General features: G+C 42.6%; 1 protein-coding gene across 1 annotated transcript; it reads left to right on the forward strand.

Moving 5' to 3' along the window:
• The first annotated feature begins 65557 nt into the window (after positions 1-65557).
• Positions 65558-112118, forward strand: CNMD (chondromodulin). Its single transcript, XM_083168907.1, has 7 exons — positions 65558-65891; positions 67820-67960; positions 78541-78681; positions 93586-93699; positions 104080-104233; positions 105168-105358; positions 111503-112118. Exons 1-7 carry the CDS (start codon positions 65820-65822, stop codon positions 111716-111718), a joined length of 1029 nt encoding a protein of 342 aa, XP_083025033.1. The 5' UTR covers positions 65558-65819; the 3' UTR covers positions 111719-112118.
• The last annotated feature ends 9778 nt before the right edge of the window (positions 112119-121896 follow it).

Below are 121896 nucleotides of genomic sequence, written 5' to 3' on the forward strand. Positions count from 1 at the left end.
GGTGGACATCCACACAGTCCAAGAACTATACCTAGCAAGGGTCAAGAAGCATGCAGGAAAGATCTCGGCGGACAAGCTACACCCTGGCCACAGCCTGTTTGAACCCCTTCTGTCAGGCAGGCGCTATAGGTCCATCACAGCAAGGACTACATCAACCAGGAAAAACTTCTTCCCAATAGCTGTCCAACAACTAAACAGTTCCAAACACTCCAAATTCTAATTTGAACTGTCCTATTTACGAGAAATGTATGTGCTGTATGTTATGCCCCTCCTATCTTCCCCATGTGTTCCCTGCTTGTTGATGCTGCACTGTTACTGCAAAAAATTCCAAGTATACGCAAGTATACCTGGCCAAAAAAGCTGAATCTGATTCTGATCATTTTGCCGCTGTTTCCTCTTCTTTAAATAAAGTTTTTGGTGCTTAATGTTCATAATTACTATGATTGTTTTTTCTGCAAGGAAATGTGACAGGATGTATGATAGGTTTGTTCCTCCTTCTTTACTTTTCTTTTCTTTCTTTATACAATGAGAACTTTGCAGTTTGTAGATGTCATTGTAAGGTTTTATATGTATGTATCTGCTTCTTTCAAAAATACAGATAAAGAAATCATAAAAAAAAAAAACTATTTCATGCTTTAGTTTAATGGCACTCCAAGCTCAAGTTCCTTTCTTTCCTTTAGTAATATGTTTTTACATTATGGTATTTGTGAGAACTCTGTTTTGTTCTGCATTCACCTGTCAGCTGTGCCTTGACCTGCTGTTCTGTTCTCTTCCATTCCAGTTTGATCTGAGCTGTGATGACGGGGAGGGAGAGAAAAGAGAGAGGGAATGAGGTTGAACATAAACAAAAATAAAACGTATAGACATGAGTGCCACTGTTATGGCCTTGGATCCTCCACTACAATTTGGACCCTAGTCTAAAAGTTATGCAGGAAAAGTTTTAATTTAATTTAATAGAGGTAAAAACTAAAGAACACTCAGGTGCAGACCCACCCAACACGCCATTGTCCATAACATAACTGTCTATGGTCTGATGTTCATTCTCAGTAATGGATTGAGTAGATTTATGTATAATACCCTGTGTATTTCATTCCCTATTGATAGATTGGTTTGTAGCCTCATATAATGATCACTTTCGCTTCATAGGGTTGTCATTGTCACAGTATCCAGCTAGTACTATTCAATAGGACCTTTCCTGTTGTTCAGTCATGCATTGCATTGGTTGTGGTGTCATGATTGACTTTCTGATTCTGCCGACATAGTTGAATCCACAGATCGTTCCATTCTAGCACTAGATAGTATGGGGTAAGATGGTAGTTTTATTGAAGATGGAATCAGAGGTACTTGTGTAGCTTCACGGCGCCACTAGATAGGATAGCTAGGATACATATACGTAAACGATTTAGTATGCGATTTGACATAAGATATCGCATAAGATATAGTATAAGATTTACTATCCATTTCATTACCCCACCATCCACTAGGGCGTGGAGTTGATTTTATATAGCGTGGCGAGCGCAGCGAGCCACCGAGCCCGAAGAGTGGCGAGCGCAGCGAGCCCCGCGAGGGTACACCGAATGTATTTTATGGAATTGCATGCAAATGGCACGCGATATTGGTGACTTGCTTTGAAACAACATCAGTGTCCCCTCGCCACGCTTCGGGCTTGGTGGCTCGCTGCGCTCGCCACGCTATATAAGATCAACTCCACGCCCTAGTGGATAGTAGGGTAATGAAATGGATAGTAAATCTTATACTATATCTTATGCGATATCTTATGTCAAATCGCATACTAAATCTTATACGATCTAGTATCCTATCTAGTGGCGCCGTGAAATCAGAATCAGATTCTACTTCACATTTATTTAGCACCTTCTAGAAGATAATAGATAGAATGTGATTGGTTGTTGCCATCTTCAATAAAAGTCCCATCTCAGTAAATTTACCCCTATGAGTTGACCCAGTGGCGGAATGGATGATGTACAGTTATGTCATCTGTGGTAGACGTATTAGCCGCCTATTTATTTTGTGTTCTGACAAAGCACCAAGATTGTCTATCTTAGCTTCGATGGTCATCTAGAAGAGGCCAGTAATACACAGGCAATTTGCCATCATCTTTTATTATCCTGACTTCTGTATCACAGAGTTTTTGGACTAATTGACCATTGAATGATTTCACTTTGACACATAACACTTTCTCAGGGCTCCCATAGACTCAGATAAAATGTTTCAAGATCTTGTCAGCAATAGGTTTGTCACTGTCCATACAGGAACTGATACTAAACAAGTGTAATGTCTATAAAGTCAAATGATAACATCCTGTTGGACTGCTGCTCTTTATGGGACATAATGGTGCTATATAAATTGCTTTATCCACTCTATCCCTAGCATGCAGGGGAGACATTTCTCTCCCCTATAGCTGCTTCCGTTTTCCATACTCCATAATGGTCAGATTGATCATGGATTTTTTTTTTTTTTATAATTCAGGGATCTGTTCTTTAGGGCCTGCAACCCTCTCATTGTGCATGTCAGATTATACAGTGCTTTTCATTACTCGGGTTACTTGCCTCACTGTTTTAGGAGATTAATTTTGTCCAGGAGCTTTTTCCCTTCCTGCTGCAATTTCTATTCAAACAGACATCTTAACTGGCATTAGTATCTTATCTTCCAATTGGACAGTTTTTCAAGTCTTTCCCAGTCTTAAAATCACATGACTTCAAATCCATTACTTAGATGGTTCCTGATAAGATTCCTGATATTTTTATATACACTTCTTCTTTTGCCATTACATTTTTGTTCCAGAATGCCTCATAAAGAACATCTATTCCATTTTCATGAACTACAGTATTCTAACGTCAAAGTTGCTCAAATGGGATGGCAATTGTTCAAAAACACCCAGCTTAGCCATTTTTGTGCGAGTAAATGTATTATTATGAATTAATACACTGTATGGAGTCACTGCCAGATAGACTGTACAATTTAGCAGTTACTGGCTAGACCAGTGCCTGATTATAAAACTCAAAAGCTCTTTCTCCTGTATATTTAAAAGTCCCTACTCGCAGCAGTTAGTTTCCTTCTCATCATGTTCTTGAGCTACAGTAACAGTACTTTGATTCAACTAGAACATTGCATGCGTTGTTGCAGATTGATTGGGAGTCTGTAACCTCGGAAAGGCTAATATGAATGCTAAGTCAACCGGTTTTTAAAATACTCACGGGCAGTCGGTTTCATTCTGGTCCATGTTAGGTCCATAGAAATTCATAGGTACTGCATATATGGCTTGAGAGTATGAAACTTTGATGGCTTTATTTCTATTCAAATTGTTGCACCAAACAAAGATGTCTTTTAAATAACTCAAGTGTTGTATACAAATGTTAAGCTAATAATATCATTATCTACTGTAAGCATAAGAATATCAATTCATAGCTCCAACTTTCCTGACAAAGTTCTATTAATTTTTTTGCAATGTTCTGGTTGAAGGCAGTTATATTAACTTGCCAATATCCAGCAGAATGGTCTAACATGGAAAATGTAACTCCCACCCAGTGGCGGACCTACATTTTTGAGGCCCTCAAGTTTTAACTGTTATGAGGGCACCTTTGCAACCAGCAACAATAAGGCAACATTCAAGGTCAAAGGTCTTCCTCCGCATTTTCCCTTAAATAATTACCTAACGTCTATCTTCCTCTGTATTCTCCCTTTAATAATTACCTAACACCGCCCCCTTTCAGAAATCACCTCACAGACACCTACCTTACAATAATCACCTCACAGAGCCCACCACCTCAATAATCACTGTGCAGCACTCTTTTCCCCACTGTCTTCAATAAATAATTGACACACAGCAAGGCTCAGTGCAGAACAATTGTACCCCTTTCACACTTGCAAAAAAAATCCCGGGTATTTGCACATGAACGCGCATCAACCCGGGATTTAGCTCAGTGTGAAAGGGTCTTGGACGAATATCTCGTGTTCAGCATTCTGGGATCTCTACCCAGGTCAGGACCTGGGTAGAACCCTGACTCGACGGGATGCGGTCAGTGTGAACGGGTGTGACCCAGGTCCTGTTCACTGCAGTGAAAATGCGCCGCTGGGAGGTGCTGACACCTCCCAGCGCCACCCCGGCCAAGCCTCCACATGAGGCAACAACTTCATTCCGGGTCGGGTGGCCAGTGTGAAAGGGTACATTCCCAGGTAGTGTCCCGGGAAGCATCCGGGAACACATTCCCAGGTATGGCACCCGGGTTGGTTGGGATCATTTGGTCTACAGCATGATGGTCGACAGTCATGGGGTTTTTCACTGTTTTTTTTTACCTGAATGTCAACACAGTCGACATGGACACAGTTTAAAGTGCACCACATCCCCTCGCATTGCTCGCTGCACTCGCAATGCGTCGGGCACGGTGCCTCTCTACGCTCGGCACACTATTTTATTCTCCCACCATGCCCTAGTGGATGGTAGGGCATGAAATACCGCCTGTCGGCACATGTTGGCTCAAAAAATAGTGAAAACCCCATGTCGACCTTTTCACTGTCGACCTAGACAATGTCGAACTAATGAACTGTCCAACTAACGACCTGTCGAACTAATGACCTTTCGACCTACAACCATGTTGACCTTTTCCCATGTTGACCTAGACCCATGTCGACCTTTTCCCATGTCGACCTAATTGTGTCAGCCCCGCCCCGTCGGCGCTTTGTGTGGGAAATAAAAGTCCGTTTCTACTGACTTTTATTTCCGAATGCAGTAGAATTCATTTGATGGTTGGCGACCATTGAAAGTTTTCTCCGGCTAGCGGATGCATGCAAGGGGATATGTTAGCAAGCACATATCCTCACATGGTACCGATAGGGGCAGGCATTTGGCAGGGTGGTGTAACAGTGCTCAGTAAGCAGCGAACAACTGAGATGAAATATACAATAGCTATTACACGGCTGGCCCCAATTTTAAGCTGTATAATGTCACCAGTGCCACTATAGCAATGGGCCACTGGCCAGGGGGACTATCTACCAAACATTCTTTTTTTTTCTTGTTTCTTTAAAAATGTAATAGCGCATATGTCCTTTCTTTAATTATGGAAGCAAAAGATGTTACATTGCAGACCCAAGCTTCTAGTACAGGACAGGCCAACCTGTGGCTCTCCAGATGTTGTGGAACTACAAATTCCAGCATGCCTTGTCACAGTTTTAACACTCCCTTATTGCAAAACTGTGGCAAGGCATGATGGGATTTGTAATTTGACAACATCTGGAGAGCCACAGGTTGGCCAGGCCTGTTCTAGTAGAACATTTTCTGCTTTCGCGTTACTGTGGGGACGGACATGCAGTCCCATCAAACCAGATGAAAATAGAGCATGTGCGCTATTTAGAGCCTCAGCCTTGTTGTAAATCTGTGTCCGGCCATAGTGTGTTGGGTGGGCCACAGTGAGTGTGTGTGTGGGGGGGGGGGGTGTAGATTAATATCTGATCTACACCTACAGTATCTTTTGATAATATGGTTAAAGTAGGTTTTCAATAGGTTTTGTACAAATTTCCATGCAAAGTCATTTAAGAAAAAAACACAACCGCCCACGTGATAGCGCACAGGGGGGAAAAAACTTTGTGAGGCAGGTTCTAAAATAATTACTTTGAAAGTTACAGAGAGGGTAAGTCACTACTATCCAAAGCTTTCTCCTTTTCTTTATTTCTGCACTTGGCTCTTGAAGTTGTTCTTTGTTCAGTAGAGAAATAATTCTTCTGCAGAACCTAAAATGATTCACCAGACTACAGCACAGACTACTCCTCTAGAGATATGCCCTTAAAGAATTATATTGAGATGTATTGTGAATGAGCGCTTTCTTTGTAGCTTGTTTCTTCTGATGCTTAAAGTCAGCATTCTACATCACCTTTAGCTATTTAGAGGATGTTAAAAAAAAAAGAAGCCATTTAAGTTGTTCACATGTGTTCAGATTTATTGTGTTCTAGGATCAGGTTGGAAAACAGTAGTGCTGTTTTTTTGAAGGTTGTCGTTTTTTTTCCAATGGGTTAAAGTATCCCTTGTGCACTATTATCCCTGTGGAAACCACATTGCTTAGCAATTAGCCCAGCTGCAGCTACCAGTAGCACCTTTTAGTGGGAGGATTTGTTTCATAGAACCGCAAGAGGACTATTTTTAAATGTCACTCTCTGTATTCACCATTTAAGAAGTTGGAGCAGTTTAGGAATCTTGGATGTTTCTAATATATAGGTAGGATAGGAAAAAAGAAGACTCTTTTGCTGGGGCACTCTTAAGATTTGGTGATAAAATTGGTAATTATAAAATATAACTTTTAATCAAATAAGTTTAAAATATGTGGCAAAGGATGACATACATACATATATGAATAAATCCAAAACAATAGTGTTATATAGCATCCATACACAATTTACAGGGTAATTCCTATCTCTCCTTCACTTCATAGGACCATAATCAACATAAACATTTTTCAGATATAAAACATTTATTTAAAACATTTAAAACAAACCAAACTTTTTCTTGGAAATTAATCTTGTATCAGAAGTGTTTTCCTTAGATTATGGATCACAACAGATACCCGACACATTTCGTCTCGCAGCGGCAGGGAGTGAGGTCATTTTATAGGATTGAATCTTTTTTAACCAAAAGGGGACCATACAATTACTTTGGAGTCCACCCTCTATGTATATACATATGGGAATATTTCCAGGTGTAAATACACCTCAAACTTAAAGTATTACAAAGAGAAGACATTACAGTCTATCTACAAATGGTATTTATGGAGTAAAAAAAAAGGGGCAAGTATTAATTAATCAAGTATTAATTACAGTAAAGGGTTTATGCTTATACTTGGATCAGTTGTAATTGAGAAATTCATTGAAATCTCATTAAAGTTTTCTTGATGAAAAAGATCCTTCACGATCTGTTTAAAAAGTATTACACCCCTGATGAAGTCTCATAAAGAGACGAAACGCCTCGGGTATCTGTTGTGATCCATAATCGAAGGAAAACACTTCTGATACAAGATTAATTTCCAAGAAAAAGTTTGATTTGTTTTAAATGTTTTAAGTAAATGTTTTATACTTGAAAAATGTTTATGTTGATTATGGTCCTATGAAGTGAAGGAGAGACAGGAATTACCCTGTAAATTGTGTAAGGGCGCTATATAACACTATTGTTTTGGATATTGGATTGTTGAGGTCCCTCTAGTAGGGGACCTAGTGTTATCAAGTGACAGCCTCAGTATAGCGCAAATTCTAGAACTACTGTACGTTATATATGAATAAATGATCAGAAAAGCGATCAGAAAACATTCAATGATCATTTGTACTACGTAGTGTTATCAATTTCCTCCTACCTTGATTGGGTGGGATTTAAATTTCTCCAGAAGCTAGGAAAGTATTTGAAGAGGTGGAATTCCTCTGGTACACAGAGAATAGATACAGTAGATGAATAAACATGTTATCAATCAGAGAAAAGAGTTCTCACTCTGCTAGTTTCTGTTGAGTACACGAAACAGTATCTCTGCCTGGTTTTAGTGAATGCTAACTTGTAACATTGTAAAAAAGGGACAGGTTACCCAAACACTTGTTGACTGGACTGCACATCCAAGTATAGGATATGTCCTTGGTAAACCAAAGTATATTGTAGAACTAATGGTGGTGTGATGTGCCTTAATATTGATCACCTGGCACTCTGCTGTCTCTGTGTCTTGCGTTGCAGCGGACTCAGGATGAGAGGTGACAGGTGTAATTAAGGTCAGAAACCGAGTACAAAGTCACACTTCTGCTGTCAGTTTTCAGTGATAAAAGGGACCTGTTGCTTTAATGCATTGCAGGACAACCTGAATATATGTACTAACTGATGAGAGAGTGTGAGAAAATTGGATAAAACAGACAATGTGGCTATCTGTGCACTATGTGTTATTTGCAAGGTTTTGCAGCCATTGACATAATACAAGTGCTTTGAAAAGTTGCCAGTTTAAAAAGTACCTAGTGCATTCATGGTCAGCCCTCATTGGGTCTTAAGCATGGTAGCGGACCCAAGATGAGAGGGGTACTGATTCAGAAATGCAGTCAGGTGAAGGAAGAAAGGGGACGGCTTCTGCTGTCAGGTTTTAGCGGTGCCTGGAGTCCTGTTACTGCAGAGTATTGCAGGAACGCCGGGTGCCGCTCACTGATGAGAGAGCCGCCGGTTACCTGAGGTAGTGTGTGGGAGCGGGGTTCAGCGGGAGCGGAATTCAGGCAGTCTCTGCGTCCTTGCCCGTGTGTGCCGGCACCACGGGTAGTGTCAGATGACGCGTGTTTCGCCTCAGGAGAGGCTTGTTCCCAACGGTCATGTTTCTAATATATTACAAGTGATCATTTCTTGTTGTAGGTAATGGGAATGTTGTTAAAGGTCATTTACAAAAGTGCTCAAATGCATCCCAATGATGCATTTTTAATCGTACAAATGCACCTATTTATCGATTTAGCTTACATACTCTACACCAGTAGCCTAAAGTTTGGGACATGGAGGAATGCAAATGTAATATTACTGGCAGTGGAAGTTGCAACACTCCAATATCATGGCTGCCTACCTGACCCTCTCCTTCAGGGAGAAAATGCTCTGTTCCTGGACTTCCCTGGTAATGTATGATTGCCATCACCTGTGGGGAGCTAGGTAATTGATAAGAAAGGTGTTTCACCACAGGTGATGGCAATCATAGATTACCAGGGAAGTCCAGGTACAGAGCATTTTCTCCCTGAAGGAGAGGGTCGGGTAGGCAACCATGCTATAGGAGAGCTGCATCAGGTAGGCAACTATGTCCTATAGACATAAAGGGATGAGTTTACAGATACGGTAGGTGCAAGGACATATATATACCTCCCAACATGACCCATTCCGGGAGGGTCAAAGGGACCTACTCGGTCAAATTTGCTCAAGGGGTGCATGTACAAACCCCCGGAGCGAACACCTTTGGCGAGTTATACACCTGCCCATGAATCCTCGGGGCATGCAGCTGATGATGTATGACGTCAGCACCTGACCCCAATTTGGTGGAAAGCCACCAGCTGGAAAGTATTTTAACCATTTGACTTTTTTGACATTTGACTGTACTGCAGCCCCACATCTGCAACTGCCACTGGCAATGAAGTCCCGAGCATTGTGTCCCTCCTGGAATACTGGGAGGTATGCATAGAGCACCTGCAGCATGCACAACAGGAGAAGAAGGACTACATGTACACTTTATATAGATTTCTTGAAATAAAAATGATCACAGAGAGACTAGTGGTATTCTATTCATGTCTACACAGGTGGAAAGGAATCATTTAGCTGGCACTCATATGTAATGGGAATTTTGGGGCTATGTAATCTTCACCAATGTGGGCCCTTAATGAATATGGTGATATATTACTGTAATCATTGTAATGGATAAAATCTGCTTTACCAAACACTTTTCCTTCCAAGGAAAACTCACACACAATGTATTTATTATAACTGGCCTTCACTGTACTTTAATTAATAGCTTAATACCTATTACAATGTAGCAATTAGCAGACCAGTGCTTAATTGCCTAAGTGACTGAGTTATAGCAGAGATGGCTGCATTACATCAGAGTGGGCAGTGATGTTAAAGAGAATGGGTAAAACTAGTAGAAAGATATACAATGGAGAGATCAAATTAGTGGAGACCACAGAGAGATTGTTCTATGTAATTTACAGCTGAATACTACAACAAATCTTCTGTCATTGCAAAGTACTGTAAGCCCAATATAGGCACCAAAAACGGGAGGATAGAACAGTGCACTTCTACAGCACACACTACTAAGAAAATCATGCATGGCGGTCAGCAAGCATCAATTGATTTGCAATAGCGCACGTATATGTAGTCAGCATTTGAGGGTGGTACTGTGGGCAAGAGAAGTACATGCATGTCAGTACTAAATAAAAAAGAAGACTCTCATTGGTTGCCCATAGAAATATCCCATATTCAACAGAACTCCCATCTTAGTAAATAAACCCCTTATATTGCTTAGGTAATCAATTGCAAGGCCAGATCTATGAGATCTATAATATAATGTGATGTATTCCTGTATCTCAATGCATATGATATGACTAGTAGTACTCTCAATGTGAATTTACATTTGATTAAAGATGAGTTTGAAAGTCATCGCACTACTCTTCTACTGTCTAATACTCTGCCGGTGGCCCTCCTACGTCTCCATTTTCCATGAACCATGACACTGCTCCTGTCCCATGTGTTCCAACCCTCCCTAATGTAAGTGCATACATGTACATTCCGTTGCCTCCCACAAGATCAGCCCAGCTGTCTCTCTCTTTTTGGGTTAGGAATAATCAATTTATCTGATTAACCTCAGGATACTCTCTAAAAACATTCACATAAGCTGGAGATTTAGATTTATTATGATTGATTGCCATGGCATACTTTTTTTTTTTTTTATCAATTCCTTTATTAAATTTTCACCCTTGACAGACATTTTGTATATAAAACAAATAAATAATTATTCAGTTTACATTCTCTTTTTTTCCATACATATTTCATTTTACAATAGTTATCCTTTTCTCTGTCTTTCTTTCAATATGTAAAGCCGTCCTCTCTGCTCCGTCGGCACTGGGCAGGGGGAAACTTGCTTTTCCCCCAGCAATGAACATGATCATCACTGTCAATACACGCTGGGCATAGTCGCCCAGTGTGTATGGACCTTTAGAGTGAAATGATTCCATTGCTTCCAGAATATGTGATACTGCAGTGGAAAATGAATTCAGTAGTTTACGGTTTATGTTGGTAATTCAAATATCAGTAAACTTAAACACTTAAAACCATTGTATTTTTCTAGTTTGTATAATATAGTTTTGTAGTCCCACAGAGGGTGACGTGTAGCAGCTATTGTTCTTAGTGTAAGGCTGCAGGATCTGATGGGAGTGAGGTCACTCAGTAGCCATCAGTCACTCTGATCTGTTCTTTTTATTTCTTCACTATAAGCTGACATGACATACCAGGGTCATGAATGATATATCACAGTGATGAGCTAATTAATAGTTATCTAAGCAAAAGAGTTTACTTCAGCCAACAGAAAATACAAGGGTGCATACTGGACTATAACAAGAATAAAATAAGAGATTCATAAATAAATGAATAATACAGAAACAGAACTTACATGTACATTACAGTACACTCATTTCCTGAGGGAATCTTGCACAAAGCTGTCCAGTGCATGATTGGGAAATGGGTACATCCAAATACGAACCATGCATTTCAATTTCCTCTACAACTACAGGGCATACTTGCCTACCCTCCCGGAATGGCCGGGAGGGTCCCGCAAATCGGGTCCCCCTCCCGGTCCCCCGGGAAGGGGGGCAAGTCTCCCGCATTTCCCTACAGCCTCGGCTCCCCCTCTCCCCGCGGTCTAAAAACTATGACTTCCGTGGGTCCGCGGGGAGGGGGCGGGGCTAAATGACGCAATTCGCTGCATTTCGCAGCATTTTTAGCCCCACCCACGGACCCGCAAATTGAGGCTTCAGCCCGTCATGGGGGCGGGGCTTGATGACATCACCCGCGCCCCGCCCCCAAAACGAAGCCTCTACCCGCCCCCTTTCACTCCTCTCCGGGCTTCTCCCGGAAAGGAGTATGCCAAAGTCGGCAAGTATGCTACAGGGTTGTTTTGGTGTGTCCTCATGTAGGCAACGTTTAATGATTTGGAATAAATGCAAATTCCAACAATGCTGACACCTATAGAAGTGAATATATGCCTCTTAGCAGACTGATTTTCTGTAGATTGTACAGGGAAAGGGCAAATGTACGATGATGATGATCCACATTAGTTCATAAGTCTGCATACTGACCCAATGGTGGGAAACTGCGCATGTTTAGGACACATTCTGCACATGTGCAGAACAAGTCCAACATGATTGCTTGCTCTAGCTGCAGCGTGAGTGAAATGCTGTAGCATTTGGGTGCAGAGCCGGGTCATAGATAGACACCGCTCTACAAAATGGTAACGCCCATTCAGTAGGCATGCCGAGTCTAGGTTCTGAGGCATCAGAGTAAGCATTTGCAGATGGCCAGGGACTGCGACCATAGCAACTGATTGTTTGCAATGGGGATTTAATGTTGTGTGTTGGCTGTACCATTTGGACCGCAGATGCTGGCAGGAGGCAGCGTTTTTCTACACACACCTATTGCCGCATTAGCATTGAAAACAGAATTGACATTTAAAATTACGTGGGGAATTCAATTGCTGATAAATGATGTCGCCTGGCCGGATCAGCGGGACAGCCACTGCATTTTACAGCAGCGGGATCTTGCACATAAGTGTTCATTAGCACTTAACAAGCATTTTTGTGCAAATTGCAGATTCGGCCGGACAGGAGAACAGATCAAGAAATACCCCTTTAACATTGCAGCTTTAACACGGTATATTGCCGTTTTTTTTACCGTTTTAAAACCGGGACAGCGGCAATGTGAAAGCTCCATTGTCAATTTACCGGTTACAGAATACTGGTATTTTGAAAAAAGCAGGATCCTACACGTTTAAAAAAGTGATGGGAAAAAAACGGCATTGAAATGGTAATACCCCTTTCAGACTGCACTTAAATGGGTAATATACCGTTTAAGCTATGCGGTGTGAAAGGGGTTAAGGCTGTCTGATCCATTTTTAAAAACGTTTCAAATTACCAGGTCAATGCCGTTTATGCAATGTGAAAGCAGCTATAGAGTGCTATTGCCACCTTTCACACATAATTGAATACACCCCATCCCCCATTATCTCACAAAATGTAATATAGGAAACATTTCGAAAATGAACATACAATCCTGACACAAAATACATTCATGTATTTTTTTACATCAAGTATTTTGTGACTGGTGTCATTTATCTTAGCTTCGATCTGTATTTGTTTTAAGTATTGTTTCAATTGTATGCTGCAAATTTGTATTCTTTAAGGCAAGCAAAATGTAACTAAATGACAAGAAATGAAATGTTTGACTGCGTGTCTACATCCTCGTTCTGCGCAGCGCATTTCAAAGTTCCATTTAATAAAATCCTGTTATTTTCATTCCTCCCACCACTGTATGAAAAATGACTTCGCTTGATGCTTAGCTGTAGCATTCGTCATAATGGAAAAAAAAAAAACGTACATTTATCATAAATAGAATTGATTACATTTTCTAAAATGGAGGTCAGAACAGTAACGGAGAACTTTAAATTCAAATTGAATTCCTTGAAACAGAGAATGCTTACTGAACAAGTCAACAAAATCTAATGATCTTTCTGTTATAGCTAACACTGCAGTTTGCATACTTAACAAATAATTATGAGTCATTGCAAAATCGCTGACTTGCTTTATTAAGTCATATCCTTAAAGGACCAAATAGATATTCACTTTAATATATTGTCTATCACCATTGCCAAAATAATAACATTTATATTTTGGCATTTTAATCCTGTTACCTTTATAAACTAATCTATTCTCAACAGACGCTATGAAAATTGGGTGATTAGATATTTGAACACTTTAACTATGAAACATATGTGGATTGAGCATACCATTAAAATTAAGACAATAATGTGAAATTATGGTGGATTTAATTGAAAACAAATCTCTATACTTTAGTACGACAGTTTAAGATTGGTCAATAAAATAGTTCCAGCTAGAAAGCTGCTTATGTTCCTGAAATCTCTGAGTGGTAGCTATACAATTATATGGATTTACTTTCAAGAGTTGATTATTGCATCATTTTAGTCTAGATTATATTATTACAATCTATTATTATTCTTTTGGTTAACTTTACTATGTTACATTTAAAGCCTTGAACATTTTACAAAATGATCATTATAATAATTATAATAATTATATGATGAGCGGGTCCGGATCCCCGAGATCCGTCAGATCCGACTTTTAGGATCTGGGTCAGGATCCGGGTCAGGAACCGAGGCGGATCGGGAGTTCCCGCCTGAATTCCGGACCGAAAATGAGGCAAAACGTCATCATCGCGCTGTTGGATTCTCGCGGGAGCGGGATCTTATAAAAGACGCACGCACGCCCCGCCATCTTCACTCCAATCTTGGAGAGGGAAGAGGGTGATTGGGAAGCTCCGTGTGCCCTGTGCTGTGCTCCGTGCCATGCTGTGCTGTGCTCCGTGACCTGCCCTGTGCCCTCACTGCCCTGTGCTCCGTGCACTGTGTTGTAGACTTGTATTGAGTGAGAGTCCATGACTGTTTATAGGCCTGAGCCCTGTAGTGTGATTTAACTAACTAGGTGCTGCAGTGCTCACACGCAGGGGCTGCAGTGTCCACTGCCCAGGGGCTGTCCTGTGGCTTGTGCCCTGTTGTGATTTATTTAGCCCTAAGCCCTGTGTTGTGATTTATTTAGCCCTGAGCCCTGTGTTGTGTGATTTAACTAACTCAGTGCTGCAGTGCTCACACGCAGGGGCTGCAGTGCTGCTGAGTAGTACACTGTGTACAGGGGCTGCAGTAATACAAGGGGCTTTGTCCAGTGTGACGGCCTATATCCATTGTCCAGTGTCACAAGTCACGACATATATCCTGTGTCCAGTGTGACGACATATATCCTGTGTCCAGTGTGACGACATATATCCTATGTCCAGTGTGAGGACATGTGTCCAGTGTGACAGATATATCCATTGTCCAGTGTGACGACATATATCCAGTGTCCAGTGTGACATCTAACCATTGTGTGACGGCATATATCCAGTGTCCAGCGTGACGACATATATCCTGTGTCCAGTGTGAGGACATATATCATGTGTCCAGTGTGACGACATATATCCAGTGTCCAGTGTGACATCTAACCATTGTGTGATGGCATATATCCAGTGTCCAGCGTGACGACATATATCCTGTGTCCAGTGTGAGGACATATATCCTGTGTCCAGTGTGACAACATATATCCTGTGTCCAGTGTGACGACATATATCCTGTGTCCAGTGTGACGACATATATCCTGTGTCCAGCGTGACATATATCCATTGTCCAGTGTGACGACATATATCCTGTGTCCAGTGTGACATGTAACCATTGTGTGACGGCATATATCCTGTGTCCAGTGTGACGACATATATCCTGTGTCCAGTGTGACGACATATATCCTGTGTCCAGTGTGACTACATATATCCTGTGTCCAGTGTGACGACATATATCCAGTGTCCAGTGTGACAGATATATCTATTGTCCAGTGTGACGACATATATCCTGTGTCCAGCGTGACATATATCCATTGTCCAGTGTGACGACATATATCCTGTGTCCAGTGTGACATGTAACCATTGTGTGACGGCATATATCCTGTGTCCAGCGTGACATATATCCATTGTCCAGTGTGACGACATATATCCAGTGTCCAGTGTGACATATATCCATTGTCCAGTGTGACTACATATATCCAGTGTCCAGTGTGACAGGGGCTGTGTACAGTGTACAGGGGCTGTGTCCAGTGAACAGTGGTTGTGTACAGGGGTTGTGTCCAGTGTACAGGGGTTGTGTCCAGGGGCAGTGTCCAGTGTACAGGAGCTGTGTCCCAGGGCGGTGTCCAGAGGCTGTGTCCATTGTCCAGGGGCTGTGTCCAGGGTAAAGGACTGTGTCCATTGTCCAGGGGCTGCGTCCAGGGTGACGGGCTGTGTCCAGTGTCCAGGGGCAGTGTCCAGTGTGAAAGCTGTGTCCAGGAGCTGTGTCCAGGGGCGGTGTCCAGAGGCTGTGTCCAGTGTGACGGCTGTGTCCATTGTCCAGGGGCTGTGTCCAGTGTGACGGCTGTGTCCAGTTTACAGGAGCTGTGTCCAGAGGCTGTGTCCATTGCCCAGGGGCTGTGTCCAGGGTGACGGGCTGTGTCCAGTGTCCAGGGGCAGTGTCCAGGGGCTGTGTCTGGGGCAGTGTCCAGTGTCCAAGGGGCTGTGTCCAGTGTGACAGGCTGTGTCCAGTGTAAAGTAAGAAAAATAAATAAAAGTAATAAATAAAATAAAAACACATTTTTGGAGGATGATGGAGGAGGAAAGAGTGGGAGATCAGCAACCTGATAGAAGTGCTGAAGCTGCTACCACCAGTCATGACAAGGCCAATACCTCTTTGTATTTGCTCTTTGGAGCATTTCTCTTTTTTTGGGATAGTTTATTAAACTGCCACCCTGTCTGCCCCTGCAGTGCCGCTCTGCCAGGTTGGAAGTGTAAGGTCCACATGTATGTTATGCCGACTGCTGTCCCTTAGCTTAGTCATCCAGCTACCTCGGTATACCCTTTTGGTCCAACTACAGTAAATTAAAACAATTTTGTAAGCTGTGAAGTGATCAAAATTGACTAGAAATTAGTGGAAACTAATGTTATTGAGGTTAATAATACTTTTTGGGCAAAAACAGGCCCAAATTCTGTTATTTTAGCCATTTTTATCATTTTTTCATAAAAATCCAGATCCAAAACCAAAACCAAAACCCACAAGCGTGGTTTTGCCAAAACCAATCCAGATCCAAAACACGAAGGGAGATCCAGATCCAAAACTAAAACCCAAAAAAGTGGCCGCCGCACACCTCTAATTATAATGTGCTTTAGAAGGAAGAGAACTGATGATCATAATTTACTATATACCCCATAGGCTCCATCTATGTTCATAATTCATTTTGTTATAATAAGTGTCCACACACTAATTATTTTTTTCATGGAGATCACTGACCCCAATAAGCTTCCATCATCCCTGTATCTCGTCTGTTCCTGAATTGTGTAAAATGCTCAAAAATGCACTATGAGTCAGATTCAGCAAAGCAAAAAGCAAGTCATTTTGTGTCTTGAACAAACCACAAGAGATGTTAGACAGCTTTACGTTTACACTACAATTCAGATTTCAGTTTGCACACACTCCACCCAAATCTAATTTCTCTCTGCACATGTTACATCTGCCACACCTGCCGCACAATGTGGTATTGTCCATTAGCATGCTTTTTTGCTTTGCAAAGCTGACTCAGGCTCCATAGCTGAAATGTATCGGTATAAATACATCCAGTGTGCTGAATTGCCCTTAAATAATAAAGAATAAATGTAGAGGGTTGTAAATATAGAGGTTGTAGTTCCCAAATATGGCCTGGTTCAGACACACTTTTTGGGCTGCGAATTCACAGCCAAAGTGAGTATTGAACGGCCGTGCTTGCGAACAGTATGCAGTGTGCATGAGGGGGGTTCCCCTGCGAACGAAGCCCCCAGCTGGAAAATGCAGGTGTTGCCTGGCCATTTGGAGGGAGGCCCACTGACATCAGCAGCGGCCTTCTACCCATGGCCATCGCAGCGCCGAGTCTAGTCTGGAGAAGAGAAGATTTCATATCCTTAAAAGTAAAGGCTTTTTCATGTTCAGGGCAGTTAAAGTATGGAACTCTCTTCTAGTAGAGGGGATGATGGCAGACACATTCTACATATTTAAAATAAGGACAAGCATTTATTGAATAAAGGGTATGACAATTCTAGATCAAGGGGGAAATTTACTAAAGGAAATTTGTAAAAAATAGGTGTATTTGTATCCAGAAATACACTTATTTTTGACATTTAGGGGGAAATTTACTAAAGGAAATTTGTAAAAAAAATAGGTGTATTTGTATCCAGAAATACACTTATTTTTGACATTTACTATCCCGAAAATACGACAATTCGTATTCGTATTGATAGCACATCAATACGACTACGAATTGCCGTATTTTCGGGATAGCAAATGTCAAAAATAAGTGTATTTCGGGATACAAATACACCTATTTTTTTACAAATTTCCTTTAGTAAATTTCCCCAAATGTTAAACTTGATGGACATTTGTCTTTTTTCAACCTCAATTACTATGTTACATGGGGGAAACAATTTGATGGTGAGTGATTACGAATGGTTTTCACATGTGTGCATGGCTAAGAATGCATTTGCAGCTGTGCACAGGGGCAGGGGGAGACCTTGTCGTGGCTGCGTTTACCTCATCAATGGCTCCGAACATTCACAGCCAAGTGATCAGGTATGAATCAGGCCCATAGTCCAGTATCAAAACAAACTGCTTATGTGGAGAACACAGAATTTATCAGTCAAGTTCATATCTAATGTTGGTCTATACTCTGCCACAGATCTGTTGCTGGTGCTGCCGGCGGTGCCGCGGGCTGGTGTGATGTTCAGCTGTCAGCTCATTGCTGAGGTCCGGAGTGTGGCCTGGCGTCCCACGCTGGTGTGAGGCTGCATGGGCGTCACGATGATACCCAAGAGCCAGTGGCGTAACTATAGCACTGCAGCCCCCGCGGTCGCGGGCGGGGGGCGCTGTGCATGTGGGGGCGCCGGGGGCTGCGGTGCTATAGTATTGCCCCCGCCCCCCTTCCCCCGCAGGCTTACCTGTCTGCGCGTCCCGGCTCCCCTCCTGGCTTCAATCAATTCTATGGAGACTGACCACAATAAAATGGCCGCCCCATAAGTCAGACAGTTCTCTGAAACTGTCTGCGGTATGGGGGGGGCCATTTTATTGTGGTCCGTCTGCATAGAATTATTAATTGAAGCCAGGAGGAGAGCCGGGACGCGCAGACAGGTAAGCCTGCGGCAATGGGGGGGGGGAGGAGGGGGAGGCTCCCCCCCATTAATGGCGGGGGCACCCCAAACCAAGCTACGCCACTGCCAAGAGCCATTTTCGCAAGCTTACAATCTATAGGGAAAGAGGCATTAATGTACAAGGTGTTATTTTTTATATAAAGGCCACCAGAATGCAAAGGTTCTTGGTGGGCTGTACTGTATGATATGGTGACCCAGCAGTTTGGCCAGGGGTCAGGAGGATGAAAAGTGTGGAAAAAGAAAGAAAGAAGATATGTGTGGACTGTACAGTGGGGATGTGATTGGATAGGAAATGTTTATGAAGGTTATGTGGTTGGTTCTGGAATTTGATAAGCTGCCTGAAGAGGTGAGTTTTCAGGGAACGTTTGAAGGATTGGAGACTCGTGGAGAGTCTTATTGTACATAGGAGGGCATTCCACTCGTTGCAGCCTAAAGAAAGTCCTGCAATCAGGAATGGTAGCGAGTAATGAGTGTGCATGAGGGACATAGATCTTGTGAGGAGCGAGGTCAGGTTGGGAGATATTTTCAGATAAGAGAAGAGATGTATGTTGGTGTATGAGTAAAAGTATTTTGTATTGAATACGGTAGAATACAGGTAAGATTCACTTTAAAAATACAGCACTTGGATAACCAGAACAAAAAAACTCTTCCATCAGAAAACCTTTCATGGACTGCATTTGAATAGATTGGGTGCTATTATTAGCTTGTGGTAAGCCACACAGCTAAATGAATAAGTGAATGGCCTTAACACAGCTAATTTGCAAGCATTTCCAAATGCTGCAGCCTGAAAAACACAAATACTGTAAGAGCTAAATTTACTAAATGTGAAAAGCCCATAGCAACCAGTCAGATTCTAGCTATTATTTCTCTTTTGCATCCTAGAAAATAATAGACAACTGATTGGTTGCTATGAGTAACATCCCCACGCTTCACTTTTAGAATCTTTAGTAAATTTGTCTTTACTGGACAAAACCATAGTATATATAGTATATCATGAGGCGCATGCCCAGAGTCACCACCACAGAAGCACAGAGAGATATTTCCCACAAAATAGTACAAGCAGCTGTGGGCACCCCTGCTGCTGGTCTTTTTTTTTTTTAGGCCAGTTTCGGGGATTAAGTGCATAGTCTACAATGCTAAAGGACTCCCCAATGTCCCGAGCGTGTGAAATGCAACAACATGGGACCCTAAATGTATGCTTGCGGGGAGGGCCGCCATTAGGGGGGTGCTGTGGTTACAGCTGTCCCTGGCCCGGCCTCTCTGAGAGAGAGAGAAGGGCCCGGGGGACTCATTTGGCCCACTACACCCCTTCCGCTGTGCTGCCTGCGCTGCTCAGCGGCTGAACAAAGGCCGGCTCCTGGAGCGCAGTATGGACCCCTGTTGATGGGTCGATGAAATTGTAGCAGTACTTAACCTGGGCGTGCTCATATCCTGTCAATTGGAGCTGATCAGTGCTATACGCCATCCAGCAGTCTGTGTAAATTGTAGATCCAGGCTCTACGTTATCAATGATAGCCATCATCAACCTGCTGGCATCGTGGGTGGCCACCATCATCAGGAAACCCTGCCCTGTTTCCCTGCATATTCCCCCAAAAACCCACTGCTGGGGTAACAGCCGGCCTACATTGGTCTTTCTCCTCACGAATAAGCTTTCATCCACCTTCACTTTGCGATCTGGTCCACCAATACGGCACTGTGGCTGCGCCATGAGGTCCATCAAGCAAGCCTCCACTTATTGTAGAATACAGCGGGGTTTTTTGGACATATCCAGCTGTTGCTGACAGTAGTCGATCGATGTCAGCTCCTGCGCCCATTTCAGCTCCTGCGCCCATGAGTATATGAACCTCACCAAGGTGAGAAAGGGTAAGCGGCACCCTGGAAACCAGTGTGCCGCTCTGAGGCTCACCTTTAGGTGGCAAACCTTAACATGGCACCGCCACATACCTTCCTTCACACTTAGGCGCATAATGTGTCGTTTGGCGCAATTCGCTGCCACCGGTAGTAGATGATGGCGCTGAAAAAACTCAATTGCCTCCACCTCCGTCTAACAAATTTAGCAAAGCAGCCATTTCACAAAATATTAAAATTCTACAACAATAAATCAACAGCTCACAAATACACTTCCACTCCTCTCAGAAAATCGCCTCAGAATGATTTCTGTGAGGATGTGACAGGGGGGTGGGATTCACGGTGAGCCAGGGTACAGGAGATATTGAGCGGGAACGGAAGTGGTACTGAAATCGCATCGCACGCATTGCTTGTCACTATAACGCGGCATGCGATGCGATTTCAGTACGGTACCGTACATACAGAAATTGGGCGCCGTGCTAGGAAACAAGTACCATAAAATTATACACATCTGTCTCCTCTGTCACCCCTTAAGCACCTAACTAATATCATTCACAATACTTTGCTATCCTGCCTTCTGTATAGATGAAAATGTAATCTGTACAGAAAGATAATTTAAATGCTAATGATCTAATACCATTGCCCACTCATAGACTTTATAAATAGCAACAATAGAATGGGATGGTGCTTCCTAGAATAATAGAAATGAATACACGGAACATAAGAGTGTTCACTTATGGGCCACTCATGTGGTAACAGATTCGAAAACATATGGTACTTCATTCTTTTCTAAGAAATATGACAGCTCTGTGAAGTATAAGCAGTGAAGGTGTATGATAAAGTGGCAATGGGAAAGAGAAATCTCTTAAGAATTAGGTTTCCAGGTTCTCATTTTCTAGCAAAGGCTGCAATAATAATAATTACATTCTACAGTATAATAAAACTCTAATATTGCCCTTTGTCTATTAGAAATGGTATACTCATATAATACAACCCAAATACTGCAAACATAATTACAGTATATTAAACACAGCAATCCAATTTGTCCATTCTGCAAACGACTAGCAGTCATTATATGGAATGTATGTCAATTAGCATAAGAATTTGTCAGCTCCCCAATAATGTACTGCATTGTATGTGCTTGTACTGTATTATGCTTTATGTAAGTACAAGTTCCAGGTCATCAAAAGAGCCTTAGTTACTCTGACAAATGTGTTACCTTTAGGGAGCCATTTTGTAATTTTGAATAACAACCTGTAAAATGTGTTCTTTCACCATAGATGCAGTTACTGTATTTCAACTTTGCCTTCAGTAAATTTTAAATAAATATTGTAGGTCAGATTGTGGAGACTTAGGTATGTGGCAGAAGCATGGTGGTCTATGTGTGACATAGCTGAAATGCAGAAAGCAAACACAGGAGTTGGGATGACATAATTGACATACCTTCTCCAGTCAGAGCTGCGTTGCTAATATAAAGCTCATTTGTTTTCCAAAACATCCTCTTCATCGCTGATGCTTTGTGCGCAGCTGTATTCATCTATGATGGTAAAAGGGAAGCCATTATCTTACAATTAAACCCTGCAACCTTTTATTTTTTTATGAGCTGAACTATAGTGAACTATTCTTGTTTATTCATAAACTAGATATTTTGTTCCCTGACACTCATATTATTGTGGCAAAAACATTGTAGTACAAATAACAATACAACTTTTAATGGACGGTACAGTTCATCTGCCATATGGTGCTAAGCAGGTTTCTTAACTAACGGCAATGTGGAGCAGTGACTGAACTTAGATCATTAAAATGTTTTCTTTTTTTTCTTCAAAATTTTAACAGTAAGAAGTTGAAAGAGGTACGACGATAAAAGCTCAACAAACATATACAGTACTTTTGCTGTTTATTTGCGTTGCTGTAGCAATAAGACCAATTCAGATATGGCTGGAGTTGCTGTCTTTGCTGCTTACATGGAATAGTGATTGCAATAATATGGGAATGCATCTGGAAGCCCTCTGCATGTATAACTGATCCAAGCTGTGTCCTAGGATATAGTATCAGATCGTTTACGACACCAGTGGCCTACTGTGTGGCCCATGGGAGCGAGCAAGCTGGTCACCCCAGGTCCTATCAAGAGGCCCAGAAATCTAGCCTCATTCCTTTCCAGCAATAGCTGTAAACCACCTCCATTTTGAGAAATTGAGGCCTTAGTGCATAGTTGCCTACCTTCCTGCATTCTGCAGGAGACTCCCTGAAATAGCAGCAATCTCCCTCTCTCCCTGATAAGTCTAGCAATCTCCCTCATTTTACCTAGCCCACATTACACTGTTACATTTTTGTGGAAAAAAGAAATGAGAGATAGTTACATTTACACTGAATCTTAAGCACCATTTCCCAGCACTTTACCAAGTATAGTAGCTCTTACTAACTGCTTTGGGGCTCATCTACATTTGTATTTAAATAATTGTAAATATTCCTCTCAGATGTAGCAGTGCACACCCACACTTCTAGGTGCCACGTTTACAATCTCTTTTCACAATCTCTCCATATATGGAACTAGAAACACCCTTTGGGCAGAGCATGACACGTCCCCCTCAGTGGGGTGCTGTGTAAAATTGTACTACCAACTATAATCTCCCTGAAACTAGTTTTCAAAAGTAGGCAAGTATGCCTTAGTGAGACTGATGTATCGGACCCGTACTGCTTATGTGCACTATGGTTCTTGTGCATACGCAACTATTGAAACTCAGTATATAGGACAAATGCCACAGATGTGTCAGTATCTGAATCAAGCCGGGTGCCGGATGACTCCCCGACAGTCGGGATTCCGACTGTCATTACTCCGACGTGGGAATCCCGACTGCTCCCTCGTGGGGGTCCACGACCCCCATAGAGGGGGAATAAAATAGGTGGCGTGCGCAGCGTGGCGCAGTGTGGCGAGCGCAGCGAGCCCGCAAGGGGCTTCATTGCGCTCCCACCGCTGTGCAGTCGGGATTCCGACATCTGAGTAATGACTGTCGGAATCCCGACTGTCGGGGAAATATACCACACCCATCAAGCCCACTGCTCCTCTCTCTTTACCTAGAAAATTCCAACAGCAGGCATAACTATAGTGGCTGCCGGGGTGCCGTTATTCTGGGTACCATAAATTGGGTGGGACACCTGCCCTGCATCCAGCTCTAGGTGGTATATTTACTAAAGGTCAATTTTAATTGTAAGGGGTTAGTTTTTTAATCAATTTTAAATTGATAAATTAATCTAAAATGACGTTGTATTTCACTATTTTTATATTGGTTTTTAAATGTTATTGAATGAATGTTTTAACAGCCTTAAACAACATTGATTTACAAAAGATAAAAAAAAAATATATATATATTTGGTACTTGTTTCCTAGCACGGCGCCCCCGATATTGATCGAAGTGCATCTTATGCGATTTTTAATTGTACAAGCACCCTAATGGGTGCTTACAATGTTAAATGCACCCCCATTGTCAACGCCACCCCCACTATCAACGCCAACCCAAAGCGTGGCGAGCGTAGCGAGCCCACGAGGGGCAGTGGTACTCGTCCTCCAACCTTTTCATACCCCTACTATCCACGTTGGTGTGGAGTTGCTTTTAGTTAGTGTGGGCTCGTATTCGCGTCCCCTCGCGGGGCTTGCTGCGCTCACCACGCTTCGGGCTCGGTGGCGCCCTGCGCTCGCCACACTATCTGCAATCAACTCCACGCCGACATGGATAGTGGGGGTATGAAAAGATCGGAGGACCCGTACCGCCGCCTCTCGCGGGCTCGCTGCACTCGCCACGCTTCGGGTTGGCTTTGATAGTGGGGGTGTCATTGACAATAGGGGTGCATTTAACATTATAAGCACCCATGAGGGTGCTTGTACAATTAAAATTTACATCGCATCGCATGCCATTTGCTGGCATACGATGCTATGCGATATTTCATTGTACAAGCACTCCTGATAATTTAACGGGAATATCGCATTGCATGCATTGCATACCACTAAATACGGTATGCGATGGTATGCGATGGGCACAAGTACCCAATATTTAAATCAACTTTTAGTAAATATACCCCTAGGTTTGCATACAAAGTGTGGGACATAACATAACATGTCATAACAGGGCTTTGCTGTCTAACCTAACATGTACATGGGGTTCTGCACTTGCCCCTGGCTCTGGGCATATGGTGTTTGCAAGTACAGCACTAGTCCCTGGCTCTAGGTATATGTGTTTGCAAGAACAGCACTAGCCCCTGGCTCTAGGTATATGTGTTTGCAAGTACAGCACTAGCCCCTGGCTCTAGGTATATGTGTTCACAAATACAGCACTCAGGGGTGGATTAGCCTGCCGGGACACCGGGCGATTTTCCGGTGGGCCGGTCCTATCCGGGCCGGTCCTATCCTCCTACTGTGATTTTGTGGCTGGATGACATACTTCTGGGATTTGCGTTCGAAGCTATGGAACCAAACCGGAAGTTGTCATCGGGGTGGGGGTGCACCTTTCTGCAGCTCTGAACACCATGGAGGAGGCTGCCAGTCGGCGGGAAGTAGCAGGCAGATGACAGCCACACAGCCGTGGCTCTCTCTGTCCTGCCTCCTGCGAGCAGCTGCAGCTGGGATCACAGAAGCGGTGGGAGCCAGCACATGAAAGGAGGCTCCCACACCCGGCCAGCAGCTCGGCAGGAGAGATACCCAGCTAGATCACCCTCCCCTTAGCGCCAAGCAGCCCCTCTTGACTCCTGCCGCTACCTTCCTGCACATATTTATTTAGGTGACAGCGACTATCAGTGATTATGATGTACAGCACTATCTCCTGGCTCTGGGCAGTTGATTATGACACCCACAAAGAAAATAACTTGAATATATGAGAAAGATACAAAGCTATACTGTAGTATCAAACTGTATCTAATTGGGGGGCTCTACCATTAGGCAGCTTTAGGCAGCTGCCTAGGGCGCCAGGATCTGGGGGGGCACCACCAAGTCTGCCTATCAAAAAATATGCCTATGGGTATCCTTGTACTTAATGCAGGTGCCTAGGGCGCCAGGATCTGGGGGGGCACCACCAAGTCTGCCTATCAAAAAATATGCCTATGGGTATCCTTGTACTTAATGCAGGTGGCGGCTGTGGAAATTCTAAGACCTCATCTTCATACTGTCACTTGAGGCATACTTCCCTACTTTGCGGCCCCCTCTTCCTTGTACTGCTTTTGGGAGCCTCCCTGCCATTCCGTAATGTTAGGCAAGTATGCATTACGGGGTTGGAAAATGATTATTGGTGGCAATATGGGGGGGGGGGTGAAGTAGGTGGAAGTTTTGCCTAGGGTGCTATGAAGCCTTACACCAGCCTTGGGGGGGTTCTTTTTTTGGGTGCCCAATTGCACATGTTCTATTGTAGTTTTATAGCTGACAGAATAAGAAATACTGTAACTGAAGTTGCAATATACTGTATGTAATTGAATTTCGTCTGAGAATTAGAAAAGAAGTCTAATTAGAAGATGATCACTGCTGGGAAGAGAAAAATCAATTGGTCCGTTCATTAAAATCACGGAAGCATACAAGAACAATTGCATATTGATTTCCATGTTGTGCATTGAACTCATTTGAGAATATTTACAACCATGATGAGGTGTCGCTTGTCTACATTTTTATTATTTGCAGAACACCATGGAGCTTGAACTAGTCACATGTAATTATCCCTCTGCCACCATGTCACTATCCTTTAAGACATTGTATATTCTGGACTTCTAAGACTACCAAGGTAATGTTAGTTTGCATTGACATGCTAGTCAGCTAGGGCCATTACATTTGGGCACATGTCTGTGTGTAGATAAGTCTTCTGCCTTAGATCCACCCTACACATGGCCTTGATATGTTTTATATAATCTAGAGTCAAATAGTGGTTGAAAGCCTTTTATTATATAGAAAAACTTACACAGCACAGAATAATGTAACAATTCAAGCAGTTGACCAGATTGTAAATGACCCCAAACGTCCAAATAACCTCATCGGCAGTGGCGTAACTATGGAGGGTGCAGGGGATGCCCGGCCACTTCGGGGGGCCCCAAAACCCAGTACCCCACTGCACCGCACTTCCATCGTTGCGCCAGTAGTGATAGGGGATAAAAAGAGGGAGGGGATATCGCTGGGACCCTGAACTCACTGAGCCAGACCGGAGCCTAGTGGAGACAGGGGAGACACTTGTGAGATGATGGTGACATCATCATCTCATGCCAGCAGGATTCTATGCAGCGGCGGGCGAGCGGAAGCAGCAGAGCGATTCATGCTTCAAGTGCTCGCTATCAGCACCCGCTCCCTGTGCGCCTCTCCCCAGCTCAGCCGGCTCCTGTGATCCAGCGGAGGTCTCCCTGACTGCTGCTCAAGGGAAGGTTCATGGACCCTCATCACTGTCCTGCACTGTAAGGACCCAGGACCTGCTGACCACAGTCCCTGCCACAGTACAAGCAATCGGATAGAGCTGGCAATGAGTAAATGAAAGAAAGAAAAATGCTACTCTGTTACAGCCAGCAAGTCACCTCTCTCTCGCCACCGTCTTGTCCCTGGCCTCTCTGTAGTTACTCCTGCCCTGCATCCTGACCCCACTGATCTGTCATGTCCCCGCTGTCCTGTTCTCGCTGACATGATCCCTGTCCCATCTGTCCTCATGCTGTCACTCCTCTCTCTCCTGTTCTCATCCTGTCTGTCCCTTTCCTGTCCCCTCTGTCCTGATGCGGTCATTCACTTCTCCTGTCCTTATCCTCTCTGTCCTTGTCCTGTCACCTCTGTACTGTCCTCTCTGTCCCTGTCTTGTCACCTCTGTAGTGTTCTTGTCACTCCTCTCTCCTGTCCCCTCGATCCCCTCTTTATCTTCTCCATCTGCCCTGGTCTTGACACCTCTGTTGTAGCCCTGTTACGTGTTACGGGATACATAAAATATGCCGGAGGTGGTTGGCATCCCAATGCGGAGAATCCTGACAGGGCTCCGTAACTGCCATATGTCAGGACTCGTGGGTTTTGTGAGTCCGTTTGCAGACCAGGAGCTATAGGGCACAGTGAGGGTTGGAAGGTAGCAGGCTTGATATAAGTCTTATGCATAGGCTGAGAAGAATAATACCATTTATTGAAATATCACAGTCACAGGTATTAAGGCTTGAAGCGTGGAACAAGATCATGGAACATGGATACACACTGGAAGATAACTTGAATAATCAAATCATGGAACAAGGGTACACACTGGGAGATGCTTGAGCAAGAGTTCATGGAACGGAAGTACACACTGGGAGATCACTAGGAGCGATGGAACAGAGGATGCACAGAGATGGAAGCACAAGTGTCAGGATACACTAGGACCCAATGGAGCAATACAGTTGAAGACTCACGGATGCAGCAGGTGCCGGTGCAGGTACACACTGGGAGATCAGTGGAACAGCAGCTGGAGATATACGGATGCGGCAGCGCCGGTGCAGGTACACACTGGAAGATCAGCGGAGCAGCAGAGCTGAAAACACACGGATGCGGCAGCGCCGGTGCAGGTACACACTGGGAGATCAGCGGGACAGCAGAGCTGGAGACACACGGATGCGGCAGCGCCGGTGCAGGTATACACTGTGAGATCAGCGGAGCAGCAGAGCTGGAGACACATGGATGCGGCAGCGCCGGTGCAGGTAAACACTGGGAGATCAGCGGAGCAGCAGAGCTGGAGACACACGGATGCGGCAGCGCCGGTGCAGGTATACACTGGGAGATCAGCGGAGCAGCAGAGCTGGAGACACACGGATGCGGCAGCGCCGGTGCAGGTACACACTGGGAGATCAGCGGAGCAGCAGAGCTGGAGACACACGGATGCGGCAGCGCCGGTGCAGGTATACACTGGGAGATCAGCGGAGCAGCAGAGCTGGAGACACATGGATGCGGCAGTGCCGGTGCAGGTACTCAATGGGAGACGGATAGAGCACAGACTTGGAAGCACCCAGGCGTGGAGACTCTGGTACAGGTACTCACAGGGGGACGATTGAGCACAGCCTTGGAAACACACAGGTGCGGAGACTCTGGTGCAGGTACTCACAGGGAAACTTGGAAGCAGGGAGCTCGGAAGCACACAGGTGTGGAAACGCTGGTGCCGGTACACACTGGGAGATTGAGCACAGTCTTTGGAAGCACACAGGTGTGGAGACTCTGGTGCAGGTATGCACGGGGAGACTTGGAAGCAGGAGCTGGTTCAGCAGCACACTGGGAAGCACAGGTCGCAGGTAACCTCCTGGGAGAGATAGCGAAGCACTGGCGTCTGCTGAGTCTCAGGTGAGGGATTAAATCCCCTGGGCTAGCTCCTGATTGGACGAGCACAGATGAGGGAGAGAAAGCCATTGGGCAGCCACGGGAAGATGGCGGCGCACAAGCCAACATGGCGCCCGGGAATGGAGACCCACAATACTAGGCAGGTGATGACAGGCACGGTCGCTGGGATACACCCGCAGGACTCCTCCAGCCGGTACCAACATGGAGGGCTCTAAGACCCCGACACTGGACCCGGAATGGTACGCGCCGCTTGTATCCAGTGATCGTGACACCATAACCTTATCCCTCTTACCGTAAATACCTTTCCCTGCAGCCTGACCATACCCCTCCCTACTAGTGCCTTAAACTAACCCCCTCACCCCCTAGCCTAACACAAACTCCACCTTCCCACAGCCTAACACTAACTTCCCCCTCCATAGACTAACCCTGTCCTGCCTTTTGTTCTGTCCCCAATGTCATGTCCCTGCCAAGCCTGTTCATTACAGTATTCACTTCTTCCCTGCTGTCCCCTCTCTCCTGTTCCCACTGTCATGTCCCTGTCCTCACCTTGTCACCTGTCTCTCTTGCCCCCCTGTTCTGTCATGTCCCCCATGTCCTCTGTCTGGGTTTGTCACCTCCGTGTTGGCCCTTTCCTTTTCACCTCTATCCTGGTCCTGTTACATTTTATTCATACGAGTCCCAATGGGGCAGATGTATGAACCAGCGTTAAGTGCAAAAATGCACTTAACGCTGGTTAACTGGGGGGATTATGATTTCCCTAATGTATTACTAGCGCACCTAACGTGCGCTAATGACAGCCCGCCGAGTTACGCTCGGCGGGGCTGTCCCCTGCAATCCCCCCCAGGGATTAACGGCCGGGGCGATGTATTAACAGCCTTCAAGGCGTTAATTCACCCCGGCCGCTTCGCCAGCTCAGGGCTAGCGTTGTCCTATCCCCCACTGTGGGGACAACGCTAGCCCTGCGTCTGGCTTGGGCTGCCCTGGAGATCTTGCGCATGCCCAGAAAGCCGGCCAGGGGGGGACTGCGAGAGCGCATGTGCGGGGCGGCGAGGGAGCCGATAAGGAGAGCCGTTCACGCTGGGGATAACGGCTCTCCTTATCTGCTTAATACATCTGCCTATAACGTTTGCCCGCGTCTCCACGTTATGCTGGAGAAGCGGGACTCGTTATTCACCAAACGTTATAGGCAGATTAATACATCTGCCCCAATGTGTGTGTAATTTTTTTTCACCACTGAGTGCCAATGAGGGGGGCCTCATTCAAGATTTTGAAATGGGGCACACTAAGTTCTAGTAACACCCCTGCTCATCGGGTCAGTCTCTAACATTCTAAAATTCAAGTCCAGGGCGTGGGACAAGGACATAACTAGAACTTTGTGGGCCCTAAAAAAAATTGAAAGCCCCCCCCACAACTGTCACTATGGAGAGGCAGAGAGTGAGAGAATGTGTACTGCCGCCCATACACGTTGTCTTGTGCACCATGCGTTTTGAACGAGTTATCTCATCCCCCTTCACCAAAACAGACCCCACCCTCTCAAAAGACCCTGCCCCATTATCAATACTCACCGGTTTCAAATTGACAGCAAAACCAACACTTAGTCATTTTACACCATAGGAATGTACCTGGAGAATGGCCTCTTTGCAGAAGATTAGTTTGTTTATGTGAACAATCTTTTCCTTGACTTTGAAATAATCTGTAAGTAGTAGGCAGTCCCCAAAACCCACCAGATTCCTATCTATTGTAAACAGTTCTATGAACTTCAGAGAATCACATATAAAAGGGAATAATACTAGAAAACTTCCTTACATTAGCTGTACTTTATTAGAAGTCATCTCTATCTTCACACATTTCTTAACCCACTTAACTCCAACCATCTGCCACATATCAGTCCCTTCATCAACAGTGTGACAGCTGCCTTGTTGCCAGGGGAAACTGTCCCCCTTAGCCAGGCAATACACAGCTCTACTCTCTGACACGTCATGCATTTGACATCATTTAGTTTTTTATTAGTCTTTTGCCCACAAGCAAATAAATTAATGCATGTCTGTCAAGGGGTTCTGCGGTACTCTGGAGAGTTGCTCAGCTAATGATCTGCATAGTATCTATAAAAATCTTAAAGGGATGTTCTGCAGCAGGGAATCCAGATTACAGAAATGTAGTTCTGTCGGTATCAAGAAGAATGCTTTGTATAAACTGCATTTGCTCCGAAACACACAAGCTCAAATATAAGTTGACATATAGTAAGTGCTTATAACGTTCACAAATCTATATGTAGAAGTTCCCATAGGGGGACAGAACCTGACAATTGTTCATTCTATTTACAGTTGTAACACACCTGAGTGCAATGTATTGGTGTCTATCAGTCACTAAAAAACATACAACTAAACTGTTACATTGTATAGTTGATATGTGCTGTATGATGTACTGGCCTTCCTGCTGCCTTCTCCATAAACAGGGGAACCCACCTAGCTGTGAGAATCGGTAACGGTACCGATAGGAATAATGGTGCTGGATAGGTTTATAGAAAATAAAACAAAAATAGTTTATTTCAATTTTATTAATAACAAAGGACCGGGTTCAGATGCGGCACAGTATGTTTGTGCTGCTGCTCACAGTGCGGTATCGCAGACATATAATGCTTTTACACCAAAACGCCAGCTCCAACCCATGTGCGACCCGGCTTTTGACCCATTTAACCTGCCATTGAATACGGGTCTCACCCGGCAAATTTCCCATGTAGGATTGCCAGGGATTTTTCAAAAGCACATTTACACTGAGCCCTGACCCAGGCCGAGCCGGCAATATCCAGGGTAATTTTTTTGGTGTAAAACAGTGGCGTAACTATAAATTTTGCTCCCCCCTGCCAAAAAGTTTGTGGCGCCTCCTGGCTCTTTTTCATAGTGTTTCCTCAGCGTGAGGTGATGACGTCACACGCATAATGGAGAAGCTGAAGCAGGATAGAGGAAGAGAAACCAGCAGACACTGCTGCTTCCCTTGGCTCTGACGCATCCCAGGCCACCCCAGCATGCCCATCCGCCCACCAGAGTTCCCTCTAAGCCGTACGCGCGTGCGTGTGCATTACAACAGAGCGCACAAAGCAGCAGTGGACCTTTTTGCAGTTGTGGACTCAATGAATGTGTTTTTCACCCATTAACTAAATTGTGTGATGTGTTTTAAATGTTTAAATGTTTAATATCATTTTGAAGTAAAGTTAACACAAATGCTGAATGTCATTTTCCAGTTATATATAAGTGACGCACAAAAATTTAAATTTCCTTCCAAAGTTGCACAGCCAAAATCTTTTGCCGCACACAGCCTTCGTAAAATTAGAGGGAACATTGCCGCCCACCCATCCTGTACACAGTACAATAGCCGGCTCTGTGTACAGTCATTTGAATCAGTGGGGGGGATTTGTCCTCTCTGCCATGGCCGCACCTGCGCTGCGGCTGACTCACCTCCGGTGCTCAGCCAGTGGGCAGTGGCAGGCAGCAGCATGTCAGTGCGTCTAGCGGGTGCTGGCGCCCACATAGACCCCACTGTGGCTTGCTCCCCCAAGCAGCAGCTGGGGCTGCCTTACAGCAGTTACGCCACTGGTGTAAAAGGGGTATTATTGGCTGGAAGAGGACATTTGGGCAAGTTAAGTTTTCTGCAAAAAATGTAGGTGTGTCGTGACTCCACATACAACTTTGATCTCCTACACATAAATATTGCACCACTGTTGGTCCATTCTGAACAGCCATGGAATGAGGGAGTGGATGTTTTGTGTATTAGTGTCACATCTATTGCGATGAAGTGTGTAGTTGCGAAGATTATTGCAATGACTTTAATGAGCATCTGGGATCACTTGTGGGAGGCCACTACACTTGTGATGACTCAAAGTACCGTCACTGAAAAGGATCGCTACTGTGTCCTGATTGCAACTGCATCTGAATCAGACCCAATATAATGCCACTATCTGTTTTAAGTACAATCTTTGCCTTCCATAGATATAACCAGAAAGATACTCGACATGCAATATTCATTTTGTCTAAAACTTGCAATTTTGCATCCATATTCATGCTGATACACAGAAATTCATATAGAGCAGTGTACAAGACCGGCTCTACCATTACGCAGCTGCCTAGGGCACTGGAAACTGGGGGGCACCACCAAGTCTGTCTATCAAAAAATCAATGATGTCTTTGAGCATCCTTGTTGCACTTATTGCAGGTGGCAGCTGTGGAACTTCTAACACCTCACTTGCATACTTTCCCTTGGGGCATAGTTCTCTAATTTGCTGCCCCCTCATCCTTGTACTTTGTTGTGGGTGGCAAAGGGGGGCCTACAGGGAAAGCAGGAGACTTGCCCACCTTCCCGGGGGGGCTGGGAAAAAACCTCCCGATTTTTTGGAGCCTCCCTGCCATTCCAGAATGTTAGGCAAGTATGTCTTAAGGCAGGCATGTCCAATCTATGGCACTTCAGCTGTTGTGAAACGACAAGTCCCATCATGCCTTGCCACAGTTTTGCTATTAGGGCAAGATGGGACTTGTAGTTTCACAACAGCTTAAGGGCCACAGTTTGGACATGCCTGCCTTAAGGGGTTGGAAAGTGGGTACTGGTAACAGTATGGGGGGTGGGCAGTAGGTTTAAGTTTTGCCTAGGGTGCTGAGAAACCTTGCAAGCAGGGCCGGATTAACAATGGGCCTGATGGAGCTACAGCTCCAGGCCCACTCTCCAAATAGGCCCATTTTGTAGCTGAGGGTCGGGGCTTTCCAACGAGCCTGGCCCCGCGTTGCTAGTTTCCCGGGAACCGGAGATACCGCCAGGCAAAGTTGGAACATTTTTCCCTTAGGATAACATGGGACCCGCTAATTCCGACCTCCACCCGGTTCCAGCGACTGCCAGTTCCCCCTCCTGCATCACAGAAGCTTGAGGTTGATCTCAAATTGCTGAGCCTTCAATCTGATACCAGGTTGGTCCATATGGGTTCATTGGCTCTAGAGATATTGCGGGTAAACCAATTTTTTTCATTTCTGAAATGTAATTTCATGGCTGTTCATGTTGTTTGAGGGCAGATTTCTCTGGAACCAAATGGCCCAGATTCACGGGACCAAAATCATTTGAAGCCCACATGAAAATGGGTCAGTTGGTTCCGAAGATATAGCTGGTTGTTTAAAGGGGGGAGGGGGGTTATCTCCCCCTCACACCAGAAAATGCAGGGACTAGGCTGGTATAAGAGGGGCCAGCCCGAGAATGTCCCTGCATGATTACTGGATTTTATGCATTTTATGGTGTGAAAGGGGTATTATTTCAAATAGCCAGGACCTGCAGTGCTCTGAATACAGCCGGGCAGCCCCCTATTCTCTGCCCGGTTGTCCTTTCTGCCCGGCGGCGGCTGTCCCCCAGTTACCGCGAACATGTATTCCCCTTTGGCAATGAGCATGTAATCCCACATGGCAATGAGCAAGGAACCCCTGGCAATGAGCATGAAACCCCTGGAAATGAGCATGTAGGTAAGCAGCACTTATGTAGCATAATTTTTAATAGACATCATGGTGTTTGCCATAATATGTAATGGACATAATGGTGTGTGGCTTAACATGTAATGTGTATTATGGTGTAAATTTTTAATGCGCGTCTTTGGCGTGCAATGCTCCTGTTCGTGGAACATATTGTGCATTATTGCTCAATCTGTTTGGTATAGTGTTTATTTTGGGTCAATCCATGTGGCAAAATGTGAATTTTGCCTTAATCTGTGTGACATAACGTGAATTTTGACTCAATCCATGTGACATAGTGTGAATTTTGGCTCAGTCCGTGTGAATTTTGGCTCATTCCATGTGGCATAATGTATAAGAGGCAAGAACAGTATAAGGGGGTTACTATTGTGTTGCATGATTTGTATAAGGGGTATATGGTGTGGTAAACTTAGGTGACCACATAAAAGGTGCTGAAATGTTGTCTACCAAGTTTCGGCTTTCAGTATTTTTTTTATGACTGGAGTGCCGCCTCAGCCCACAAGTATCTTAGGACATCGGCGTCCTGCGGGTGCACCTTTGGAGGGCACCCGCCAATATAGCTTCCTGCATTTTTCCTATGCCAGCCCCCTGCCTTTTCCAGGCATATATAATTAGTTGAAAGTATTTACACAAATAGAGACACACCAATGAGCAGATCACCCAACCAGAATGCTGGTCAAGGCCTCACATTATTAGGTGCTGGCCACAACCCCTATCATTGCGCATAATAGGCCCTTGATAATTTTCAGCTCCAGGCCCATTTAGACCTTAATCTGGCACTGCCTGCAAGCCTGCCTTCTTGCATCAATGGTGTCCCCTGTTCTGTGCAGGCCTGCTTCCTAGTATTGCTGGAAACACCAGCTCCAAAGAACTTTTAACTCCATGTTATTCAGCCATTGACTTCATCTCATTCCGTTATTGACTTTATTCATTCAGTCATTTATTCCTTCATTCACCCATAGATACTGTACTTACCTGTAACCATATATATGAATAAATCTTACCTCAAACCTGCCAGCTTCTGTCCTCGTGTATCCAGCCAATTGGCCACCTGCTCTCATCCGGGTTCACAAACAAACACAGCCCTGAGACCTACATCTGGCTTCTGCCTAAATAGAGGACACAACTCTAAATTTATTAACTCCATTTGGATTATCACACCAGGACCTGTAGCGCTCAGCCGTCTTCTTTTCTTCTTTGTGTATATCAGGCATGGCCAAACCATAGCCCTCCAGCTATTGTAAAACTACACATCCCAGCATGCCTTGCCATAGTTTTCACATTTCCTAATAGCAAAACTGTGTCAAGGCATGATGGGACTTGTAGTTTCACAACAGCTGGAGGGCGAAAGTTTGGCCATGCCTAGTGTATATGAAAAGCAGTGTTTCTGGGAAAAAAAAAACGTTAAACTAGGTAATACATTTTCATAAACACAAAAAAAAAAATTCTACAAGTACTGTAGATGGAAGTAAATTAATCAAATGTGTGCACCCTTCTATTTGCTGAATAGACCTCTCGGTAGCGGTGATTGTTTGGTGTGACAATAGTCATTGTGTTTAAGAATAGAAAATATACAGCAAATCATACTTTATTTTAAATGTTAATGCCTTTCTTATATCGCGTGCGATGTCATGCATAATATCTTCTGAGCAGGTTTTCTCCAAGGTAATTAATTAGTTCTCAGATGATTAGTTCTAGAGTCATTCTTTAGGCTGGTGTTAAGCTCACAGGAAAGGACAGAAAGAAATGTACTGCTCTGATAACGAAAAAGAAGTTAAAAGGTGAGGCGAGACTGGAACTTCTCGTGGTGAACTGTGGTTTAATGCTCTCCCTGATGAGTTTATGTACTTTGCAGAAATGACAATTTTCCAGAGAAGTTTTGGGTCAGTGATTTTTTTACTCTAATGTATCCAACTTTTACAACCTTTTACCAGAAATACTAAAATAGCATTCTTCTGCTTTAATTATAAGTGGAGCCTAACACCCTTTGAACCATTATTTATAGAGTGAATATGACAGAATCACTGGGACACAGGTGGAAGGTTTTTCTATTTTTCTAAGTTTCTCTTTGTATTTAAAGCTTCAGCGATTTTTCTCATTATTCAAGTGGAATAAAAGCAATTTTAGAGCCCTGGAATGGGTGATCTAGAATGGAGCAGCCTTCACTACCAAGCTGTGTACATTACAATGGTTCGTGTTTGTACACTTTGTTGACTTGTAGACTATAAGGGGGGAATTTACTAAGATGGGAGTTCTATTTCACATGGAATGTTGCTATGGGGAATCAATCAGAATCTACTTATTTATTTAGCACCTTCTAGAAGATGATAGCATCTGATTGGTTGCCCATAGTAACAGCCCATCTGAAATAGAACTTAGTAAAGTCTCAGAAAATGAGTGGAAATAAAAGAGCAACAATTTGTGCAAATCTGTGCTTTTTGTCAGAATTTGTGGCAGACTTGAATTGCTGGAAATTTAGCATTTTCAAACCCCACCCATGCAAATCTCCATCCTGATTTTTTCATTAGAAAATCTTTAAAGTGCCAGAAACATTAGTCTGCATTTACACAAAGTACAGTTTCACATACTGACAAACATTTCCCAATGGGTGTGGATCGTATTGTTGACCTGACTTAGGGTGACAGTCATTAGGTCGACACCATTGGGTTGACAGTCAGCAAGGTCGACAGGATTCTAGGTCAACATGGATGAAGGTCGACATGTGTCTAGGTCGACATGGGACAAGGTCGACATGGGTTTAGGTCGACAAATGCGTTAGATCGACCTAACGCATTTGTCAACCTAAAACCATGTCAACCTTGTCCCATGTTGACCTAGACACCTGTCGACCTTCATCCATGTTGACCTAGAACCCTGTCGATCTTGTTGCCTGTCGACCCAACAGTGTCGACCTAATGACTGTCGACCTAAGTCGGGTCGACAATACGACCGTATCCCTTCCCAATAGGTGAATTGCGGCTATTAATATTTGTCATCCTGAGTAATACCCCATTATTAGTGATCCGTGATATTTGATATCAGGGCTTAAAATGGTCTTGGAGAAGTTGGGGAACTCATTTCCACCGGCCACCTAATTACTGCCCCTCCCCCCATTAGGCAGAGTCATGGCCAATGGTTATGTTTTTGGCCCCTGTAAATTACTGTATAATGCTTTTCTGTTAGAATTACTGTGCAGGGCCAAGGTGAAGGTTGAACTAGTCCCAACTTACCATTACCGGTGGTAAAACCCAGTTCCACTCCATTCCCCCCACTTTAACCCCTGCTTGGTATTGATCCCATACTTTTAAAGGAGGAACAGAACATACAGTATATATATGGGCTCCCAAACCTAGGGATGCTCAAACCCACTGATATCTGTGCCCTTTGATAAAATTTAATACATGCACTTTCTTTATCATTAATAATCATATCTATGTCTCTTCCTTATTAAAATTATTTCTATGGCAAATCATAAAAATTAATATGTGTGCATCAGTGGCGGCTCTTAGCTCTGTAGAGAAGGGGGGTTGCCGCAATGCTGGGGCACTCCCCCTCCGCTGCTGTCACTGCTGGTCCCCGCTGCTGATGCCTGTACCCATTAGGCAGTGCTTGGGTGTTTGGTGCCTGCCTGCAAACTAAAAATTTTGCATCCTCTTACAAACATGAAAAAACAGCGCTCAAGGTGACAATATGTAAATAATGAACAATACTTATGCTCATATAGGTACTGGTTTAACTGGTTTCACAGGGTATAGTACCAAGTTGTAGAATTATCTGGTTCTCCCCTAGTGATGAAACAGGGGAGACACAATACAACAGAAAATAGTGCAGATCAATTGGATAAAAAGAATTTAATACAATAGTTGCACTTACAATAAAGTGACTTTGATAAAAGCACAAGACAAGTGATCCTTGGGGCAATACAGCAGACAGATGGATTAGAGTCCTCAGGTCCTGGGTTCCCCGTTTCCGGAAACAGACAGCCACAGTCCTTCGGGTCCACGCCGCACAGCCCTTCACGATACACTGGTCCAGAATAAAACTTGGTAGCACGCTAGACGCATTTCGGAACAAAGTCCTTCATCAGCAGCGTGCTGAAATAGTGTCCAAGTACAGGTATATATACCTACAGACAGCTGTACACAATCGCCGCTAATCGGCGTGTGATTTCCGACTTCCGGGTGAACCAAAATGGCGATGCGTTCCAAATACCGGATACGCGTTCCAAGTGGCCGGATGTGCGTCACCACCGGTGACGTGAATAGACGGAGCCTCCTATATTCAGATCCCCTGTTACCCGCTCAGTAGAATTTAGGTTCCTAGTAACATTGGAAGGTATTAGGCTTCATTGGAAGGTATTAGGCTTCACAACACGCCGCAAATACCGGAAGTATCTGCGTGTCACTCGTTACCCAGGGCGCTGTTTGCGTTCCAAGGTAAAAAATGCCAAAAATAGGGGGTATATTCATACGGAAGTCGGATATCATTCACAGCGGAGAGATATGGTTAAAACAAGATGTCTTCAATAAAATCTGTAGAGAAAATAAAAAACAACTAAAATATGCAATGATCAACAATATTGCCTCCACCAAAATAGAGGAATAAAAAGGGAGATAAGGTGCAATACTAAGAAAGAAAGGGTTTCAACTCAAATTCAGTATTTAAACCCTTTGGGACTTGTGTCCCAAGGCGATGTATCCAACGCATCTCCGTTCTGGAGAGGCGTTTTGCAAGGTCATTTGAGCGAATTTTGGGTAAGACTATTTGGATACCGCAAAATTGTTTGATATGGCATTCATTCGCATTATGTTTAATTCTAAAGTGCTCTGACACAGTATGATTTGCATATTTCTTACGAATATTGTAAATGTGCTCTGATGTCCTGGTTTTGAGCTGTCTAGATGTCTTGCCTATATAGGCAAGACCGCAGCTACATTCCAGGGCATAGATCACATTACGAGAATGACAAGTAATGAACTGTTTGATGGAAAGTGTTTGGCCATTAAGGGTCACCTGGTCAAATTTTCTGTCTTTTGATTTGACTGTCCTGCACATAAGACAGGAACCACAACGGTGAAATCCTATAGTTCGAATAGTTTGACGTAATTCACCATCTGTCGAACTATGTACAAGGTGATCCTTAAGAGATGGAGCTTTTTTATATATAAATTGGGGTTTGGAGGGGAGTTCCAATCCAATAATGGGGTCACCTTGTAACAAATGCCAATTTTTTCGGAAAATCTTTTCTACGTCTTTGTGTACATTACTGTATTTACTGATGAAGGCCCATTTAAACCTTTCATCATTTCCTTGTTTTGGTTTAACCTCCAATAGGGTCGATCTTTCCACAGTCTCAATTCTTTCTTTTGCTTTCTTTAGTAGACTGTCGGAGTAACCCTTCACACTAAGACGTTCAGATAATTCATATATTTGTTCATCACATGTAGACGGATCCGTACAGTTACGTTTGATACGTGAAAATTGGCCAAAAGGGATGGCATCGAGCCAATTTTTATGGTGCTGGCTCGTGGTCAGAATAAAACTATTAGAATCAGTCTCCTTCCTGAAAGTTTTAGTTTTCAACAAGTTGTTATCTATATACAATTTGAGATCCAGGAAGGATACATTATCTTGGCTACAATCAAACGTTAATTTAATTTTACGGTCATTTTCATTAAGCCTAGTGCAAAAGGCATCCAAATCATGTTTTTCACCTGACCAAACCAAAAGGATGTCATCTATGAATCGACTCCAGGACACCAGACCCGCCCCCAGCTCGCCATCTGGCCACACTATTTGTTCTTTCCAGTGTGCCATGAATAAATTCGCGTAGCTGGGAGCGAATCTGGTGCCCATTGCAGTCCCTACACATTGAAGGTAGTAAGAGCCCTCATGCAGAAAATAATTATTCAAAAGTATGAATGAGATACTATCCAACAAAAATGTTTTAAGCGGCTCAGATAGATCACCCTTGTTTAGAAAGTATGTGACGGCATCCAGACCCCTATTAATGTCAATAATCGTATATAAAGTGCCGACATCGGCTGTACATAACCACTGGTTAGTTGACCATTCAATATTTGTTATTTTATTGAGGACATGGCCAGTATCCCTAAGATAGGCTCTAGTGTTCAATACCAGAGGTTGTAGGTACGAATCTACAAAAGCTGACAAATTACTTGTCAGGCTATTGCAGCCCGATATAATGGGGCGACCGGGGGGTTTTGTGGGTCCTTGTGGACCTTTGGGAGAACGTATATTGATGGTATACTAGGTTCACAAATATTCAAAAATTCAAATTCTTGTTTTGAAATAATGCCGTCTGTCAAGGCCTTAGTTGTTAATGACAGTAGGGCCTTTTGAATTTTAGAAGTGGGATCTCCCCTTAATTTTTTGTACGTATCCCCCTGATCTAGTTGTTTATGGATTTCCGCCAAATAGGCATCTTTATTCATCAATACGACCCCCCCCCCCTTGTCAGCTGGTTTTACAATTAAATTTTTATCATCTTTAAGATCTTTTAAAGCCTCTGATTCTTTTTTAGTGAGATTCAGTTTACTTTTCTTGCTTCTTTTTGTGATTTTTTCAATTTCTTGTGTGAAGAAATTGAAAAATTATACTATAGGATTTCACCGTTGTGGTTCCTGTCTTATGTGCAGGACAGTCAAATCAAAAGACAGAAAATTTGACCAGGTGACCCTTAATGGCCAAACACTTTCCATCAAACAGTTCATTATTACATTTCTATGCCCTGGAATGTAGCTGCGGTCTTGCCTATATAGGCAAGACATCTAGACAGCTCAAAACCAGGACATCAGAGCACATTTACAATATTCGTAAGAAATATGCAAATCATACTGTCAGAGCACTTTAGAATTAAACATAATGCGAATGAATGCCATATCAAACAATTTTGCGGTATCCAAATAGTCTTACCCAAAATTCGCTCAAATGACCTTGCAAAACGCCTCTCCAGAACGGAGATGCGTTGGATACATCGCCTTGGGACACAAGTCCCAAAGGGTTTAAATACTGAATTTGAGTTGAAACCCTTTCTTTCTTAGTATTGCACCTTATCTCCCTTTTTATTCCTCTATTTTGGTGGAGGCAATATTGTTGATCATTGCATATTTTAATTGTTTTTTATTTTCTCTACAGATTTTATTGAAGACATCTTGTTTTAACCATATCTCTCCGCTGTGAATGATATCCGACTTCCGTATGAATATACCCCCTATTTTTGGCATTTTTTACCTTGGAACGCAAACAGCGCCCTGGGTAACGAGTGACACGCAGATACTTCCGGTATTTGCGGCGTGTTGTGAAGCCTAATACCTTCCAATGAAGCCTAATACCTTCCAATGTTACTAGGAACCTAAATTCTACTGAGCGGGTAACAGGGGATCTGAATACAGGAGGCTCCGTCTATTCACGTCACCGGTGGTGACGCACATCCGGCCACTTGGAACGCGTATCCGGTATTTGGAACGCATCGCCATTTTGGTTCACCCGGAAGTCGGAAAACACACGCCGATTAGCGCCGATTGTGTACAGCTGTCTGTAGGTATATATACCTGTACTTGGACACTATTTCAGCACGCTGCTGATGAAGGACTTTGTTCCGAAACGCGTCTAGCGTGCTACCAAGTTTTATTCTGGACCAGTGTATCGTGAAGGGCTGTGCGGCGTGGACCCGAAGGACTGTGGCTGTCTGTTTCCGGAAACGGGGAACCCAGGACCTGAGGACTCTAATTGATCTGTCTGCTGTATTGCCCCAAGGATCACTTGTCTTGTGCTTTTATCAAAGTCACTTTATTGTAAGTGCAACTATTGTATTAAATTCTTTTTATCCAATTGATCTGCACTATTTTCTGTTGTATTGTGTCTCCCCTGTTTCATCACTAGGGGAGAACCAGATAATTCTACAACTTGGTACTATACCCTGTGAAACCAGTTAAACCAGTACCTATATGAGCATAAGTATTGTTCATTATTTACATATTGTCACCTTGAGCGCTGTTTTTTCAAATTCACAACCTTTCTTTCTATATTGTCCTATTGTCAGTAGTTATAGGTGTTATTCTACTGTGTGAATTTGTATATAGCTGCACGAGGTACTTTATTGCACACCGTTTGGTTGAGATCTTCTTGTATTCTATATCCTCTTACAAACACCACACACTACATAGGCGCTACCCTGCACCCTATCCCTGTGTACACTGCTGCCGCTCCGTACACACTATACACTAACACCGCTACCCTGCAAACATTACACCGCCGCTACCCTGCACCCTCAGACTACATGGCTGCTACCCTGCACCCCACTGACTCTACTCTGCACCCCACTCCCTGCATACACTATAATACTCTAAAGCTGTGACCCTGCACCCCACTCCCCGCTATTATATTGCCACTATCCTTACTGAATTAAACCCACATTAGGTACCACTTGCTAGAGATTTGGCGAGCACTACTGCTTTAGATGTGCAGCAAATCAAGTGAAAGACAGATCCTGAAATTACAGTTCCTCTCATAGACTATTTTTGCTGTGGGTTTTATTTTTCTGTCCAGTGTATTAGTTTGTATTATTATCTTGAAGCCTAATGGTATATATTGCCAAATAATTAAAAAGTTGGGTTTAAAATATATTAGATGTAAACCTGCATGCATCTTACAGATTTTATAAGATTTGCATAAGCACAACAATTATGTCTATTTATACTTTCTATTTCAAAGGCATGGGGCCGTGTATTGGGATCAAAGGGGGGGGGGCAAACCTGGCACAATTTGCACTAACTTGCTATTGTCAGTTTGAGGGCTAAGTGATGCAGTTAGTTGCATGCCACACTAGTAAGTGTTAGGCCCTGCATGGCGTTGTTGTTGTTGTTGTTTCCTTACAGGGACCTGTCTCAGTGAAGGTGCATCTGTCTCTTTGTGTGTCTCTCTCTGCCTATCTCCCTTTCTTCTGGGCGGACTGTGGACCATAGGCCCTGGTGTAAGGTTGATTTTTCACATAAGGTAATCAAATTTGGGCTCTGAGGCCAAGAGGATGACCTCCACGTAGGCCCGAAACCCTGTTTTCTAGGCACATCACGGGACAGAGGGCACATTGGTCTGTGCTAAGGAAGGACCGTACTCACCTCCTACATCATCTGGTCCAGGTGCCGGAAAGTTATCAGGACCGTGGATCGTTGCGGCCTGAAGGTGAGAGGATGTGGTGCCAGGTAAGTGGTCAGGATATGCCTCACCAACCCCTCACATATGCACACTGCAGCTCAGATGCCTGCACAAGAACACCAACCAACAGGCATACAATACTGTAACTGTTTTGTAACCACTGAATTAGGTTATTAAATGGATTTGATATATACTATAAGAAACTGACATAAAGAAATACATTGCAAGCAAGTTTAAATAATGTATAGCAGCATTCAAAAACATCCCTTACCCTTTGTAATCCTCATTTTGGTGCCTTGTGACAGCAACAGCACCCCTATATTTTAAAAAGGAATGTGTGCACTAAAAGCCGCATCCTCAAAAAAGATCTTACTGGGAATATTACACCACCCAGTAGTGCAATCTTTTTCAAATGACATTACAAGATAGTGCTCCTTATTCACATTATGTCACTCATTAGTGCCCCTTAATTATGTTACACAGTAGTACCCCTTCACTTTATATATGTTATGCAACTCCAGATAGCTCCTTATTCACACTGTGCCACCATATAGTGTTTATTATTTACATTACACCACCCCTTAGGGCTCATTATTCACACTGCACCAATCCCATAGTGATTCTTACTCAAACTGTGCCACTCCATAGTGCTTCATATTCACATTATGCCATCCTGTTGTGCTCCCTTTTCATATTAAAACATTCCATTGTGCTCCTTGGCAGCAGGGCTCAGTGGTTGGCTGACTCAGGCTACAACACATGAGTGTGGGCTCCTGCTCCTCTGCTCCCCTCCTGGCCGTTCCCATAATGACATGGGCAATGGGCGATCTAATGGTGTCATCCAACCCACCAGCAAACAACTTGCTGGTGACCAACTGATCCGCACCCATATCAACACCTATAGGATTTACCAATACAGTAAACAGTAGTCTACTCCCAGACATTAACTGTTCTCTACTGGAAGCTCTTCAATGCCATGAGCCACTGGGGTCCATTGCCTAGAACAGGAATGGGGAACCTTTGGCCCTCCAGCTGTTGTTGAACTACACATCCCAGCATATCCTGCTACAGTTTTGCTATTTGGCCATGCTAAAACTGTTGCAGGGCATGCTCGGATGTGTAGTTTAACAACATCTGGAGGGCTGAAGGTTCCTTATCCCTGGCCTAGAGGGTTAGCTGCACAGTTCATCTGCATTGTACATAAAAAAAAAGTATCTTATTGTTATTCAGTAAAAGATTTAAATGTGTATTCATATTGACATTTTATAATCTAAAAGTTATTACCATCTGTAGTCAGTTACATAGCAAAAAAAATAAAATTTGTCTTTATGAGACCTCCTCCAACAGTTAGGCTGAGAAAAGAAACGACAGCCAAAGCAGCAGACTTTTTTTTCATAGGAAATACAAAGAGAGACAAATTAATCAGCAGGGACCATCCAATAACAACAAGACATAAGAGGCACCACCAACGAAGAGGCAAAAAGATTTTAGGTTCACACTGGTGTCCTGGCCATGTGAAGTGTACAAAGTACTAAGGTTGGAGGACAGCTAGTACAAATAACAAAACAGAGAAACTCATTTAAAAGTGATTAACGGAGAAATGCTAGCATCCCCATAGAGACAAACCAAAGACATCAATAACAAACAAATAAAGCAGACTGAAAGCCTGAAACTGTTACAGATGTTCATTATAGAACTCCAGGTAAAGGTCATTCATTTCTAAGACTAGCCTGTACATATTCATAATAGTGATTATAAGTAAGTATTTTGCATTTGCTTACAATAAAACCTACTGTAAAAACCATGATTGTATATGTGTATTGGATACATGCCTCTAGATAAATTAACATTGCGATTTTTAACCTTAAATAAGCATATAATATCTACATTGCTGATGTAATATTCTTTTAATTAATTGCTCTCATTTACATCAAATTATTCTTATCATTGGCCATTTTTCACCATTAAAAGCCAGATCTTATTTGGTTGGGGTATATTGTCTCCTCTGCTAAAACCCTCTTGGAAGACAAAGGCAAGAGCGACATCCAGACCAATTCACTTTTACAGCGTAAGATGGATATTACAGCAGTGTACAGTAGTGGTTTCCATTTCAAGTCTGCAATTACCCCTAAAAGGTAAGGTTTTCTGGATTTCTTTAAAATATGCACAGTTAATTTATTTTGCTGGGTTATCTATCTCAACTGCTTCCAGTGACAAAAAAAAAAGTATTTTGGCACTACTTGAGCAGAAAGTAATTGCGAGGCAGATTTATTAAGCTTGGTGAAGTGATAAAGTGTCTGATTTTTATCACCGGCCAATCAGCTCCTACCTGTCACTTTTCAAACCAGGCCTGTGACCACAGTTAGGAGCTGATTGGCCGGTGATAAAAAAAAAACAGATACTTTATCACTTCACCGAGCTTAAAAAATCTGCCCATGAGTGTATTATCATTTATTTAGACATCTTGAACAAGCACTGGTGGTAACAAAGAAAATTAAGAGTTGGAAAACACAGGATGTTCTGCCCCTACAGTTTTGCTGTTACAGCAATTCCACAAAGCTGGGCTATACACAAATATATTGTATCTGTTAACCATGATCAAATATATGGTTTATGGACCATGATTAACATGGTCATTAATAAATGACCATGTAGTTCTTCCTCATGAAGTGATTATGACTCTACAGTAACGCCTAGAACAGAAAGCCCTCTCGCTGTAAATGTGATTTTGTACTTGATAAAGCATTGGAACCATGTTTTAGCATGCAGTCTGAGGGGAGAAGAGCTGATGCCGTTAAGAAAATATATTTCTAAGTTTGTGCTTTTACTTCTTACAGAACATTTTCAGTCCTGCTATTTTCAGCACTTTCAACAAGATGAATGAAAAGACCTGCAGACACAACCGTATCTCGTTACTATGGATAACAGGTGCAAATGTAAAAGCAAATGCCTTATATTTAACTAGAACCAGCGTCTGAATACAGCTGAATATGTTTTATTACATCTGAAATCAGTTCTTAGAGTGGGTTTGCTGTCGCCTGTCACAAGCTTGTTCCTGGTAATATAAAAAACATGAGGCTGTGCGCAGAGAGTAATGGGCTTGGCTTTCATACCATTTGCCTCTGACAATGACAAACTGCTGGTGCCTCTCTCTCTTGCGAATGCTTGACATTGGCAATACTCCACAATACCTTAGGTTCCCTCCAAGCACAGTTGGCTGCTACTTCTTATGATTCTTTAAATTCCTTGGAGAACAAAAACATAACTGGATAACCAAAGATTACTTTGCGCTTCCACTGGGCTTTTATTTAGATTGCTGTTTTTACTTCAATACATATTTGATGTGCAGGTTTACAGTGAGTCATTAACACTAAGGTATTAATCTGCGGACTAATGAAAGTAAAATAGGAAGGTTTAAACCTAGACAGTATCAAGGAAGCTAAATAAACATTTCTAGCAGCAAATCGGGACTGATTAGGGAACGTACTGAGGGGACTGCATGGAACAGTAACAATAGAGTGCAGTGTAACAACATTAGCATATCATTTTACAGTAAATGTCACCTAGGGGTACTTGACGCAATGGACTGTGGAATGCTTTAGGGTTTACAAAGCAACAGAGTAATTGAAAGAGAAACACAAACATTTAATAATAAAGAAAAGTGAATGTGAAGTACTGTTGGTCTCTTTAAAGCTGCGTCTCCAAGGGATCATTTCTAATTTCCTTTCAACAGTTGCATTACCCAGAAGGAGACAATAAATGTTTAACATTTAATACAAAGTCTGCATAATATCTGTGGTGATTCTTAAATGTGTCTCCATTTGCAATACAATAGATAGGTAAAATACAGGGAATGCTGAAAACACACTGATGACAGAAGATGAAAGTGTAAAGCATGGGTTTTTGCTATAAGGGAGTATTAAAACTGTGGCAAGGCATGCTGGGATTTGTAGTTTCACAACATCTGGAGGGCCGCAGTTTGAAGACCCATGGTAAAGCAATACACCTCGGTTATCAGATTATACTGGGTGATTTATCTAAGTATACCCGGTGGGCATACCATTGGTGGGTATTGACGGTACAGAATGGGAGGTGTGATGTTATACCCCCCATCCCCTATACATTAATAACTTCTACACTCACAGACAAGGTGGATGGTGTTACCAGCTATAGGAGGCAGAGTAATACAGTTTTGGGTGTAAGAAACAGAAATTCCCTTAGCTTTAAGGAGGTAGATTGTGACTTCAGTGCAAAAATCTGGGCAGAATAGGAGAAGAGCAGCAAATTATAATGGAGAGAGGAAGAGGGGGAGGTAAGCATGACCACCATACGGATGGGGCTTGTTCAGAGGTAGATGCTATAACTATATGTTTAACAGGCTTGTCTGACTATTTGGTTTCCAGGGATCGATGTCTGATGGTTTCCCTTCCTGTCCCTGAAATTACGTGTTGTTATTCCAAAATAATACTGTCTGCATGGACAAATAATTATGTAAATGACATGATCCATCTTGCAATGCAGACTGTGGCATACAGGGTTTTTTTGCCATTATGTGGATGTGAAAAATGAATGCCTATTAGCATAGACTTGCAGGTAGTGTAATCAGGGCAGCAATCTGGGCTGGAGGACAGGGTAACAGATGCCCCCCAAACTGGACCCATATTCAGCACATTGGGACAGCCACTGGTCCCTGCAGAGCTATAGCATAGGCCTATTACCAGAAGTAGATACCCGTACAGTGGCAAACGCAGGATCTTTAGACGGGGGTTTCCAAATATAATCCAAAATCTCACACTCTGCAGCGCATTAGAGTAAGTACGGGACTCTGGGGGAATGGTAACAGCCTTGAAAATTAGACTTTTTATACACTGGATACTTATGGAATACAGTATTACTATTTAACAGTACAGAGGGTCTATAGTATAGGATGTTTTAAACATTTAAATCAGATAAGTTGTCAGGAAAAGGTTAAACATATAATAAATAAATACACAAACATAATATAAACAGTACTGCACTTTCTAAGCTCAAAATCTCCCAATTCATGGTAAGGCTCCTTTCTCTTCCTCCTGGCAGCTGCTCTCTGGTCTATTGCAATGTTTGAGGACTCAGATCCACACAAACAGTAAATGTGGTAGAAGAAGCTGGTACACTGGGCATGTGCAGCAGCTCTGCTACTGTATGTCCCATACACTGCATGATGTGGTGGCCGCTCTATTGATCATATTATATACCAATGCCATACTTGCCAAGAGGAGGGGGGTTTCCGGGCAACCAGAAACACCCCCCCCACGTTTGTATATGTGGTAATAGGAATAGTGCATGCTGGTGAAGCAGCCAGCGATGTGCCAGTGGGTCTCCGGTGGCTCTTCGATCTCTCCTGCCTGGCTACTTGCTGTCCGATCCTCCTACCTGCACCCGGAAGCATAGGTACCGATTTATGTTTTTGCTGGTGGGTGCTAGGGGAGTGGCTTCATGGAAAAGGGGCGTGGTCACAAAATAATACTGATTTATATTACGCAGCACAGTTGTCTCCAATATTCAAGTTATGGCAACAGTGCCAAATACATAAATGCCCACACAGTGCAGGTTCAAACCCCCCCCCCCCACAGTGCCAAATACATAAATGCCCCCACGGTGCCAAATACATAAATGCCCCCACAGTGCAGGTACATAAATGTCCGCACAGTACCTGTGCCAGCGACGAAGGAGTGGGAGTGCAGTGGGACACGGGCGAGTGGGCCGCTGCTGAGCTGGTGGGTGCTCATCAATTTCCGTGGGTGCTCGGGCCCTCAAGCACCCACAGAATCGGCACCTATGCCCGGAAGAGGAAGTACAGGGCTAGGGAGGAGGAGGTCACTGGCCCGGGCAGCACAGCAGGAGGCTGCCAGGACACAGCTGAGGGGGGGACAGCGGGGGTTGGTGCGGGGCGGCGAGGGGTCGGTGGGTGGCAGCAGGGGTCACATTGAGAAGCCTATAGGCTTCTATGGGGTATCACCAGCTTTTGCTAGCGATACCCCCCTGTTGTGGTAACCCGGTGTACAGGTTTTAGTGGATACAAAAAATTAGGCAAAACCCCTGTTATTGGGGTTTTTACCGCATTTTTGTTTTAAAACATCCCGCCCTAAGAACCTTATGGGCTCATATGGCATAACTAAAACTATGTGGGTTCCATAGCAAAATAGTGAAGCCACTAGCCCAGCCACCCCTATGCCCTTTAGGGGAGCAAGAGAGAGAAAAAGTGAGAGGAGTGAGAGACAAAGCAGGTGTTGGGGGAAACAGAGAGGGTGAGAGAGGAGCGAGGAAGAAAGATACAGTATATGGAGAGGAGATTAGAGAGGGGCTGAGAGGGAACAGTATCAGAGTGATAGAGCTAGATAAAGGATTGGGAAAAAAACCATGTCAGGGGGAGAGAGAGGCAGTGTAAGAGAGACAGAGTCAGATAGAGAGACAGTGTAACTGGGGGAGGTGCGGAGACAGTTTAAGGGAGAGATAATGAGTCCAGGGCAAAGAAAGGAGTTGGGGTAATGAGCACTACCCAACTAGTGCACAGCAACAGGTCTCTGATGGTGGCGGGCACTTCAATACATTAGGCCCACCCCCTAAATACCCTCGAATGGGTGCCATCTCCGAGTCCCGCTGCCAGATGGATCAAATGCCTCAAATGCAGGGACTATGGGCTGATCCACACACGGACATGGGCTGAGCTATATGTATATGAAGCATTTAGCTCTGTTTCCCTGCTCAAATTGTATGGGCGGTGCTCCACCTGTGACTGGGTGGAGCCATCTGCAGCTTTCGGCCTCACGTGTGGCTGGCCTCCCGGGAAACTGCCTGGTGTATTTTATGGCCAATCCTCCCCTGGTGGAGCACAAGGGTTCTGCTCACTCATGGAAGAAAAGGCAGGTGTGGGAAGTATGCATAATGGCTGCAGAGGATAATCAGTCTAGAAGACTGTTGCAGCCAGGACAGGCTTTGGTCTGTGTGACCAGCCAAGGTGGGGTTGGAAAAGCCAGTCAGAGCTCATCCTGCTAGGAAGCCATTATTGGCCAGGAGGAGACCCGGGAAACCACCAAACTTTGTGATGTACAGTAGCAGATGTTGCTGGGAAGAAGTCAGGCCAGTGAGCCTTAAATGTGAGGACAATAGGCTAGGAGTTGTCTTACTGTACGTGTCACAGACACAACTGGGTCTTTGTAACTTCAAGAGAGACACTATTCATTTGCAGACTAGCAGTCCAAATATAGTTAAGGGGGCCCTTCTTCACCTCCTGTAATCAGAATAATATATCTCCAGAAACTTTAGTAATGTAACTTGTTGTCACGATCTAGGTAACTAAACATAAATTTTTACTTTTTACATGGCTTAGCATTCTAGTCCTGGATTCTCTGAGCACTGTCTGCGTGCCGTTCTAGTCTCCACCATGCTACAAACTAACATACTTTCCCCTCCACAGTCTGACCTGGGCACGGCTATCTTGGTTGGTGTCACCTGAGCCTTTCCAGACAATCATCTCCAGCCTGCTTCCAAAGTAATTGCCCAGCCAATCCCCTTTTACCTGTGGGGATAAGTATGCTGGGAAATCTGATACAAATCATCAGTGCTTCAATTGTCTTCTCTGGTGGATGTGTTTTACCACTCTCCAGTATTCCAGCTCCTGTGCTAGCTATCTTCCTTTAAGAGACTTGTATCTAATTCCAGCTACAGGTGCCGCCTGACTTCCTCATCATCGATTGTTCGTGCAACATTGATTCTTCAGTTCTTTTCCATCGATTGTTCATCCAACATCGATTCGGCAGTTCTTCACAAACAATTGTTTGCCCAACATCGATTCTTCAGCTCTTTATCATCGATTGCTCATCCAGCATCAATTCTTAAGTTCTTCATCATCGATTGTTCGTCCAACATTGATTCATCAGTTCTTCATCGTTGATTGCTCATCCATCATCAATTCTTCTGTTCCACAGTTTTTCATTATCGATTACACATCCATCGTCAATTATTCTGTTCTTCATCATCGATTGTTCCTCCAACATCGATTATTCAGTTCTTCAACAATGATTGTTCATCCATTTCAATTCTTCATCATCGTTTGATTGTCTAACATCAATTCTTCAGTGCCTCATAATAGATTGTTCATCTAACATCGATATTCCATTGTCATATTCATTGCCAAGTATCCTCTAGCGCAGGCATGTCCAACGTTGGCCCTCCAGATGTTGTGAAACTACACATCCCAGCATTCTTTGCCACAGTTTTGCTATTAGAGAATGCTAAAACTATTGCAAAGCATGCTGGGATGTGTAGTTTCAAAACATCTGGAGGGCCAACGTTGGACATGCCTGCTCTAGTGCCTCCCGGTTAGTACAAGTATCAATTTTCAGAATATTCTTCTGTACTATTATCTTCAGTGCTATGTGACATCTATAACATCATCTCCACCCCTGGGTGCCGAGTTCTATAATCTAGTGATTGTAGTGTATTTACTGCCTGTGTGGAAATACTTACCATTGCAAAACCATTCTCATCTGCCGTTGTTATCTTCTATACGTGCATTAAAAAGGACTCCCTTTTTGTTATAATCCTGTTATATGTCCTGGTCATGCCTTTGGGCCTTTCTTCAATCAGCTGTGCATGTCTAAGAACCCTCTGAGGGCGCCTCAGTTTGGGTATTCATCTACCCATATCCCTGAGGCTTCACAAGGCCAGCTCCAATCCTCAGGTGTAAAAGTTGTTACAGTATGTATAATAATAACAATAATAATAATAATAATACAGTATATTCACATTATTTGATGTCACTGACGGCTTCCCCATTGATTTGCATGCAAACGCAATTGTGATTTTCTAGACTAAGGAACAGCCAATGAAGCTGCCATCCAGTAAGAAAGTCCCCTTGCAAACTTATTCCCAGCAGTGACTGAGGCTTTGGAACTGACCTTCCGACAACTGCAGTTATGATTTTGACAGCTGCAGTTTTTTTTCCTTTCAATGAGCCAAGGGTGCTGCTGAAGGAAATGTTATCGCAAGGTGTACAATCTGCATGCAAGTGCCGGTTAGTGGCAGCCTCCTAAGCCTCTTTGGGAAAGTACATAATTATCCATGCTGCCTTTACAGAAACCCACCATGCACAATGGACTAAGAGGGTCCTGACAAATAACAGCACATGCAGCTATGTTAATATATCTATATATCTATATATATAGTATTCGATGGCTTTGGCACTCACTGCATAATCAGTAATAACGATGTCCTGTGCCTTTAAAACAGCGTGTACTGCGTCAGCATGCACACTCCGAATATAGATCCCATATAGCGGCACTCAGATCAAAAGAAGGCAGACAACACAGCATCAAGACGCCAACGTTTCAAATGTATTTCACATTTTTCGGCAGGGCAACAACATACATTACATTTACTCACCAATTTATTCAAGTGCCCGCCATCACCAGCACGTCCTCCCTGGGCGCCGCCCAACCACGTCCGTGGTCGCACCCGGAAGTCGTCACCACAGTGCTCCCATAACCACCATGATAACTGTTGGCAGACATATGAATATAGCATATACAGATACTGGCAAGTACGTATAATGTTCAAAATATATATATATATATATAATATACCATTATTTTAATTCCATGTGTGTTCCATTGATCTACAAATGGAGCCACACTCATCTAGCCTCCCTATGGTGGTTGGTGCGACTTTCCACAGAGCATCTTGTCATGTCACAGCACTATAAGTTGCTCAGCCAAGCATTTGGCAAATGGCCAAAGACACAATATAGTAAAAGTAACCAGCGCTGTCCTATCTGAGATACCAAAAGTTCTCTTTCTTTAGCTTGTGGTTCTATCAAATATTCCAGAGGAAACCCTTGCCACCACACTGACCTGGTGGAAGTGCCCTATGTGCACATAAAGGTATCTTTCAATAGCCGTCTGTGCGCAAAGGTTTTCTTCTTATGCCAGTAATGGGTAGCAAGAAACCGACAGTCCTTCCCTCTTTTACCTTGGCTCTGTGATAAGGTTATTTAAAACAATACTGACCTTGAACACAGGCCCTATTTTCCTGTAAAGGTTTCTTTAACCACAAAATGTCAGTCTTTACGATCTTACAGGATATCACTCAACATCCGCACCACGTCTCCTTAAATAAAGGACTCACCTCAGAAAGAGGCCCTATATGCCTCAAAAGGTATCTTCCAGTAGTAGGTTTACTTCAAGGATTTCCCAGGCCAGACAGAAGACTTGTGCAAAAACATATTTATTCCAGAAGACATCACGAAAAATTACATAAAATTGATAAAATGGTAAAAAAAAACTCTAAAAAAGCTGCACCTGAATGTGGAGACTAACCAGACCTTCTCCCATCCGGAATAGGTAGAAGGTGGTAAATGGCGTTACCGAATGAGTGCAATTCCAGTGATCATCCACCAAATGTCGCTTTTCAAAATCACCACTGTGTATGCGTTAGATGTCTAATGCACAGCTGCTATGGATGTTCGCCATTCACTGAGAATGTGGCGAACCTGACATGAGATGCTCATGTGACCCATTCCCAGCAGATGGCATGCCAAGATGGGTCGCTGCGGCGCAAAAGATAACCTATGAAGCTACAGTAGCAACAGTATACTGTAGGTTCCACATACTGTATGTAAGGGCACTGCTGTTTGCGCATTCACACTACACTAGTTGAACTCAGATTTATGCTACAGCAGGAATGTCAAACAGTACAAGCAGGCCAGACTCAAGCACAAAATTGAAACAATGTAATACTGTGCACACAAATCTAGAACAGGCGTCAGGGAACTTTTTTACCTTTTACCCAAAATATATTTAGATACACCAACGTTACCCCTTGATTTGAAAGGAAGGAAATCATATAATTGTAATACACACTGTACCCCCAGAAATTGATGATATATCCTACTAGTACAGTACACAGCCTGGCAGGAATTGATGATGATGATGATGATGATTACCATGTATGGCTGTGGGCGGAATGCACTATCCTCCAACGCCAGTTACGGCCCCCCTCCGCTGGCTAATTGCATATGTTCTAACATATGCAATTAGTATACCAACGGGCAGCTTTTGCGGTAAGATATGCCCACTGCAAAGCAGTCAGCGGAGGGTGAGCGGGTAACCAGCGGCACCACGTCCCTGGAAGTCTGCTATTATCTCAGAGAAGGAGGTTGGCGTGAATGCAAAGGAAGGGCTGATAAAGCATTTAGTCGGTGTGGCTGGGGGAAGGCACTACAGAGTACAGTACATTAAACAGAATGATCTGTTGATCGTTTGCATGGAGACGCATGAAAAGGTTTTTAGGAAAACAGGATTTTTTTGTGCATGCCTAGTTATATTAAATACAACTTTCCTTTATGTTTCAATAAACTCCTTAAAAAAATCTCACTGTAAGAATTGAACCGGGTCTCCAGCATGGAGAGCGGTACACTTATCCACTATCCTACGCCTCCTGCTCATGAGTCTATGTAAAGAGTGCTCAAATTCAGATGGAGTTGTAGCGCCTTTCACAGAGAATGAGACGCTCGAGTGTCTCAAACACAAAATCGTCCCATTTGTGTTCACAGTATTCAGCATCGGTTATGGGAACTGCAGGACGCTACTGTATGTTTATAAAATAATTTGCCTTGGGGACCCGGACATTACACAGACAACTTGTATTGTACTTTACAGTTGGAGTCCCAACGGCGGGAATGAGACGCACGAGTGTCTCACACGCAAGCGCGTCCCATTCTCGGCGAATGCTGAATGGCTTGGTTCCATCTGTATATCAATCCACCTCTGGATTGGTGGAGCATTATCCACCCAGAGGTGGCGATATGTATTCAATGGTTATTGTATGGCGAGCATCAACGCACCTCGGTGTGGCCGAGCACGCTACAAAAGTGGCACGCCAAAACCAATGCTATGGCAGTCTAGCGCACCCGATGAGTTTGGTTCCATCTGTTAGCAACAACAAAACTTAAAAGTGTAAGAACAAATTGAACCTTGCATAGATGTTTTGCATAGATTTTTTCTATGTCAGTCACTGCATATACTTTGCCATTTGTCTTATTCCTTTTAATACAAACAGAATACATGACACACAAAATGTTTTACATGATCTATAACATAATATGTACTATTTCTTCTGAGTATTACACCACAGAGCACGATATGACCTACAGTGTCATATACTTTGAAATGTTGATGATTATTCACTCTTACATGTACCAATATTAATAACTCCATCATTATGCCGCCTGGCCACCTAATTCGGGCGTTCAATGAATCCAATGGTTACAGTACAAGGGTTGCTAGGCATCCTTTCATTCCCGCATATCTGTGTTCTATGAACAGAGAGCAGCCTTCAAAGAAACAAGCTGCAAATGTTGCTTTGTGGTCATCTAGGAATAGAAAAGTGTAGAAGAAAGGGGTTATTGAAGTGATTACATTGACCATAGGCTAATAAAGGTGTAGAAAATATGAAACGATAGGGGAAAAGAGAATTAAGAGCATGTGTTCACATTCAGACACATCAGATACACAGCAAGTGTCTGAAAAGGTTTTTGTTCCAAAGCTTGGCAGAGAATAGGATAAAGTTCAAGCTTCTAACCTTATGAAACACAAATCAAAACAAATAAACATGGATGCAGTGTATGTGAGAAATATTAATAGAGTAGGAAACTGTTCAATGGGTGATATTGGTCCAACTCCTTTGATTCCTTATTGGATAGACATATGGGGTAACATTTAATAGGATATGATTTTGTTTGTTTTTTTGCAATTTTTATCACAAAAAAACCCGTCCAAAAGCGCACTTTTTTTTGTCTGAAATCTCCAACTTAATGGAATGCGAATTGCGGCAAAAATTGTACTTTTTGCCACAAATTTGCACATTCGGAAATGGCAATTTTACAATTCGCATCCAGATGTTTTCCCATTATAAAATACAAATCGCCAAGTTAATGGGATGCGAATTCAGGAAAACAGAATGACAGAACCATGCACAGATCATTGAGAATGATGTAAAATCGAAAAAAAAAAAAAAAAAGCATGGCATCCCCCCTCCTGAGCATAACCAGCCACAGGCTCAAAGAGCCGGTCCTGGTTTCATAAAATCATGGGGCAAAACAAATAGGGTCCCCCTTGATTTTATAAAACCAGCATCAGGTTTAAGGGCTGGTCCTGGTTCCCAAAATACAGGGGACAAAGCGAGAAGGGGTCCCCCATATTTCAAGAATGTACAGTAAAACTTTATTACACACATAGCCCATTCATCCTATACTCACCTATACTAGTTTGTGCCAAGCATTGGTCCCCTTTTCCTATAGAATCCATTAGGGGTACCTGTTGACAGAAAACATACTCGCCAACCATTTTCTCTGCTTCTCCAGTTCTCCTCCATCGCTGTACACAGACCAAGACTACTGTTTACATCTGGGGCTCCGCTCACAGACCGGGAGTTAGGCCCGCCCACCAGCCATTTCTCCGATCATGATTTTTTTTTTCCTTTTTTTAGTACCATGTCTCCCAAATCGCATGTTTCATGACTAAAATTTGCACTTTTTCACAACTAAAAATCTCACCATATCCCATTTTTTTGCCTCAAATTTGCATCTCTTAAATAGTCAAATTCAGGCAAAAAAATGTGATGTGAAAAACTGTGAGAAGGTACGGTTTCGTAAAATGCCTAAAAATCGCAACTCATTAAATCTTTCCCTACATTATAAAATCCTCCAAATCCCTTTAGAACACACTAAAATTACTACAGGATTATCTACATGGTATAATGTATTCCCCCATACTGTATACCATGGAAACTCTTTTGTAATCATTTACTTTATTCCCAATCAGTTCTTTCATCTAGGTGGTATAGAGAAATGCTATATAACATACTGTATATCACATCCCTCTCTACCACCACCGCAGGTTCTTGATGGGATGACACAAGATTTTCCTTAAATGTTTCTTTAATATGGGCTAAATTATTATTGGTATTCGAATGGCTGATAGAAAATGTCTAGGTCAATAGACTAACACCATGGGTGATATGTCCCCACTCCCCCAGGTACCCCATCCAGAGCTGACCAGCCAGGGTGTTCATGGTTCGGCAGGGGACATTGCATAAAAAATGTCCCCTGGCTGTGACATAACACCTCTGGCTGTTGGACCATGGTGCTGGTTCCAAAATACAGGGGACCTCCAGTTTTATTTGTCCCCCTGTATTTTTGGAACCAATACTGGTCCAAGAGCACAGTGCTGTTTCTTATATATGAGCAATCCCTATGATTTTTTTCCTGCGTGTTTGGGGAACCAGGACCGGCTCAATGAGCCTGAGGCTGGTTATGCTGGAGGGGGGAAACCACACACTATTTTTGGGTGAGGTAATTTTAAGTTTCAAACACTTTTTTGGACAGAACCAAGCACAAATCTCACTGATCTGTGCATGACTGTCAAACTCGCCAGCCTGGACCTGGTCTATTTGTTTTGCGATCAAGTGTTGTTGTTTTTTATTGTTTTACGATTTTTGGTCATTTTTGGGGTGCAAATTGAAAATTTGTACCCTATTACATTTGCGATTTTTATGTTTTCTATGAGAAAACATCTGGATGTGTATTTTGATTTGTGGTTTCTTTAGACAGGTCAAATTTTACCACAAGTCGCACGCATGTGCAATTTTGCCTGTTTTTTGCTGAAAAATGCCACCCTATTATATCTCGCCTCAAATGTTTGACATATATATGAGCAATATGATCATAAACCCGGAAGTCCAGGCACCACAGCACATCTCAAAGGGCAGCTGTTATTGCGTTACTAATGGGTTAGTATCGGTGCAATTGGTGGTGGGATGTACCGCAAATGGTTGGCACATCCCACACATAGGGAGCTGGAGCTTGAGGGCCATCATCAAAGTGTAGTCCCGCCCTACTTTGTCTAATTCAGCAATGACTGTTATGGTTCCATCTAAACCAGTGATTTTCAACCTTTTTACCTTGTGGCACACTAAATGAGATTTTAAAATTGCCAAGGCACACCGTGAGATCCCCACAGGGCAAAACACATTGGCCCCCACAGGAAAAAAACAAACCTATTGCCCCCCATATAAAAAACAATCACACTGGTCCCCACAGGTAACACAAATAAAATACATTAGCCCTTTAAATGAAAAGAAGAGACCAGTAAATAACAGTTGAACGGGTGGTGGCTGTAAACTGGTTTGGGCATCTCTAGATCTGGGGGCACACTTGAGAACAGCTCAAGGCACACTAGTGTGCCACGGCACAGTGGTTGAAAAACACTGATCTAAACCATGAGCCAAGGAATGTAGATTAGGGCGAATAATGCTCCAAGAGTAAATTCCATGGGGGTAGATGGTGCATAATGCATCAAGAGCTAAGAACTAGGAGGGTGGGGTGAGTAATGCTAAATATGATAATGAGGGGTGTGTGGCGAGGTAAATACTGCAACAGGAACTCAAAACTGGAATGAAGCTGGTGAGTATATTACTAGATGTTATTCCGGAGGGGGGGGGGGGGGGGTTAGATTAATGGTGCAGGACTGGATTACATGGGTGGGGAGAATTATGCTACAGGATTAATTCAAGGAAGTGGTGGTTAGGGCTTCCTGGGGAAGGAATTGGGGGGGGGGGGGAGTAATTCTGTAAAATGATTTGCTGGGCAGAGATAGGGGTATAAGGGTCAAGAAGGGATTATAGGGCAAGAATGCAGTAATGTTATGTGAGTGATTACCAATCATTGAGCATTGAGACAATTTACTTTTATGCCCTGAACTAAAGAGAGAAGCAAAGCCTACTTCTGATGCCCTGACCCCACTATAATTCTGTGGCCTCTATTAATTAAGCTCTAGAGCTGATGAAAAGCCAATTACCCCCTCACAGCTCTCAGTGACACTGGCTATAATACCCAGACCAGGGACATTTTAAGAAGAGGAGGCTCAAGTGAAGCTGCACAGCGCTTTCACATGGGCCCTCTTACCTTGTTTTGGGAAGAGGGTCCCTCCACAGCAGCAGCATCATGGTGCCACACAGTGAAAGCGAAGATCCTTGCACTCAAGTGCACAATGCACCATCTTCCTAGATATCACTGGAAGGATGGTGTCAGTCGAGTAGGGCCCCAATTTCTAAAGCGAGCAAGAGAAGATGATGATGCCCCCCTCCCCTGTGGATCTGCATGTCACCCCCCCCCCCCTCACACACACACACATACACACTCACCAATACACACGTTAGACCAATGGGAGTGGTGAGGGTTTGGCACTGCAATAGAGCAACTTTGAGCCAGCACCCATTATGTAATTACTAATCTGTAAGATGACGCATCTTTCTCTCCAAATTACATTCTAAAGACTTCATTGGAGAAGTTGGCATGATGTGGGAAAAGGGTCTACTCTCCCAGGAGCTGGGGAAACTTCCCAAAATTTTAATAGTTCACTGTGCGCAGACAAAGATCATTTAACAGTTTAAGCAGTGTGTATGTACATCTGGATTTATAGCAAAGGCACTGGGGAAATTTACTAAGATGGCAGCTCTTTTTCTTGTGGGCAACCAATCAGATACTACCTATTATCTTGTAAAAGGTGCTAAATAAATAAGAAGTAGATTCTGATTGGTTGCCCATAGCAAAAAGAACCACCATCTTAGTAAATTTCTCCCACTGAGAACTACAGTTCCATGATACTCTCGCTGTAGATACTGTACATAACACACTAACGAGGACAGTAATGGCTGTGTTGAAGGATGGTCCACTCTATTCACAAACCTCTAAGGTTTGACCATAGGGCCAAAGTCCTTCTGTTTCTACATGCTGGCCATCCCCAGACCTGGCGTGAGATGTACTAAGCCTTGAAAATTGATCAAATGAAGAGTGATAAATATTTAACCAATCAGCTACTACCTGTCATTTTTCAAACACAGCATGTGACATGGAAATTAGAAGCTGATTGGCTGGTGGTTTATCACTCTCCACTTTATCACTTTTCAAGCTTAGTATATTTGGTACAGGGAGAGTATATAAGAATATAGAAATCTGGGGATATAAAGAGGAAAGGCTGAACAGATTGGAAAAAAAATAGTTGTCTGTGTCTCTCATATTTCATATTGATGTAATGTATATAAAATGTGCCCCCATCTCAGTCACAAGCGTACAGCTCTGTCAATTAAAACGGACTTACACAGACTCCTAAACATGTAATTTCACAACTGCTGAACAAGTATGGATGAATAGGCTGAAAATAAATTTTTGCTACACAGCAGCAGCTAATACATATTCAAGAAGTTCATCTAGTCAGTCATGAGATATGGCAAACTGATTGGTATGGCAAATTCTGATAAATGTATTATATGGCTGTTTCACTCATAACTATGGCAACACATTTACAATTTATTTAGCACTAATAATGCATGCAGTTCTGTATAATACAGATACTGCAGGGAATTATAATACAAAATGCTTAACCAATATATTAGTCTGTAGTTGATTAAACGTACTAGGACTGACACAGAGTGACAACTATGCAATTTACACTACTTATGGAGAGGCTGGACAGCGTGGTATTCTAGTATAGGCACCATTGTACAGTGAAGGCATTTGTGCAGCTGTGCGTACATGCAGACTGGAACACAGATGTACATATATATATATATATATATATATATATATATATATATATATATATATATATATACTATGGTTATGTTCATGGACATCAGTGTTAGCAAACCACTTATGATTGGCTGATTGTAAACGTACCGCTGATGCTGATAAGTGCTTTCTTAAATGATATACATGAAATGTTTCTGTGTGTATTAGCAAAAAAGATTCATATGTGAAATAAAGAGTGTATGTAATACAGGGGCGGACTGGAACCAGAAATCGGGCCTGGCATTTTGAGCATGCAGGACCACCCGCAGCAGGCGGTACCCTTGGCCTCATGAAATGGAGGCATCACAAAAAGGAGGCACTAGGGAGGGTATAGAGAGACGCAAAGCGGTAGGGAGGGGAGAGAGAGATGCAGGGTGGGAAGGAGGGAAAAGAGAGACGCTAGGAGGTATGGAGGTGGTAGAGAGATGCTAGAAGGTTGGGAGAGAGATGCCAACACAATAATCACCAAATGCATTAATAATAAATTATTTAAAAATATACATAAAAGCAGGGTAAATAGCCATAAACAAAAAAACTTCCTTACCTCAGAGTGCTTGCAGCTGCTCCTCTGAAACCTTCTGGGCCTGGCTGACAGGCTGCCACTATAAAGAGAGAGACACTCGCTCTGGTCGTGCTGACTGACCAGGTTGGCTGGCTGACCGCCATTGCAGTCACTGGTCATCTTTCCTAGGTGACCTAGACCACACAAGGATCCCCCGTCGGCAGCTCAGAGCACTCCCCCACAGGCTGCTGTCATTCATGTGCAGACAGCCAGACCAAACCGCCCGTCTACTACCCGGTAACCTAAACCCTCACAGGCCGCTGCCATGTCCTCTCTGCTAGTATTACCAGTGGGCTGGCAATGCTCTCCCACTCGGTTAGAAAAATAAAACATATGAATGGTGCAGACAAAATCGTCCCACAAGGCCATCGGCCCTTCTGGCAGTTGCCAGAAGTGCCAGATGGCCAGTCCGGCCCTGATGTTATATGTCAGAATGTTATTTTTAAATGAGTGTACACACACATGCATACAAACACTACCCCATAGATAGCCCCCTACACACACACACACACACACACACACACACACACAGCCCAACAGAAACACAAACTACCTCATAGATACACATACTACCTAATAGACACACACTCTGCACCATAGACACACAAAGGGGTAAAATTACTAAGATGGGATTTCTATTGAAGATGTGATGTTGCCTATAGCAACCAGTCCGATTCCACTTCTTATTTATTTAGCACCTTCTAGAAGATAATAGGTAGAATTTCATTGGTTGCTATGGGTAACATCACATATTCAATAGAACTCCTATCCTATTAAATTTGCCCCAAACTGTCTGCATCACCCACCTGCTTGCCCTAGCATGGTGTCCACCCTGTTATTTTCTTCTGGATGTGTCCAAGCATATAGAGGATTATTTAGTGTGTTATACAATTTATATTGTACATACATATTTAAACAATGTGTGGTACTTGTGTATTATCACGGCACCCACTACTCCATTTGCGTAGAGGGCTATTCAGGGTACTGAAATCGCATCGCATGCCATATTGTATGGCATGCGATGTGATGCGATGCGATTTTCCTATGTAATGTATTCACTGCTCTGTGTCAGTGAGTCCATTAAAAAGATAGGATGCGATGAAAAATCGCATCGCATGCCATTAATGTATGGCATGTGATGCGATGAGATATCGGTTCTGATGGAACCTAGAATAACGGCATTTAATGGTAATATGATGTATGATGTCATTTATTTTGCCCCCTCCCCTCCACTTCATCCCGAAGCGAGGGGAGGGGGTACGCGTCCGACCAACCTTTTCATACCCCCACTATCCACTCGGTGTGGAGTTGATTTTATATAGTGTGGCGAGCGCAGCGAGCGACCGAGCCCGAAGCGTGGCAAGCGCAGCGTGCCCGCGAGGGGACAAGTAATACATGTAACATAATACACGTCCCCTCGCGGGGCTCGCTGCGCTTGCCACACTATATATAAAATCAACTCCACGCCCACGTGGATAGTGGGGGTATGAAAATGTCGGTCGGATGCGTACCACCGCCCCTCGCACGGCTCGCGGCGCTTCGGGATCACGTCGATACTGTGTGGGGGGGGGGGCATAAATAAATGACATTATATAGTACAGGGGTGGCCAACCGGTCAGAGTTAAAGAGCTGAAAAATAGCTGTAGTCAAGCTAAAGAGCCAACAACATGCACGCGCTCAAGGCGCGTGTGCCAAAAAAGGGGCGTAGTCTATTTGGACCCCTTGGGTGGGGGTGATACACATATGCCTCCAATACTGCAGTGCCATATATACATATACCCCCAATAGTGCCAGATACACATATGCTCCCACGGTGCCAGGCATGCCCCCCATTGTGCCACAAACTGCTATGCCCCCACAGTGCCAAAAAGCTGGTATCCCCCCCCAAAGTGCCAGAAATCTGGAATGCCCACACAGTGCCACAAATTGCTATGCCCCCACAGTGCCACAAACTGCTATGCCGCCACAAACTGCTATGCCCCCACAGTGCCACAAACTGCTATGCCCCCACAGTACAACAATCTGTTATGCCCCCACAGTGCCACAAACTGCTATGCCCCCACAGTGCAACAATCTGCTATGCCCCCACAGTGCCACAATCTACTATGCCCCCACAGAGCTAATTTCCCAGCTGCAGCACTCACCGTTGTTGCTGCTGCTGCAAGGCAGGGAGGGGACAGTCTGGCGTACCCCAGCTGTCATGTCACCGAGGGGAGGAGAGCGCAGCACACCACGCGTCTCCTTCCCCCCTTACTTCCCTGTGTGCATCCTTGTGACTGGGTTGTCCACCAATCAAAGCTCGTGGGCCGGCTCCTGATTGGCTGCTGGCCCGCGAGTTCTGATAGGCAGACGGCCCAGTCACAAGGATGCACAGTGAGGGGTAGGAGAGATGTGCGATGCGCGCTCTTCTCCCCTCAGAAGGAGAGGGGATTTGGGGAACCGGCAGCAGGTGATGGGGGACGGATGGTGGGCGGCAGGCAGCAGGAGCCGCACTTTAACAGGGGGAGAGTCGCATGCGGCTCGAGAGCCGCGGTTTGGCCACCCCTGCTATAGTACATTAAATGCCATTATAAGTGTCAAAATCGCATTGCATCGCATGCCATACCATAACGGCATGCAATGCGATGTGATTTCACTACGTTTGCGTACATAGTAAATTTGGGCTTTCCTAGCTGCAGGGGGGGGGGGGGGGGGGGAGCAACAGCAATTGCCATTATAAACTGACTCCTTGGCAGGGGGTGTGGCTCCACTATTTGAATTTTGAACTGTGCTGCAGCCCCTCTTCGGGAGCCCCCACTGCACCATGCATTAGACTGCATTGTCCCCACTCATCCTGTGCAGTACGGTATGGCCCCTTTCACACGCTTTGGCTCCTGCCGGGCAGTGAAACCCCGCACGGCCAAGAAGCCATGCCGCACACAAAAGTGAATAATGGACATGATTGTGTCCATTCATACGGGACAGCCACAGCCCCCCAGTTGCAGCCGGATGTCACGACTGGAAGGGACGTCTGCCGGGCTGTAGCCATCCCCACCATTCTAAACTTCTGTGTGCGGCATGGCTTCCTGGCCGTGCAGAGTTTTGCCGCCCGGTAGGAGCCGGAGCATGTGAAACAGCCCTAATTCTGCTGTCCAGTGATGCTGACATGGCTACACAGAACGTTATACCTCCATACCTCCTAACTGTCCCACATACAGCGGGAACGTGGCGGTTTTTGAGGACATTCACACATCCCTCCTGGGGCCGGCAGTGTCCCGCGGCAGGGGGGGCAGTTGGGAGTCCCCCCTGCAATCTGGTGAATAGACAATGTACGCATGCGCACACCATCTATTCCTACAGCAGAGAGGCTGGGTCTGACTAACCTCCTATGTACTGTAAGTAAGTAGTAGGGTGGAAAAAGCCTGGGAATTGCCATGGTAATGGCATTTTGAAATGGATTGAAAGAGAATCAGACTGAACCTTGCAACTCATGGAGCTGCAATGCAAAGTCCACATAAATCCCACTAAATTGTGTTTTGCTTGGGAAAAACCCCATTGATTCCACAGTTGAATGTGAATCACAATAATGCAGTGTGGGAAAGGGCTATGGGAATTTTGGCAGCAACTACTGTAGTTGTGGGGTAAAAAAAAAAAAAAGGCCAATTGAATCTCCCCATAGAGCTGCACTTATCGAAGGGATCCATGCAGCTCTGAAGATGGCTGCATTTTACAGGCAAATCTTTTGTAGACTTCATTTTCCAACCAAGCCTGCACCAGTCTTATCCCAGTCTATTTATACCTGCTTGTGTACAGTACATTCAGCAGTATTCTATGTTCTGAGCTCAGATGAGCCTCATAAACATCCTGCCTGCGTCTGCATCATCCCTCCTTGCAAGAGCCGTATGGTAGCTGGGGGCAGCCAGCTGTGAATGGTGCCGCTGTCTAGATTAGGAAGGAAAAAAACTTGTCTGTATTACTATTTACTCTGGACAGCACCTGATCGTGCACTACAGAGGGAGGGAATAATGGAGCGTGTGTGTGCACAGGCAGGCATGCGGGAGGAATGCACAGCAGAGGAGGAGGAAGGGGCACCGGCACATGGGCGGACAGGCACTCTGCGGGGGGTTAGTGGGCAGGTGCTCAAGGCATAGACAGACGGGGGTGACGTGGGTGGTTATCCCCTGCCCTGCAGACATTACTAAGCTTGGGCTGGGGGCTCAGATCGGGAGCAGCAGCACACAATGGCAGAGTTCTCTGAGAAAGTTCCCATTGCCCTGGCAGGGCCTGAAGATGTGGAGCAGTGTCTTCCTCCAGTGAGTAACATTGCAAACCTATATCTACACCTGCACTGCACTGCACTGGTCCCTGGCAGAGGGCATGCTCTCTACTGGTCCCTGGCAGAGGGGATGCTCTGCACTGGTCCCTGGCAGAGGGGATGCTCTGCACTGGTCTCTGGCAGAGGGAATGCTCTGCAGTGGTGCCTGAAGAGGGAATGCTCTGCTCTGGTCCCTGGCAGAGGGAATGCTCTGCACTTCAGGAATGTTTAGTGAATGCAAATCAAATACTTATGATAGGTCAATGGCAAAACTGAGTTGGCGATAAATGTTATTTAAACTTCGAAGTTACACTTTAAAATTTGTGACCAGTATAACAGGTATTGGGACCCGTTGGCTGTGAGGCAAGAAAAACAGTATTCTGTGACTAAGTCTATGTAAAACTAAGTTTAGGCTTGCTTTCAGATCACCCCATACATCATAGCCATATAGATAATGTGCATTTTTGTGACTATTAAACGCAGCAGCTTACTGTTAGGCAACCTGTGACGATCCAGGTGCTGTGGAACTAGAAGTTGCAGCATGCATTGGCAGCCTCACATTGGGTCAGATGCATTAAGCTTCAAAAGTGATAAAATAGAGAGTGATAACCAACCAACCATCTCCTACCTGACATTTTTCACACACAGCCTGTGACATGGCAGGTAGGAGCGGATTGGCTGGTTGTTTATCACTCTCCATTTTATCACTTTTGAAGCTTAGAGCATCTAGCCCATTGTCAATGCAAGCCATATAGCCTTAGGTTGCCTATTGCTGTATCAGATGTTAGCAGTATAACAGTTATATCCATTGCATGTCAGGCTCTCACATGTATATCACATACTGCATGTGATTGGCTGTGCACAAAGCAAAGTGAAGTGAATGAAATACTGTCTTGGTTATAGGGGATTTGGATTATGAGGGAAGAGGACATAAACTTGGAAAGGTTAGGGCAATTAATTAAACTGTAAATTGACTTTCTCCATATGCACCTACATAATGATAGGTTGTAAATGTGAACATGCATGCAGGGGTATAGCAGCACGGCTGGCAGTATATTCAGCAGGGCCGGTGTCTGCTTTCCGCTTACCTCCACAGAAAGGTTAATGAGATCATTTCCCTGAGCACCTGCAAATGCAGAGATTAGTATTGGCGAACATTTGCTATTAATATAATGTTATTGTTGTTAGAACTAGCAGCTGTGCTACTGGCCATGATCGTAATGGGAATTGCAGTATCAGACATACACACGAAACACTCCTAGAGGTGTATGGTGATGTTTCAGGGGCACTGCTAAGAAAACCAATTTAATTTGGCTACAGACATTACTAGAGAAGTTCCAGATCCTATATAGCTTATAGGTTGAGTGCCTGTGGCGATGTAGTGGTTATGGATCTACAGGTCTATGCATGCCATGCTGGGACTTCCAGTTCCACAGCAGCTAGAGAGCTGCAGAATTCATGTGGTGCATAATGAACCCATTCTACGGGAACGTGATTCCCTTAATCCAGGCATGTCCAAACTATGGCCCTCCAGCTGTTGTGAAACTGCAAGTCCCATCATGCCTTGCCACAGTTTTGTTATAAGGGAATGCTAAAACTATGGCAAGGCATGCTGGGATGTGTAGTTTCACAACAGCTGGAGGGCCACAGTTTGGGCATGCCTGCCTTAATCTAAAGCACTGTTGATAAAACCCAATCTGACTCTAGTATATATTTCCCTATGCAATTATGTTATGTAGTACATGACCGCCAGGTATTATATGCTAGGGCCATCAGTGCTGCCTTTTACAGGTAAACATGTCTTCTGTACTAAGCAGTGTAAATTGTCCGTTTGGTTCCTTGCAAACTTCCACAACCATGGCTGCACTATTGTTGTATTATATATATGTTGTACATATTATGACAGCTGTGCCCCTTTGACTGTAGGCATATACAGCGGTGTCGGTGAAACCATCAAGCAGTGGCCGTCTCCTCCGAATCGGAGCCGTGGTGCTTATCTCCGGGGCCCTTCTGCTTCTGTTTGGAGCTATTGGTGCCTTCTATTTCTGGAAAGTAAATGACAAGCATGTAAGTGAACCAATACGTCTCTATGCCATTAATACGCCATGTCAGTGTACAGCTAGCACAGTGATCATCTGTACTATCCGCTACCACTGACGCTTGTACTCCTGAACAGCACAGGTGGTGGTCTGGAAAATATGAGATGTTCCAGAACCAACTTGTCTCAAACTAGTGAGACAAATTCTTATTACTCAGGCAGTCTAAACAGGGAACACTAGCCTTGTATATCCTTACACGCTGAACAGATAATACAATAACATTGACTATGATGCCACATTAGTAAGTTGGAAATACACTGGCGTAATAAACAAATGTTCTATTCATATAGAACGATCATCTTGATGTACTTACTGGTATAGTACTGCGTGCATGGACCGTGTCCATATTCAAACTGACAAGATTTGACATTTGTTATTTATTTCAGAATATTCTCCAACATAGAAATACATAAAAAAATAAAAAATAATTCAGCCTGACTATTTAACCTGAGTACAGATGGACTACTTAATTGGTGGCAACGTAAATACATAAATAATTAAAATGAATCATTATAGCTGCAGTGTGGAAATGCACGTGACTTGTCATAATAATTAGCTTTACAGTAATTATTAGCCACAAGTAAAAAATCTGCTGTTTCTGCCTCAGTGTAAAAAATAAAAGTATTTAAAACAATATTTTTTTCACTAAGTGATGGTGTTGTTCCATATAAAATGTGAGCGCTGTTGATGTGCCTGTAAGGGATATGCAGGCTTGGCCTACTCTTGGTTTGCTGCTTATGGTCCTGTAGGCTACGCTGGGTCAGTGGTGACTGCTTGCAGACAAAAGCCCCTTTTATGTCTGTCTCAATCAGCTCCTGTGTATCAGCCAGCTACTTCCCCATCAGCGGCATGCCATGAATGTGCTCCAGTATGTCTGAACCAGCTAGGCTGTTCCACAACAGGCTAATGGGCATTTTATCTTCTGTGCATGAATCTACATTCAAACATGTACTGTACTCATCTTAGAAGCTTGTTACTGACCTTATTTTACTATTTATCAATTGCACAGTCCTTTCCTGTAGATCCCTGCTAAACTAGAAAGGTTTTCATTGAGGATCCTGAGATCAAAATTAGCACTTTAATGTTTAAAAGGGCTAATTCAGTATAGCTCGTAGAAGTGCGAAAATCACATACCGCCATGCGCAGCGCTTATAAAGTGCATATTTAAAAGCATAAAGTGTGATCACATACCAGAAGGATGCAATCGCAGGTTGATTGACAGCTGCGGGCATCAAGGGAGTGGCATGGTCAGGACAATGCAATGCAGGCATGTGTATGGACCACTGCATCCTGAAACATGCCAGCGGTGCACCTGCCTTCGCAGCCAGTAACCCTAATTTCTTACATCGATTTCTGCGATCTGATCGCAATCTTATACCCCGTTCCCACTGCAGGCAAATTCCCTGGTCTATCATGTCGACCCGGGAATTTGCCTTTTAACACGGGTTTTTCTACAGTGTGAACGGTTAGCATAACCGGATCTCACACAGGTAAAACCCTTCTTTTTACCCGTGTTTGAGATCCGGGCATGCAGATACGGGTTGACCCGTTCACACTGCAGAAAAACCTGTGTTAAAAGGCAAATTACAGGTAGAACTTCTTCACCCAGGAATTTGCCCTGCAGTGAGAAGGGGTGTCCGTCCCTGCATTTTAATGCTGGGGAAAAGGCGTGTATTTCTCACTGGCAGTGAGAACACGGCATAATTGTGATCGCAGGGTGGACTTTTTTATGCTGGGCGGCTTTGCACTGTGCTTGGCGGACCGCAGCATGTGAAGAAAATCAGTTTTTTTTTTATTTTAGCAAAGCTGCAACTGAGGCTGAATAGGGCCCACAATATCCAGACAGTTGTAGAATGTGTTAATACTTGACGCTTAATAATAACATTGTCGCATTCAATGTGCAGGGTATGATAATTGCTTGTATGAGAAATTCAATTTGCAATATACTGTACTGTAGATGAAAGTTGAGACTGGAATATTATATTAGAATATATTATTTGTGTGTCTAAAATATAGTAAATGTAATTCTTATTGAGCATAATAAAGCAATACTAACATAGAAACAATTGTATTTATAGTTTCTTTTGTAATCAGCTAAAATGAACAACTAGGAGATTCAAGGAAAATGCAAGTGTTCTGTAATCGATTAATGAGAGACTATTTATCTTTCTGCTTCCGCTACTTAATGGATTTTTGTTCCCCTAACAATCATACATCATCATTGTTCTAATTTGTTTATTGCCATTTAACAGTGGAAAAGGACGCAGTGTATACTACTTGGGTAGGTTTTAGGATGTGGGAACTGTAACAGGGTATTATGCTAATATGTCTAGACCTCAAACTAAACTCAAACCAGGCGTTTAGCGCAGATATTATTTGTAAAGGGGTTTGTAGACAGAATGTGAATTGATGTATTTGTTGCATAATTGTACAATATGTAGTGTTTGAAACAGTTATATTATATTGTTTTTTAAATTTTATATTATAAGACAATGCAAACACAATATATAAAAATTTAAAAAACCCTAGAAATTAATCATATAAGTGATGTCAAGGGTGGTATGATCAATAAAAAAAAGATTTTTTGTTGAAATGAGTCACTCATTGATAAAAAACTGGGCAAGGGTTTTTGCATATTACCATTGATATGATCTCCATATGTTGTAAGGAGCTTTGAAGAAAGCGATGGAATTTCCTTTGTTAGCTGTGGAAAGATGATTTGATCTATTCAATGTCTCTGCATGTTGAAATATCCTGATTGGAGCCACTTGTCCTCTGGTGTGGGTCCTTATTGGTCATGCTAAGTATCCCAGATGTCTGTAAGACCACTTTACCAATGTGTCAGATGGCGCTTTAGTCTTTCAGGTATCCAATGAAAGTAAATGCAGTGCAGTTCAATGCTAAATGATAGAGTCCCAGTATAGCAATATACTTAAAAACTCAACGCGTTTAACCGGATAATTTATAACCTCCGGCTTCCTCAGGAGCAAGTGAAGAACCATCTAAAATTTACTGTTTACAGCCAGCGCTGGCATATCCTTTCTTGTTTACTGTCTTTCGGGGACCGACCACCCCCTGCCAGCCGCTGATAACTGCGCTATTTTTGTTTATTACATGTGGAAACCTAACCTTCCCCTCCCACAGCCTAACATTCATAGATACCATTTGAAGTTGTAGTCCTTTTGATCCATTGGGATCCCACCACCATTATTGTGAGCAGGGGACTGCTGGGATACTCACTAAACAGAGTTCTGTAATTATATGACGTTTGGTCATACGGTACAACATGGGGCCAGTATATTGGAGTACCATTAAATTAACCATGTGCTACCAATTTTTCCTGAAAACTGGGTGTGGTCTGATCTAAAATATTAATATACCTTACACAAGACACTGCTAAAACTCTAATCCAACCTCTTCATTCTTCAAAAGATCTCTATATCTCTCATCCACACTAATTATTCCCTCTCTTTCCACAACACCCACTCTGTAGAATGCTCTTGCACGCACAATAAGACTCTCCTCTAGTCTCGAAAACTTTGAGTGTTCCCTGAAAACTAACCTCACCTCTTCAGGGAAGCTTATTAAATTACAGAACGGCCTACATAACCTTCATAAACCTTTCCTACCCAACTATATTCCAACCGTACAGACCAAACATATCCTCACTCATTTTCTCTCTCACTTTCCCATCCTTCTGACCCCAAGCCAACATTGCTGGGGACCATATCATACAGCCCACCATGAACCTTAATGGTAAACCATTATGAATTAAATAAAACCTACCCTTGAGTATCAATGCCTATTTCCTTATTGATTTGTAAGCTTGTGAGCAGAGCCTTCCTACCATTTTGACTGTGTAACTCCCCACCGTGGACCATACACCTTTTCCCCTGGTGGAACACACGTCCATACTTCTTCCGGCAACCTAGTGGATACCAGAATTAATGGGAACATTGAAGGCGGATGAAATTCCAGTGTTCTACATAATGTTTAAGGCATTTAAGGACCTTTCAATCAAGCCCCATCACGCTTCTGCTGAAGGATGACATCATCCGAAACACGTAAAGCATGGATCGCAGTTTGTATCCCTATCTTCCATTGCTGCTGTACGGTGCCTGTCCAATGGGGTACACCTGTCAGGTCCAGAACTGGGGCTAATTTACCATCTGCCTAGGACTTCTACCGTTTGCTGCTCTGCTTGTGGGATCATTTGACCAATGATGTATTTTAATGCTTCTATGTTTTAAGGTGTTTTGCATTATATTTTGTTTTTATCTCTCCCTTTTTATGCTGGGTCCTATATGTCTGAGAGAGGAATTTCTTACCTGCATTCTTGAATTTAGGAGATTCATTTAAGAGACACTCATGAACTATATGACCCTATTATCCTGTTTGGTAAATCATTAGTAGATATGAAACGTGGTGTTATTGTGGAGGAACCTCATAAGCGATGATCGATATTACATTTTTATTTTTCTATCTGTATCACTTGGAATGTGTTTTAACATCGCTCTATTATTTTATTTGTTTAGCTGCTTTTGGTTTTGTGCGCACTAGCAGCTGAGAACCTTTTTTGTCATCTGTACATTGTCTGTAACCACCCAGTTTGTTTGATCACTGTTTCCATTTGTAAAGTGCAAAGGAATTTGCTGGGCTATGAAAGAACCTGTTAACAATAAAATAATGTCAACCCGGATGATAAATTGACATGGTGAACTGTCAACAAACTGTCCCGAGTGGTCTCTTACCGTCTCCTGACCTAACGTATTACTCCTGACGGATGGGTCCCCACCTCTAATCTTCTCTCCCACTAGTGGCTCACCTTACAAAGCCCCTCACCCACCTCCTCATGCCTATCCCCAACACACACACCTGATGCCTGTTGACAGTTTCAATTGTGTCAACATTCAGATGCAGACATTGTGGTGTCGACCTTAGGAACATCAACCATTCAATTCTGGAATTAACTAGGTTATGTCATCGCTTGTAAAGTAGTGTATTAACAGAGAAACAGCCATAATGTATACCTTTACTTCTATACTTGCACTTTTATAGTAAATGTTGGTAACAATATATACATTATGTCTGTTACATGATTAGGATTCTGCAAGCATATGGACTAGTCCACTTTTCCTACACCAAATACCACATCTCTGAGACTTGAGGAGGCCCATCTCCCCTTATTGCCTATGAATGCAATACAGACATTGCAGTTTCTGCAGGGAAGCACAGGCTCATTGTTATGGATGTTCTCATTAAAAATGACATAGTCAGGGGTGGTATTTCTGGGCCTTTGCAATACAGGTGTGTGTATGTATAAATTTATATAATATCATTTTTATAATTATTAATCTTTGGACACCTTACCGGAGAAGGGGACAGGCCTGTGGAGGAGCGTGTGGTAAGGTGAGTATGTTTGCTTTCGTGAATGCGTGCATGGATGTATGTAACAAAATTTTGCATGGTGTGTGTTTGTTTATTTATTTTAATCTTGGTCATGTTGTGGAACTACAAGTCCCAGTGGGCCCTTTAATGCCCTGCATGCTGGTACATGTGGTTCTTCAAGTCCTTGCATGCAGGAAAGGCTTGCTGGGACTTATAGTTCCACAGCACAACCCAAGGTTAGGTGTTTAATCTTATTTTTGCACAAAATAATCAGCCTGGCGTCCACTACCCAGGGATGCTGGGGACAGCCCCACGGGTCAGCCTTGGATGATGGTCCCCACTTCCCCAGGTATCACATCCAGGGCTGACCAGCCATGGTAGTCATGGTTCGGCCAGGGGACTTTGCATAAAAAGTATCCCCATTTAATGATTTAAAAAAACAAATTTCACCTGACTAATCACCATCTTTTCACGTATCTTCAGATCAGGCACTATATCCTCTCCCTTCCACCTTCGGGCATTGCACCTTCCCAAATTGACCCGATTCAAAAACTCCTTACTCTGTTAACTAAACTCCCGTACAAGACAAAATACTTAGACCACACGCAACTATCTCCCGACCTACAACATCTATGGTCCCGGACTCTTATAACTTGGCAACGTGACCTTCCACAAATTTCCCTCCAGACTTCTATTGTCTCCCAATTACCCAAAATTTTGACAACACTTCTATCTTCCTATTTACAAGAAGTACACTTTAAATGTCTCCATCACGCATACCTTTCCCAACTACACCGCAAACATTTTGTCCCCGGTGAGACGGGCAAGTGTCTAAAGTGCAAATCTGAGCACTCCTCTTACATTCATCAGTGGTGGGAATGCAGGAATATAAATAAATGTTGGTATAAGTTGACTAATTACATTAACATCACTTTTCACACCACCTTCCAGATAGATCTTCAAGCACTACTTTTTCAAATTTCACAAAATGGTTGCCTAAGGGATCAGTTAATTTATCCCTATACTTATGATCATTGTGACAGTGGCAAAGAAAGTGACTCTACAACACTGGATATCCCCCTCAGCCTCAGTGATTAGTGAAGTACGTACTATGCTGCTGAAATTATTATTCTTTGATAGACTCACCGTTCTACCAGATGTAGACAAGCATGTGACTCTGTTTTATCATAAATGGGGTCAATATATTGAGTCGTAACACTCAACAACATGCTCCAAAATCCTCCATTTACTAGAAGATACAGATTGGTGGCATCATGAAACCAATACTCACGCTCTGATCCACTGATTGACTTTATTATAATTATACCTACCTATGTCTAAGATTTATCTTACTATATTATAGCTATAGGACAATTCCTCCCCCCACACACACACACCTTATCCCTTATTTCTAACCACGTTTTACAATTTATAAGATTCCATCTGTTTTGTTCCTTTTTGATTTTTCATGACATAGTTGATATTAATGTTAAAGCAGTGATAGCAACACATGCTATTTTACATTTCAGTACTACAATTGGATTTCGCAGCTCGCCTATCCTTTGGACTGATAGACATGGACGCCATTAACAATTCTAAAGAAAGATCACCCCGGACTACTGTTTACTTTAACATTTTTATTATTATTCGTACGTGAAATTCATACTCCATAAGTGTGACTTTCTACACCAATGTTGCTACTACTTTGCTTTTTATGTCACTGTAACCTATTATATCTATGTGTTTTATGAATATTTGAAAAATGTAATAAACATATGTTACAAACAAAAAAAAAAGTGTCCCCAGGCTGTGGCATGACACCTCTGGTTGTTGGAGCTTGTTCCAAAATACGATGGACCCCCAGTCTTTTTGTCCCACGTATTTTTGGAACCAGGACTGGTTCCAGAGCCTGGTGATGGTTTCTTAAAAACGGGGGATCCCCAGGAGGAGCCCAGGCCTAGTTATGCTCGGGGGGGGGGGCACACCGTTTGTTTTTCTAACACAAATCCGCACACTCCTATTACTTGAATAGCGCACGTTCATGTTGATAAAAAAAAGCCCTTGTCTAAAAAAAAGCACATTTCTGTTACTAAAAATCACCAGACGTCGCAAGTGAAATCTGACTTTGCATAAAAAAACCACCCTATTACATTTGCAAATTTCAGCGGCAAATTGCAAATGTGATGTGCGATAGATTTTTTTTTAGCAGTCTAAAAACTTCTACATTTCAGCCATTGTTGTATACATAAGCTGTAACACAGCAGCATTTTCCTTAGCAGGTTAAAGCGCTAATAAAAACACTCCTCCATTTATTCCGCACAAATATGCATGTGGCCCCAACCTGGGTTACATGTACGTTCTGAGTGACAGTGTCCTAAGTAAATATGAGGCTGCATAGATAAAATGCTTATGGGAAATATCACTCTCCAGTTTTCATGTAAGGGTCTGATAAACATATTTTTCATCCAGAACATGTGAGTCAGTGACATATTTCATCAGAATAAATATTTAGTGCAGTGGGAATGTAAATGGAAATCTGAGGAGAGAGTCTGCAAAGACTTATTTATTTCTTAGATGCAAAATAAGCACCTTCTTCACCCTGCGCTATTATTTTGAAATTCAACTTGTCTGAATATTCCTTTCCACCAAATAATTATGTACATTCTTCTTTCCTCCTCTATTCATCTCTTTCACCCCCCACAGTCTTTTCAAACACTTTTCATGGATATTTAACAGCAGTAAAATTGAGTTTCATTCATTTTGCTGGTGGCCATGTGTATTTTAGAAGATTGTGTGTGCAGTCTAGGGCACATCCATGACAGGTATCTCAGCATGATTGTAATAAAGTTTACTTTGTTTACAATGCTTCGCTTCCAGCAAAATAAGTTAAAAAGAGATGTTAATTTTGTATTTTTAAGCATATTTATTTCAAGTGGCTTAAGGGTAAGTACACATGATCAATATATTGTCGTATGTGATTGGCCGATGCCGATACTGACATCACAGCTAGGTGGGCAAATTTAAAAGCCTCCCTGTTGGGACATCTGGCTTGACATATCAAGCAGCCAATTAGCAAGTGTGTATAGCTTATCTGTCGGCGTGGCGGCTGGTCATGTGTGTGACAAGTGGGGCAATCTCATCTAACCACAAAGCCCTCATCAGGGAAGAGTGAGGTTAAGAAAAATGTATAGGACTCAGTCATAAGTTTTCGAACACACCCATTTTTCCAGTTTTAATTTAAATTTAATATTTGTCTCCATCCAAACCAGCTCAGAGGAGACTCTGTCAACTATTTAATTTTTTGAGGCCTGCAGTTTTGCTCTTAACCCTTTGAATGTCAAGGGAATTTGTCAAAATAGGTGTGAAAATTAGCAAGCAAACGTTTTTATTCATCATAATGACCTGTAATATTTGCGTTATATAGGAAATATAATAATTCTTTACATAACATTTTTATCTGAATTGATATAATAAATGTAAGCGACACTGGCAATTTTAGCAGGTATATTGCGCATCTCTCACAGAGATGTTGGCACTCAATGGGTTAATAGTTCTGAAATAGCATGGGGGGTATGTCTGGATCCATCACCTTACCATTGGATGAACTCTTAACCAACTAGGTGTAGATACTACAATGTTTGATCTCATCACAGGGAGGCTTGAATCCCAAAATTTTATAGGGCAAATCTTATAAAGGCAAAAAAGATTTTGGGCTTAAACACACCAGGAAGGGTTATTGGACTAACCATCCTTTCTCCTAACTGCATAATAAATGGTTTATTGAGGATCTTTTGTACAAAAGGAACCTTGTGTGAATCACCTGTTGCTGTACTCCTATCTAGATAGAGTGTAGGACTAATGGAATTGGTATATCCAGTGTCAGGCCATGTCATATAGTAAAGTGTCACATCTAGGCAATACGTATATATGCAATACATGTATATATTGCTGGCTGTGGTTGGCACTGTCCTTCAACGGTTGACACGGGGCAAGCCATCCATCTTACAGCTAAGCTAAGTCCTGAGTGACGGTTCTCCACTACCCTGCTATATATCTTTATATATATATGTGTGTATATATATATATATATATATATATATATAGCTTACAGAAAAAATGAGGACACTCACCGGGCTTCATATAAGGATAGATAACTTTTTCTTTTTAATCCATCTTCAGCAGTTCACAAACATAAAGTGCAATGTGCATGACAGTGGGCCATGGGCCACTGTCATGCACATTGCACTTTATGTTTGTGAACTGCTGAAGATGGATTAAAAAGAAAAAGTTATCTATCCTTATATGAAGCCCGGTGAGTGTCCTCATTTTTTCTGTAAGCTATATTGGTATCTGGATTATTCTGGAAGCACCTGAGCTGGCACCCCGGCAGTTGACACTCAGCTGGAGGAGAGTGTGATCCATACTTGGGAATATATATATATATATATATATATATATATATATATATATTAAGGGAAGACCTTTATTTGCACTAAGAAAGGACAGCAGCAGCTCTAAGTAACCTCCCTGTTGGTAGAGGAATATGGGAAGAAAGTATATGGAATATAGAGCAAGCTTATGATTAAACCTCCACCACTCAAGTGAGTGTAATTTCTCAATAGAATATTAACATACAATGTTTATCATAAGATATGTATTAAAATGAAGTAAAACAATACAGCAGTTCTTTATGCAGTCATTTATTGATGGATATGAAATAGAAACCCAACGCGTTTCATCATAGTGATGTCACCAGAGGTGTAAACACTCCATCATATATAGAAGTTTTTGAAGTTGGTAGTAAAATAGAGCCTCAGGGCCGGACTCTTTGAAATTTGGTTAGACTGTCCAAAAAAGAACTTGGTATAGTAAAAATGTGATCACAGAAAACAGACTTGATGGATTGTCTGAGTATAGTATAATCCCAGAAAACACTGGATATCAACCAGGGTATTTGGCTAGTGCTTGTGTATCCATCCAGTGTCTATATATATATATATATATATATATATATATATATACCTAAAAATAACATTTCAGTCATTGAATTATGAATTTTTGCCCATATTACTTGTTTTTAGTACTACTGAATGTCTTTTTATTCATCAGAAATATATAAAATTTATTATACTGTATTTTAAAGTTTTTCTTTTTTTACAGGTTTATAATGTCCATTATACTATGAGTATCAATGGCAAAGTTCAAGAAGGTTCAATGGAAATTGATTCCGGGAACAACCTAGAAACATTTAAGACTGGAACCGGCAATGATGAAGCTGTGGAAGTGCATGATTTCAAGATTGTAAGTATGGTTGTCACTTACCTCGTACAGGTCTGACCTGGATGTCACTGAGCTAACTAAAGGAGCTATAAATGTAACCACACTAGCACCTCTAGTATCTGCAGGTAGCACAACATAAGGCAACACACACAATAAATCCACCTAACACCACTGAGGAACAATGGGGCAGATGTATTAAGCCTTAACAAGAGATAAATGCAAGGGTGATAAAGGGCCAGATGTACTAAGCTTCAAAAGTGATCAAACGGAGAGTGATAAACAGCCAGCCAATCAGCTCCTACCTGCTATGTCACAGACTGTGTTTAAAAAAAAAATGTCAGGCAGGAGCTGGTTGGTTGGTTGTTTATCACTCTCTGTTTTATCACTTTTGAAGCTTAGTGCATCTGGCCCAAAGAGAGATAATCATCCAGCCAATCAGCTCCTTACTGACTTTTTTTCAAACACAGCCTGTAACATGGCAGTTAGGATGTGATTGGCTGGAAGTTTATCTCTCTTTATCACCCTGGCATTTATCTCTTGTTACGGCTTAATACATCTGTCCCAGTATACCAATCAAATCTGAATTAGGTCCAGAATTAGATCATCCATACTCATCCCTACTCATATGAAATGTCCAGAGAATCACACTTTGATCACCGACGGGATGTAGATCTCCCATGTATTTACTATACTTTTTATATTTGAATATGGGTTTTCTATATTGAGTTAAGGTGCCAAGAACTGGAGATATTTCTCTGGATGTGGCAAAATCCCCAGCCAAAGAGAGGCATCCTAATAGTAGAATGACACCCCTATCAGTTTGTTGGTGTACACCAACAGTTTTATGCTCTGATCAGTGGTTTATCTATAAAGGGTGCAGGGTGTACATTTCACATGGAACCACATTTCACATGGACCCATGGGAATTCAACATCCCCCCCATATGTTCTCCTGATGTATTCAAAGATATAGCCCCAGCACAAGATACTTTAATGACGCTGTGACAAAACATGTATGGTTCTGAAAAAGGACTTTGTTTTTATCCTCTACTCATGCTTTCAATGTGTCACCAGGTAAAGTATACACAGGAAAAAACCTTTCTACCAGTAATTTAAAAACATTCAAATGTATGTGTGATAAAACAAGCCCAGATGTATGATCTACTCATGATTTAAGATGTAAATAAGTGAGACTGAGATGTATTTAGGAGAAAAGTAACAACTGATGTAAAGAGGGGATTCATTTGTAGTAGTCTGGACAGTATAGGGATGTCCTCTCTGGGGGATTTCCTACTAGACTTGTTTCTTGTTGGGGCAGGGGGCATAGCAGACTCCCGGCTTCAGAATAGCTCTCATAGCTCCTGCTTTCCACAGGAGAGTCCACGAAAACAGGCAGAACAGTTGGGATGTTTGGCATAGGCAGCCTGTGTCACCTAATGTTGAAGCCATTAAGTAACCCAATGTCACGTAAAATGAATTTGAGTGATCACTGTACACCACAACCAAATATACCCCATATTTCGGAGTGTGCCCACAATGACCAGCCTTAACGATTTATAAGAATGAAGTTAATCAGAACCACACAACAATCCAGATTGTTCTAGATTATAAGGGTTATACTCCACACACATACATACATACATACATACACACACACACGCACACAAGCCTGGTATTGGCATGCTGAAAGCATAGGAAAGGTCCCGGTGCTGGAATCGTTTCTTTATGTTCCTTCTAGTCTGACTTAATTCAGCCGAGCAAGCACCGGAATTACATTTACAGAATAATTTCTTGTCGGGTCCAGAACTTGCCGGCTGTTTACTGCAAAATACAGATTTGTAGTTATAAATATTAATAGGTTTGTGTGTGGCAGCAGGATATTGGAATATTACACAATGTGACATTCTCTGTATGTGTAAATGTCTGATGTCCTAGATGCCTAAGGAGTACATAAGCCATTCGGATAACGCCAGACATTTCTAAGATGTTATTTTAGACCCAGGGGAAGACTTGCTGGGTTGATTGAGCATATTTTACATTTGCATTTACTTTCATTAAATGATGCCCTTTCTGTGATTATCTTCTATTTCCCATAGTATTGTCAAATAGTATATTATCCATTTAGGTTCTTCTTGATAAATATCTAAGCATTTTAAGACCTGGCCTCTGGTTTCTGGAAAATAAACTACAGATAATAGTATGACATTTCCTAATTATGCCTCCCTGGGGGAATTGTAAATTCCTTCCTTCGCTGCAGTAAGTGGTAACCGCATATCAGAGCGGATCAATAATATGCCAATGTCAAAACTTGTTCAGCAAGTTCAAGAATAACTCTTCTAAGGATATATATCTTTCCAAATGTTCTCACTCCATTTCCAATTGTATTGCTTTACTGTAAACATCTTGTATTTGGTTTCTGGGCAAAGATTTTGCAAGAAAAAAAAAAGGTTTAAATTAAAAGTCCTTGGGGGAGATTCTCTAAGCGAAAAATGCGGTAAACACCCCGTTATCTGGGTTTTTACCGCATTTTTGGGATGCTGTAAGCATCCCCCGCCAGGTTACCGTGGCGGGGAGCATCGCCAGAAAAATCTGGCGATGTTCCATAGAAGCCAATGGGCTTCTACCGCAACCCTGCGCCGCCCCCCTGCCGCCCCGCATCGCCCCCTCACCTGTGTCCGGGCAGCACAGAGCTGTGCTGCCCGGACCTGTGACCTCCTCCCTGCACTGATCCTCTTCCGGGTGCAGGAAGGAGGAGAGCCCGGCGCAGCAGCAGCAGCGCCGGGTGTGTGAGGGAGGGGGGAGGCGCCGGGACCTGCTGGGACCCGGCGACTCTCACCGCAAAGGACAGCTCTTAATGCAAGAGCTGTCTTTTGCCTTAATTATCGCATATGTTACAACATATGCGATAATTATAAATGCGATGGGCGGCGAAGGGGGGCGGAGATTCTTAGAGAATCTCCCCCCTAGTTAGAAAGTAGGAATCCATGCGTAATATTTGTGCCAACTGGTAATGTTTTGTAGAGAGGATTTCTGTAGCTGGGTGGGGATTCCCAATGCAGACTGAACTATAATGTAACACATTTTTACTCAGCTTTGTCACAGACCTAGGGTTGGGGGCCTGATTCAGGTCTGATCGCTGCTGTGTGAATCTACGGAGGCCTGCAATCAGATAGCCGCCACCCAGACAAAGTGTCAAAGAGTCAAAACTCGCCCTGTGCAAGTCTGAGAATGACTTGCGAAAATATCGCTGATCGCTACAAAACCATACGCAACCCTCCATGATTTTCTCAATCTGTGCAAGTGGGTGTAACTATGACATGGTGGGCATGCCACCGCTTTTACAGGCACAAAGAGAAAATGGCATGTTACCACCCACAGACGTTAGCTTCCTGCTAGGCAAGTTGCAAGGGGATTGCAAAAAAGTAATCACTGATCTTTGTCTAATTGTGAACGGCTTGCAATCAGAAAGGACACTGGATATTTCTTGCCTCACACATGCGCGTTATGCGTGCACAGTCGACCATAATCTATTGCCTTGCAAACAGCAATCAGATCTCAATAACTCCCTGGGTCCGGCCCAGTGCTTACGCTTGTGGATCATGTGCTCAGTGGATCCAACCCGCTATCTTAGACTTTACTAGTGTTTTTGCGAACCCAGTTATGACCATGGTGAGCAGTGGAGGATAGTGAATGGTAGTGTAGGGATATGCTGGTAGCTGAATCTGGGGAATGCCAGAATAATAACAATAATTACTTAGGAACAGAATCCAAGGATACCGGAAATTACTTTTAATGAACTTAGAATATATCCGACTTGGCAGCAAACACAAAGAGACAAAGCAAAAGTAATGACTGCCAACTTTCCAACTTAAATAACAGGCACACTGTGACAGGAAGATAGCATGAAGCTAGGAGGCTTCAGAGGTAAAGCAGCTAAGAATGAATGTCCGAGTCCAGGTGGCAGCTGAGCTGCAACTGTAACAGTTCGGTAGATGAAACACCAACAGTGGCTGGTGTCGTTGACTCGCCAGCAGCAGAGGAAATCTGGAATATGATCAATTACTAACTGCGGCAGGTTAGTGAATACATGAGTCACTGAGTAGGCGGACAGCGTCTGGAGAGTCTAGGAGACAGACAGCGCCCAGTTAGTGGCTGGGAAGTTGAGCAGCATCCAATAAGTGGCTGGAAAGCTGGACAGCATCTGGTAGTCAGGCAGGAGCAGGTGCACCTTAGAAGCCGAGCAGTGGCAGACGATAGACATACATTTTCAGAATGCGGGAACCAGGTAACTAGAAAGACTGGAGACCGGAAACAGGCGTCTTGATGCTGAATGTAACATCAGGTTTTTGAATGCAGGATATTTATCCCTCTGCGTTACCAGGATTGGCTGACCGGAAGAAGGGTAATCCATAATCCAAGGCACGGATGCAGAAGACCTCAGGCAGAACTAAATAGATGGAATACCAGGAACAGGGCACTGTATGGTTACTGGAGATCTCTTGCTGTAGGCTGAACTAACACAGGTGCTACAATCAGTCAGCAATGCTCAGAGCTACACAGGACTGATTGGCAGCATGGAGCAGAGCCGAACATATTAGGAGAATATGACGAACCAAGTAAGCTATAATACCCAGGTTCATGACAGTAATATCAATGTAGAACAGAAATTTGGTTGAACAGAGTAAGCCAAACACTGTTATCAAAGCACCCAAACAGTCCAGATTTTAATGATATCCATGCTTAGGTATGGTTAACATTGCTAGTACCTAAGTCAGTTTGATTATAACATCTGTTCACAAGGGAGATCCCTAAAACCTGGAATATTTAGGTGTCATGAGGACCGTGTTTGTGAACAATTGAAGTACGCATTAAAGGCATTTCTGTAGCAACGTAAGAAGCCTCAGATGTAACAAAAAGAGGGTCAACTCAAGCAATGACGTGGTAATGGAAATGGAAGGCACTGGATTTATTTGGTTTCATAGATGGTTGAATCAGTTGTCTTTTCTGACCTTTTTTGAAGACCTGCAAAGAGAGAGAACCAAGGATTACATATTCTAGAATACAATGATTGGAATATAAACTAATAGACCTGGAGAAAGCATGGTGGGGGAAGTTGTGGTGGGAGCTATTGCTAGGGTCTATCCTGCCACTTAGAACAATGAAAGTTTGCAGATCATAACTTCCTGAAATTAGTATTTGTTCATTGGGAGCCTTGCCGCCTTGTTACCCTGCAACACCTAATTACCACATACCTGGTGGTTGCTATAGGAAATTTGATCCCCTGAAGATTGGTCAGTCTCCAGTAGTGTTTGACCAAGATATAGCTGAGCCTGTAACACAAATGGGCAGCCTGCATTATGGATAGTGGTGTCATTTCTTTTGGAGCAGCATTTATAACAGCCGCTCCATTTAGCGAATAAAACAGGTGAAATACCTGTTGCAGTGTTAGAACTGGTTGCCTCAATCATAAATGAAAGGGTTCAAATCACTCACTGTGAAACATAAAAATGCAATCCATTGGTTTAATGCACTGATACAATTTGAAAGATTGTTAATATGAGCCTACCAGCATGGATCAGCCAAGCAGTATAACACTCAGATGCACCATCGGAGTAGCATGTACCAATGATACTGGGAAGATCTGCATATCCTGGCAGTTCGGTTATTACATGTTATGGCATTACCCAATTTGGTCTGTCTTAGAGGTAAAAATCTAAAATAGGTCTACAGTCTCCCAATAAATAATCCCAGAAAAGGCTGCCAGCTGTTTTTAGATGTCTTCACAAATACACCAAGATGTTAAATGTCATAACGGATCCGATATGATTTCCCGGCGGTCGGGATCCCGGCGGTCGGAATCCCGACACTGGAATCCCGACCGCCGAAATCCCGACAAGGGGGGGACATGGATCGCCCCCCCTTGCGGGCTCGCTGCGCTCGCCACGCAGCGGGCCCGGTGCCTCGCTACGCTCGGCACGCTATTTTATTCTCCCTCTATGGGTGTCGTGGACACCCACGGAGGGAGAAAGTTTCGGGATTTCGGCGGTCGGGATTCCAGTGTCGGGATTCCGACCGCCGGGATCCCGACCGCCGGGAAATTAACCGCATCCCGTCATAACATGCCATTGCAAATGCAACTTAAACACAAAACATACCCTGCCTATGTACAGTGAGCAGAAAAAAGTTAGAACAATGTGGATTATTTGATAACAGACAATGAAGATGAGGAGCAATCACACAACTGAATGCTAATAATCATCTGCTCAGTTCACTGAGGTTACGTCATCTTGTAGGTGATCCACCTAAACATGAGAAATGGTGGAACATAATGGACATGCAAAGTAAAAGTAAAATACATTTTGCCTCCCAACAAATCGAGCAGCAGTCAGGATGTATTATGGTAGGGACAGAAAAATATCAGCTGGTGCCTCAGTGGTATAGTTGTTAATGTCCAAAGATTATAATAGCTGACCAGTGAAAGGGCCAAGTAATGACTGCAGTTGGACTTGAGTGAGCCCCTGACGTAATGGAAGCGTTATAATGGCTGACAGCTATTGCATCCCGATCCTTATCAGCAGCTAGCAGATTTGAGTTGTTGAGGGAAGTGGTTCAGCTGCTGAGGTAGGGAAACCCCTGTACGTGACTATGGAACTGGCATAGAATATGAAATCTTCGACACTCGACTCTAACCGCCACAAGTGGGATGTCCTTGCTATAGTAGTGGAGCTCCTTTGCAAGATACAAATTCCCTGTGCACAAGGACAATGAAAAAAACATCCCAGCAACAACACCACTGTAAGAGGGGATGAGCCCCCAAACCCTACAGGAGGATTAGAAGCACCTCGATAGACATTATTAGTAGGAGTCATCCGCAGCAGAGCATCCCATCTATACATAAATGCTGTGCAAATGTACAGCTGATACTGGAGTCATCATTCGCCCCCATCTGTTATAAACAGGTGCCTGTTGATATGACATAGATATCAATTCATCAATTGTAGGAGGGGATTATGGCATCACCTTTGTATCATCAGAGTCTTGGGGTAAAGACCTCCAACATGACCTCCAATCGTGCACCTACCACCTCTTTTATTTCATTTTTGTCAGGGATCAAATAAATACCGGGCTAAGCTGTAACACAAACATTACGTAGGTTACATAGCTATGTGATTACGTTCATAATGTCTGTGAACCAGAACGATCCACGTTCAAATGGAATAAGGAGAGGAACAAAAATCATGATCACTGTCCATTTACATGAGGCCACTACCACCACATGACTGAGAAATTTGTGAAACCAAGAACTGGGTTTTAAGGTCTCTCTGGACTCTAGGAAAGAAACTCAAGATAATGTACTTGTTCTACAAGAAATATGGATTGTATTAAAAAATACCAGAGAATGCAATACAGTTGAAATATTTAACTCTATAAATTGGCACTGTAATGTATATACTTTACAAAATACATGGAGAGTGACCCGGAGTTGGATGAAACCCATAACTTCATGCAACCACTGATGATTTTATGGTAGATGGCAAGTACCCTGCTTTTGAAAAAACTTTGGCATCACCAACTCTATGGCTAAGGGCTGCACCTGCGCAGCACTCGGTCATCGATAGTACAGCCTGGGATGGCCATCATTGGCAGAGTAACATTATAAATATTGTATTAGGATTACAGTGTACCCACTCAATGAGGAGAAAAAGTATTATTTGCCTCTGCAGAATTTAATGTATGGTGCAAGGACCGACCTGCAAAGTTCATCTGGAGAAAGAGGTTACAGGTCTTTACTTTTCACGGACCAAATGCAGTAGTGTAAAGTGTAACCAAGGAGGCATAGTACAATGACACATTGTCAACATTGTCTAATCCCGGTTTCCAATGAGCACACAGAAGCATGATCAATGGCCTGCAATGGAAGTACCTTAGATGCTGGAGGTAGTGGGGGAGCTCCAGCTCTAGGTAGCTGATGGGTATTGTTGTCGCTTGATCTTTGAGCAGCTACCATGGAGGATCGAGTGGCATGGACTCAAGAAGTGTCAATTCCAATTGCGGTTCAGCAATGGTGTCCAATTACAGACATCATCATTATGATGGGACACAGTAGTGCCCAATAACGACCAAGCACACTCACACTCACACACACCCACTACCGCCTAATTATTTGACATGGTTATGTTGGTGATGGTAAATGTGTCCTCTAGCGCTGAACAGTTAGTAAAGCCACTAATATGACCTAAATGAATCCCAACTCCACCATAATTGTAATTGGCGAGGTAGCTGCAAAAAAAAAAAAAAAAACATTCACATTTATTCACTAATAATTAAAATATGCCTCTGCCAGCAACCTGCAATAATACAGACAGACTGTTTTTACAAGGAACAAAGCAGGACCAGAAATAAATGTGTGGACTGCAGGGATGTAGCCTTCTTCATGCAGACAGGCCCTGCCCAGTCACACCAGGAGTCCAAATAGATAACAAACTGGGATGTAGTGCTCAATAGCAACAAAAAAACGCCAACAGAACTCTAGCATGTATAAAAAGGGGTATGGAAACTATTGACTCAAAAGTAATTATGCCACTGTACAAAGCATTGATTAGACCACACCTTGAATATGGAGTACAATTCTGGGCCCCACACTATAAAAAGGACACCATAGAACTGGAAAAACCCCAAAGAAGAGCAACAAAGCTAATTTAGGAAATGGAGAATTTAAGCTACGAGGACAGATTGAGCAAATTGGGACTGTTTACACTAGAGAAGAGACGTTTAAGGGGAGGAATGCTCAACATGTACAAATATATCAGGGGCCAATATAAGGAACTGTCAAGCACCATTTTTACTGCAAGGAAAGATTCTAGGACACATGGACATGAGTTTAGATTACAAGAAAGAAGATTTTGTTCCCTTAGAAGGAAACATTTCTTTATGGTCAGGGCAGCCAAACGATGGAACTTTCTTCCTGGTGAGGTGGTGTTGGCTGACACAATAAATGCATTTAAAATAAGGTTAGACAAACATTTATTGGTTAAAAACATACAGGGGTTAAAATAAGAATCATAATCTGTCTTTAAAAATATCAGAATACACTACATATAACAAGGGATAAGCTATTAAAACCTAGGTTGAACTCGATGGACGCAAGTCTTTATTCAGCCTTAACTAATATGTAACTATATCAGCATAATTAGCGACTGGGAACTGGATACCCACCGTTAAATGTTCCCGTGCCACAACCACTGATGACAGAAGGGGTTAGCACAGTGAAGACCAAAACAGACTTACACTATGGGCTGGCTGGGGTTAGGGAATTGCCATAACCTTGGACACAACAAGCCCCATCTTTGTGGGGCATGCAATGGTAGTTCAGAAGCCCTAGCTGTGATCCAAGAAATAGCCCTATCAAGGTGTATTTGCCATCTTAAAGGATGCAGGCCGATTTGCACCTTTATGGCGTTGACTGTGATGGTCCCCAGTTGATCAATAAGATTCAGATGCCCTGTACAGACCAATAGATACTTGGACAAGAAAAGATCTGAAAGTTAATAAAGCAGCATGAAAAACAAGGAAGGGCTAGGTATGGCGCAAAAGATGAGTATAGAAAAAAGAGAAAAAAGACTAGAAATACAGGTAGAATACACAGAAAAAGAAAGGACAAACATGGAGCCAAAAGAAAGTTTACACGATGATAAAAGACTACAATTATGCAAGTATTGCTTTCCTGAATACTGGAAATGTCCAGAAGCAACAACAGTGTCACCAGCTTGGAGGCACTAATATAACCACCATAAGCTCCCCTCTCAATGCCTGATAGGCTACATTCAAATTAGCCATTGTAAATTATCACAAAGGGGTGTTAACATAAACATTAAAGAGGCTTTGGTCCTGCGACCTTGGAATTTATCCTTGCTCTGACACACTGATGCCTTCTGCTCCGCTTATTATGGATGGATACAGCCAGATAAGGGGACTCATACAGTTAGTTCACAGTTGTAATAGAAAAAACATCAAACATGCAAATATGGAAGAGCACAACCTTAGGTTGCACAAAGAGATCTCATAGAAAGGATCAGTGAGGGTCACTTCATTATGTGACGCCTGCACTAATGAGATATAATACATTCACAAAAACAGTCTTATAGTTTATAAGGTCTGGATATTTGTATGGTATAAATCTGAGCCTCGGGGTGCGTAGTCGTTATTTGGTGTTTACAGTTATCACAAGGCAACTCATTTGTGGAGTTTGTCAGATTCAATCCATCGAATAAAGGTTTTGCATTGTCTACAAGTTCTGCAGCATCATTTGTCACATTGGCTGCATATATTGCTCTAAGTGACTTCCAGATCGTAATTTATTACTGGAAGACTAGAGGCCAGATGTATCAAGCTTCAAAAGGAAATAAAGTGGAGAGTGATAAACAACCAGCCAATCAGCCCCTACCTGTCATTTTTCAAACCCAGCCTGTAACATGGCGGTTAGGAGCTGATTGGCTGGCTGTTAATCACTCTCCATTTTTTTGAAGCTTGATACATCTGGCCCAAAATGTGCACAGAATCTGCTTACCACAGCTCTGCCGGATGGAGGTAAGCAGGTCGCACCTCCCACCCGTAGCGGCAGTTACAGAAGTCCTAATTGTGGAGACAGCAGGACAGGTCCTAATATGTATTTCATCTGATGCGGTTGAGAGGGAGAGATGTTATAGATGTAACCTTTTGTGAATGGTTTTCCCAAGTAAATTCTGTTTTTTTCCATTGACCTTCAAATTATCAGGGCTCCCAACAACACATCTGCTTAGGTCACCAGCACAAATGGTCTAAGTAAAACTCTCATTACTAATAAGTGTCAGAAGAGGGACACATCACAATTGGTTTCTTCACCTATCAACACTGTTAGAAGGCTTTCAATGTGTTAATGGCTTGATACACCCTGATAGAAGTTGAGTGAAGTGTACAAGCTAACAAACTGATAATTTACTTGTATCAGCCATGAGGGAGGGCCTAGAGCTTGCCGTGTGATTTATGAGCCCCGGGATTAAACTTCCACTTCAATTACATATCACAAACAAGATGCACTTGGAACAATATTTGTGAGATGTCAGCTAAAATGGAATTATATTTTTCTGATGACAACCAGAAGCACTCAGCATCCTATTTTTGCTTCTGTTGCTGTTTATCAAGTGTGAATATAAAATCCACTTTATGCTCGTGTTGTTTGGGCTACAGGATATGCCCTTATGGGTATAGCAAATGTGAGAGGAACTGCAGCATAAATATGGGATTACCTAGCAGCAAATCATTATAGTCTGCGTATATATACTATATTTTTTTTTTATTACGGTTAGGACTCTGACTGTTCCTGTTTGCATTCTTTGCTGCGCTGTCATTTCAATGTGTACAGCGAGAACAATCTAAAGATATGACATTTGTAATTCGAAAAGTCTCTAGGGATATGAGATGTTTTTATTTTTCCTCAAGCTGGTCATTGGCATAGCGGACATTTGTTGGCCTAGTAATAATATATAAGAAAGCTTCTAATCCTCTTACTGGAAAAAATAGCACATTTAGGATCATGTACAAAATGGTGATAAGCACTAATTTTAGAGAGCTGCCATCACATCACGCATAATATAAATTAGCCTCCATTTATTAACACGGCATAACAAAACAGATAGATATTATAGTTTTCTCAGTCACTCTGAATGCAGTGTGTGTAAAATATATATATTATATAAACATATATTCAGTAGACTTTAATCCACAGATCCACGGCACTAAACTAGATGGGGTGCCTGAGGTATGTGAACAAATGATTTAAATAAAAAAATCGTACATGCATCAGTGTCAGGACTGGACAGGAGGGAAGACTTTAATGCAGTTAGCCAGCTTCAGAATTTGCTATATTTCAGAACCACATTTCTCTCCTGTTTGAGAGACAGTGCTATATAAGTAAAAATAAATAATAATAATATAACCAACATTACCTGGCATATTTGTATGTATATGTGTGTATGCATGTATGTATAGTGTTCATGATAGGCTGTTTTAGCAGGGCAACGTGCCCTGCCCAATTTTTAAAGGGCAAAATTCACCCTGGCCCTCTAGCAGCGCCCTGCTAGAACAGCCTGCTGCCTGTCCCTGCCGGTGCACACGGGGAAGCCCAGCGCCCCTGTAGATGCCCGGATCTTCTCCGGCAGTTTCTTCAGACCCGCCCACTTTGGTGATATATACTTTTGGTGTTCCTACTAGAAGGAACACTACAGGTTGAGTATTCCGTATCCGAATATCCGTTATACGAATTATTCCGAAAACCATATTCCAGAAAGTGAAAAAAAATTGTTGTTTTTTTTTTTGCTAAAAACTCACAGGGGACATTTGTAACAGCAGAACTGGGGACATGGTATGTAACTGGCACGATATATGTACAAGAAAATGATTGCTTGGCATTCAAATTCAATATCTGAGACAAATTTTGTTTCATGTTTTGAAACCTTGTTTTCTGAACAAATAAAATATATTTGTGTGTATTTTATGTGGTTGATATGTTTATACAGCATAAATGCAAGATACTTCAAAATACATCATTGAAATATTAAAATATTCCGAAATACGGAATAATCCGTTATCCAAAATTCTTCTGGTCCCGAGCATTTTGGATACGGGATACTCAACCTGTATATGTATATGTGTGTGTATTCAGGTGTTTTAATCAGACCCGTTGGTATAAAACCAAGCCCCCCTAGCCATGCAGTATCCTTTTATTATCCTGACTACACAAGGACTGATCATTTATCCTCAAATAATGTGCTCTATACTTGGACTTGAAAAAACAAGTTATTGAAATGTCATCTAAGTGCCAAACATACGGATGTCATTTTTCTTAATATTTGATTGTAAATTGAAATTATATTGTTATTATGATGTTATTATAAAGTATATTATGTTATTATAAATCACAGAGCAGGGTCAACGACTGCTAAGGCGCATGATGCGTAAAAGTCGCCAACGCTCTACTGATTTCATAGCTGAAGAGATCTGAAATTCCATTGGCATTAATGTAAGCACAAAAACTATGCTGCGGGAGCTTAATGGAATTGGTTTCCATGGCTGAACAGCTGCATGCAAGACTCACATCATCAAGTCCAATGCCAAGCATCAGATGGAGTGGGGTAAAGCACATCGACACTGGACTGTGGAGCAGTGGAAACGTGTTCTGTCTAGTGACAAATAACGCTTCTCGGTTTGGTAGTCAGATGGCCGAGTCTGGGTTTGGCGGATGCTGGGAAAACCTACCGGACTGCATTATGACAGCTGTGAAACTTGCTGTAGGGGGGATAATGGTATGGGGCTGTTATTCAGGGTTTGGGCTAGGCCCCTTATCTCCAGTGAAGGGCAATATTAATGCTTTAGATATTTTGAACAATGCTATGCGCCCCATCATTTTGGCAACAGTTTGTGGAAGGTCCTTCTCTATTCTAACATGACTGTGCCCAGTGCACAATGCACAGACTATAAAGACAAGGTTTGAGGAATTCGGTGGAAGAACTTGTCTGACCCACACAAAGCCCTGATCTAAACACCATTGAGCACCTTTGGGATGAACTGAAAAGGAGATTGCGAGCTAGGCCCTGTCGTCTTACATAAGTGCCCAATGTCATAAATGCTTTACAGAATGAATGGGCACAAATTCCAACAGAAACACTCCAAAAGGAGAAGGAGGAGGTGTAGAAGAGAAAAGACTTTATGGGCTACTGATTCCTCATCAATCTGTGGTTATTATCCTGTCACCTTCTTTCATCTTCTACACCTCCTCCTCCTCCCATTTTATCTTTTGTCTCCTCCCCTTAAGGTCAATTTGACCTAGCCTCATTTTTAGGCACTACATAAAGTACCGTTTTTTTAAACTTTTGTGTAACTGATGATACATGTTTCACCACTTAGATCCAGATCACCCCTGAGGAAGTCCTAACGGACGAAACGCATAGGGTCGTATCTGTACAAGCTCCATTCTGGTGTTGGATCATTTTGTTGGATCTACTGATCAAATTTTATGTTAAGCCGTATTATTGAACTGAAAGTTTTTATGTATTAATAACTGTAATAAATACAGATTTTTAACAGTGTGCAATTTCTGTGGTGAAAAAACTGTATTTGGGCGCACTCCTATTCCTTTTCTTGCTTCTATATATATATATATATATCTATATTTATATATCTATATATATAGATATATATATATATATATAATATTTCTAGTGTCCGTGTGTAACCAAAACACTGCCTGCCATCTGCTGGCAGCGGGTGAAACTACATCTTTTTCTCTTTCACACGTGCACAAACATAATGTAGCAGACTAACTTTAGAAGCATTTGCTTAGAGCGCACTTAGCTAGTATTTATTATGTGTATTAATAAAATGTAAAAGGTATACTTCCCCTTCAGGTTGCCAATTAGCAATATTTGCTGAGGCTTAATAGTTTATATTTGTTACACCCATGTTTAAATTGTACTACAGAGAATATTTTCCTTTCCCTAAGGTGCTTATAATGTATATAACTGACAGACACACACAAACTAAGGTTAATTGGTTTATAGAAGGAAACCCTTACAAAAAGTGTCCTATTCCACACATATAGGACCTTGACTAGGAATTGAACTCACCGCCATTACACCTTTTATACATGCTACCTAGTCCATACGTATACTGACTCCACCTTGGGCAGTTACTCTATCTGAATGGTTACAGTGCTGTGTGATTTGTTGGTGTTAAATAAACAAATGCTAATAGGAATAGCAATAAATTGCTACTTCGGAAAAATGATCCATTGGAAATTTGTGTGCAGAAAATGCATATTCTCAGGAGGGGTCTGCCGGGGACTGTTCTGTACTGTGTCTCAACTTTGTGCATAATTGTGTATATCTTTTAGGGTATTACCGGAATTCGTTTTGCCGGAGGAGAGAAATGTTACATAAAAGCTCAAGCTAAGACTCACATTCCGGATGTTGACAGCGTGACAAAGGAAAGCCTCTCGTTTGAGTTGGTAAGAACCAGACAAAAGAATGAAAATGTCAGAGTTTAAATCCATTGTGCCCAGAAGTTTCAGTATACGGATATGCATCGTGTTATTTCAGACACTGTAAGAAGCATTAGCCTCATGTGCCTGTGTAGTATGAAAGAGACCAACTAAACTCCTGTCTGGTTAAAGGGTTTGCACATAAGAAGGGAAGCATTAGCCTGGCATACTTAATAATGTATTTATTTAGCTAGTACTAGAATCCCAGTCTGCACTTATCTGCGTGTCTGGCTGCCTGTGTGCAGTCACTTGCAGGGTCTGTCTACATATACAGTCATGACAGGGACAGAACAGGTGTTATATCCATTGCATAGAGAAGAATTACCGACACGAATATACAACTGATTGTATACATTGCAACAAAACTATATGTATGTCTAGTGATTAATATTCAAAGGCTGTAGTCCCACACTCCTCCTTCCATATTACATTTATATACTGCTGTCTCCCATATCTCTAAGAATCATCATCATCATCATCATCATTCGGTTATCTTTGTTAGCTATAAGCATGGACTCATCAGCGCAGTTCACATAACGTCATTTTATACCCTCACATTCTGGTCCCCGACAAAGTGTGTGATGACAGGTTTTCTAGTAGACCGTTTTATTGCCGCCATCGATGCAGAGCTGCTATAATGTCACTGTTATGACCTGTGAGGCTGAAGCATCTGTGTCCTCTCTTAGTTTGGTCAGAAGTGAAATGAACGTCTTCAGTAATGTTTCATGGTCTTTAATCATTAGCATTCATTTATGTGAAAGATTGGTGACGGTGCCCTGTTTATACGGAAATTCAGATCACACTGTTCAGCTGGCCATACACTTATCTGAGGTATTGCATGCAGCATCATGTGTGATACCTTGGTAACTGCCTGCTGGGGGTAGGCCCGATGTGTCGGAATCGTATGAGTGTACAGTATGGCTAACTATAGTTTCTGTGTAGGTTTTCTGTGTAGATAGAAATTTTATTCTGATGGATCATTAATAAATAGATTTTTTTTCGTGAAGAGAGGAAGTTATCAAGTGGTGTGCGTGTGTGTGTGCGTGTGCGTGCATATGTGTGGATAGTACTAGCTGCAGGTCATGTTGAACAATGGTAGAAGACCTTGCTATACACGTATACGAAACACTGGGTGTGATTGAGACCCGCTCGTAGCGCACCAAATTCCGTCCCCCGGCCGATGGTGGGGGTTTGCGGATATGCGCATGTGTGTGAACGCCTTCTGCAAGTTTCACAGACGACATCAGCGCCTGCCCCAAATTCGGCCACCTGCGGCCAGGATAAATGTCAGTTCAGACTGACTTCTATCTACGGACAGAAGAAAAATCATTCAATGGTATAAGCGTACACAACCACTCGCATGCAAATTCATGGAAACTCTCTGCGATGTGGGGGGGGGGACGGACGGTCACCGGGGTGGTGTTTACCTGTTCGCTAGGAAGCGAATATATACGCTGCCAAGCGCACAGGCCCGAATCAGGCCCACTGTGGGTATAACAAACATGTTCCGTATAGCAAAGGAGGTGGTAATGAAGCAAATTCCCCCATCCACATATAGCGCACATTTATACAAGTTATTTTTAAAACATTATGAATTTAAACAAAATATCTCATGATACAATAAATTAATGCTTCCACTAGAACCCGGACCTGATGGAGACATATTTCAATCTTCCCTACATCAAAAGCAATTATGTTCATTAAGGAGTATTCTGCAGTAGAACTATATAAAAGCTCCATATTTCAGCTACTGCTGACGATTCCTCTTGCTCCAAGCCCCCGATGGAAAGCTTCCAGGGAGAGTGTTTTCTGCTGCCCATGTGCTTCTTACTCAATGAGCCAGGTGAATTCACAAATAGCTATACTTTATAGTCAGGAGCCCTACTACTACACTGTACTGCACAATCAGTCAATTATATCTAGACAGACCACTGATCTTTCAAGGATATTCATATGCACTTGATGTACTTGTGTAATATATCATATAAATTGCTGCCTTTAGGTCATACCAATTCTTCTTTGCAGGGTATATTATCTCACAAATGTTTCTGCAGGGGCAACTCCAGTCAGTAAATTTAGACAGGATTAGGCATGTTAGTACCCACATCATTCTGTTTATTACCTTTATTTTTTATCTTTCTTTTTTTTTTTACAAGATCTATATGCCTTGTGTATCATTCATATCCCAGACACGTGTCATGGTTATATTGTCCTCTGTTCAGATCAAAACCAATTACCAGGTGATATTCTCAATCATAATTATGACTCGGAACCTTTGCAAGCATTTTTGTACTAGATTGCTTTTCATAGTGGATGCATGCTAGAGGAGAAATATATTTAAAATAATTGACACTGCAACGAACATTCATAAATTGTACTACCATTAACTTTTAAAGAAAAACACAATTATTTGAAGGGAAAAAAAAAGAGCAGATTTTTTATTTTATTTTATAGTTAATGCTGTTGTTTTGTCATTTTAACCAATATTCATTCTATGATTTAATGACAAGACTATGATATCAGTGAACTGCGCTTGGAAAATACGGCAGTACCCACTGTATATGTATTGCTCGAAGAAGAAAAAATAGTAATGTGACTAGTTCTTAATGAGAGGATAGGCTACACCAGTGGTTCTCAAACTTTTTTTTAATCATTATCTTTAATGCCCTTATTCTGATTGAGTCGGATGGCTCCAAATGCCGACGGACGGCCTATGGTTGGTGTTTGCGCATGTGCAGAGGCGACCATCGAATGATGGGGGAGGTTCCCACAGATGGGGGAGGTGTTCACATGAAAAATCCACTCGCGGTCCGTACGGAAGGCGGGGCTAAGAACACTCGGTTCCTGTCCGAAAATACGCATCCGACCGATTCAACTTGAATAAGGGCCTAAATATCAGAATTTTTGTCACAGCACCACAATGCCAGACGTTTGCTAAGGAGAAATACATTTAAAAAAATGTTGTGCATATAAGTCATTCAGAAGGTGTGTACACACTGGGGAAATTTACTAAGATGGGAGTTCTATTTCACATGGGATGTTGCTATGGGCAACCAATCAGAATCGACTTATTTATTTAGCACCTTCTAGAAGATAATAGATCATACCTGATTGGTTGCCCATTGCAACATCCCATCTGAAATAGAACTTCCATCTTAGTTCAATTTGGTGGCCGCTCGGACCCAGCGGGGTGCTGGCTTCGGCTGGCAGGAAGGGAGGGATGGTGTGTGTGGACGTGGAGCGGGGTCCATGCATGGCTATGCATCTGGATCGAATGCGACAAAAATTAGCCATGGTGCACTTACCCATGGCACCGCTGTATGTGCCACAAGGTGTAGACTAGGGTGCCACAGCACCCGTTTGGAAACCACTGGGCTAAACATTACTTCAGCCTACAACATGGCACTTTTCACTTTGTGTGCGGTTGACAGGTCAGCTTAAGAACACTTTTTTTTCTTTATGTTCTCTTTATAAATTTTTAGAATTAAAAAAGAATCAGGAATATTACATAATAGACCTGTTTGGGTCACCCTGGCCAAAAATAGATTTCCGTTCTAAATGAATTGTCAAATATATATAAAGATTAAATATGGTTCTGCCCCTCTAGTATGCCGTGTCAGCCGGCCTGTCCAAAGGATTTTATCTGTGTAATAAATATTTTACAGTCAATATATATTTCCGAAAATCAACATCAGCTAATTTCAAACAGTGTCATAAACCCAAAAGGAATATGAATCATGCACTGCTCCACAAGCCGCGGTATAAGGTTATTCATCTGGAGACAGGATGCAAATCAATGTGTGCAATAATGAAATCCCCTCCTCCCTTCATTTCTGTGTTATGCAATGTCCTGATTACAGGGATGGGGAGTCATTATTACAGGGATGCCATATTATTAATAGATAGTAGCACAATTTAGCCACCGTAATGTAATGCTCGCCCTGGCCAGTAATAAACAGGGTATTTTTGCATTTTAATGTACTGCGTGCTTTCCTCCAGTCACCTGAATGATGAGAGCTAATTCCCAATCTCGCTGTCATTTCACATTACTGTATAGAAAACACACAGCCGTTTTATATATATATCCGTTCTGTCCTCGGTCTAAGTGTACGTTTCACATCATTTGGCGATCAGCAAGTCTGAAGCAGGAAATCTGTAATAATGTGTCCTCGGAAAGAATTCTCTGTGCAGTGATATACAGCCATGTTTATGATAATTGTTATTGGCTGTATAAATGCATCGTTTATAAAGATAGCATAAAGACATGATGATAATGTGGGGGAAATGTAATACTAGGTAATGGTGTCATTCATATAGTAATGTACTCTTCTATAGCACAGGGAAAGCTGTTTATTTATTTATTTTGAAGGTCATATTCTGCGACTCTCAGGAGCTATCCATGATTGCATTATTTTGAATAGCAGAAAGTCGTATTATTAGATTATCTTATGAATGAATTGAATACACTGTGGCTGTCGCTATGTGTTTGTTTCTGCCTAGATGTCTCTGTAGTACAGCAAATTAAGTGCAGCTAGTTTCCTGCCTTTTTATAGACTGGTCATTTTGTCATTCTCTAAGTACCCCTTTCACACAGAAAAAGAAATTCCCGGGTGATGCCGTTCCACCCGGGAACTGCATGACATACATGGGTTATTTTTCTGTGTGAGGGGTCAAGACCTGGAGTTTAGGATATGGGTTGACCCTTTCACACAGGTGAAAAACTTGTGTAAATAGAGCAAATCTCCGGGTGTAAATTTTAGACCCGAGATTTGCTCTCCTGTATAATGGGGGTCAGACAGCGAGCGGCCGAATAACCCAGCGCTTCAAAAGCCAGGTAATTACCGGGTTATTCGGCAACTAATAATTCGGGAGACTAATAATCGGTGGCCCTGCCTTCATATTGCTGTGCCGATATTCAAACTGACACCCAAACCCTATAATTCAGTTGGTGTTACTAGGTTCTCTCAGGATTAAACACAGGATAATACAGATGTTAACAGACAAAATGTATATGGTGGTGCTGCTGCACACAGCGGCCAAAATATCGATACATCAATCAAAATAGTAGATTGATTTTAGAAAATGAGCACATACATATGTATGCAATACTCTCTCCTCTCTCTCTCTCTCCCCCGCACACTCTCTCTCTCTCCCTCGCTCTCTCTGTATGTATCTATCTATATATTTTTGAGGGAAAGAAATGTTAGGCGCCACTTGTGTGCGTTATATCTTAGTTCTGTGAAATGGCTGACGAAAAAGCCTCACAATGTGCAATAAAAAAATCAGTAAAAAAGTAGTTGTGTACACTCCTTTATGTTTAAGGAGCATAAGCTAACCCCTAATAAAATAGTATTGGCTAGGTACTGGCAGTCTAATATACAAACATGGATAGGGGTTCAGCAACCAATAGTGTCACATATTTCTACTGTACTATAAAAACAAACTTATACAATGCACCAAATCATATACATATGTGTGTGTGTATGTATATATATATATATATATATATATATATATATATATATATATATATGTCGCGCTGATGTCCGGCACTCCCTGCATTCAGAAGAGTACTGCCTGGGTGCTATCCAAGGTGGGATACCCACCAGATTTAACGGAAGAATAGGTGAGGCGTCACTCCAGGTCTTAGGTGAAAAGTATTTATTGTGAGGCGGTCTGACCGCCTCACAATAAATACTTTTCACCTAAGACCTGGAGTGATGCCTCACCTATTCTTCCGTTATATGTATGTGTGTATATGTATATATATATATATATATATATATATATATATATATATATATATAATGACAGAGTCCGCACTCAATTTTTCATAATTTCAAACAGGGTGCTCCAACAGATGAATGAACATCAAAGGTATATTGTAGAAGAAATGGGCACTCACCAAGGTCTTAATCAGCATAGTATAGACCATCATCAGGAATATTGTACAACAGGTGTAGCAAGTAACATGATCAGACAGGCAACCTGGTATCCATCCTCCTCTCTGGAGGATGTACATATTCCTGATGATGGTCTATACTAGACCAAAAGGTTACGTTACGTCTGATGTACCTCTGTACCTACAATACATTTTGTTGCTGACTAAGACCTTGGTGAGTGCCCATTTCTTCTACTATATATATGGCAGGCTCTTGAGAGACAATTGCTAGTGTAGGACTTGCAGTGAAATGGGGTCCCTTGGCGATGGGCTGCAAGCTTAAATGCATTGATCAATTCATGAACTAAAACCCCATTATTTATTTGATTAATTATACTAAGGTGAGTTAGTTCATTATGGAGAGTGTTGAGTCTCTGTATTTGTGTATATATATATATATATATATATATATATATATATACTGTATATAAACACTGTATATATAATACACTGTATATATAAATCTGGTCCGTGAGCTGCTCTTGGTCACAGGCGTGGTAGCACAGTGTAAGCACCTGCATAATGGGGGTTATTTTGGTTCACTCTTTCTGACAAATTCCTTCTTAGATGGACAAAACCATGTGCACTCCAGGTGGGGCAGATGTAACTTGTGCAGAGAGAATTCGATTTGGGTGGGGTTTTACTTCAAAGTGAGATCTATATTGCAGTGTAAAAATAAAGCAGCCAGTATTTTCCCTGCACAGAAACAAAATAAGTCACCCTAATCTAGTTCTCTCTGCACATTTTACATCTGCCTCCCCCCCCCCCCCCCCTCCAGTGCACATGGTTTTGTCCATCTAAGAAGGAATTGGTCAGAAAGAGTGAACCAAAATAACCCCCAACAGCAAAAAACACAGAGCACTCATGTCCTCCGGGTTCAGCAACTCCTCATCCATGTTTAATGCAATGCAGTGTGCAGTCACCACCCACTTTTCGTGACCTCAGCTGTGTGTGCCATAAAAAAAACTTCTATTTTTTATGACACAAGGTACATTTCAGGGCTGACCTGGGCTCAGTGTGAAAGAGGTTGAGACGGGAATTACCCGGGTCTAATGTGCTGTGTGAAAGGGGGTCAGAAGCAAAATCCTGGGTCCTTCCCATGTTGAGTTTTGCGGGGAAAAGTAAAACAGGGATTTGGGGATTTTTCTGTCTGAAAGTGGTATTAGTGAGTGCAGAGCCCCTGCAATATTTAAACAATGTGGTCACAAGCATAAGGAACCCCAAAACTAGGAAAGGAGAGTGCCGATGTTTAGTGTAAAATTAACTCTTTATAATAACCCCTCTTCTGGAATTCCTTTAAGATCTTCCAGTGCGATGAACTCATTATTTTATGCATTGCCATTTCCACTTTGAGATCTCCTGGGGGGAGCAGAAAAGCTGGAAGATTGAGGTAGATTTTATTATTTCTGGCCACAACATGAAAAGCAGCTCACAGATTATGTTAGAACCCCTGAAGAAGCGCTTCCATTCCAGGACAAAAAAGGTTCAATTTGATGCCTGAAGAGGTATGGCACTGTAACACACCAGCCTTATTAAAGACATTAATCTTATACCTAGCTAGAAAGTAAATCACTGTTCATCTGATACTCGGCACACAATCCTGCAAACTGGAAAAGTTACCACTTGTGTCAAGAGGAACTAGTTGAGCAGAGCACCATCCACTCACTGCTATTCATACATGAGAGCAGCAAAAGAGCTCAACATTCGCCTTCACTCTGACTCAGCCTTTTGTGCTTGCCCTACCATGTTCTCAAGCGGTAAATGATATAGTGTGCTCTTTGTTTGTTTGCACTAGTTTTAATTAGATATGGGTGGTTATTGACTAGATACAACATTGTTTTAATTTAGTCTGCAGTGGAGCATTTATTGGATGAGTGGAGAACAGTCACTTTTACCCTGCAAGAACAATTATTTCCATCAGATGGGGTAGAGAAGGGTTATCGTCACACTCTTATTTTTAGGCATGTCGTTTAAGAGATTAATCTCACAACAGAGATCGCTCGTTTGTAATTCCCTGTCCTAGGTGCGCTGCTATAAAACTGATTTTTAATCTTTATTGTGCGATTAATCTCATTCACTCTTAAATTGAATTGCCTTTCATGATCGTCATCCTACTATCTGAATAAAGTTTTAATGGTGGGTTTGAGCAGGAAATGGCAATTGAAAAAGAGAGCACGGGAAAGATGTGTTTTTTCTTTGAGCGATTAATCTCATTAGCTCAGTTGCGTAAAATCGTAAGGTGTTAAGTAATTCATCTTATGAGATTTAATCACAGATATTGAATTGCCCATGTAGCCCTAGACTGACCCAAAACAAAGCACATTAAATATAAAGATTACAGATTTGGCACAATTAAAACATAAAGGGCCAGATTCACTAAGCTTCAAACGTGATAAAATAGAGAGTGATAAACAACCAACCAATCAGCTCCTGCCTGACATATTTCAAACACAGTCTGTGTGGCAGGTATGAGCTGATTGGCTGGCTGTTTATCACTCTCCATTTTTTTTTTTTTTTTTAAATAGAGTCATTTGGTACTTATGTATTAGCCGGGCGCCCAATTTGCATATGTACGGCACTGTAGTGAAATCGCATCGCATGTAATTTATTCACTGCTCCCTGGCCTTGGGTGGTGCGATGAGATCGCATCGCATGTGATCGCATTGCACCTCCCGCAAAATCGCATGCGATTTTATAGGGTGTGATGCGATTTAATGTACTATACACTTGTATGACATAGGGCAGTATTCAATGAAAAAAATTCTCTGTGCATGGCGAGAGATTTTTTCTCTCGCCATGCACTCTCCCTGTTCCGGAGCCTCCTGCTCCCACTATTCAATGTATTTAAGACTCGCCGCCACTCGCGGCGAGTCTTAACCCCTGCAGCGGACGAGCGTCCGCGGCAGGGAGCTTTCAGGGAGCCGGGGGACGGAAGCAGCCAGAGAGATTAAAGTCTCCCTGGCTGCTCCAGAGGAATGTGGAGGGGAGGTGGGCTCCCCGGGACCCAGGCAGCACAGGCTGCCCCCCCCCCCCTATAGCCAGCGGGGGACCCAGTATTCACTGCACCCGATCGTGCATATTAACGATCGGGTGCAGTGAATATATGAATATCTAATGAGCGGCTCGAGCGCTCCGGCCCCCTGCTGGCTGCACTGTGTAAAAAATAAAAAATATATTTTTTTTTAATTAAATATATATTCATGTGCTATAAGCACATGAATAAAAATAACATGCCCCTTCACAGAAAAAAAAACCTGATTTTTTTTACACCAAAATTTAAAAAAAAAACCTTTTAGTTTAAATGTTCACATTCCAGCTCTCCATCAAAAGATGGAGAATTTCTACACGGAGAGAGACGGCGAAAATCACTTAGAAAGACGGTGAATATTTCACATTGAATAGGGTGGATCACTTTTGGAGAGCAAAATGCTCCGTCCAAGGCGAAAAAAGCTAAAATTCTCCATAAAACACGGAGAATTTTTCTCATTGAATACTGCCCATAGAATGCGATTTTGCGGGAGGTGTGATGCGATTGCATGCGATGCGATCTCATCGCACCACCCAAGGCCAGAGAGCAGTGAATAAATTACATAGGAAATGAAAACGCATGCAATGCGATTTTTTACACAGAATCGCCCATTAAGCTATTTGCTTAGTGGGCGCCCGGCTATTACATAAGTACCAGTATTTTATTGAAAAAAACCCCGATAATTTCATATCATAAATTACTGAGGATAAAAGTTGATGCATTTATAACAAACATGACATTGTATCAATGAGAGGCAATTAAGTGAGTTACGTTAATGCATGTAAAATGTACGACATTATCACTCTCTATTTTATTACTTTTGAAGATTAGTGCATCTGGCCCAAAGTCTTAATAGAGTTTCAACAGAGTTGGAGATAAGGAGTTAATTTTTAAGGTAAAATGTAAATCTGTAATAAAAAATATTCAAAACCGTACGACCGGATATCTGTACGTAACCTCTCAGTGTAATTTCACGTGTAATATATGGTCCACAGCAATTAAATATAAAATCTAGAACACGCTCATGTTAATGTCAAATGAGGAGGATTTATACTTTAGATGGAGGCTCATTTGGCCTATTTTCTACTAACTCGTATGTCATTTTAAAGAATGCTACTTTTAATTTACAGATAAAACACCAAGACCTAGTTTCAACAAATGGTGTTATGCTTTAGTTTAATTCCCATTTGCATAAAAGGGAGATAAGAAATAAAAGTATTTGCAGCCTTTGATAAATGTAGGCATCAGAGTCCTCATTAAACAAGCTACTAATTTAAGCTCACAATCGCTTGCACCAAACACTAACAAGAAAACAAAGTAATGCAAATATTGCTGTGTGTTGTGTTTTATCGTTTGCTTGCCTTTTATATCTTGCCAGGAAGATGAGATCATGCCGGCTAAGTTTGACGAGAACTCCCTTATCTGGGTGGCTGCAGAACAGCCTGTAAAGGATAACAGCTTCCTGAGCTCAAAGATCCTGGAACTGTGTGCAGATCTTCCCATCTACTGGCTCCGACCAACATATCCCAAAGGTGCATTTTCTATATACAGACTGCTAAGTGTATACACAGCTCTCTGCAAGTGTCTAACAGTGCTAGCTATTGGGAAATTCTAAATAACTGTTCCCCTTCAGGTTTTTTTTCATTAGCTCTTCACACCGACTTCTGGTTTGGATGTAAAAATATACTACCGCTAGGGAATTTTTTTCATCTATATATATTTAATACCTTTAGTCTCTCCAGAGGCCTCCAGCTTCAGTTGCTAAATCTAAAAAATAAAAAAATAATAAAGTTACTATTCTTCCAGCTGCTCTGCAAATCAGAATCAGAATTATAAAAGTTAACGTTTTAATTCGTTATTTTGTTTAATAATAAATAAATATTAAGAGTTTTTGATGGTGGTTTACTAGTACAGTAGGAAGAGTTAAGGGGTGTACACACAGGGCGATTTCTCCGAAGCTATTTTGACTACATCTTTAAAATCCCTTAGAGGTTTGCCTCCATCGTCCCGTGTGTACACAGCAGGGGGTAGCGATGTGCGGCCCCACAGTGCAGGCAACATTATTCTTGCTAGACACTGTAGACACTTGCAGGATGTAGTGTGGTATCTCTAATGGCTTAACTTTATCTTGATACACATGGGGCTTAGCCAAAATCATTGTGACCAGATTTATTTCCATCTTGGTCACACATGAGTGTATAGCACATCAGACAGATAATATGAACCCTGGTTTGCAAGGGCAGTCAGTAACTGCATCACTGTCAGATGAAGGTCATTTTTTAACCACTTATACCACTTGCCCTAAGTGACATCTAATGTGTTGATTGTTTTATGTTGTTGGCTTTTTGGGGGCCCATTTATAAGCTATTTTCGACTGATATTTCGCAGATGGTAATCAGACATGTATATTCAGAATACTAATACGAGTTTAATTTGAAATGCCCCTTATGTCTTACATGTGTCTAGAAAGTCAAAGAGGTAAAAGGGATGTTGCGAGAAAAGTTAGACAAGCCCAGAGCTTAAACTTGGATCAGTTTGAAGCTGCTGCAGAAGAAGTAAACACTAGACGCCAAGGAAACAGGCGGGCTCAGAGAGTGAATCAAACCCAACCATCTTCTGAGAGAGAGACCCCATACAACCCAGAGAATCCATATCATGTAAGTAAATGCTTTGTGTACAACTAGAGCTGATCTTATCTACAGTAAACACAGGTTCACAGCACTGTACGACTTATGGGGCCTACACATGGGGCGATTTCAGCCCATTTTCTAATCGATGTCTCATGTGTTTTTGTCTGATCACGGCTCTATTTTCAGATAATATAAACAACCCCAAATTGGATACTGCAATAATGGCCGCTGGTCATTAATCGCGACATCTGCCTGTTGTTAGCATCTGATACGGCATCAGGGCTAATAGGGCGATATCCTATGTCCTTATATCTATTCTACATTAAATTGTTTGGAAATAAGTCACCATTGGGTGACCCCCTACCTCATATATTCTTATAGAATTCTTACTGGAGAAAAACTACACAAGCTGACACCCCCACAAAAAAGGGGAGGGACTGTAATCCCCCTCGCTTGAATCTGGAGGGACTGTATCCACCCTCATATAAAGGAGATGGACTGTACCTACCCTCACATGAAGCAGGAGGGACTGCATCATATATAGCAGGAGGGACTGTGCCAACCCTGACATGTAGCAGGGGAAACTTAACCACGAATAGGTGGAGTGACTTTTTTAGCCCTCACACGAGAGGGGCATTTTTTTCACCCTCCTAAAAAAGGGGAGTGACTACTATACCAACCCTCTCAAGAAGGCAGATGTATTAAGCCTGGTGAAGTAAAAAAAAATGGAAGGTGGTAATGCAGCCGCCAATCAGCTCCTAACTGTCATTGTTCAAATGGATGGAGTGTCAATAGTAGTAAGCAAAGTGTCATATATATATATATATATATCTTCTTTTGAATTTGCTTACTCCTAAAATAGCAAATGTATGATCAAGAGAGTCAGAGTCGTGTGGGTTAAGAATGGATGGGATTAACGGTGTGACATAGTGTCTTGCCTCGAGGTACATGTAGAACTATGTGTTTGGGATGTTGTAGGTGTTTTTAAATTTAGAGAAGGGTATGATGGAGCCACCGGGGTCAAAGACTTTTGTTGCTATATCTAAACCTTTGCGTTTCCATTCTCGCAATGTTGAGTTAGTTGTGGAGGGTGGAAAAGTAGGATTGCCCCAAAGCGCTATATATGGTGTTATGGTGGGGTCTCTGTTTAGTTTTTTGTTTGTAATGAGCCAAGCATTATAGGTGCCTCTAAAGAGAATATGGTTCAAAATCTGTGGAGGGATTAGATGCATAGGTGTGTGAAGTAGAGCATTAGGGGAAAGGGGGTGAAGGAAAGCAGCGCCTTGGGTTATGTCTGTGAATATGGAAGTACCCTGGAGCCAGTCTTTAATAAATCTAAAGTGTATTGCCCAAGAATAATATTGGAAATGAGGTATTTGAAGGCCTCCTTCAGAGCGGTTTTGCATCAGTTTAGAGATTAGGTTGTAAGAATGTATCTGCTACGAATTTAAATATGATCACCCTCCAATGGTATGAGCCAGTGGACACCACACAGCAAATTAATTTTAAATTTAAACATATGATTATTATATTTTTTTATAGGGTGCAACAAGAGGTTCTCAACATCGTACATATACGGTAGCACATGTTTAAACAATACAGGGGACACAGCACACTGTTATACCACTTTTACACCAGAATACCGGGTAGGACCCGGGAAATCGAACACGGGAAATTGCCAGGGCATGCCCTGCCTCAGACCCCATTTACACTGCAATTCAATCCGGGTTATTCCGGGTTAAGGCCCTTTCACACTGAAAACGGATCAGCCCTGTCTTTCCTTGCTGGTGTCATTAAAAATGGACCTTTGGGCTGTTTGAGATGAGGTCACAAGAAAGGGAAAAGGGAGGGGGTGGGTTCTGCTCCCAGCATTGCAGCAAAGATGGCAGACAGAGTAGCTGTGTTGCAGTTTGTGCTGTACTTTTCAGCAATTGAGAGTTTGAAGCAGCTTCTCACCCTGTGCTACTTGCTTCACACTTGGAGGAGGAGAGCACAATTCTTGGCTGAGAGGTCTAGATCTCGATAGATAGATCTAGATAGAGGTCTAGAGTGTGGTAACGCTGCTGCTGCGCTGCTACATGCGCCCTGTGCGGGTCTCCTGCAGATGACATCATCTGCCAGAGCCGCAGAAGCACCAATCAGCTCTTTGCGCCCCTCTACCCACCAAATAACCCGGATAATGACCATTTACACCACCCTGAGCCCCGGATAAGCCCCGTGTCCGACCCTGAACATTTGCCGGGTCAGATTCCCGGGGAACAGTACCCGTGTCATTTTTTTTCAGCCCATTTACACCATGCCCTGCCCCGGACTGGAGCGGCAATATCCCGGGTCCAACCTCTGGTGTAAGGGGTATAACTTGTGCTCTGGTTTCTTTTGCAGCAATATTCTCAGTAGAAAATACAGCTGAGATGTACAGAAGCAAAGGAGTTGTCTGCGTACTACCAGGATCAGGTTGTCTTTGGTAGAGATGAATGATTGCAGGTTGTTAGCTGAGTAGGAGAGAGCAGCAATTGTAGTGCGAGAGAAGAGGACTGTGAGAACAGGGGGGAAGAGATACCTGCACCAAGGAGCTTACCATCTTTAGAAATGAACGATTGATTTAAATGGAAAAATTAGTCTATGCAGGCTGCTCCATGTGCTAGCTGGGACTGGGTTCTGGTTATAGTATTATTGGAGCAGCCAGTGTGACAGAAATGTAAGTGTATGCTTACAGTGCACTTCCTAGTGATTAGCAGGACTGAGCAATGGATTGATTCAGCACCGCATTCACCGTGCAGCTCGGTGCCGGCGAAGAGTCGCAAGTAAAGTTCATAATGGGAAAACATCCATTTGATACTGCTACAGTTGGCGGTGCAACACGGGGGGAATATTTATGTGATTACAGGAAAGTTGGAAGATGCCGATCCATACCATTTAATACTGTATACAGAGTCACAGATTTCACTGAAGTCCTTGTACTAGTTCTTGTGGCTGATAATTCGGCTATAAACTTCCCCTCTGCAAACAGCACTTTACATGAAGCCCACGTAGCAGGCAATTTCCATAACTGTTCTTTTCTAAAGATTGCTGTGCATTTTATGTTTTGCAAGGTGTACAATGTTTTCAAAAACAGTCATTTAAATTGTGAAATCTCTGATGCAAGCACACCACTTTCTCCTTATCTTTGCTCAAAATATATTTTAGTAATCTAATGTACAATAAAGGGAATTTAAAGAGAAGTTTTATTTTGCTAAAGAATATAGAAAAAAAAATACAATTCCAGCAGAAGGACTTGAAACTAGAAATGCATCGTAGAAAATCAATAAGGTGTTTGCTTGGCTTCCTAATCAATGTCATTTGAGTGATTTAACATATGAGTATTTAAAGTGAGCTCAGATATCTATAGTTCATCAGTATTCATCCCCTGCAGGAGATCCTGTCAGGCCTTTCAATAAAGTATTGTTCTTCCAACTCCATCCTAACAATCTACTCACGAGACCATGAATAAAAGGCTGCTGACTCTGCACTTTCTGCCCTAACAAACTTCACAAAAGGAAAACTTATAGTTTACAAAATAGTGCCATGTGAATGCACCATGCAAACATTAAATCCACCTAGTATGTCTGGTTTTCTTTCCATGACATTTAACCACTAACATGTGTTTCATTACTGATTGTAACCAATCAACTGCTATCTTTCCCCTTTCACACTACAGTTAAAACCCTGGTAATTGCCGGGTTGCACCAAACCTAATAACCCAGGTCAACCTACCTGGCAATTCAACCAGGTTATGAACCTTATTCAGATCTGATTGCAATACAAATTTGTTCTCAAAGTGGGCAAAACCATGTGCACTGCAGGTGGGGCAGATGTAACATATGCAGAGAGAGATGAGTGATAAATTTGGGTGGGGTGTGTTGAAACTGAAATCTAAATTGCAGTGTAAAAATAATGCAGCCAGTATTTACCCTGCGCAGAAACAAAATAATGGACACAACTCTAACTCTCTCTATACATATTACATCTGCCCCACCTGCAGTGCACATGGTTTTGTCCATTTTGAGAACAAAATTGTACTGCGATCAGATCTGAATAGGGGCCTATAAGAAGGGTTACCCCGGATCGCCCTGTGTGTGAAAAGTGCTGAATACAGGTCCGACCTGACACTGCCATGTGAAAGCGGCATTAGTTAGGCTAGAGCAGTGATAGGTAACAGACAGCCGCCAATCTGCAGCTGTGCCCAAGTGTGTGAAAGTGACACCACTGTACTTGCCTGTGTTCCAGTACTGCAAGGGCCAGAACATATGCAACTATAATGCCATTTTATAAGTCATTGGTACGGCCTCATCGTTATCTGGAATACTGTGTCCAGTTCCGGAGACCATATCTTCAGAAGGATATAAATACATTGGAGAGTGTACAAATAAGGGCAACTAAAATGGTGCATGGCCTACATCACAAAACTTACCTGGATAGACTAAAAGATCTAAACATGTATAGTTTGGAGCAGAGAAGGGAAAGGGGGGACATGATAGAAATCTTCAAATATATCAAGGGTTTTAACAGTACAGGAGGGAAATTTTCTTCAAAGGAAAAGAAGTAATAGAACACGAGAACAAGCACTGAAACTGGAGGGAGGTAGGTTCAGGGGAAATGTTAGAAAGAATTACTTCACAGAAAGGGTAGTGGATAAGTGGAATATCCTCCCATCAGAGATGGTAGAGGCTAAGACAGTAGAACAATTTAAACATGCTTGGGATAGGCATATGAATATCCTTACAAAGAAATAAGGATTAAAAAGGGTTGAGATTACTTGAAGGGTAAAAAAAGGGGCAGACTAGATGGGCCAAATGGTTCTTATCTGCCGTCAAATTCTATGTTTATGTGCAGAGCCACATGCATGCAGGTGGGGTTTTTTTGCGTTACTGGGGTTTTTTTAGTCCCACATTTTAGCCTGATTTCTCAGGTTCTACAGTTTTAGTTTGATCTTTTTTTTTACACCCAGACCACTGTCTACTGCTTGGTGGTGTATTTCATGGCAATGACGAGAGTTTATTTAATTTCCCCCAAGGTACCATTTTCCCATCATCAAAATAAACCTTTTTTTTCATGACAAAATGTATTTTGCTTATGCAGTACACTTATTATCATTACTCTGCCCTATTATCATGTTATATTACAGCACAGATTCAAGTACTGGTAATACATTATAATTTAATAAACAACAAATCAATATATTTACAATTTTGGTAGATGCAGAATGTTCCCTAACTTGTGTTCCAAATGGCTTTTGATCTGCCGACACTGAGAGACGCGATTTATAGGAATCCATCCCAAGAGGAAAGCTTACTATATAACCCAATCCCTGTGGCTGTATGTAGTCTGTAAGACACTACCAGGCAACCTGCTGTAGCTCCCCAAGTGGCACTAGAAGTGCCACATAAGAACAGGTATTGTTGCTCGTACGGCATTTCTCAAATGGCATAATAATGATTTCTTTTTGGTAGCTAGTGGTGTGGATGAGACGTTCAATAAACAAAAGTCTGAGTCTGTAGGGATGGGGATAGAGAGCACATCTCAGGAAACCTTAATTACATCGACCAAGAAGGCTCTAATAAGGGTACAATCCCACCATATATGTAGCAGAGTTCCAGTGGTATGTCGGCTGAAACTGTGGGATACGTGGCAAGTAGGAGAGACGAGTGACGTGTCTGTACCAATGCATGATTTTATATTGGGTATCTCTAACTTGTGTGCAAACAGAGCTCTTGAGGAAAATGGATTGCTAATCTCTTATCAGAGAGCGTTAATCCCTTTGCCAGGTCAGAGTAAATGAAGAGTTTTAGCATCAAAATTTTGAAGTAATTTGTATATTGCTATTGTGTGGGCAACACAAAGCCTCTCGGAAATGGTCAACACTCAAGACGTAAGTGGAATTCTAGCGCCCAACTTTATAAAGTGTTGGACTTTTAAGAATTTCCCGAAATCTGTTAGTGGGATATCCCACTTAAGTTAAAGGTAAAAAAATAGCCTAATGCCCGTGGGTGACACCAGCTGGCCAACTCTGAAAAGTCCCTCAACTGCTCACTGGGAAAAATGGAAAATACTGGGAGGAAAGTCTAAATTGCACAAAAAAAAACAACCTCCAGATCTATGACCAGTATTGTTTTATATTTATTTTCATTCCAGCTGGAAGGAGAAGGTGGCATGACATTTGACCCCATGCTGGACCATCAAGGAATATGCTGCATTGACTGCAGAAGAAGCTACACCCACTGTCAGAGAATCTGTGAGCCCTTGGGTGGCTACTATCCATTTCCATACAACTATCAGGGATGCCGCTCAGCATGCAGGATTATCATGCCCTGCAGCTGGTGGGTGGCACGCATTCTAGGAGTGGTGTAACACTGGTAGAAGGGAAAAGAACAGACTGGGAGAAACAAGCGTTTTTAATGAGAAAATGCCCAAAACAAAAAGCGTAAAAGAATCAAGGTCTGAAAATGTGATATGACATGTAACCTCTTGTAAATAAAGAACTAAATTAATACCAGGTGCCCACACTCATTGAGTGGAATGTGTTGGTTTTATAGGTACTATAATGTGCCTGTAGTGGATGTGCAATAATAGCCTTTATGGAAAGATTTTACAATTTTCTGGATTAGGGATTTAACATAGAAATCAGTCCTGCCTTGAGACATATTTGCCAACATCATTTAGAGAAATGTTAATTTCTAAAGGTTAACTTGATGCGTTGCAGTGTTTCACATTTCTGTAGCTTGATGTAAATAAATCTGAGTGAGTTTGAGTGAAGTTGCACCCTGTTATTGAAACCATTTCATCCAGCAGTAACATGTCACGGAAGCACGCTGCTCCTTCAAAGCATGACAAATAATGACATTAGAATATGTGAAAAAACTATTTATAATTCTTGACAGTGTTATATATCAATCATTTACTTTTACAACTTCAGCATTTTCTACCTACAGTATCTGCAATAAAATTACTAATGCCATTTACACTATGGACTTGTCATATGTAAATCAATGCATGTTTTGGTTTCCACAGAAACAATACAAGGAATTTAGTTAAGACGTTGGTTATATATATATATATATATATATATATATATATATATATATATATATATATATATATATAACATCTGGAAAGTATTCACAATGCTTCACTTTTTACACATATTGTTATGTTACAGGCTTATTCCAAAATGGAATAAATTCAAATTTCCCTCAAAATTCTACACACACAATACCACTGTCATGCCTGAGGGTTAAGGCTGACCCTTGGAAGCCTCAGATGTAGAGGTAGATGAATACACAAACCTAGGAGCCCTCAGGGGATTCTTAGACATATACGATGACTTGAAGAAATGCCTGAAAGCGGGACCAGGACAGCGAAGTAAGAGTAAAATAAAGTATTTTATTGAAGCACACAAGATGATGACAGCGGCAGGTGGTAATGATAACTATGAATAGTATTTTCACGCAGGCAAATAAAGCACAGTCAATAATATATAACTCAACATTCAGAGATGGAGAAGATGTAATACTTGACTGAAAGAAATGGTCCTGGATAGTGCCCTAGGAGGGAACACTGGTGGATACTAACAAGACACTGTGGTACCGATGTTGAATGAACAATCGGTGTTGTTGAACTGTGGTACTGAAAAGTAGATGATGAAGAACTATGGTACTGAAAAATAGATGCTGAACTGTGGTACTGAAGAATGAATGCTGTAGTACAGAAGAATTGACGTTGAACGAACAATCGATTGTGTTGCTGAATAATATATGCTAAAGTACTTAAGAATCGATGTTGGGCGACAATCGATGGAGTAGCTAAAGAACTGAAGAATATATGCTGAAGTAGTGAAGAATTGATGTTGGATGAACAATCGTTGATTGCACTGAACACTATATTGAACAAATCAGGTGGTACCATTGGAAGATGATAGGTGCTGGGCTCTTTAAAGCTCCATTCACACGGAGCGATTGGTCGCTGATGAAAACAAGACACTCTGCCAGGGGAAGCATCTGGCGTTTCAGGAAACACCCCTCCCCCCCCACCCCCCCAACGCACCAGATTTTTTTTTCATTAAATGCAGCCCCTGCCGCAGCCAGTGTTTAAGCCCCACCCCATTTTCAAGCACCCGTGAATAACGGGTAATACAGATGAAAAAAAAAGTACAGCATCTATGTCTCCTTGCTGTGTGCAGACAGCTGCTGCTGTCTGGACTGGCTCTGTCCCTCCTCCTCCCAACTACCCAATACATAATACAAATGTTTCAAATGAGAGGTACACATCAAAACAGAGATCAACTAAAATGGTATGACCAACAGGGTTCACTGCTACGACCCTGCAACCGCAAAGCAACTACTGTAGTGGCTCATTGAGAATGGTTGTTTCCTACAAGTCCAAAATCAATTCCATAATTATAACATCAGTCAGGCATGTTTGTTCCCTTGCTACGTCTACCTTGATTCCTATCAAGTCCAACTTACTCTCATCCACAACATGCGTAGTTTTGTTTACATACAACATTGTGGCCAGTGGCATGTATGTTACACAATCCTTTTTTAATATATGATAGCACAGCCAAATGGCATCTGAGGAAACACAGTCTGCAGCTAACTGTACCTCTATTGCAGGACATGCCCTGACCACGTTTCAAGCAGTATGCTGTAAACGGCATAGTTATATGCTTGTCAATCTAGTAATTATACTGTAGCTCAGATGCACCTACAACAAACTGGGTTTATCTCTGACATCCTGATGAGTCTCCTCTCTTCAGCAAACAACAGCGTGACTAGGTGGATACGGACGGCTCTTCAGCCTGCAGGTCACACCACGCTGCGCTTAGAATGTACCATAGTTGTCATAATAATTACTGTTGTTATAAAAATATTGCTGTGCATCCGTCATTATCACTTTAAGGTGAATTGGTATTTGGTTGCCGGACCGGAAGTGATGCACCCGCCGCTTCCGCCCAAACGCTGGGACCACACGGGGATGGCCGCACTTCTCTTCTGCCTCTATAAGGTAAGAGTCCTAATGTATGATTGGTACTTGTGTAGTTTCACGGCGCCACTAGATCGCATGCGTTATGACATCCGATATCGCATGCGATTTACTATCCATTTCATTACCCCACTATCCAAGTGGGCAGTTGATTTTATATAGCTTGGCGAGGGGACACGGAATGTATTTGATGGAATTGCATGCAAATGGCATGTGATATCGTCAGTTGCTTTGAAACAACATCCGTGTGCGCTCGCCACGCTTCGGGCTCGGTGGCTCGCGATATCGCATGCGATCTAGTGGCGCCGTGAAACTACACAAATACCGTATGATTTTATCACTTCATCTGCACCTGGAAAATAGGGAGCATTCCCCAAAACGTTGGTTTTTGATGCACCTTTTGATGTTTATTTAAAAATATAAAAACTTTTTACCAAGCCTTGGTAAAAGTTAATGCTTTTCAATGAGCCGAGGATGTGACTTCAATGCAAGATCGTGGTGGTGGGTGCGCGCCTTTCACCACGCATGTCACATGTGCAATATGCCAGACACTAGATGAGCGTGGCTATATCTGTAATATATACATAAAATATATGTACAATGTACAATCTCAAAAGCCCGGCACTGTGGAAGTGGCCCATCTGGGTCTCTTAACTAGTGAAACAATCCAGAATTTCTTGTTAACGTTTCAGGGATGTGCTTCACTTCTGAGGGCCGTTCACAAATTGATTGAGAGGAAGCCGTCATTTCTGGGCGGCAACCTGACCTTTTGTGTCAGGAAAACCGCAGGCGTGCCCAGGTGTTTTAAGGGAGGGTGTGTGACATCAGCTCCGGCCTCGGTCAGGCTGTTTCATTCGCAGCTGCGGAGTAAGTCCTGGGCTACCCAGAGCGTGCGCACCCTATGGAAATCATTCAATGGTGAGCAGCTTGCTGATGGATATGCAGCCCATTCGCCGGGCTGCAACATATTCGCTATCTATTTGCAACGGTCAGGTTTACACTCCGGCAGGGTGGTGGCTAAATATTCACATGGTGATCGCGAGGCACTAGTAGGTCTGAATCCGGCCCTATGTACATTGCTTAACAGACCAGGTACTGCTTATACCAGTAGTCTCACCTCCGATGCTTGTTCCACCCCTCTAGAACCCCCCTACCAAATCCTGTGTTTGCCCCTGCAGCTCCACGGGAGACTCACATACCATCTGGGACTTGATGTAACTTCTTTATATGTGATAAATTGCATGTGTTTTATTGCATGTAATACACCCGGGAGTTGAAATCGGGAGAATAAAAAATAAACCAACCAGTCAATCAGCAGCCACCCATTTTTTTTTATTCAACCCCCCCCCCCCCTCCTCCTCCTCCAGCTGCAGAGCGGGGAGAGCGCCTCTTCTGCACAGCACTTCCCTGCCCGGGGATTGATGCAATAAATCCGCTGGTGCTCGCTGATTGCAAATACGATTTATCTCATGTGCAGCCCATCTGACCTCCGACTCCGATGCTCATGGAACATCATGGGACTCCCCTGTAGTGAATAGAAATTGCTCTTCCCATTGTATGTTTTTGTCTTGTACAGCACGGTCTTGATTCATGAACTGTATCATCTTTTTAAAAGGAGATCGTATCTTGCGTAGAGGCTTATTCATGAGTGAATTCCACCTTTTAGCCAAAAACAATTACACAAAGAGACACTTACCAAGCCCAAACATCCAGAAATCTGATTAAAGCTCCTTCACCCATTAAGGCATTCTTGCACAGGGACCAGGTTTAGCCTTCTCTTCTCCCATGTTTAAAATGGAATATTCTATCATTTCATTCATAATCCTAAATGCCAGTTCACATGTAAGAGGGAAAAATTGCCTAAGTATTAAACACCAGAAACCCTATAAGACAGATTCACACATTCCATTTATCAGTTCATTTAGAATAAGCAAATGCATTTGTTTTTATTACCACAGATTCCTCCAACCTGCTGATTATGTTAAGATCACTAAACCGTAATTCATCAACCACTAATGGGACATCTGCACACTGTATACAATGATTACAGGTCATCAAGGAATCGGAAACAAAATGCGTTATCGTCTCACACAAGTAGCATTTTACCTAGTGTTCAAAATTGCTCCACTGAGACCATTTTCATAGAACTGAACATTACTATGTAAAGATGTTCCCAAGAAAACCTAACAAACATCTGGAGAATATAAATTGAGGATTCTAAGCATGCAAAATGGCAAGTAAGCGTGTTGTGTGGGTCGGCTTCAGGTCATACAAACTTACAATATGGAAATTGTATTATTCTGTAGGCAGAAATGTGCACAATCACACAACCACAAGGGTAAGGTCACACCAGTTTATGGTTGCTTTGTTAGCGGAGGCAGTGTTTAATATGCACACACCAAGAAAAAAAATGAATTTATTTATTTACAGTTTCTTATATAGCGCACACAGATTCCGCAGCGCTTTATAGAGAATATTTGAACATTAACATCAGTCCCTGCCCCAGTGGAGCTTACAATCTATATTCCCTACCACATGTACACGCACACACAGACATTCTAGGGTTAATTTTGTTGGAAGCCAATTAACCTATCTGTATATTTTTGGATTGTGGGAGGAAACCGGAGTAAACCCACGCAAGCACGGGGAGAATATACAAACTCCGCACAGTTAGAGCCATGGTGGGGATCGAACCCATGACCTCAGCGCTGTGAGGCAGTAATGCTAACCATTACACCAACTGTGCTGTGAAACATTTATGAAGGGAACACCTTCACACCTCAGCATTTAAATTGCTGAATGTGTTCTAATAGCTATTAATGATAAAGTGTCAATGAAGATTTACTAACGCAATTATAGCTTTTTTTTTTTTTTTACAGCACAGTGTTTTTTGATAGGTGACAGTGGCGTAAATTCATCCCAGTTGCCCAGAGGCAAGATAAATATTGGTGCCCCCCAAATAGCTCAATCAATAAGTGAGAAAGGTCATGAGTTCTAATACAGGGTGTCACACTTGCAAAAATGATGTTAGGAGGGGGAGTCAGCCACAGAAGCGATATTGGCGGCTTTCAATTAACTGATTCAAACTCGCAGGGGAGGAGAGGTGCCCCCTTGGGAGCAGGAGGCCAGGGGCAGATGACTCCATTGACTCCCAGAGTTCTGCTTCTGATAGGTGATTTATAAAATATATTTCTGCATCAAGCTCAGTTGAGACATTACTTTCTATTGCTGATAATCTCATGTAATAAAAGACTATGGGCAGTATTCAATGAGAATTTTGACGATGTGCAGCGAATCCTGGCTGCTGTGTAAAAAAAAAAAATAAATAGCATGCCCCTCCTCAGAATAAAATTCCTGATTTTTTGACACTGAATAGGGTGATTTTTTGACCCTATTCGACATTGAATAGGGTGATTCACAGTTTTAGTCAAAAAAATCGCTGTACTGCACGAAAATAGCACAAGATCGCCATAAAACATGGCAAATCAGCCTCATTGAATACTGCCCTATACCTACACCTCGCCACTATGGGAGGGATTCAAGTGTTGTACCGTTCAGGTGCTGGAACTGATATTCCTGTTTAGGATGTTCCATGATTTTCAACAGACGGCACTAGTTGCATAATAAAAACAATGGATCTAATTCTTGCAGGACCTAAAGAAGCACAATGGACAAATTGGGATTGTTTACGCTGGAAAAGACGTTTAAGGGGAGACTGCTTAATGTGTACAAATATACCAGGGGCCAATATAAGGAACTGTCAGGCACCCTTTTTGATTTGAGGAAGGAGTCTAGGACTCATGGGCATACATGTAGACTAGAGGAGAGAATATTTCATACCCTTAGAAGGAAAACCTTTTATACGGGTCAGGGCAGTTAATTATGGAACACCTTTCCTGGAGAGGTTGTGATGGCAGACACAATAAATACATTTAAAATAAGATTGGACAAGCTCTATTGGTTAAAAACATGCAGAGTAAGGGGCGTCCGTACAGCATTGGCTGCGGTAAAGACTTCCCTAGACAAAAACACTCCACTCTCGATGATTCTCAGCCTTTCGACACGTCTCCTGGACACACCTCCAGCAAATTTTAACAATTCGAGCATTTGGCAATAATTTTATACAACTGTTTAGATACTTATATACCTCCCCTTGCCCATTTTTGCTGGTGAACGGACAACGTGGCCATCCCATTACGATAGCTTGAAGGACATGTCAGGGATGTCCTCACTCCCCTCTACTATTCAACCTTGCACTTGACCCCCTCTTACGGTTCCTACAATCTTGGCCCACATTTCAATGGGTTTCCCATGGGGTCACGTGAAATCAAAGTCATGGCCTTTGCAGACGATCTCTCACACCACAAATCCATCCTCTACCCTATTCTACCAAAAAAATAAAACAATACAGCACCGTCTCTGGCTTTTCAATAAACTAAGATAAATCCCAAGGCTTATACCTACAGATGTAGCCTCTTTCTTCTTGGCCTTTAATAGGATTAATTGAGAAAGAGCAGTCACACTAATCCCCTGTTAATCCCTTTGCTGTATTGCTCTCTCTATTGTATTGCAGCTGAGAACAATAGTGCAGAAACTTAGTCAAGATGAGCCTGGCTCTATCTGTAGGCCCACAAACTTGCCCTCATTGGGCAGGGGAAAGCCACATACCTTGGGGCTCGACCACGATAAAATACTTATGCAGGGTACATACCAGGACGACCCGCTCACGATGCACATCGTGAGCGGGTCGTCAGCATTTCTTCCGACCCGCTCACGATGTGGACCGTGAGCGGGTCTGATCCAATGGCAACCCGTACCCGGGAGTATGGTCGTTTCCAGATCCTACCTGCTGCAGGTAGGATCTGAGTAACGACCGACCCGCGGGACCGCACATCGGATCGGTATCGGTCCACACCAGGACAAAAAAGGGCCCACACAATCTACATCCAATCGGTCGGAATTGGATCTAGATTGATGGGATCGGACCCTTGTCGTCCTGGTGTGTACCCAGCATTAGGAATACACATCCCTAAATGCATTTCCAACCTTTATAGACTCAACATCACCAAAATACTGAAACTTATTTTGGGAGAACCGGATAACTGGAGACATCTTATGCTCTCATACCTGGGACGTATTAATTTACTAAAAATGATCATGTTCCCTAAACTATTATACCCGCTTCAAATGTTACCAGTTCTCTTAACGGCCTCTGATGAGAAACTCATCAATACCAGGTTTCGCAAATTAATTTGGCAAACCAAATGGCCACGCATAAGCTATCTCAAACTACAACAACCAGTCTCTAATGGAGGAGTGAATCTCCCAAACTTATCACTCTATAAACAAGCTGGAATAATAAGATATATCTGAGACTGGATTCATGCCACTACCAACCACACAGACACTAACATTGATCAGTCATTCCTACCAAACCAGCGCCTACTTTCCATTTTGCACTGCCACACACAGGAACTCACAGACCCCATCACACAAGACCCCCTACTGACGACGGCATGGACCTTCGGGCACTGCATACGACATAAACAATCTTAATAGCCATCACTCACTGTTTCTCCCACTCCTGAACAATCCTGATTCCCAGGATAGCTCGGCAATGTACCCATTTATCTCTTGGAAATCTAAGGGAATCCTACATGTTCGGGCCCTTATCGATAGCACCAGTGGCGGGCTGGGCCGGGGGGCAGGGTGCCATGTGCCCCCCCCCCCCCCCGGGCCGCTCAATCACGATTTTTGTGTGGGCCGCCTTGCTCTGAGGCTGCTGCTGCAGCCACAGCTGACCATGGCCGCCGGCCGCCGGCCTCCTGGACTGAGGACATGTCTAGTGCAGGAGGCTGCTACAGAGCGTGCACGGCCCGGGTCATTTATTGTACAGGTCAGCATAAATGGACGGAAGATTGCACCATGAAGAAGATTAGATGGTAGCAGGCTGCCAGCCCAGCGGTAAGGACTCAGCCCTTTCTTGCACACCCCGCCCCGGAGTAGTGGCTGAATGAAGTCACCACCCGGGGAAGGTGGTGTCAGTGAGACTGTGGACTCGGAGGGCAGGGAGGGGGGTGTTTGTATATGCATATGGAGCCGCACTAATATTTTAATGGGGGTAGTTGGTGTTTGTAATTGTGTATGGAGCCGTTTTGTTGTATTGTTGGGAAGGGGGATGGTTGTGTTATATTTATGTATGGATTTAAATGAGGTGTGTCGATGTATATATGATTGGATTGATATGAGAGGCAGTGTATGTATGTATGTATGTATGTATGAGAGCAGCAGTATATGTATGTATGTATGTATGAGAGCAGCAGTGTGTGTGTGTGTGTGTGTGTGTGTGTGTGTATGTATGTATGTATGCATGCATGAGAGCAGCAGTGTGTGTATGTATGTATGTATGAGAGCAGCAGTGTGTATGTATGTATGTATGTATGTATGTATGTATGTATGAGAGCAGCAGTGTATGTATGTACAGTATGTATGAGAGTGCCAGAGTATGTATGTATGTATGTAGGAGAGTGCCAGAGTATGTATGTATGTACAGTATGAGAGTGCCGGAGTATGTATGTATGTATGTATGAATGAGAGTGCCGGAGTATGTATGTATGAGAGTGTCAGAGTATGTATGTATGTACGAGAGTGTCAGAGTATGTATGTATGTACAGTATGAGAGTGCCGGAGTATGTATGTATATATGTATGTATGCAGGGGCGGATTGGCCTGCCGGGAAACCGGGTATTTTCCCGGTGGGCCGGCTCATTTAAGTTAATATGAGGCCGCTCACCCTCCCTTGCTGGGCCGCGGACTGCCATCTATGCGGTTAGCGGCCGCAGCAGTATTCCCACTTCAAAGATGGCTGCAGCCCGGCTTGCCCAAACTTAAAATGGCAGCGGGAGGCTGGTGCGCATGCGCGGCCGCACACAGCTGCTCCCGCGGCACTCTGGGGAAGACTGCACTGCGTGTCACCTTTCCATGTGATCGCACCAGGAAGTGTCTCCCGGCTGCAGCAGTCGCAGGAAGCAGAAAGAGCAGCAGCCTTGCAGGGACTGAGGCTGAGCCGGGGCTTAGAGGCTGCTGCTGCTCACCGTGCATGACGCTGCCAACAGAGGGGAGCAGAGATGGAGCACATCAGGACCACCAAGGTAATGTGGTCTGGACAGAGCTACCCTGTGGCAGCATCTAGGCAGTGGCAGAGTTAAGCAGCAGCTGTTTGTGCATAGCAGAGCATGTCCTGCTCTGGAGGTAACAAATTGCAGTGCATCCCACCCATGGCCAGCTTGCATGGAGACTGATCTGAATTCTTATGCCCAGGGTTATTGCAGCATACAGGATGCCATTGTATTTATTGCAGACCAGTGTTGTCAGTGTAATCATCATCTGGCAATACACTGTTTCCTAGTGTTATGTTACCAGCCCTGCCCCATGCATGCACTCTGGCTGCAATACAGGGCTGATTCAGAGATTGTCCTTATGGGAATTAGGCAATTCTCTATCGCAGAAATGCGGTAAAAACCCTGTTACCGGGGTTTTTAACACAT

Source organism: Crinia signifera, chromosome 2 (assembly GCF_055691185.1).
Source record: "Crinia signifera chromosome 2, ASM5569118v1, whole genome shotgun sequence".
Lineage (NCBI taxonomy): Eukaryota > Metazoa > Chordata > Amphibia > Anura > Myobatrachidae > Crinia > Crinia signifera.

What these genes read in the sequence shown, in the direction of transcription:
- CNMD (XM_083168907.1), top strand. Translation starts at nt 65,820, where the DNA reads ATGGCAGAGTTCTCTGAGAAAGTTCCCATTGCCCTGGCAGGGCCTGAA. An exon ending in AAAGCCTCTCGTTTGAGTTG is followed by an intron (nt 93,700 to 104,079) that starts GTAAGAACCAGA and finishes ATATCTTGCCAG; the next exon opens with GAAGATGAGATCATGCCGGC. An exon ending in ACCCAGAGAATCCATATCAT is followed by an intron (nt 105,359 to 111,502) that starts GTAAGTAAATGC and finishes TTTTCATTCCAG; the next exon opens with CTGGAAGGAGAAGGTGGCAT.